The sequence below is a fragment of the Misgurnus anguillicaudatus genome, chromosome 15 (assembly GCF_027580225.2).
Source record: "Misgurnus anguillicaudatus chromosome 15, ASM2758022v2, whole genome shotgun sequence".
NCBI lineage: Eukaryota > Metazoa > Chordata > Actinopteri > Cypriniformes > Cobitidae > Misgurnus > Misgurnus anguillicaudatus.
In genome coordinates this window covers 5,463,854-5,608,032 of record NC_073351.2, presented here as the reverse complement: position 1 = coordinate 5,608,032, position 144,179 = coordinate 5,463,854, and the positions used below count along the sequence as shown (strand labels likewise).

Genomic DNA, 144,179 nt, shown 5'->3' with positions numbered 1-144,179 from the left:
TTCCTCCACAGCGCTGTAACAGACTCATTGCAAGTTATCGCAAACGCTTGATTGCAGTTGTTTCTGCTAAGGGTGACCAAACTAGTTATTAGGTTCAGGGGGCACTCAAACTCGGGTACAGTTCGGTCCAGTTACAGTATAGTATAGCATTTCATCATATTGGGAATTGTACTGTAATTCACTTTTTGATATAAACAGTAACTAGAGAGCACAGACTGTGACAAACAACATATTAAAACTATCAGAATTGGGCTATTCTAAGAAGCTCTCGCAGTATTTAATGCATATTTGATGCTGTTAACCACAAGAAATTCAAGCAGTAGATAAACAAACAAATGACGTAACGTAAGTACAATCCATTGTTGCCTACAGCAGTTTGTAGCCTACAGCTATGTCTTTGCGTTTAGCTGGTGAAGTTCTGCTGTAAAATTAAATCTACAATCCAGAGATCAGCCAGTGCTCGCTGAGGACATTAAACTTTGATGAATTCTTCTGAGGAGAATTTTGTTAGGAAAAGCTGTTGATAAAATTTTAATCTTCCTGTACAAGCGTGAATCGTGCAGCGTGTCGGGCAGCATGCGTTCATTTCAGTAATAAACCAGTAGCCCTTCGGATGCCTCTCCAGATTATAACACAGCAGGCCTAAAATTAATATTTGCCATGTCAGTTTCAGCATCATTAATGATTAAGCGTGCAGTTCCCTGCATCATCTCTTATTCATGAAATTTAATGATAGGCTGTTACATATATGTATATGCAGACAGAGAAGTGTTCCCGGACCACAGGTTTATCGGGTCCTGACACGGGGGCTGCGAGTCAATGTGCAGAGATGAAATGACATCTGCGCCTATGTGTGAGGTGGCTGTTTACCCCTGACCTCACATGAGACTTAAAACTATTCCAATGAATATTGCAGATGGGCTGTTTTTCCATTTTCCACCTGGCTGCCTGACCCTGAGGAACATGTAGCAAAAAGTGCTCAGTACAGAGGTTCTTATAAATCTTCTCTTCCTCGGACCTCGCTGTGCGGTTGGGTTGAATAATTCTTGAGTGGATGCTGCTGCTCCATTTTACATCAGTGACCTCACAGAATTACTATGGAAAATATCAAATATAAACAAACAAGAAAATGTCTTTGCTTTCCACATAAGAGCCAATATACAACAACATGGTAGACCACATGGGGCATTGGACATATTGATCAATTTAGAGATACTTTATAGTACCTTGTTACTATAGGGTATATGATATAGTTTGTCCAAAAATAAAAAAAATCAAAGATATCTTAAGATATCAGAGTATCTTAAAGTATCTTCTTTATTTATAAAAATGTATTTCGTCCTACATGTATCGGCAGATTTTCAGTTTTAAATAATCAGTCTACACAATTGTCTCTCTCACACTGTGTGTCCTCCCTAAATGTTCCCAGCTGTTTTCTATCTACCCTTAAATGTATTTGATTTATCATCCACCACAGATTTAAATGCGTTTTAACGGCTCCGGTGGGCCCTGTGGTTTTATTGGCAGATTTAGAGTGAATTAAAAGTAATGTTGTGGTTATGCATGTGGCTGTGTTTTCGTCTGTTTAATTACATTTGTGTTTAAATCACAAGTTCATGGGAGGTGTAGTGCTAGCTTAGGCCATTGATAATATTATCAGCTTGATATGAAAACAATGGAAGTCTTTAAGATGTCCTTAATAGCACAGACCTTTATATAATGTATGAGTGACAGAGGATACTATAAACATGACATTTTAAAGGCCTACAGTGGAACTGAATGCAACCTTTTGATAACAAATTACTTTTTTTGACAGAAAGAAAATAATAATCCGTCTGTTTTCTTGCCACCAAGAATACTAGAGGGGAAAGTGTTTGTATATAAATCACAGCAATGCATAATACGTCATGTTAAGATCCAGATCGATTAGCAATGCATGAAGCAAATTCACTTGGAATGCCACCAAAGTCTGATTCATTTTTCCACATTTCATATCCCAATAGGTGTGCTGTTAGATCCAACACATTTAATGTTTTACAATAATTTTCGCTAAAACCTCTTTGTCTCTTTGTAACTCGAAGTTAGTTAACTCTGTTGTCTAAAGCTAAAGAAACACCCGCTGAGCTGCAGGATAACTCAAAATAACTCTTATAAACTTTATATATACTATATAAATAGTAAGTACATTTTTAAAAATGAGGAAACTCATATTCTTCAGTCTTTCATTGTAGAGCTAAATCATTTAGATTAGTGAAATGTTAACTTCCCAGTCTCCTCAACTCAACAACAGAATCTAAAGTAGATCACATGATCTTCACTGTCATTAAAATTATTGTTGCTGCATTGCATCACTGCTCATTTGCATAAATTGGCATTGTTATTGGATATATATGCATTACATCTGCGTCATCACCAGAGGGAGACTGGGACAATAATTCATGCCAGGAATTTGACTCCATTCCAAGCCACCTTCGCTGCTGCCGTCACCATGTTCATGTAATCCACTGGACTTGCTAATCTTATAGGTTAATATTATTGGTTGATATAACAGGTAGACTACCAGACAAATTATACATTTAGCCACTGTGTTCCTCTGACTGGGAACTAATTTATACAGATTTAGAATAAAGAAAAGGGGACTGAAAACAAGTGATCAACAACTTTAACAATGAGTTGTTAAGATCCAGTATGTCTATACTGTAGGTGAACCCTCAAAAACTTAGTAATACACAATGTATACTACAGTATCATACCACAGACAAATACACAGTTGTAACCGTGGGTTCAGACCAGCCGCTTTGAGGCATCAAATTTGCGTCTAGTTTGCCGCTTGAACATTTTATGTTTACTTGCTTCATTCGCGCGTGAAATTCAATCAAGAAATCTGCGTCATGGGAGGGGCTTCTGCAACTCCGCTCGCTTCCTGTAATCCCGTCACTACTAGAGCAAGCTCCTGATCGGTTAACGCAGCGCATTTTTTCGCCAAAGTTCAAAATTTTCAACTCGCACGTTTCCCACGGCAACGCTCAATTAGCATAATGCTACGTACACACCAAACGTGGGGCATCGCGTTACTTGCTCTAGATTACTCACAGGGTTTAACTTCGTTTCATGCTAATTTTTTCGCTCGAGTTGAATAATTTCAACTTGGGCGAAGACGGGTTTGAGGTGAATGACGCGTGTTTTCGCTGCAAACGCACCGCCCATATAGCGTCATTCGCCCCATGCGAGGACATGTCTGATTGCGTCTTTGCATTGACTTTGTATTTAATCTACTAGCACAAATCGTTGAACTAGCGTCTGGTGTAAACCCACAGTAATGCTGCGTTCAGACCAGCCGTGGTAGAGACATCAAGCGTGAGTGATTTTTAAATATTAAGTCAATGTAAAGACGCGTTATCACGCGTCTGGAGGTCTTACATTGACTTAATATTGGTCTTACATTGACTTAATATTGAAATCACTCGCGCTTGAGTTCGCCGCAAATTGAGTGTTGCCACGAGAAACGTGCAAGTTGAAAATTTTGAACTTTGGAGAAAAACGCACCGCGTTAACTAATCAGTAGCTTGCTCTAGTAGTGACGTGATTACAGGAAAAGAGCGAAATCGCAGAAGCCCCTCCCATGACGTGAATTTCCGCTAAATGTCTCGATGACTAGAATTTCACGGGTGAATGAAGCGGGTAAACTCAAAATGTTCAAGCGGCAAACTAGACGCTGTAGACGCGAATTTGAAAAATACATTATTTGGACCTCGGTTTTATAAAATCCTGTGTGCAGCCCTGCCTTTAAAGGTAAAGCGGAAGATTTTCCAGAATTATTTAAGAGAACCGCACCTCCACATTTTTTAAAAAATGCACACGCGCAACACTCTCCCTCCTCCCGAGAGGGAACGCCTGTTAAACGCGTGCACGAGACAGAGAGAGAGCATGCAGGAGCCTAGTTCTTCTCTTTGCTCTGTTTACAAGTTGCTGTCGGCATGTTTACTGTGTCTGTCCGGTTCGTGACTTGTGCCAGGGCTAGCATCGCTAATCATAGCTTACATCAACTTTTACTAGCAGTGATTTTAAATGGATTTCTCCAAATAGCATGACAAACTTTACCTTTTCAGTAGAAACTTTGCGTGGGAAGCCCAACCTGTCCTATTAGCTCACACCACACTCTGGTCTTGTTTCTTTCTTCATATTCCTTTCTCTTCTTGTCATACAATTTGTAAACACTTTTTCTCTTGCGACCCACATTTTGAAAAAAACACAGTGAGAACGCGAGCTTCAATGAATGGTTGAAACCGTAGCACAACACACATACACGTGAAAGTGCGCATGTGCAGAAAGCGAACCTAGGGACGAGGTTATACGTCAACATATCATAAGAATGATTGACATCTGGGATGACCAATAATATACGTGATCCACCCGGAAAATGAAAATCTTCCGCTATACCTTTAAGGTACCAGTATGTAGCTCTAAGGTACCAGCGTGTAGGTAAAAAGGTACCCCCCAATGACAACTTTCTAAGAGCGTATACATTTAGTAAATTCCTATTGTTGCCAATTGCTCACTCACTAGCATGCAGTGTAAATAAAAATTATTTTTTGCATTTTTAGAATGAAAGTGAATTGTTTAATTGTTAAAAGCGAAAAGCCACGGTTGTCCCTGAACCCCAGCTAAGTGAAGTCACACACAGAGTAATCTGTCTTTCTTTTGCTAAGCCTTTAGTCTAAATAAAATACAGCCCTGTATTACAGAAACGGGCACAGCACTCTTTTTATTTTTGAGGTCATTTCACTTGTTATTCTCCGGACGGAAGCGAGGATTTATGGTACAATTTTAAAACTTACAACACGTGATTTTTTTAAACAATAATAGTTGGACTTGTCGTCTGTGCGGTTGATTTAATACAACTGCAGCCAATCCTGAGTCCAATTTTTTTGGTTTAAGATTACCTTAAAATGGGTTTTTGTTTGGAAACAGTTATAAAAGTGTAATTATAGAGTATGTTTGGCCCAAGGCTTCAGGTTAATGTAAAGCAGAGAATGACCCTGACTCACCCAACTATAACTATTAACCCCCCTCCACCCATTCACACCCTCCTCGCACCTCTAAACCCCTCTGAAATCCATTTACCCTTCTGCATCTCACCCCACAGCAGTAAATTTTGCCCCCCAAACCACGTTTAAATGCATGAGGGTCTGATTAGAGAGACTTGGTGTGTTTTTGTGTGTATACTTGTGTGTGTGTGTGTGACTACAATGTCAAAGGTGTTAAAATAATGAGCTCCTGCTATAGTATAAGAGGATAAAAGTGCAAATAGCACAAAACAGCCAAGGGCTTATTGAGGCGAGGTGTGCTGTTACTTTCCTAAGCGATAAGATTTACAGTTTTCACACGGTGGGTGATGAAACAATCATAACATTCCCATACAGGAAATCACTAAATCTACTCAATATTATTGAGATCTGGAGTAAAATCTTTTTGAATAAAGTAACAATATGCTGTGTTGTGTTGTTGGGTAAAATGTGGACAAACTTAAAAATTAACAACTGGGTAAACATTAATGAGATTTATGTATTTTCTGTTTGAAGAAAATGGTTTTGCCTATCCTATAAAATAATGACCCAACAAGCCATGATCTAGTAAAGCATACAAATTAAGTGCCCTCTAGCTGGCATAAAATAACAAGGGTGTTGTGTTGTGAGACGTCATTTACCGATGTTTGATCATTGGCATCAATCAAAATGCTGGTTCGTTTTATACACAATGTGTGAACTTTATACAAAGTCACCCACGATTTTTCCAATATTAAATTCACAAAGTTTGCTTTTACATGTCTGCATTTCTGTGGCATCACCTGCTGCCAGTAGGGAAGATAATTTAGCAAACGCTCCTATGGGTCATATTTAAGGGAAATGACAAACAGCCCATATGGTTGTATGAGTTGGAGGATATGTTGGAAGAAGACAAATGACACTTTAAATCTAAAAATGAGTGCTCCCAACAGATCATGTGCGGTTGCTGTCTCTCACTGTTGCATTACACCTGTTTCTGTTGGATAAACATGTTTCACTATTAAAATCTGAAGGATATGAATTGATATTTAGGTCGATTGATTCCTGTGTGTTAATGGAGATTTGCAGAGTTAGATCTGTGTTTGAGAGGATTGTTTGATGTTGGCTCTACAGTGACATCAGAGATGATGCTGTTCTCTCATCCACATCATCACTGATGTGAGCTTTAAGACAGTGTCACACTCCTTCAAAACCTCTATAATTATTATACTTCAGCTTTCCGCACCGATCCCTATGATGGCTTACAGTGTTCAATCACCCTAATACGACGGTGGGTTCATTTTTTGTGTATTTTTACAGTTCGGTTGCCAGTTGTTACAGATACTTAAATGAGACCACAATGGCCCATAAATGTGACCTCTGGAAGATGTGAGCCTTGAGTCTGAGGAGGAGGTGGGGCAGGGATAAAACGTCTCCAATATTTTAAATTTAGACTGAGGTACCAAGTTCAACCTCTAGATTTCAATAATACATACTGGGACTCTATGACTCTATTGTTTAAGGAGCACCTATTGTCTGATTCATGATTTTACATTTCCTTTTGTGTGTAAATGTGTATTAGTTCATGTTAACGATATGCAAAAGGTACAAATCCCAAAGTAAACGATGACAAGTAAACACACAGATTGTAGGCAACAGTTTACTTCCTAGGATTGGTGATGTAGTAGTAAAGACCGAAATGATCATAATCCCTCCCGCTTCTGACTCACAGCCTGTAAGTTAACTCTTGTTAGCATTGCATTTTAAGCGAATCTTTCAAACATGGTAAGGAGCATCACATTTCTGGCTGATGTCAGAGGTATTCAGACCAATCAAGACGTACAGGGGTGCATTTCCCAAACATTGACGTAACTCGTTGCTGAACGACCATAGTACGATGCATCGTTGGAGAAACGAACTACGTTGGAGTTTCCCGAAAGCATAGTAACTTTGTCGCACATTTGTCGTTTGAACGATGTTGGTTTAACAACATAGTTGATGATGTCACATGGGAGGTGAAGTACTAATTAATCTGTGCAAATCCATTTAATGTCAGATTATTGCTGTAAATAACATATGTTGCATCGGAAGACTGATTTTGTTATCGGAATTTAGTTATCTATTGCTTATTTTCAAGATATTTAATTCACGAGCAAGTTCCCTCTTACGTCACTCTCCCAGGGATTCCCCAGGGTCTTAAAGCTCGTAGGCCTGCGCAGTTTTCAAATGCAGTGCTTTCATTCTGTTTACAAATTTAAAGACGTAAAATAAAATTGTTATATATTTAGAATGATGGATATAGACTGTACTACATGTTTTTTTGCTTATTTTGTTCAAAAGCATGATCAACGTAAGTCTACATATGATAATGACAAGGAACAATGCTTCTAACGACAGGTCAAGAGCTGTCTTTCCAACTACACAAGTTAGCGATGCAGTTTGCGAATGTTCGTTTTAACGATGGTGTCGGGAAACACCAAATTGTTGAACGATGTTAGTAACGATGGAACTTACGATGTTTGTTGGCAAACGATGCTTTTGGGAAACGAGACCCCTGATTAGCTGGCCAATCAGGGACACAGAGCTTTTCAAATTCGTGCGTTTCAGGAAGAGAGGGAAATCTGGAGCTATGTACCGTAAAAATATACAGTATGTGGAAAATAATTAGTTTTTAACCATAAACCACGCAAACACATTGTATTATACCAAATGTTGTTTTTTAGCAATGAAATAGGGGCTCTTTAATCCATCACCTTCTGTCTGAATATAATTTTGAGCATTTTAATTAATTTGTCATTAAGAAAAGCTCAAGTAATGATTGTTTCCAAACAGGTTGGATACACTCCTATCACCCCTTTCTGCCACACCCCATTGGTTAAGCTGATGTTTCTATAGCTGCAGTCTCATTTCGAAGCCTGCATCCTCCTGAAGACGCATTTGTTGGCCACAAACACAGCAACTGTTACATTTTAAAGAAGTAAAGAAATTACATCACAAGGACAAAATGTTAATTTTATTTTCCTGAAATGAGACAACCTTGATGGCGTATGCGGCTGGCAGATGCGACCTCTTCAAAATGACATACAGCTAATGCGGTTTATCTTTATGACAAACATTGGAGCTGATGGCCTTGTGGACAGCGTGCCGACCACCTAGGCTTAATTCCCAGTTTAAGGGCTTATTGTCCTGTTTCTCTTTCTGCACCCTAAACTTTGGCGTTCTATACTGTCCTGTCAAAATAAATGCATAAAAGGGTCTTTTTTACACATTCCTAAAGCTCTCTAGTTCACTACTGAGGGACAGACATCATCTTAGGTGAGAAGTGACATATGTCTCCACACAGACCCATTTCAAGAGCATCACCATGTTCTCCTTACTGTACATCAAAATGTTTAAATATTTCTTAGGATGAAGGGTCTGAGCTCCGACCCACAGAAACTAGAATTGGTTCTTCGGCTGTTTAGCCTGTGTTAAATATTTGATTTGAGTCAAAGCTTGAGATCCCCTGGCCCAATCCGGCTCTTAATGAGAGGGAATTATTCAGAACCGAATGAGGAAAGAGCAGGTAGAGAGAGAGAGAGAGAGAGAGAGAGAGAGAGAGATAATGTGGTGGAAAGTATTGCCAGATGGGCACGCTTCCTTGCATCATATTCTGTGTTCGCATTGGCAGAATTGAAAGTGGGTTTGACTCAATCTCAGAATAACATCAGACTTACTTTGGTTTACAAATACAAATGACTAAAGTGACTTCTGTCTTAGCCATAATGCTCAATTGTACCTCGAAGGCTTCCTTAAGTGAGATTCAAGATTGCAGGCAGAGTAAATGTGCAGTCCTAAAGGCACTGCAAACAGCATAGGGAACAAGTGTACATCAATATAACACTTCACAGGACATCGAGAGAGAAATGTAGCCAGCGGTTATTGTGCACCAACACAGCATGCCTACTGCCCAAAATGTTGACCATTTCTTCGACTTTTCCTTTAATTTATGGCACTCCAGTGAAATAATGATTCAAGAAGTCGCAGCTAATGTTACTTCCAGTTTAATCATTACTCTGGAAATGGAGGGTCAAGTTGGGTGCATTGCATTGTGGGATATGATATTCCCTTCAGTGTATTGTGTTGTATTCTGCACACTTTGGTGAATCATGCATACAGAAAACTGCATGAGAAAATTTACATTCACATTTAGGCATTTAGCAGACGCTTTTATCCAAAGTCACTTACAAGGATTAAATAAAGTGATTTGTCATAGGGAGGCAATAATAAAAAAGGTTCTTATACCAAGTCTTTACTTAATGTTATAAGAGAAGGACAGTTCATTATCAAAGACAACACCAACATTTCTGGCAGTTTTGAAAGGAGTAATGGTTGTGTTGCCATGGTTCAATGGATAGGTTGTGCCGGAAATACAAGCAGTTCCGTCTTAGCTAGGTTCAACTGGAGGTGGCGTTTCTTCATTCAAGCTGAAATGTTTTCTAAGCAGGCTGTAATGCGTGCTGCTATTTGGATGTCATCAGCAGAGCAATGGTAAGAGAAGTCATGTGCCTGTATGATAGGTCCTAAAGATGTTGTGTAGATGGAGAAAATGAGTGGACCAAGCACTGATCCCTGAGGGACCCCACTGACCATCTGGTGAGCTGTGGACAGTGCGCCCTTTCACGACACCCTGAAGGATCTATCGGAGAGATAGGATTTAAACTATTGGAGAAAAGAACCCAAATATTTCCATCATGATATTTTTTCTTTGAATGAAATATTTCTTTTATAAAATCCTAATAAAATCCTGATGCAATCTTTTCACAGCCTTAGGCTCAGCTCAACCTGGTTGACATGATATTTTCATGATGTTTCTGATACGTTCTGCCTTTCCTAAAACACAGATGTGTGTTGCATACAGAAGCACAGCAGTGTAAACCAGGAAAAACATCTGACATCATATATATATAAAGATTCAAACGTCAACATATGTACAATATGTATTATTCACATTAGTCTTATCGTTCACGATGAATTCAAAAAGCCACCTTAGAATGGAGATTAAAGGACCTCAGACTGCTTTATTAAGAGCACTTTAGCTCTGCTTGTGAAGAGTGTTATTGCACACAAGAGGAAATGTCAGCAGCATGGTTTGTTACAGTTAATGTGTCCTTCCTGACCTCTGCACTGACTCTCATTAAAGCAGGCACAGAGGAAGAAACCCTGGGTTTTTGTGTATTATTATTATGGAAATAAGGGCAGAGGTGAATATCTGATGTCCTTTTCTGTGTACGGAAGCGTTTATAGACATTAATCTAATCACAACCTCAACAATGAGCAACAATGCAGTGGTCAGACAAAGACAAACAACTACTTACAACACAAAACCCCTCTCTGGACCCATATGTCAATGAGATGAGGGATAAGAGAAGATAGGGTATGGTAAGTGTAATGTAGTGTAGTGTAATTAGGGTGATTTATATGTTTTGTATGTTTGCATGTTTAGTGCATTCAGGATAAATGCTTCTTAATGTCTCCAGTTATCAGATATTTCTTAGATCTCAGCAAAATCCCATATGGCACTCACTTCAAGGACAGAGGTTTCAAAAAGAACTTTTCAATAAAAAGATTTTCCACAACCCATTGGCCTAAAATTGGGTTTAAAGCATAGGATTCCGATTGAACACGATTAAGGTGTAGGATTCCTCATGCTAGGCAAAAAAGCAGTTGGACTTATGCACTTCACCATGGTTCATTCAACTTTCGGAAAGTATTTTTTACACGTGAAAGATTTATATGTAACAATCTGGCTTTATTTCTTTTATAGACAATTTCAGTGCTGGAAGTACAGTAGACGTCCTTATATGGAAAAAGCGCATGCACACACCAACCAAGAGCTGACATGAAATCAACATCACCAGAGATGTTTTATTTGTGAGGAAAATTTAAGCTTGTTCAGCTTCCCAATGAACCCATCATTATGGAAACAATGGATGTAGTTTGTTTATCCGGGGAAGCAGTGGACTTGTGCAAGTGTGTTTGCAAGTGTGCAACTCTGGATTTCGTTTAAAGGGGTGGTCCCAATCGGGTTGTGTCTTGGGTTGTCCCGGAAATACAACCAGCTCTGTCTTAGCTAGGTTCAACTGTAGGTGGTGCACTGCAAAAAATGACTTTCTTACTTAGTATTTTTGTCTTGTTTTCAGTAGAAATATCTAAAAATTCTTAAATCAAGATGTTATTTTTTTGATGAGCAAAATGACCTAAGAAAATAATACTAGTTTTAAGACAAAAAATATACAATTTCAGTGAATTTGTGCTTAAAACGAGCAAAAATAACTGCCAATGGGGTGAGAAATTTTTACTTGAATTAAGTGTTTAAGAAAAAAGAAATCTTATTTCACGATTTTTTCTCACCCCATTGGCAGATAATTTTGCTTGTTTTAAGGACAATTTCACTTAAATTGTATATTATGTGTCTTAAAACTAGACTTATTTAATTAGGTCATTTTGCTCATCAAGAAAAAGCATCTTAATTTAAGAATTTTTAGATATTTCTACTGAAAACAAGACAAAAATACTAAGTGAAAAAGTCATTTTTTGCAGTGTGTTTCTTCATCAAAGCTGAAATGTCTTCTAAGTAGGCTGTAATGTGTGCTGCTATGGTCAGATCATCTGGGTGGAATGAGTAGACGATCTGTGTCATCAGCATAGCAGTAGTAAGAAAAGCCATGTGCCTGTATGATACTTTTGGTCCTGAAGATGTTGTGTAGATGGAGAAAAGGAGTGGACCAAGGACTGATCCCTGAGGGACCCCAGTGACCATCTGGTGAGCTGTGCGCGCCCTTCCATGACACCCTGAAGGATCTACTCTAGAGATTCAGTGCAATTGATGAAATAAGCTTACGCAACTTTTACACGCTCGCAAAGTAAAACTAATAAAAGACATGGAGAGCAGCCGCTTTGGTTTTATCAATGAAAGCCTAAGGATAGCGCTGTACACTGTGTGTTCAGAAAAGATGTAAAACATTGTGCTCAGTACCTCAGATTGGATAAATAGGTCGAGAGTAGGTGGTCTCTTCTAACATATTCAACCACATGCGCGTTTACACCACAAAAGCAATCCGGTCAAATGCGTCTTTAGTGTCGTCAACTTGTGATCCGATTGACCAAAACCCATCTTAATGCCAGGTGTACACAGCCGCATAGAGAGAGAGAGTGTGTGTGTATTGTACAAAACTTCAGCTGTTTTTCCTCATTCTCTTCAGTAGATTAAGGATAAGAGAAAGACAGCCAGGAATGAATAATGACACTGTCAAAAAAAATCATCTACATTCAGCATCAGTGATTTAGTGTCGGTGTTCACTGTTTACAAATATTCACAATTAATAGAAATGAGATTATGAGCAGATTTATTGATTATGTGTCCTGTCATGATCATCTGAGCTTATTTTTACTCAGTATTTCAGAATTATTTGGTGTGGGTGTGGTTCTCAAGTAGCCTAAATATGACAACACCTCTCTTTGGGAACATCCAGACACATCCTCAGTTGGAAAAATGCATTGAATTCTGTTTATTTTTCCTTGTAAAATTGCAACCATTGCATTTTTTGGGTGGTGTTTGTTTGTATTTTAATAAGCTTTAGATAAAACTATATAGAACAATAATATCATAAACAATACACCTATACTATACCCTCATTTAAATAGCTATAAATGTGTGTTTGTGTGTGAATCAGGTTTTGTCTACATTCTGGGGATCAGATGTCTCAACAAGAATATTAAAACCTGAAATCATCTACAAGGAGGACCAACCCACAGTCCTCATGAGGAAAACAGCTTAACAAACCGAGTGAATAATGGCTTAATGAAAATGTAAAGATGCAGAAAGGTTTGTCTGAGGGTTGTGCTTGTGGGTAGGAGATAGAAAACATCATTAGCTCAATATACAGCTCAGTGTGTTTGTGTGCGTGCGTGCGTGTGATTTTGATCTTATAAAGACTCTGTGGTCTTTTATCAAGGTGAAGGTGTCAAATGCTTTGGGCAGATGCTGAATCACTCATAAACCTCAGATTTATTCATTATCAAATCAACACACAGAATGAATAACAAAAAACAGAGATGAACAGAAATAAGGGGATGTAATGAGCATAGGTACATAGGTAATGTGTTTGAATGTGGACTGAATTGAACTACAGTGAGGAGACCGAATGTCCCCAAGAGCATAATACAATTTTAAACAGTAAATGTAAAAACAATAAGCTGATGGAAAGTGTGCATGTGTGGTGAGCACTGGGCCTTACTGTAGGTTACAGATCCTAAAGAATGGTTCCCTTAAAAATGAAATTTCTGAAAAGATGCAATTTCCTTGAATAATGATATGTTGGTCTGTTGCCCACGCAAAGCTATCAAAACACTCGGCTTTATTCATGTGGAAAATAGAGCACAAGTCGTATGGACTGAGTTTTATTGAAGTAAGAAAGACTAACAGACTTGCAACAAAATAAAGGTGAGTAAATATATATATTTTTTGAGAACCATTCCTTTAAATGCCTCTCTGTCTTTTTTGTTGGGTTATGCTGCCCCCTATCTGTCATCCACATGTCTCTACAAAAAAAATATATAAGTTTCACAATCTTCATGGTTGGTCTGGTAATATTCAAACGAAGACCAATAAGGCACCACCAACTGCTGCAATGTAACTTTGGAAACCAACTAAAGGAGGCGAATCTCGCTTTTTTTCCTGAAAATCTCTCCATCTTCACCTCAATTGCTGTGACATGGCCTTTATTTCTTTTCGAGTCAAAACAAATTCCAGTGTCGCCGCAGTGACTGTTATCACTGTAATATATTGCTGTTTAATGTTAATGTATGCGTTCCACCCTGCTGGTTTTCGGGGCCGCTGGGCCCCGTTTATCTTTGCTGTGTCTCTATTGCTATTGTGTGAATTCTGTGGGGCAGAGATAAGCCATCTTGTGGGTCTGTCCGTAAGATTAAGGGGCGCACAATTCAGTCGGAACGGGAGATCTTGCAGCTATTTAAAGCGTGAAATCACATTGCTCTCTAAAATGCCTACACAGTCCTCTCTATAAACAAACAGGAAAAACAAATGAAACAGCAACAACCGCAATAAACAAAACAACACAACCAAAGAAAATTTACAATGTTAATAAAGCAAAACAACTTTAATAAAAAATACCTAAAAAACAGCTCAATCACAATAAACAGAATAACTTTAATGATAACGACCTCAATAAATAAAACAACAGGCTCCAAAATAACAATTTCAATAAGCGAACTAACAACCTAGAACATTACCTGCTACGGGTTTAAAATCAACAACTCTAACACAAACTACTTCATTAAATAAAAATGTAGATGAACAAACAGCAATCTAAAAAATTGCCTTTATGGAAAAACAACGTAAAAATATTAACAGTGTAAATAACCTTCAAAAGAAAAACTTCCAAGCATTTCCAAACAAAACTATGCACATACATTATTTTCACCTTACGTGAAACTTAAATTCAATTATTAGTTACAAATACTTAATTTTATTAGGTGTTACTCATTGAAATATTTTTTATTTGATCCGACTTTTACTTTTTACAGTGTGTAAAAAATGTATATCACATCAACATATTTTTATCTTACTTTAACTTAACAAATAAAGTTAAACAATTTCCACTTGTTGTTGAATTGACTTGCATAATTAAGTTCATGCTGCATTTTTACAGTATACAAAATATTCACAAACATGTTGAACTACTAAACAACAAAAAATGTTGGATTGTTTCAACCCTTGGATGGGTAAATACACTGTAAAATAGTAGGATCAACTCTAAACATTTCTTCAATTGGTAACACCTAAAAATATTTAAGTTTTCTCAACGTAAATCTTTCACCTAAAGGAAACTAAAGTGAAATTTTAAGTTGAAAATACTTAATTTTTTAGGCGTTACCAATTTAAGTAATTTTTAAAGTTGATCCAGCTTTTCACTTATTATGTACAAAGCCAACCGTTGGTTTAAATTAATCTAGAAAATGTCCCTATTGGATCCAACTATGGGGAAACAACCCAACATTTATAAATACTCAGAACATTCATAAATGAATTAAATATTCATTAACAACCAAAAATGTATAATTAAACAAATTCACTGAACATTTATAAATTCACTAAAGATATGTAAGTGAAACAAACGTATTTATAATCACATCAACATCCACAGCTATATTAAACATTGATAAATGACACAAAAATATAAGCTACTAAACAAAACTGAATCAGAATAAATGTCTTAAAAATATCAAATGACTTTAAACATCGCAAAATTCTAAATAACATCCCATTCATTATTGAACTAATATTGTATTGAGTCTCTCTTTGATTATCCTATAAATGGTGTCATTGTGCCCTCTGGTGGAAAAAAGATATAGAGCAATATACTTCATATTAAATGAGCAAGAAAAAATGATACAAGGAAATATTAATTAATCTATTGCCTTAAGTTATAATATCTACAAATTATAAAATTATAATACAATCCCAGTACAGATATCCACTGTATCCACAATACAATGTGATGGCAGTGCCATGGGGATATTTTCGAACAAAGTATTTTACACACCCAGAAGCTTTTACTCTAAGTGTGACCTGCTGTGGCCCATAGAGTTACTGAATAAAATATAAGAAACATTTCACTGAGTTTGAAGAGCTCTTAACACAGCACACAAGCACTGTATTTAAACACAGAAGTGGGTCACACACAAATGGACTCCTGTTTCTTACATGACATGAAAGCTGAAATTATTAAACAGTTAAATGGTTAAAAAATCTTTAGAGAACTTTTAAAAATTACTCTTAAAGTTAAGTCATATTTCAAATGTGCTAAAGTACTGTAGCCTCATGTGAAGAACATTTACATTGTTTTATTTCTTAAAGGAATACTGCACCGGTAGCACTTTACTGTAATAACTTAGTAATGTTATGGTAATATATATGTACTTTCATGATAATGTTATTTTTAAACCACATATTACAAGTAATTACTGTGCAGTATCCAGAATATTACAGTTCCCTTTCAGTCGGTCACTACGACGTCACGTCGTGACCGACGAATTGGGAACTCGCTTAGAGAGACCAATCTGCTTCGTATACTACTAAAACGCCAATGGACTTGGCATTGAGATATTTGCGTGGTGCTGGCGCCGCCCCGCCGGGTGCGTGTGTGGGGAGCGCGTGCAAATGGGGAAATCAGCTTTTTCGCTTCGAAAGCCGGCTTTATCTGACTGAGAAGCTACTATCTGCTCTTCTGGGAACGGTTGCTGAAGTTGATTGACAAGCAGTACTAACACAGCGGACGCTCGCAGTACTCCACTGCTCTGCATATTTTTTGTTTTGAGTTTAGTGTGTGCGTTGCCTTTCCCTGTGCGCATCATCAGCTGAGCACCTAAAGAGTGATTTCCCTAAAGAGTGATACGTGAGAGCTCTGTGTCTTTTTAAAGACAGCCACTCTCTCGTATATTCGGAGATCAGCGTCCTTTTCAGGATTGTTTTTCGTCCGTGCGATCTTGGATGTGAGAGGTATAAGGGTTCCAGTTACGGTCACGAGCGCTGTCTTCATGCTTGGGCATCAAGCACTCTGAGGCTGCGTTCGTGGAGATTTTTTGTTCTCTCTGTGAGAGCATAACCCTCTTGGATTGCGGAGACGACTGACGTTTCTACGGGAATGCTGTCCGCGCCTTTGCAGTGCTGACACCGCCATGGTGCGGCTGTCAAGCGCTCGCATGACGCTCTTCGCATCACTACGCTGAGTAGGACGGAGGATGCGTCCTCCACCTACCGGCCTTTCATCCTCAGCCGGTTGAGGCTCCGGTGGAGACGGCAGAGTCGTGTTCTACGATTTCTGCCGAATCCATTGGACCTCCTTCTGGTCCCGTTCACTTCTGCAGCATCAGAGGGGTGTCCAATTTTCCTCCGAAGTGGAGTCGTTCCGGAGATGGCGGCCGTGCCCGCTCGAGCGGCGGAAACGGTAGAGTTGGAGAGTTTAACCCCTCTCCGCCCGAACCGTACCGCCCACGTGATTGGTATTCGGAGCTGCTCGGACAGTGGAGCGGGGGGGTTGCGATGCAGCTGCGTTCCTGGAGGGACCACCCAACCCTTCCCTCCCGTGTTTGTAGACAGTCGTCCGGTTACGGGCGCTGTCCGTCAGGCATGCGGAGAGGCGGCTTCCGCCCTGCACGCAATAACGTTGCTACAGGTTCACAAAGGATTTACGAGGGAAGTCGCGACCTTCAGTCGTGCGATGTCTACCACAGTGGTTCAAGATCGCCACCTTTGGCTGTGTCTGGCTGACAGACGCAGGCGAGAACAACTTCTTGAATGCTCCTGTCTCACAGACCGGCCTCTTCGGCGAGACCGTGGAGTCGTACAGCTCCGCTGCGCAGACTGAGGCGATCTCTTAGGTCATGCCCCGGCGAAGGAGAGCTGCCCTTGGTAAAAACCACCACGCCGGCTCCTCAGTCTGCCTCTCGCCGTCGGCGTCCTGCGGCGACCACCTCCGTTCCCCTCCTCGGACCCCATCTCGGCAGCGCGGGGGAACCGGTCGTCAGCAGCTCGCCCCGCCCTAGCCGCTTCCCGTGAAATCGGGAGTTTAAGTGGCCAGTAAGCGGGCGACCCGGATTGGCAGAGGATCACTCTTCAGGAGACGGTGATTCGCTCCTTCCCCCGATAGAGGGTCGGGTGGAAAATTCTTGGTTAGCATTTGTTCCACCGGCTGTTTAGCCGGTACCCACTTAACCACACATAGAGTGCATTCCTCTTCCCTCTCCAGGTCTCCAGAGGATCAAGAGAGCCGTGAGCAGGCACACACCAGCTCACCCTACCTCTCCTCTATCGCCAGCGGGTGTTCTGAGGAGTCCGAGCCCTCCACTGAGGAGACCGGACCACCAGCACCCTCATCGGAGTCTGTGCTCTCCGCAGAGGAGACCAGACGACCGTCACCTTCAGCGGGCTCAGGTCAGTGTCACACACACACACACACATACTGTAGATGCTTATGCTGTCACAGCAGACGCACCGGCAGTCTCACCTGTCTCGCTTCGCTTCCCCACCGCGGGTACTTCGGTAGTGTCGTTAATTCTCCTCGTACGGTGCCTGGGTGCTTGGCTTCAGTTCCCAGCCCGTTCGTTGGGTTTTACGCACGATCCGCCTCGGTTACGAAATACAATTACCGGCACAATCCCAAAATTCTCGGGCTTTCGTTTCACTATAGTGAAAGTGTCCGATGCACATGTACTGCGTGCATAAGTCGATGTCCTGCTGGCGAAGGATTATCGAGCCGGTCCCTCTTACCGAGATGATGATATGATGATAGGGTTTGTCCAGCCTTTATCTCATAGTACCCAAAATACGCGGTGGGTTACGATCGATTTGATTTACGCACCGGCTCTACAAAGGTGGTCTTTTTTTGGATGATAACGCCGAGGCTCGTATTTCAATATTCAGATCGGTTTGCAGCCTTAGACCTGTAAGACGTGTACTTTTTGTGTCCATCTCCCCTCGCCTTAGACCGTTTTTCGCTCTGCGTCGTGGGGTGGGCATATTAATATTAAGTACACCATTCGAGCTGTCTCTCTCTCTCCGTGTCTCCATGAAAGTGCTAGTCACGGCATTAAAATATCAGAGAGAGAGCGTTGTTCGCATTCTGCTTTTATTTACTTTGACTTATAATAGCCCGTTCTTGGCAGACGTGCGCGAACACAGAGAGTTAATGCTTCGGCATCTCGCTCGTTTTAGTCATCAGGTCGACTGGGAAAGAGCAACTTTGCCCCGTGCAGAGGATCCTTTTTCTCAGTATGGAATTAGACTCGATCAACTAATTGGCGTGTTTTACAAGAGCGCGCAACTAGTCAGTTCTGACTTGCCTCGGTTTAATTCGAGGGAAGTACGCGGTCCCTCTGAAACAATTTCAGAAGCTCCTGGACATATGACAGCATGCTGCAGCTGTGACACTGCTCGAGCTGCGTCATATGAGACCGCTTCAGCGTTGGCTTTACGATCGAGTCTCGAGGAGAGCGTGGCGCACCGGCATACATTGTGTAAACACTACACCTGCGTGTCATTTAAATTTCCCCGTAGTAGACCCAGCATTTCTGATAGCAAGATATGCCTCTGAGGGGTCTCCTGGCATTCTGTAGCATGCGATGCCCTAAGCACGGGATGATCAGCCACGTATGACGGGCTTGCAGTCTCTGGGGTGTGCATACCACCCCAACTGCCGCGAGCGGTGCGCTGTATATCTGGGACTTGTACGCTCCGCTATGGAGATGCGAGGGAAGGATGTATTAGTAGACACCGATAACATTGCGACTGTTGCGTTATTTATCGTTAAGGCGGTTTTGCGCTCTCGTCACCTGTCGCATCTTGCTCGTCATCTCCTCCTTTGGAGTCAGAAGCATCTGAGGTCCCTTCGTGCCATTTACATTCCGGGATCGCTCAATACAGCGGTGACGCGCTCCCGAGCTGCGCCCCGGCGAATGGCGACTCCACCCCCAGACGGTCCAGCTAATTTGAAAGAAGTTCGGTTGTGCGTAGATAGATCTGTTTGCGTCGCCGGACGATACCCACTGTCACTTATTTAATTCACTAACCGAGGGCAGCCTCGGCGTGGATGCGTTGGCACACAGCTGGCCGCGGGGGGTGCGTAAATACGCATTTCTTCCAATGAGCTTTATTGCGCAGACACTGTGCAAAGTCAGGCAGGACGAGGAGAACCTTTTATTAATCGTCCGTACTGGACGACCAAGAATTGGTTTTCACAGTTAATGCTCCTCGCGACAGCCCTCCCTGGCGGATTCCCCTGAGGTAGGACTTTCTTTCTCAAGGAAGGGGCACATTTGGCACTCGCGCGCCGACCTGTGGATATCCATGTATGGTCGTTGAGCGCGCGCAAGGTTTAGGTGATTTATCGCAAGCGGTATCTAACACCATCGACGCGGTTCGAGCACCGTCCACAAGACGGGCTTACGCGCTTAATGAAACCTTTTCGTCACCTGGTGCTCTTCGCAACGCGAGGACGCCAGAGAATGCCTTTAACATTATGCTTTTATATCTTTAACATAGGTTAGATGGTAGGCTGTCCCTCCGCCATTAAAGTTGATATCGCCGCTATTTCTGCTCATCACTCATTTATCTACGGCAGATCAGTTGGCCAGCATAATTTAATTATTACATTTTAAGAGGCGCTCGCAGGCTAAACCCCTCGCGCCCTCCCTCTTTCCTCCTGAGACCTGTCCATGGTGCTGAAGCCTTCAGGTCTCCTATTTAGCCGTTGCAGTCTGCGAGTCTGAAGTTTTTTATCAATGGAAACTCTGACCCTGCTAGCATTGGCCTCCATTAAGAGAGTAGGGGATTTACATGCATTCTCTGTTGACGATTCGTGCTTTTAGTTTGGTCCTGCTGTCTCACTGAAGACCCAGACCAGGCTACGTGCCCAAAGTTCCCACCACTCCCTTCAGAGATAAGGTGGTGAGCTTGCAAGCGTTGCCTTTGGAGCAGGCAAACCCAACCGAGGCTTTGTTGTGCCCCGTACGCGCACTGCGATTCTACGTGGACCGCACGCAAAGCCTCAGGACCTCAGACCAGCTCTTGTTTGTTATGGTGGCCAGCAGAAAGGGAAAGCTGTCACTAAGCAGAGGATGTCTCATTGGATAGTTCATACTATCGCCCTGGCTTATAATCTTCAGGGTATTTCTTGCCCCTTTAATTTGAGAGCGCACTCCACACGGAGTGTTGCCTCATCTTGGGCTCTCGCTCGTGGTTCCTCGCTAAGAGACATCTGTAGAGCTGCTGGTTGGGCGACACCTAATACGTTCATTAGATTTTCCAATGTTCGTATCGAGCCTGTATCCTCTCGTGTTCTTTCCTCACCAGGGAGGGCACGGAGAGCAGACTCGCAAGTCGGCTTGCAGCCTCCGACTGAGGCTCCAAATTGAGTTTCAGTATGGAAGGCTAACAGAGTAAAATGCATAATGGTTTGATTTGCTCTCTCCACTGCCTTGACAGCCTTTGTTGCGGAGCATTGGCTGTCAGCCTTTCACTAGCTGTATTCTTACGAACCTACGTGTTTGGCTTGGGCTCCACATTGTGTCCCAACGGGTTCCTTTGTGAGTATTTTCCGTGGGGTTAATCCTACCAGCCCACGTTTCCCTTAGCAGAGCACTGCTTTGCTTACACAGCCACGGCTGTCATTTTACCTCAACTACGGTTGACTTTTGCCCACCATTAGCCCTTAAGAGGGGCGGTGGCTTCCGCAGCGTTCCTATCCCGCTCTGGTAGGGCGCTTCCCAGTCGCTGGCACTACTGTGGGGTTAAAGGAACATCTAGTGCCCGGCCTTCTGCCTTATCTTTCTCCATTTCCCGAGGGAATTTGGAGGGTTTTTGCAGACACTGGAAGAGGTCAGCCCCTAGTGGCGTTTTGGTAGGGATTCCCAATTCGTCGGTCACGACGTGACGTCGTAGTGACCGACTGAAAGGGAACGTCTCGGTTACGGATGTAACCCTCGTTCCCTGAAGGAGGGAACGGAGACGTCACGTCCCATCGCCACAGGTGCTGCCACCTGCTGTTACGACCGGTCACCTTTCTGGCTTTCTCAGCGAACAGAAGCTGATTTCCCTATTTGCACGTGCTCCTTATACGCACCTGGCGGGGCGGCGCCAGCATTATGCAAATATCTCAATGCCAAGTTCATTGGCGTTTTAGTAGTATACGAAGCAGATTGGTCTCTCTAAGCGAGTTCCCAATTCGTCGGTCACGACGTGACGTCTCCGTTCCCTCCTTCAGGGAACGAGGGTTACATCCGTAACCGAGACGTTTCCAGACAATAATAATGTAAATTGCATTGATTTAAACGTACTGTATAATAAAATGGTAGTGAATTGTAGTAATTGTAGTGAATATGTAGGCTACTTACTGAAATGATAAATGTTCAAGATTTACTTATTTTGAAGTACTATGTAATTACAAGGCCTGATGGTCTTATGAAGGAGTAAGTAAAATGTTGGTAAGTACATGTATAATAACACGGTGATCTAAGAGACTAACTAAGTCATGGTAGTAGTTAGATAGTAAAATGTAAAATTGTATTTAAAGAAATGAGGTAATTTCACAGAAACTACATGGGCTGTAAAATACAATATTGCCTGTTCCTACTTAATTTCTCAGCTGTGTTGATAAACCCAAAAGTCTCCTTCTAGTGATGCTCAGTGTTGTTTCTTTGTAATTGACCCTTCACTAAGCCCCGCCCCCTTAGTTACTGTTGCTACGCCTGTCAAGCTTTTGAGCCTGGCCATAGATATGTACACTAGATGTCGCCTTGGCTACGTCAGTTCATTGGACTGAATGCATCAAATAGAGCCGCCATCTTGAAACAGGGGAGCCCCGCATCAGCGTCAATAAAATCCCCCATAAATCGTCATGAATGCGATTTTCTAGTTTTTCTTTTGGTTCGTTTAAACAGTCAGACATGTATTTAGCATTAAGTCCAAAAAAATAATTAAAGTTTTGATATTATGAAAATCTACTTTTTCTAACTATAATGCATAGTGCTAGTAGGCCTATCATCCATATGCAGCACAAAACTCCTGCATCGTCCATGAATTCGAAGTACAGTCGAAGATAGCAGCTTTACCTAGCTTTCTATGACAAGACCCCTGTTCCAAGATGGCGGCAGTTTTGACGCATGCTTAGGACCACAAGGCGACATCTAGTGTATATATATCTATGGTGCCTGGCAAGTCTATTACAGTATGTATGCACCAGTGTCAGATAATTACTGTAGTCATTTTTGGCGAACAGGTAAAATATCTCAGAGAGCAAGACAAAAGGGACTGCAGTATGCATTTGAGGGATATATCCACGACATAATATGCAACCGATTAGAGAATAATTTTATTAAAATTGAAGCTCCTGTAAAGCCTATAACTTTGGTTCCAGCGCAAGCAGCAGCCGCTTCATACGCTGACCATTCAAATAGGAAACACACAAGTTGAGGAACAGCTGTGTTCATGTACAGCAGGGTAAGTGAAATTTGTAAAAAATAATCTAATAATTATAAATCAAACAGTGGAATAAACACAAGACATCAGCCTGACTACTTTACAATGGTAACATTCGCCCGCTTATATAACTGACCCCGGGAGAGCCACGATCAGATTGGGGTACTCGGCGGTAGTCCACGAACAGCTTGGTTACAAACATTTCTCAAAATATCTTCCTTTGTGTTCATCAGAACAAAGATGTTTGTAACAACATGAGCGTGAGTAAATTATGACAGAATTTTCATTTTTGTGTGAACTATCCCTTTAATACAGTAATTGAGTTATGTTTATTGCCCTTTAAGCCTGGCAGGGAGCGAGTTAATAAATAATTACAGATATATGTTGCTGGGTAAACATTTACTTTTGTTGTTTGCAGAAATGTATACAATGTTTTACATGTCCTCTAATTTGACCTTTGACCTAAGGTGCTCTGAAGCCAGAGGTCAGAATGCTCAACAGTGATTTGTTCTAGCAGACTTCAACATCACAGCTTAAGTTTCACACTATAGGCTTTGGCTTTTGGGCTTAAGTTATACCAGAATGCCAGTCTTTCTACTCAAACATGTATTTTCTCTGATGGGCACATGATCAAATCATATTGCATCTTTGTCAAATCTGCTCACACAAACATGAAAATATGATGTGTATGAATGCAGATGACAATGGCAATAGGACACTGACATCACTATTGACATGACCTAACCTACTCACTGTTAATATTGTGGGTGAATAAACATACACACACGCGCACGCACGCACGCACACACACACACACACACACACACACACACACACACACACACACACACACACACACACACACACACACACACACACACAGTATATGCAACACATGATCATTTTTGGATTATCATTATAATAGTTATTTTTATAATGTATAAATCTTAAAATGCAGACTTATCATGTGCTGAGAGTTAGTTAATAAATGCTTTTTTAAATGTGCTTCATTGAGAATTCTTGGTAAAGAACTACACTACCCATAATTCTGAAGACAGATTCACCAATCAGAGACATTTCCTGTTACCATGGAAATAAATCTTGTATCATAGAAGCTCTATGTTGCCCGCTCACTCCCAAAAAACCTTGCAATTGATAGGGTCAGTCTCCCTACACCTAATATTTTTGAATATTGTACAATTCACTTAAAATGTAAATATGTATTTTTATTCTTACAATAAAAACAATACCTGCATTTTTTATTTGATTATATATCATTACAGTAAAAATGGTAAAAGATGTTAATTCAGTCATTATAAAATGCTGAGTAATTTTAATCTACTTGTTTGCTTTAAAGTCTCATCTCTTTCTCATCTCGATTCGTAATCTTGGGTCTTTTCAGTGAGCTCATTGCAATGCATTGTGGGATTGTCGTATCTGTGAAGAGTACATATGGATTTTCCTAAACTCTGGAATCTGTGGGATCAATACATTTGTTAATGCACTGTCTGGCTCAGCCGTCACAATGGGGGCGTGGCTATGATGCTGTAAATAAGGGAAATAGCCTTCAGGACAAAGCTGAGGCTTTGTTATATCTGACTGCATGTCTGTGAAGAGACATATGGCTGTAATACATTGGCACTAGCGGGTTTATAACCCGTAAAACTGACAGCAGTTACAAAACCCATGAGTTTAAAGGTAAAGCAGTTATCGGCTATATATAACATGGACTTCATTTATTACGTTCATGTAGAGCGCACGAGGGATAAGAAGCCCTGCTGTGAGCACGTATTAAATCATTAAAGTATTTATTAGACGTAAGAGCGCAGACATCTCTGGCAGCCCATCTGTTTTTCCCCAAGCACATTTCACGGGAATAAAAGAGAGAGAGAGCGCACACATTATTGCTCTTTCATATGAAGCTGATGTAACCTGTGATTTGGGGAGAGTTATGAGAACGGGGTTATCCTCATTTCTGTCTCTCTGTGTGACGACACTGATCAAATTTCACAGCAGGAAGGAGTGATGATTCGCTTTTATTCTGTTTATGACAGATGTGAGGGTGAGAGACAGGAAATAAATCCTCTAAATTAGAAAACAACTCGATAGGCAGGTACCTCACACAGAGGACTATACAGTACATGGAAGGCAAAAAACCGATGTGAACGTCTGCACTGAGATCAGGGCATCAGATGTGAGAAAGACATAATAAAAGAAAACAATAAACCATAAACACAGCCAAACAAAAACATCCCACAACATGTGATCTTTTTTATACCACATCTTTTCCTTCCCTTCGCCTTTCTATTAATGTTCTTGGAAACAGAGCTCGGTGAACAGCCAGCCTCTTTTGCAATGACCTTTTGTATCTTGCCCTCCTTGTGCAAGGTGTCAATGGTCGTCTTTTGGACAACTGTCAAGTCAGCAGTCTTCTTCATGATTGTGTAGCCTACAGAATTAGACTGTGAGACCATTTAAAGGCCTTTGCAGGTGTTTTGAGTTAATTAGCTGATTAGAGTGTGGCACCAGGTGTCTTCAATATTGAACCTTTTCACAATATTCAAATTTTCTGAGATAATGGGGGCGGTTTCCCGGACAGGGATTAGACTAGTCCTAGACTAAAACATTTTTAAGAGCTGTCCAAACTGAAAACAACTTGCACTGACATATCTTAAAATACATCAGTTTCGCCTCAACATGCACACAGGTAATGTTTTTAGTAAGGCATGTTTGTTAAAACTAGTTATATTTCCTAACTAATCTAAGGCCTAGTCCTGGATTAAGATAATCCCTGTCCAGGAAACCACCCCAATGACTTTAGGAATTTCCTTAGTTGTCAGTTATAATGATCAAAATTAAAAGAAATAAACATTTGCAATATATGAGTCTGTGTTAATAAATGAATATAATATACAAGTTTTACTTTTTGAATGGAATTTGTGAAATAAATCAACTATTTGATGATATTCTAATTATATGACCAGCACCTGTATATATTTAAAGTGCAGCTTGAGATGTTTCTTGTTTGAAATGCTGTACAAGACTGAAATTAACGGGGTCACTAAAAAAGTTTTTATTGCCTCTCATTTTTGTCTTGTTAAAGTCAAGGACAAATGATTATAAATAATATTATAAGAGAATGTTAAAGAGAAATAAAAAATTCAACACAAAAACCTGCAAATCAAAAAAATAAATAAAATAAATAAATTAAGAACCTCAAACACACTCAACATTAAAACATAATTATTTTTAAAAAATAAATAATGGTGTTATTACCATTGAAACAACAAAAATGGTCTCTGTTCTTTCTCCTCTTACATTCGTAAACACTTCAAAATCAATCAATTCCTGATAAAAATCTAATCATAACGAGCCTTATATTATTTTTAAGTTGAATGTTGCATTTCATTCATGAAATATCCCATATTACGTATGTTATGACTTTTACATAGAGCAGTGGTTCTCAACTGGGGTCAACAGGATCTGATGCTTTGATCTTAAATAAAGATGCATAAAATGTCCCACTAATAAGGTTATATAAATTATTGCATTATTTGCAACATTGACTGCAGTACTAGTCAGCTGCTACTCATGATAGTACTCACACTGATGATGCACATGTATTGCATATGGTTTAATACCAATTAAAAGAATGTAAAATGAAAACTGCAGGGGAAAGGGGAGAAGTCAGCTTGTGAACCAAGTGTGAAAACAGGAAAACAGTAGTGTGATAGTCTGTTAGATAACACTGGCTTTACAATAGGCCTTTCATCAACTTTCAAAGAGGAACACAGAAACTTCTACAAACCACTACTCTGATCTGTGTGGAGTAGGTCAGTAGACCAGATGAGTTTAACCCTCCTAAGTCGCTTGACGCTCTAGAGCGTCAAAGTGCGCACCCCTGATATATCTATTAATAACTTCGGAATGGATTATGGTATTAACTTACTTTTTTTTTAATGAAAAAGCTGACATTCGTCTGCATAGACAGTGTTGACTTCCGCGAATGATAAGCCTTCAGTATTTTAGTGCAAATCTATAGTATTTTACCGCAAAACAAGGAAATTATACTTTATTCTATCTAATGATATGCAAGGCTGTTGGGGTGTGTGAACCAATCACAGACCAAAAACAAAAAATGACGTTGTCAGAATGGCCTAGGAACGTAAAAAAGGGGAGGGGGTTGGAATCATTTCCACCTGGGATTCCCGGATTGTTTGCTGACGCAACTTTTTCATACACGGTCTTTGGATGCGCACATTTAGAGATATATCAGATACGCTTGTTTGTACTTGGAAAGATTATTTTCAAAGAAAACATGACACAACGAAGATTCTCCGGATTTTGCCAACAGCGATGAGAGTGAGAATGGATCCGATCCAGATAGGTTTGATTCGGAGGAAGAGGATCAAATCTTGGACGAAATCGATCCATTTGAGGAGTTAGTATTATGAATGCTATATTGCTGATAATATATTTTCTAATATATATTGTATCGTTTTTTTAGTAGAATTATTTTATTTTAGCTTTTCAGAAATAACGGAGCAGTAATCAAATAATGTGTGCCATCAAATGTGCGCGTTTTGGCCGCATGTAACGAGTCCATCTTCATTATAAGCTATTTAGTTTACTTTGCTTGTCTATTTTATTGTAATGTTTTTAGGGAAATTGCAATAGCTTGTCTTTCAAATGCAGTGCACAGTGCCATCTAGGGGTGGTTTTTGGATGAATTGAGACAGAATATTCCATTCAAATGAACATTTTTGTTCCCTTTATATTTTCTTATTTCTTATTGCTGTGTTTTTCATATAAAAACGTATGGTGACTACAGTCACATAAATGTAAATAGTTCTTTTGTTTCTTTATATTTTTTCACCCAATTTTTTTTGCAGGTGTTCTGAAGCCTTTGAGGAATAAATATTTGTTGTAAAATCCTTTATTCATTTATGTTTCATATTTTTATATAATAAAAACAAAAAAAATTAACTTCTGTTTTTGTATTTCTTGGTGATATATCATATTAGAACACACACAAGTGTCTCAAGAAGTGTATTGTCAATGCATCCACATTGTAGCTGAGAGTCTATAGAATCCAGAAATATGTCTCTCTTCACTCTGCTATGAATATTGACCATTCCAGAAGCCAATATGTCAACATAGTGCCAGGCGGACTTAAAACCCCTTAGACTTTGGAGGGTTAACATACACTGGCTTCTTCACAGATTAAATCAGAATAGACTTAAACACACAGTTATTCTCACAATTACAGATGAACTTATTCATCAGTGCCTATCCCTTTAATGCATACCGTAGGTATTTAGAGGCCCAGGATGTCATTATTGCATCCTTTTAATATTATAAATATATATTTTTGGAAGGTGTTTGGTCAGAATATAACAACATATGCTTTATTTGATCATTTTGTGATTGTTAAATGTGCCAAAGAATGCACTGATACAATACACTCTAAAAAAACAAACGGTGCTATATAGCACCAAAACAATTGCTTTGGATCGTAACGATAGAAGAACCATTTTAGTGCCATATAGCACCGGTGAAGAACCAGTGAAGCACCAGTGAAGCACCAGTGAAGCACCAGTGTAGAACCATATAGGGGCCATATAGCACCACATATGGTTCTACATAGCACTATATGGTGCTTCACTGGTGCTTCACTGGTGCTTCACTGGTTCTTCACCGGTGCTATATGGCACTAAAATGGTTCTTCTATCGTTACGATCCAAAGCAATTGTTTTGGTGCTATATAGCACCGTTTGTTTTTTAGAGTGTATGTTAAATTGTTCTCTGATATCTACATAGTAGGTATGTGACTTTATTAAGTGCAAAAATGATCTAGAAACGGTTTTACATGTCCATTTAAAATTCTAGAATTTGTCCCCAGACTGAAATGGTCTATTATTACCTTATTTGAAAGGGTCATAAATAATATTGTTGAGCTCTGCTCTGATTGGCTGTTTCCCAGAGCAGCTTCTTCAGTAGCTCTGTGTGTGTGTAAACAGACTTTATGTTTGAGTCTGTATCAGACAAAGATACAGATTTTGAGGAATAATCAATTATTTTGAGATTGTTAATGGACGTTTCTGAGGTTTAGTTTGTTTTACTGTAAAACGTAACTGTAACGTCAATAGTACATACAACTTGGCAGCCTAAACACTAGCATATAGCATGAACTAGCATATAGCACTAACTCAACTTCATTTGAATTGTACCAACATTGTACTTAATTTAATGTTGCGGCGTACATCTCAACTGTAACGTAACAGCCTGTTTTTTAGAGGTCTTTTGCATGCACGAGATTTACATAAGGAGGAAACAATCGTGTTTGAGGCTCACAATATGTTCTTACTATGTACATAACTCGTTTAATTCATCTATGCCGAGATAAATACAGTTTTACATTCTACGGCACCTTTAATGCAGTATTAGGACAGTTTTATAATAATGAGATAGATGTTGGATATACATTCCAGGTCGCTATTAAGACCCAAATATGTATTTATGACATTCACACATATAAAGGTTAAAATGTTATAGAGATGATATATAGATAATTATAGATAATTCTGTCACTTATTTTAGCTCAACTGTCTGGAGAGAAAAACATGTCAAATGAATTGTGTGTCCAAGTCTACTGTGTAAACTCATTCAGTTTTTAGTCAAAAGCAGCCCAAGCCATGAAGCTTTCTCCACGTTGCCTTGTAGTTGACTGGTCTTTGCTGGATCTTCACTTTTATAGAGAGTAGCAGACGTCCTGAATTTTCTTCATTTGGAGGCAATTTGTTTCAGGGTGTTTTGATGAACACTCGGGTCATTAGCATTGCTTTTATAATCTTATCCAGTGTTTGCATTTATAATGCTTCTTCTGTGATCTCTGGAGTCCACACATTCAATTTCATCTCCTTAAACCAATCATTAAGAAAACACACAGGTTTACTCTTCGGCCTATGGATGATCCCTCAAAATCTATAGTTGTCAGATTGTGATAATATTTGTGAATCAAAATCAAGTACACCTTTTAAGACTGACCTGATGCCAACAAATGCCAAAAAACAGATCTCTAAATGATCCTCTATTTATCCTTCACACCATTCCAGCATCTTCATGGTGAGAACTGGTTAATCAGACAGATTGAGGGAGGTGCAATTTGGTATCTCCAATTCACCTAACAATTTTTGACCTGTAGGAGGAAACCGGAGTACCCGGAGCTGACACATGCAGAACATGCAAACTCCTCACCGAAAGGCCACCTGATGTAGCCGAGGCTCAATAGCCTCATTCATTTTTTTTTATGTGGAACTACAGGTAATTCCAAGATTTACAAGCATTTTTTGCAACTGTTATTCTGGTGATTTTATATTTGAATAATTGTTTCCTTTATGAGAAAAAATTCTCACTGGTAAAACCGAATTAATTTCTCATCTTTCTCTATGGCAGAACGAGTAAAATTAAATGCACCAGTGACTCTTTTGTAATGTGCTAAAAAGTTTCCTGCATTGAAAATGGAAAAGAAATATGACTTAAAAGCACCTTTAGTGGGGAGCTAGTGCTCAGTAAAAGTTTTATTATACAATGATTTTCTGCATCTCACCACCCTGCTGGGAAGACCACAGCATAGCCATACAAATCAGCAAGATCTTATTGTTGACCAAGGGAGAAATGCTGGTTAAACTAGAAGCCTGGTATCAGTGCTGGAGACCAGTATCTCATACACAATATTTATGCTGGTGGCGAGTGTGTGTGTGCGCGTGCACGCAAAAGAGAAAGAGCTTGAACAGTTGAACTGATCACTCTTTTCCATGCAATTATGGAATAGGAACTGAGACTTTCAAGCTCCTAAATAGACACAAATGAATCATAATAGTATTCCAAATGACTCATTTCCAATGTCCAGAGCCTTCTGAATCATTTCAATAAATAACTTCTATTTTAACCGTCGCTTCAAAAACATAGATCACATGATGCACAACGTAGAAAGCAATTCAGCCGAGCAAACCACATTCCTGAAATTACACACAAAGATCCACTGAAAACTTTCAGCACATTTCACAAGTCAATGTACAACCGAGATAAGACAGTATAGTTGTTGTATGATAACTGTGTGTTTGTGGAGCAGAACCCAGACTAGTTTGTGAGGATGTTTTGTCAGTGAGTGACCTCTGCACAAGCAATCTGGGACATAGAGATCACATGGTCATCAGCCTAGGGGTGTAGGTTTTGTTTTTACATTATAGTGGGACATTTACTCAGACTGGACAGATAAACATGTAAACATGCTAAACAAAACAAGAACGTGTAATTTGCTAAAAAAATCTGTATGTATATTTTTATTAAATGATAATACATTCAGTTAGTGTTGGCGGTATGGTAATGTGCAAACTCCATGCCTGGGCCGAGCTGGAAGAGCAGCAGGTCAAACCACCCTTGAAGTAATAGAATAGATTTAATAATCATGCATATAATACATAAATAAACAGTTCACAATATTTAACAAGGTACAATGTAAAACTTTCCTGGCATCAATGAAGTCACAAGATTTTAGATTAGATCACAGATCTCCAGGTTAAATGTGGAGCTAGGAATGGAGGTGGGGAGTTGCAGCCATGCAATAGAAAGGTGTCAGGATTTAAAAAAAACCCTGTAAAATGAGACAAGACAGTATGACATAACTTTTATGTAACTATTATGTAAGCTTAACTGACACCATGCTTGATTTTAAGGGAATATCTTTATAATAATAAAAGTTTTGGTTTAACTTGTGATGTCATTAGACAATGACATTTAAAACAAAGTCAATTAAAAAATTAAGAAACATTTAAAAAAGTGAAGACAATGAAGTGAGTTGAAGTTATACATATAGATGATTGCCATTAAAACATGCTTAGTCATTGTGTTGCAGTTATAACAAATTTGCTCTTCAGAATAACACATTTGGGCATGAACATTATTTTAGTTTACAAAACTCATTGAAAAGAATAAGTGGAATCCATATAGAGACCCTAAATCAAAAATATGTATGTCATGACATTCAATAAATTAAACAAAAAATCAAGTGACATTCATTTTAAAGACAAACACATTTCAAGCAAAATATTGAAGCTTTAATTGGTATTAAATGTCCAAATAGAGGATTTTCTTTAAAAAATAAAGAAACAAAGTAGATGAATACCTTTCTTCAACATATTGACAATTTGATGATCTGTGCTGAATGTAATGATTTTTAATGACTTTTATTAATATTAGTGTTGTGTATTATGTATTGTTAAGATTGTATTTTTATCAATGTTATTTACTATTATGTAATGTAATGTGTCATTATAAAACGTCATTTTCAGGACACACCATAACAGCGCGTGTGTGTGGGAGGGGGCTTCGGGATTCCCTTGCGCGTGACCAGATTCAGCTGACTGCGTGACGTCAGATACATAACCGACTTTCTTCACGACTTACCTGAGATCGGTGTGATCGGGACTGAACGAGATTGATTGCACCGACACTCGCGCGTTTCTCTGCACTCACTCTTATCGTTTTAACCGATCATGATCGCGTGCGGCGTGCCGTGCAGCAGACGCGTGCGCGTGCCACAGAAACGGAAGCGCGTTTAAAGGCCCTAGTAGGCACACTTTAGGCCGTTTCACAATCCAACGGCTGCAGCCTGCGGAGGTCGCATATGCAGGCTGTATACGTCATCAGGCCTGGTTTATTTAAGTTAAATGAGCAGTACACTCGCAAGTCATAAGCATATTACAACAATTTACGACTAACTAAGCATAATAGTCAACTCTATAATTGTTAATATTCAGAAATAAGACATTCTTGATGACGTAAGCAGTGACCTCCGGAGGCTGCAGCCTTCGTATTGAGAAACGGCCAATGATTGACAGTATCGAGCAATGAGTATCAAAAATACAAAATTATTAAATAAAAATATAAAAACACATATTAGGTACATTTATAAATGATGCACAAAACTACAGCATTGTGCTATTTATTGATATAATTAACTTTTGGCAAATAAAAATAACGTAGCGTACCCTATAGGCTTTTTGAGTAAACACACTCAACAAAGGATTTCCAATGACATTTTTTTAAATAGCATGAAAATAGGAACAAATACATTTGTCTGCGTGCTCTACAACCCCGCTGTCGTGAGGTCGCGCGCACTGAAAGGACGCACGAGCGCCGCTGCAGTGCTCGTGCCGCGCGCTCCCGCCTCAGCAGCAGCAGTAGCGGGAGGAGGAACATATAATCCGCTCGTTAATGTCGATAGCGACTCGACACGACAGAATTTAACCGATCTATGCACGAAATCGGACACTGTGACGCATATATCTCCGGAGCCTGTATGTGTTTGAGCGCGCGGTGTGTTTAGAGACGGATAAACTGCGGCCGGGCCGGACGCGCGCGGATGGGATTCCCGGTGTAGATGGAGAGACACGGAGCGTCGCTGCTGTAAATAATTCAACATTCAACGAAAATGCATCTGCACCAGGTGCTGACGGGAGCTGTAAACCCGGGAGACTGCTGCTACTCCGTGGGAAGCGTCAACGACGTCCCGTTCACGGTGGGTGACTCGCGGCGCGTTTCTCTACGTTTGTGCGTGATCGGATGCGCGAGACAAATGCGATCCATGATCTAGCGTGATGCTTTATGCACGCAGCCCGCGGGCATCATCATCGTCATCCTTCTCGTGATCCGTTCATGGGTTCAGTGTGCCATCTGTCATCTGCTCAAGGTTATCCGCCGCGCGTGTGTTTGTGTGTCCGCAGATCATGAGCGCGCGCGCACACACGCACTCCCGCGGTGTCTGTGTCCATACAAACTGTAAATATGCACGGTTGCATGACATGCAGTGATGCTGTTGATGCGTTTTAATGATCAGTCATGATTATGAATGCATGCATGCGTGGTGATGGTTGAGATCAGGGGCGTAACAGGAATTTTAAATAAGGCGGGGGGCATCTCTCAGGTAATGTGACCATCAAAGGCCAAACAAATAATGTAGCCTATGTTATGTACAAAATAAATACATTAATACTATTATAGTAAATTCTAGTTCACTCAAATAACCAGAAACCAGAGAACACAGACGGAAATTCGGACACTGGATCAAAAAGTGATGGGGACAGAATCAATTTTTTTTATAAAAGTGCGATGGACATGTCCCCCTGTCCCCTGTGGCTGCAGCGCCCCTAGGTGAGCTGTTGCTTGTGTCTCAAAACCTAGACAGATGTCGCGTAATACATGCATTTTTGGTGCAGAATAATGGCCAGATACTCTTATGTATTGTAGGTGGGTTACTGGGTTGGTTTTCTAAGTGGCTTACTAAATTTTGAGACGCAGCCATTGTGTTTGGATGTCAGACCCATCAGCTGTGCACACAACAGAGTACAGTTGACAGGCCAGAGTCTTTCTAGTGTAAAGAGGTGATGAGTTTATTTCAGTCACTTACAGACTAATCGTGAACTAAACACTTTCATCAAACGCTATGTCATTGAACAACAAATGCATGACTGTTTAGCGCTGCAAACTAAAAGAACCAAATCTGCATGTTGCGTAACATGTATGACTGAAAAAGTAAATGACATGCAATTCATGTTTATAGCTATGATTTAATGTTCATTCATGATGACTATGATGCATGCATGAAGCTATTTGAAAACCTACTAGGATGTTTGCTTACACAACATCAGTGGTTCTTACTTTTGACTGGCTAGGTTGGCATCTAACTAGGTTTTGATAGTTGCTGAGTCCATCAGCTGTACACACAATAAGTAGCCATAGGCTGTACAGTTACAGTATACTGTTGAGAAGCACTGGTCTAATGTACAGAGCTTATCACCATAAATTAGGGTGGTTTTATTGAATTCTGTGCTTTTATTGCCACTGCCATACCACAAATTGCTGGCAGACTTCAAGATAATGTGAACTAAAATAACAAACTATATGCACGATAACAAGTACTAAGAGGTAAACACAGAAAATATGCTTGAAGTAATGATATGATTTATAATCTAACATTACTACCATTTCATGCTGCATGTTTATTGATGGATTTGCTGTATTAAACACACAGATTGTCCAACAGGAGTAATGCAGCCAACACATTTTTAGGGCCTGAGCACATATTGTTTTCATTATATTGACCCTACGAATGTTGTTGAGTAAGTGATAGACATTAATGCTGGAATTATATTGTATCCTCTGAAGTACATTTAAGGTACATCTGAAGTACAATTGAAGAATCAAATACACCTACAGTATTTTGTAGTATTAACTATTTTTTGGATTGAGCGGTCTATAAGGAATTGTGCTCTTACACATCAGTTGGCCATAGCAGCGATTTGATGGAGCAGAAACGAGAACTGAAACCTGCAATTCATTCTGATTGTTTCTCTGCGGTTTGACAAGATTTATCCACCGAAAAGTCCACAGACGTGCTTTCACATCAGTGTTAGATTAGGTAATGTGGGACAGTTTAAGGATCTTTCATTTTCACAATAGCTGCGTTTATGTGGTGACAATTGGTCGCATGACAATGAAAAGATGGTGGGTGTACAACACATAAAAATTGTGTGAAAAATTATGAAAGACAATAGTGTGCAAGATATATTATCACGATTGAAATATATTCTATGGCTGGGACGATAAATCGCGATTCATACTAATAATTAGGGGTGGACGATATGACCAAAATCTTCTATCATGATGGGATTCATTTTATATCATGATAACGATATGTATCACGGTAGAGTTTTTTATGTTTTATTAAGGTTTTTCTGTTATTAAAATCTTTAATACCATAGAAATTTTCATAATTCTCACAAAAACCTTATATAAGCATAAAAAGAAGATAAGAACAAACTAAACTCAAGCTCTCTGAAGATAAACAGTCAATGATAAATGAATGATAATAAATAATTATTTATGTATGTATCTATATTCTTTTATTTAAGGTAGATAAGTGATTTAGTCAAGAGCAGTGAGAGATTTTTCATATTTTTCACATTTTTCAGCTGATTTTTCAGATGTTTCATAAACATGAGTGACAGACAAAATTAGGTAACTTCCCCTTTAAGACCGGATCTAATATACTGTTACACATGCATTTTCTCTTTTAGCTGTTCACTTTCTCTTAAGCCCTACCTAAATGGTCGTGTTTATGAGGATACTTGCAAAAGATGGGACTTTTGACGCATGTATTTAAGGCCAATAAAGCATGAAAAATGCTCACAAGCTTAATGAGCAGCGGTTGCGCGACCTGCGTGCTCCTCACAGACAGAAAGAGCAGCGGTTGTGCTTGTCGGTTGTCTGTGTTTCAACGGGTTAAAATAACTTGTTTTAAAACTGTGGTGCTTAAATATGTGTACAAACGTTATGTTTTCGTTACCACATGCACAGGTGCGTGACATGGGCGCGTAACCTCGATGGAGACGATAGTCCAAAATCTCTACCGGTTGACAAATTTCTACCGGTTAATCATGTCTAATGCGGCTTTCACATAGCAAGCGGTGTGCGCTGCGCTCGTCGCTTGTGCTCTGCTGGCCAGACCCGAGTATAAGCAGCTCTTCGTCCATTTTGTTTGGACGCCCCGTTTCTATTGGCCGCGCGGGTACTCGTCACAGAGCGCAGCGCAAAAGTTAAACTATTTTGAACATTGACCACGGCGTGAGCGCAAGCTGCCCTCCGCTGTGCTCGCGCTTTGCTCGACGCAACATCAAACAGCCCTCACGCGGGGCAAGCCATTGAAATTAATGGGTTTCATAGTGCAGCGCAGCACACACCGCGTCCTATGTGAAAGCCGCATAACGGTTTTTCGCCCACCCCTATTAATAATACCTGTTTGATATTGATTCTGAATCACAAAGCTGATATTATGCAAAGCTCTTTCATGTATTATGGCTCTTTGATCAGTAGGAATTTCTTATCAATCTCAAATCACCGTATGTTTATAACTTGCATATGAAAAAGCAACACTCGTCAACATGATCATCATAAATATTCTTTATTATCATGAAAATACCTGAAAGTTTTAATGAACAGCAATATAAATATATGCTTATAGGCATAGATATGTATAAAGGCTAGATGTGTTACGGCGGAGTCTCTAACGTCATCACCTGACGGCCATCTTACCACATGCAGCTCGCTCACTCATAGCATTGAGTTTTAATGGTGCAGGTACTTTTAAATGACCATAACTTGCTCAATTTTCTACCAATTTTCAAACGGTTTGGTTTCTTACAAACATTATTAACGTGGCTATAATTATGGATGCTTTAACATGTTTCATGAATTGTGTTTTTAGTATAAGTATGCAGTGTCATAGGTACATCTTTGATGTTTATAACAAACCAAACCGTTTGAAAATCGGTAAAAAATTATGCTCATTTAAAAGTACCTGCACACTTTTAAAATCAATGCTACGAGTAAGTAAGATGGCCGCCAAATGCGGAAGTTCCACTCAATTGGCCAGCAGCGTGGGCGAGACATCTAGCCTTAACACATATCTATGCTTATAGGCTTTTTCTGGGGCTGCGCGTGTAAATGGTTCTTCTTCTGTGGCCCATATTGAGTTTTTGAACGAGAGCGCCCTCTGGCTTTTGGATGTAGCAGCATTTTGCTGTAATTTATTGAGATGCATAGCAAGCAGAATCAGACAACTATTATCCCAGCCCTAATATATAAAAAATGCCATTCAAAAAGGCAGTGTCATACATCAGCTACCTAGAAGAACATTGTGCTGTTGCAGACTCAGAAACCTTGAGTATAATGGCGACTTGAGTTGATGAATGATTTTTATGTCTTGATGATCTCCTGATCTTAATGTAGATCTGTCGAGCGTGTAGACGACTAAGTTAACAACCACTCAGCAGTGGGTTTGTTAAACCTGTCAGTTTGACCCCGATGTCAACACTTGCTCTTTTTACTTCCTGCTTTTCTCAGCAGCATGTTGACAGCAATATGCAAACCCACAAAATGCATTTCATTCCTCTTTTTATTTGCATCTCGCTTACGTGCGCAGTTTGAGATGTCTACTATGAAATTTACTAGGCAGCTACACCTGGTTGATGTGAACTCACATGTCTATACACACGCGTCTATACCTGCTTTTAGAGTATAATTTTGATGTGTGTAAATGATTTTGTCTCATGTAGAGTAATATGCATGGAAAGGAGGCTTAGCAGGCAACACACTATTTCAATTCACATGATTCAGGTAGTGTTTACATAGAGCAAACTCCGCCTACAGGAGTTATGTTGGTAACCAAAATTTACCCAACTATGTACCCTGACACAGAGCAAAAGATAACCTGGAGTATTCTCTAAATAGCTGGAGAGATAAGAAAGTTATGCATATTCTTAATCAAAGGTCTTTAACTTTGTAAACAGGCCTGTTGATGATGTTAGTAGATAGCTGCTTCACACTGTGAAACTGGCCTTTTATGAGCCTAAACCTTTCAGTGGGACTGGTGTTGATCTCTGAAGGGTATTACAATCACAGCACACTGACAGGCAGGATGAGTCGAGCTGTCTTCTCCAGCAGGATCATGTTCGGGGAGATTGATGAATGATGTCTGCTTTACTTGTGTTCTGTACAGAGGGACATGAGTGATGATTTAGTGTGCTAAACACGCACACGGTTAACAGTAAAGTTGATGTCAGGTTTAATTGTTGATTTGAAACATGTTGTTTTATTGTGATTTTAGCACATGATTTTAGAAATGTCTATTTTTTCCCTTTCAAATAGTTCGGACTTTAAGCACACACAGTGCCAAATTTATCCACGTTTTTTTTTTACCATCACTGCTGCAATAGACTTAAACTTTTTTGGGATTGTTGCGGGCAAAAATCCTTGATCTTGCGGCACGTTTTCTTAAAAAATGCGTTTGGAATATGCAAGATATTTATAAAATTTTATGCAATGAAATTGCCGGAACTTGCAAAAATGACGGGAACTTGCAAAAACCGCAGTTGGGGTTTGCAGCTTTTCAATGATGTTCACGTCGCGTAATTACGTCACTTCATTACGTTCCCATAGCAGCAGGGGACAGTGTGAAGTAAATGCAAAATTTTTCAACTTTCTGCTAAGATATATATGACATTTTGCTACGAAAATTATGAATCATGCAAGCCCGCATATTCTGCATGCCGAAATCTGGAATTTATGCTGTGAAAGTGCGGCGTATTTGAAAAAATACGGCCCCCGGATAAATATGCTGATTATGCATTGAATCATGCGATCGTATAATCACGTTTTTCTGGATGGACTGCTTAAATGAAGCTGGTAGTGACACTATTAGCGGCTTTTCTCCTTCGATTGCCATGCTGAATGTTCCGCAACACACACACACACACACACACACACACACACACACACACACACACACACACACACACACACACACACACACACACACACACACACACACACACACACACACAGCAAAATGTGAGGAGGATCTGTGAGGTTAGCAACAAATTTGCATACTAGGAGTTGATTGGACATCTGATGTAAACACACGTAGAGCGTATTCAGAATCAGAACCATACATTAGCGGTTTTATGCTTTGTTTTTATCACCAAACTATATTAGAGATGCGTGGTCAGATCAAATGCGGTGTGTAGTTCAATTCTTTATTGAGAACACCCCTAATAGATACTAAAAGAAAGTCCTGCCTTCTAGTAAAAAGAGACAATTATCAGCTGTTAAAGTTTGCTGAGGTTAAAGAGTGTTGTTAAAGGTGTCAAAGAATGCATTGATACGATGTTAAATGGGTCTCTGATATCAACATAGTAGATATGTGGATTTATTAAGTGCAAAAATGATCCATAGACACTTTAACATGTCCATTTACAACCCATTTATTGGAAGGGTCATGAATAATAATGTTGATGCTCTGATTGGCTGTTGCTCAAAGGCTCATTTCAGTAGCTCTGTGTGTGTGTAAACAGACCTTATGTTTGAGTTTGTATTAGATGAAGATACAGATTTTGAGGAATAATCAATTGTTTGGAGATTGCTAATGGATGATTTCTGAGTGTAAGTTTGTGGGTTTTTTAGTATGGACCTGCAAAACATAACTGTAACATCAATAGTATAGCCTATATGCTGCTAGTATAAAACATTAACTAGCATATAGCTCTAACTCAGCACTCAAAACTTAGCATTGTAACAACATTGTACCTAATGTGTAATTTAATGTTGGGGTGTACATAGGGTTGTGCCGATAGACGATAGTATCGTGTATCGACGATCTTCAGACATATCGCCAATGGCAGGCTTTCATGGCGATAGTCAAGACGATAGTTGGCGAATGGTTATTATTATTATTATTATCATCATAGTCATATTAACACCGACAATGCATGCTTTTCCTCACATGAGGGTTTGTGGGCTTCACTTTACGCGGAGAGCTTGTAAAGAGAGTATTCCTTCTTGCACGTACCTGGACTTAATGCACGCGTCTTGGTCTCCTTCTACCACTAAATCCAGCGCGCCGCGTCATGAGCAGCTGCGCTTCTCTCTGTGCACGCGCTCTCGTGTCTGTCCGCAGTCTAAACATAAACTAAAGTAGTAATCCTTATTTGTTCAGTTTAATGCGTTTCATGCGAGCTGATGAAAACTTTACTTTTTGTTTAAAATATGACCCGGTGCATATTAGCGCCTCTCTCTCGTACGTGCAGAGAGCTGCGCTCTGTCCGAAGTCAGATCACTAGGTATTAATCCTGTTTATGATATGCATTTCAATGAGTTGTAGCAACACGTCCCTCGTGTTTAATATATGATTGTGTTTAAAATATGATCGCGTTCCGCTGGACGATGCGTTTAAAAAGGCACCTCATGAGAGCACCACTGCTTGACACGTGTAGTCTTCTGCAACAGCACTAAATAAATGCATTGAATAGTTTGTATGTGCGCGCACGTGTGTGTGCGTGCGCAGATGCATGTTTTTACAGTTATTAAGTAATCATGATAGGGTTTTAATGACGCGCTCGCTTTAATGGCATCAGTTTTAAGAAGGTTGCGGTCATGACGGTGTTGCGGTCCTGTTTTTTTTGTCCACCCATCAAGTGACTTGTTATAATGAGTAAAAATTAACAAATAAAAAAAAGAGTAAACTACTGCCACGCCCCCCGATAACATCGTGTATCGCCGATCTCACAGGCTGACGATAGGACGATCTGAAAATAGGGCATATCGCCCAACACTAGGCGTACATCTCGACTGTAACGTCACAGTTGGTTTTATGTTAAGATTGGTGAGTTTTTTAGCAGTCTTTTGCATGCACAAAGTTTACATAAGAAGGAGGAAACAATTGTTTGAGGCAGATATATCATTACCATGCACAGAACTCTTATTATTCATCTATTCCTTAAGTAAATACAGTTTTACATTCCACGGCACCTTTAATCCACATGTTGCACAAAATGTAAGCTTTTGAAAAAATATGATATGGTTTATGTCAGGTTTGATTGTTGCTCAGAAATAATAACAAAAAAGGAAAATGATATTTAATTGATATTGGCATTGATTGGCATGTCATTTCTTTCTTTCAGCCCGTCATAGTGCTGTATGTGTGTGTTTCCCTATCGTGTCTATAATGGGAATGAGAGTCATTTTCAGCTTGTTTGCTTTCAGTGGCTCTTTGCTCTCTTCTCATTAATAAATCATAGAGAGGATGAGAACACACAGAACAACAGGTGCAGCATTCAGCTCAGTCTGCTTGTGTGTTTGTGTTTGCATTGTGCCACAGCATCAGTGTGCTATAGTACAGATATAAACAAAGGCTGTGTTCAATTACTGCTATAGTATACAGCATACTGCACAGTATATACTGGATTAAAAATAAGAATGCAGTGATATTGTAAATCAGATAGTAGTATGCTAAGCTGACACATGACATCAGTATTGTTGCATGTTTAGTTCAGAGACTGGCATCCAGTTATTGGATATTATTTTGTTTATTTTGCAAATTTTAATCCAGTTTTTTTTTAAAACATATAATGGCCAATCAAATAATGAGACAAAAATGGGCTACATTTACACGGAACCAGAATACGGTTGTCAAACCATAGACTGTAAAAAATATGGACATAGTGTTCGTGACATCACCCATAGGTCTGTGAAGAGCTTTTTTGAAGCCAATAGGAGACAAGGCCTATCATGGCTATCTTGACATCTCGTCGCCGTGCATCACTCGTGGATAACCAAAAATGGGTAAAGAGGCGGGTGGGTGAAGCTGAAGCGGCTGGTTGCTGAAACGCCTAGCTCGATTCTAGTGACAGCAGTGGCAGTTCACCCATCACTCAAGTGGCCACGCCCTTAATTATGGAGAACTTTAAGGCTTAATATCATTTAAACAGATGAGTTATAAAAAAATTCACCCCCCTCAAAGTTGTCGTGAAGGGCAAAATTAGCTATACAGACCAAAAACTCTTTTTGTACCAGGCTGTAAACAAATTAAATTCTGCTGTGAAGTTGGGCATTTTAACATGGAAGTCTATGGGAATTGACTCCCTTTTGGAGCCTGCTGTCTCTAGCGGCCAGTCGATGAATTGCAGTTTAAATCATTTTCGTATTTGCTTCATCCTTAGAGAGATCTTGGGTGCGTTCCACTCTAGTTTTAGACACACACTCGCGAACTTCCCTAAACACTTCCCCTCGGGAAGCGTTCCACTTCGTCAAGTGGACGAGGGAAGTTAGGACGATCCATTTGAACCCACTTCAAGTGTTCTAGCAGTAGTGGGCACTTGTACAATGTAAGCAATGATGTACATCCGAGTGAACGAGACTGAGGGAAGTTAGCGAGGGAAGTTCATAAAAAACGAACTGGAACGCAGGGCAGAAGGTTGCCTCTTGCTGTGAGCACAGGTATAGTGTAGTTAACTCCTGGGTCCTAAAGTGCACCCGATTTCCCACAACATATGCAAGACAGATGACCCACAGATGATTTGTTCTGTGTTTATATGAAAATCTGATTTACTCACTTGTGTTTTATCTGAACTAGATGAACATTTATCTCACGACCCCAAATGTGCCATAGTTACTTTTACTGTTTATTTGATGCTTATGTGAAGAAAGTGCACTTGCATGTAAAATAAATTTTATATTTGGTTTGCATCAGTACTTTTTTTTACATTTTACATTGGAAATTGTTCACAAAACCATGATAATATTGATAGTCGTAGTGATTTTGGTCACTTTAACGTTAAACCGTCATACCATTTCATTTGTGGCAAATGCAGGCTGTCAACCAGTTAATTTATGCTTACAGAAAATTAGGCTGTGCAGAGTTCCTCCCATATTGTAAAGATAATGTGAGTAGTATGGGGTATATCATCATTACAAACACAGCCAAATATACAGAACTGAGCATGTGCAGTAGATCTGCACCAGTAGCAAATATAACCCACAAGATGTCTCAGTAAATATATTACTGAAATGGGCACAGCTGTTTAGAGATCGAGAGCAGACAGAATGTGTACTTCCCTATTATGTAGAGAGCATAACACTATGTTTATTACTGATTGATATTTTGATGATTTCTATTGTTGGGTTGTAATTCTTACAGTATTTTGCCAAATCATTGTGGTTAGACAGTTTAAATATGTATATAAATATTAATGTTTAAATAAGTGAGTGAATGCGTATGACTTTTGTGACTCATTCCTCTGTTTGTCTCAGTTGTGTTACTGTTGTGACTCATTTTGCTACATTTGTGTTGCCAAAACAAAGCTCAATGGCTTCTGCAGCCATGTGCCAAATTATAAGATTAAGGGATAAGATTATTTACTAACAGCTTGCGCCAGTGCAAACCATAATTTTGTTGTTAAATAACAACTGGCGAGATTTAATAATGACGCGCAGTGGATAATTAGTGCTTAAAAGGTGTGATCTAATTATTTTTGGCACTGATCTTATTGCATTTGCATTTCTAGGAGTTGCACTCTTATGCTAATTTGCCCTGTTTAGGGCAAAGCTACGTGACGTGATGTAACCTCGATAGAGATGATTGTCCAAAATCTCTACTGGTTGACACATTTCTACTGGTTGAATCTACCTACCGGTTTATCGCCACCTTTATACCACGGTTACCACATTGCTAAGACATTGCTCTGGTGGATATTTTAAGACATTTGACAAATTAGGTGTGCCCAATACTCTCAACCAATCAGAATAAAGCACTAATCACAGAACTGGCTTTACTGATGAAATATGCATTAGCCACGTTTCCATTTACCTATTTTTAGCTCATTTTGGAGTATCGCTTAAAAAAACGTTGGATGGAAATGCCAAGATGTGCATAAATTCTAGAGAAAAGTCTGTCATCTCAATGGTTGAGACAAGTAATATTACTTAACAGGACTGTCTTATTTGACTGTCAACTTAAACAGCAGGAATCCAAAGCAGATAACAGCTGTAGCTATAGTGTTTCGTTTGCGCACTAATTATACACGAAAATGGTTAAATACAGTGGTTTTACGCTTTTCTTACGGATATTTAGCACCTGTTTATCAGAAAGTGGCGATTTTGCTCTCTTCAGCTCACTGGTGGAAACGCTGCTTTATTAGCAAACATTTAATCCCACGAGTCCTTGAAATCCTTGAAAGTTTGTGAATCTGGGGGAAATAATTCAAGACCTTGGGAGATTTTTGAAAATATACATACAGGTCAAACAAAGTGCTTGAACCTGTTTTGTGCAAGACGTTTTCTGGAAAAAAATCCATATTATTCCCTGTGTAGTGTAGGATAATATCATAAAAATTCTAGCCTTTTAAGCACATGCGCTAAACTGTTTATGTGAATGTTGATTCATACCAAAATGCTTTTTTTCATAGTTGTGTTTGACATGAAAACGTTTCGGGTTATGTATGTACAGTCAAGCTCAAAATTATTCATACCCTTTGTAACTATGACCAAAGAAGGCTGTGAAAATAAATCTGCATCATTAATAATTTTGATCTTTACTTTAAAAAAAATTACAAAAATCCAACCTTTCATTGGAGAAGAATAATTTTAAAATGGGTGAAAATCTCATTATGAGAGAAATAATTTTCTCTAATACACACTGCTCACAATTAATCATACCCTTTTATTCAATTCTTTTTGCAACCTCCTTTTCCAAGAGAACAGCTTTGAGTCTTCATCTATAATGCCTGATGAGTTTGGAGAACACCTGACAAGAGTTTAGAGATCATTCCTTCATGCAGAATCTCTCCAGATCCTTCAGATTCCAGCTCCATGTTGGTGCTTTTTCTCTTCAGTTCATCCCACTCATTTTCTTTAGGGTTCAGGTTAGGGGACTGGGATTGTCATGGCAGAAGCTTCATTTTGTGCTCAGTGACTCATTTTTGTGGTAGTTTTGATGTTTGTTTTGGATCATTGCCCTGAAGGAAGATCAAACCATGGTCCATTATATGATTTCTAACAGGGACAGTCAGGTTTAGATTTTTTATCTGTTGGTATTTCATAGAATCCATGATGCCATGGATCTGATCAAGATGTCCAGGACCTTCAGCAGAAAAATAGGCCCACAACATTTAAGATACAGCAGTATATTTCATTTTACACATGGTGTACATTTTACCCCTGTGTGCACCAAACTAATGTTGAGATTTTGCTGCTAAAAAAGCTATTATTTTTGCTTCATCTGACCATAGAACATTTGAAAAGTAACTTACACTACTTGAACTTCAAATGGGATGGGTTATATGGTCAGATGAAACAAAAAATAGCTTTTTTTAGCAGCAAAAACTCAAAATTAGTGGGGTAAAATTTACCCCATGTGTAAAATGAAATATACTGCTGTATCTTTAATGTTGTGGGCCTATTTTTATGCTGGACATCTTGATCAGATACATGGCATCATGGAATCTTCTTCTTCTATTTCTTAACGCCATTCCAGCATCTACGGCTATATTCATGGCGAGAACCAGGTAATCCATACACAAGTTTTATTCAGACAAGTTGATTCATATACAAGTTGGGGGAGGAACAATTTGGTATCTCCAATTTGCCTAACTTGCATGATTTTGGCCTGTGGGAGGAAACCGGAGTTAACCCACGCTGACACAGGGAGAACATGCAGAAAATCCACACAGAAATGCCACCTGCCCTAGCCAGGGCTCGAACCGGAAACCTTCTTGCTGTGAGGCAACGGTGCTACCCACTGAGGTTTGATCTTCCTTTAGGGCAATGATCCAAAACAAACATCAAAACTAACACAAAAATGAGTCACTGAGCACAAAATGAAGCTTTAGCCATAACAATCCCAGTCCCTTGACCTGAACCCTAAAGAAAATGAGTGGGATGAACTGAAGAGAAGAAGCACCAACATGCAGCTGGAATCTGAAGGATCCGGAGAGACCCTGCACGAAGGAACGATCTCCAAACTCCCGTCAGATGCTCTCCAAACTCACCAGGCACTACAGGCGAAGACCCAGAGCTGCTCTCCTGGGAAAAGGAGGCTGCAAAAAGAATTGAATGGAAGGGTATGATTAATTGTGAGCAGTGTGGTTTGGAGAGGGGTATTTCTCTCATGATGAGATTTTCCCCCATTTCGGAATTGTTCTTCTCCAATGAGGGGTTGGATTTTTGTAGATTTTTTAAAGTAAAGATCAAAATTATTAACGATGCAGATTTATTTTCACAGCCGCCTTTGGTCATTGTTACAAAGGATATGAATAATTTTGAGCTTCCTGTGTCCCTGTAACCCTGTCTTTGGCAATATTTCAGATAGCGATATACTTCATGGCTCCCGCATCACCCTGTGTTTGTCGTTAAGCCTCATTATTGGTTGAATTTGATATACGCATTCAAACACACTTACCCTTGGAGGCGTCCCCAAAGTGTCACCGCAGTGACGCAGCGCAAGTTCCCTCAAAAGGGAACTGTAACAATGTATCTTAAAAGGTAACACAATGTAACCTTGCTCTCACTTGAAATTTGTCCCCACATTTACTCCTTGACTTTGAGGGTATTGGACCTGGAATGTCCTTGAAAGGTCCTTGAAATTGAAGTTAACTAAAGTGTGGGAACCCTGTTAATGGGATATTCTAATTATGCGCATAAGTTTAATATGCAACTTTCGATAGACACATAGCTATTAATGTTTTGGTTGAATTATTGGCCACACTTTTCTTGTTTATTATACCCTTAGCACGGGATTTTAAAGATATTGATTTTCTCCATTCATGTAAAAAAAGGACTTAGTCTTGATATGACCAAAATAACTGCCTGGAGGCACTGCAAATATGGCCGCCAGGTCAGTGTGGGGTCCAAGTTGCGGGGTCATTCTGTACTCAATTTTTGATTGCCTGCTTTGTAAAGTGTTAATAATGGTACGAGTTTTTAATTAAACAGTCTCTCTCTCTTTCTTCAGGCCTATGGTTCAGGCTGTGATATTGTGATCCTCGCGAGTGATTTTGAGTGTGTTCAGATTATTCCTGGAGCTCAGAATGGAAACATTCAGGTGGGATGTGTGGAGTGCTCTCAACAGCTGGGCCGGGTAAGACCATACAACTACATTTTTTGTTACATGTATTCATATAGCAGACAGATTCAAAGATACTTCAAAATGAACTACTACTATACTATAAATGATTGATAGTATAGAGACGGTAATATTGGTCCAGCAATGCCAAGCTAGAGAATTATGACTGTACTGTAAACTACTGTAAGTTTCTGAAATATTTACTGAAAAATAACCCTAAACAATATTATTTATAAGCACAGGACAGCTGTTATGGTAGTCAACTTTTATTGTGTTTGCACATCGAAAGCGAATATAATTAATTTAACAAAGACACATTGTCTCGCAAGCCAATCACCAAAGAGCTTATCAACATTTTGTTTTGTATTGACATGCAAAACTTGTAATCCTTTGAATAATCTTGAGCGAACATTATGCACATATTCGCTTGCCTTTTGGTGTGCACACATCATTAAACTTTGCTGAGTCGACATTGCTGATGACAAAGAGATTTCATTGGTTTTGTTTAGATAACAGTGGTGACCTATTATTAAGTTTATGTATTTTTTTTCAGATTGCTGCATCTTATGGAAATACGGTGTGTATTTTTGAACCAGTTGCTTCCAACCCAAACAAACGTCATAAGGTGAGTTCAGCCCTGGAGGACGGTTTATATTTACATGTATTTATGGTTGGTGATTTAACCAAATGCATTATGCTTTCTGGGTACTTTGGTATCAAGATACATTAATACATGGGGAAGTGCAGGGAAGCAACGTTTTAGTTCTTGAATGGATTGGGTCTGATTGACAGGCCTTCTTTCAAGTGCTTGCTCAAAATACACTTTTTGGTAAAAATTCTAATTTTTTGGTGAGATATGAATGTAAAGGCTGATGCTTTCTAAATGCATTTGCATTACGCCTTGCAACATACAGTAAATGTGACCTAAACTTAAGTGTATCTTCCAGATGTTTAAAAGAGTTTAATATGCTTGTCTGTTTTAAAAGCAACTAAACTACCAATGGCAGAAAACAGGGCAATTCTTCCTCAATGCTATAACCTACAACCTGGCCTGGGACCCCCAAGGTTTGTTTGAAATATTCAAAATATTTATAAATATATATAAATGCAGTAGCGGCTCGTGACTGCTCATCCGAGAGGCGCAAATTCAAAATATGTGTTCGGAGTTTCATGTGTGTTGCTTGTGTTTCCAAAATATGTGTTTGTTGCGTCGTGTGTTTTTTTTTAATCATAAACCCTTTAGACGCGTCTGCAGCAGGCACTTATTTTGGCAGGACACGTGATGCACATAGGTTTTCTCGACGCGCCGAACACATATTTTGAAATTACGAACCACACACACGACGGGCTACATACATGTTGTGACGAACTTCGCATCGAGCGCCCTCGAAAAAGAAGTCACCGGCCGCCACTGTATAAATGTAATTCTCTCTCTGACCTTTTATTGATTTTTTTTGTGACCATGATTAGGATCAGATTAACAACTTTAATATTTTAATAAGGTCTTATTAGTATTTATAAATATAAATAAAATCCTCTCTTTGTCTCAGGTAATCGTATCCTGGCGGCCACAGAGCGTCTGCAGTTATGGGCTCCACCCACCAATGATGTGTTAATAGAGGAAGAGGACAGTCAGCTGACCGATGACAGAGCTCATGAACTCATCCTCAGTGACTGGAAATGTGTCTGGCAGTGCAAGTCAGTTCACATGCACACACACTTATATTTAAACACATACTAATTCCTTTTAATATGCTGCTTGTCTGGTTTGGAATGGGTAAAGGTCATTTTCTTAATGTTATATTTTATTTTAGAATATTATATAGGGCCCTCTGAAATCAGTTTTATTTTTCCCAAATTCCGTTTTATTTTTTTCCCTCAAATTCCATGTTTTCCGTTTACATTTTTTTTATTTTGGTTTTAATGGTTAAATTAAATTTCAGTAAACACAAAGCATACAAGAGTTTCAATTTGTTGCCTATATCTGATTTTTTTTTGACAACCCGCTTACATCATCATTTAAAAGCTTCTCGTATCCGATATTAGCATTTACGCTAATCAGTTCAGTGTAGACATACTGACCCAGAACAGCTTAAACCACAGCGAAAGTAAAATGTTGCGATGTGCAATGGACACAGAAAATTGATTATACAAGATTATAGAGCTTTATTTCTATAACAACAAATAAAACTTTAACATTACTCGACTAAGTGGAGCCATCGTCCTCTATTGCACTGTTAAGAAGAGTCATGTAATCGCGGGTCGTGTCCACCCGAGTTGCCAACGTCACATTTTCAGTGACGCATGACACGTCTTGACATGGGAATATCCGATCTGTCAGCTTACATTGCGGATGCATGTTTCCGAATCATATAAAAAAAAATTCCCACATAGGAATAATGCCTTAATCCAGGGGTGTCCAGACTTTTTTGTGTGTTGATCTGCTTTTAAAATGATAAAGCCGACAAGATCTATCTGCTAAAAAACAGTTAATTATTTTTATAGCACTTTAAATGCTTTTTAGGACTATACTGCATATATCTCTACATTGAATTTAGGGCTGTCACCATTACTCTATACTTTTGGAGGAGTTTAAAAAAAATCCTCGAGTACATGTCGAGTATTCCTTAAAATAGCATAGATGCGTTTAATGAAACAAACTAGAAAATGACAACAGTAGCAGAAGCATACAAATCAGCACTACCCTGCTTTCTCTCTTTCGTTTGCTCGCTCGCGTGCTTGCGCTAACACCGTGCGCGTGGATCAGCTTCTGCGCAAAGACAAAAATGCGCATCCTGGTGAATTTCGGAAGTTAGACGACTGAGCTGCAGCGGCCTGGCATAAGATTTATAAACACATTTGAGAAGAAAGGGGCAGCAACTTAAAAATAAGTTTTTTGTGTTTCACAATTACTCTAATGCTGCGTTTACATCAGCCGTGGTAGAGGCATCAATCGCGAGTAATTTCAATGTTAAGTCAATGCGAGGACGCGTTGATGCGCGTCTGGAGGTCTCGCTGTGTGAATTAGGTGTTTAGCGCGGCGTGTTAGACGCGATCTAGTTTGCGCGAATGGTGCGAATTGAGCGTCTGGCGTGGTACCCGTGAATGGTGCTTTTTGTGAATTTTGCGTTTTATGTGAATTTGCGTATGACCCCCGAGTTGAAAAATTTGAACTTTGGCGGATTTTCACACCGCGTTAACCAATCAGGAGCCTTCTTGCTGCTGTGGCGGCAGCCCCGCCCGGAGTCACTCATTTAACATGAAGGAACGCTTGATATTGTCCGTGAGCAGTCACCTGGAGCTATACGACACAAGTTCTTATTTCTATAAAGACAGAAATAAAAAGGACCTCGCTTGGAAGAGTGTCAGTGAGGACATTGAGCAATCTGGTAAGTTGTAAATACACATTTCACTTTTGAGTCACGTGACGTTTATCGACCCGCGGCATTCCCGACATTTTTTAAACTATTTTCCCCCTATAGTAAGGTTACCAAATACAAACCGGTAACTCACTCGATGAATGCACGATCAACATCTGCCATCTTGCAAACAGACAACCGAATAGCACTTGCCCCTCCCACAAGAAGCACATCAAATGCTTGCTTTTTCGCGCGTCTACTTCGCTCTAGACACACGAATGCATTCAAAATGTTAAAGCAGCAAACTAGACGCGGTAGATGCGATTTTGACGCCTCAAACACGCGGCTGGTGTAAATGCAGCATAAGACCATAATGCCAATTTCGCGCGTGGAGCAGCAGTTAACTTATGTGCGATCTATCGCCTTTGCCTTTACGATCGACGTATTGGACACCCCTGCCTTAAACTTATTGCAGAATATCGGAATCTAGGCGTTTTTTCCTGCTTACACGTCTGTAGGTCATATCCGATCTGTGCCACATGCGGGAAAAATTAGGGATTGAGTCCCTTCAAACATGCAATGTAAATGCGGCCTAAGTGACAGCATGTCATTTTTACCTCGTTTAACGGGAGTTTGCACCCTAATAGTGGACTTATTGCCACCCATTAGCACAGACTATAATTGGTATACCTTGTTTTTTTACACATATCCTGATATTACACTAATATATAGTGTAATAAGTGCTTAGCTTTCTCTCATGCTTTTCTCGCTTTCGTCATGTGCAATAAAAACTTAAGCCTGGGGAGTTACGACATTCAAAACAAACAGCTGGAAGGGTTTCTTGGTCTTCAAATCCATGGTGGAAGGAAGTAGTTCTGCACAAAAGAGGCTTTTAAAGACACTCTGTTTTTGTTTTATTTATTTTTTACACACTTGTGCCGCTGACTGTTGTATAAATAATTGATATGTAAAAAAAATACTGTATATAAATGACCGTGGCCTCATGCATCTGACCTATTCATGTCAATGTATGTTTCATCTCAGGACCGCTGCAGCTGTCCAAATCACTAAATGGTCTCCCGATGGAGAATACTTTGCCACAGCTGGGAAGGTACAACACAAACACAGACAAAATGTTGTATATCAATGCAATGTCCCTTCCATGACTTCCCAAATTAAGCAGAATGTAATGTGTACACCCTAACATCAAATGTGTCCCTTGCACACATACTCAGTCACACATTTTCTGTCTATTTTCATACCCTGAAAAAGAAAAGCGTGTGATTCACAGATTTAAGCAAGTGTGAAAATACCATGCGCTCTCTCTCTCTTTCTCTCTCTCTCTCTCTCTCTCTCTCTCAGGATGACTGTCTGCTTAAGGTGTGGTATCCAACCACAGGCTGGAAGTCTGCTGTGGTGATGCCTGATGTGTCTGATAAAAAAGCTCCAGCAGTTCATTTCTCGTTCGTGTATCTGGCTCATCCACGTACAGTCAATGGCTTCTCCTGGAGGAAGACAAGCAAATACATGCCCAAGTATGTCAAGCACAGTCACTGCTGTTTTATATCACAATTTCAGCGTCATCTCTGATCAGCATTCATGTGATGCAGGGGCTCGGTGTGTAACGTGTTACTGACGTCCTGTGCGGATGGCATCTGTCGAGTGTGGAGTGAGACCCTGCTGCCCGAGGACAGTCTGCTGGGTGGTCAGATCTCAGACAACAGCACCAGCTTCAGCTCATCGCTGCCAAACATCGCTCAGAAAGACAAGATACAACATGCTTTGGAGGTCAGGACACAGAAACACATCTGACAGCATGCCAGCACATGTTTGCTAAATTCATTTCCTTTAAAAGACTGCAGACTTAAATAGTTTAATTTATATACACTGAACAAAATTATAAATGCAACACTTTTGTTTTTCCCCCCATTTTTCATGTGCTCAAAGATCTAAAACTATTTCTATGTACACAAAAGTCCTATTTCTTTTAAATATTGTTCACAAATCTCTCTAAATTTGCTGAAAACATCCCAGTTCTTGCATAGCCAACATATTTACCGGACATGTCACTCATTATGCATGTTTGGGATGCTCTGGACCGTTGTATACGACAGCATGTTCCATATCCAGCAACTTTGCTCAGCCATTAAAGAGGATTGGACCAACATTCCACAGGACACAATCAACAACCTGATCAACTGTGTGAGACAAATGGTGGTCACACATTTGGTTTTCGGACCCCCCAATACAGTATAATTGCACATTTTATAGTGGCCTTTTTTGTGGCCAGCCTAAAGGGGGTCGCACACCAGTCGCGCAGCTCAGAGCCGCTCAGCGTCGCACCTTTCTAAAAAAAATCATACACATTGCTTTCTATGAGTATATGCACACCGGCGCCGCCAAGTGGCGCCTGTCCGCGCCGCCCAGCTTTGACTCAGGAAGTTGTTCAAATCCCTGTTGTGCCACACAGCGCCACTCACATAGTTTAACATTAAATAACATAATATTTGTCCCAAATCATTAACAGTTAACATTGGCTGCTAACGTATATTTTGCATTTTTAAGTAGACGCTATCTGACGAAGCTCGCGCTATTTAATGTGCACTTCCGGTTTATGATACCTCCGAGTTGTCCTAGACGCGACTCGACGCTACGCTGAGCTGCGCGTTTGGTGTGCGATCCCCTTAAGGCACACCTGTGCAATAATCATGCTGTTTAATCAGCATCTTGATATGCCACACCTGTGAGGTGGATGGATTATCTCGGGGAAGGAGAAATGCTCACTAGCACAGATTTAGACAGATTTGTGAACAAGATTTAAGAGAAATAATGCTAACCAATGCTAAACGAAATTTGTGTCTTACAAAATGGCAGAAGTATTGTATTGTTTTTATTATTCTTGTTTTTGCACCATAACTGTGCCAGATTTCTTCTCTTGAGTAGGCTGTGTGAAAATTATACACTAGCAAGCAATAGCCCATCTTGTCCACTAGAAAGCATCACACAAGTATCATGTAGCTTGCAGTATAAATCTGCTTCACATTTGAGCTCATCAGCTTTTGTGAGCAGAACATAAAAGCGAGATAATTCAGATATTATGAACATCTAGCTTACATGCCATTAAAGTAGACATTTCACAAGACTTTTTTAAGATGTAAAATAAAACTTTGGTGTCCCCAGCGTACATATGTGAAGTTCTAGCTCATAATATCATATAGATAATTAATTATAACATGTTAAAATTGCCACTTTGTAGGTGTGAGCAAAAATTTGCCGTTTAGGGCGTGTCCTTTAAAATGCAAATTGGCTGATCTTTGCACTAAATGGCAGTGGTATTATCCCCTTCTGACATCACAAGGGGAGCCAGATTTCAATGACCTATTTTTTGGCCCATGCTTGCTTACCAAAACTAAGTTACTGGGTTGTTCATTTTCACATTTTCTATGTTGATATAAGCACTGGGGACCCAATTATAGCACTTAAACATGGAAAAAGTCACATTTCATGATGTATCCCCTTTAAGTGTTTTAAACAAAACAAAGTATGTTTTTAAAACCCTCCCCCAACTAAAAAAAACACTTTTAAATGTGTTTCTATCAGAAAATGAGTCGCCAGTGTGTGTGCAGAAAAATCCTGTTATTATACAAATCCATCTCTTCTTCTTTGTGTAATCTCCTTTAAAGTTTAACCGCAACAGTCACACAAAACAGGCTGTTGGGGATCCCCTATCAATGTGATGTCACGCCCCAACCCATTGATTACGCCCCAACCATAACCGCTCAAAGACTCGGCTTTATGAGTGTGTAGTTCGACCTTCTGCCAGAGACACATGTTTTGATGTAGTCCAAAGCACATGTGTAAGCGCTCGAACAGAAGCTTTTTTTGCATTTAAAGAAACACACACAAAAACAGCTTGTTTTTCATTGCAGCCACAAATGGCCATGTTCAACATCGTATAATGAAAGATCTGTGGTGTATTTTGAGCTGAAACTTTACAGACACATTCTGGGAACGCCAGAGACTATTTTTATATTGCTGAAAACACCCAGGTTGGTGGCTCTTTAAAGATTTAATGCCACCTGACAAACTTTCACACAAGGCTTGAAGAATATGTAAAGCTTAAACCAGTTCTGCAAAGTCCTGCACAAAGTGAAGCATGTGTGAGAGTGTTGAGGATGGTAATAACGGTCCGTTTCTGAATTTAGTCTATCCACCACCTCAAGCATCTGCGCAGGGGCCGCCGGAGATCATCCGCCCTGGTGGCTCACACCGAGCTCCTGCCCAGCCAGCTGGGGTCCCACGAAGCCCACCGACACATCTTGCACCACGCCAACGCCCTCTGCCACTTTCACATCTCAGCCAGCATCAACCCAAACACAGGTGCGTACACACACGCATACAGTATGTGTGCATAAACATGCACACACAATCAAATCTTTTTTTAATTCGCAGAAACATTAAAACAAACAAATGCAAGTTGGGTGCATGTCCATAAAGTTGTTCGAACGTATAAAGGTGGTATTTGTAACTGGTAACCAACAGTAAATAAGGCACGCATAGAAAATGGAGACAGGACTGCATTTAGTTACAATTGGGCAAGTTATAAATTTACTAGCAGTGCAGCTTGTAATTCCCAAACTGAATGCTGTGCACAGAGGAAGAAATGCAGAATTTTTGATGAAGGCACTAGCAGCAAGGGTATTAAGATGACATTGAGCCACATATATGGTAAAGACAACGAAGGCGGAAACAGCTAGACGATCAGTCCTGTGGGTTTAATGTTCGCTACGTCAGAATTTATTGAGAAAATGTGTTTCTATCTCCCACTATTCACATTTACTCTTTATCGCTTACGTAAAAATCCACCTTATATTTATGCTCGCGCATAAAAACTTTTTTGCGAATTAATGGACTTTTATTCTAAATTTGGCTTTTTATTCACTAGTTTTTTATGCGATAATTAAAAATGCCCATAAAATCAGTGTGATGAAACCCAGCTACAGGCAGCATTGTGACGGTTCTCTCTGTCATCAGATATCCCAGCAGCCCTGGCCGGATCAGGCATCTTCTCTGACGACGCCAGCGGAGGGTTTGTGGTTCACTGGCTGAATAATAAAGATCTCAGCTTTACCACTTCCATGGATCTGTTCATGCAACAGCTGCGTAAGCTTTCCGAACAGCACATGGAGCAGGCCGCCGAGGAATTCGAGCAGGAGATGACAACAAAGTTTGACTTTGGTACTGACACGTTGCATGTTATGGGTGTATTGCATGTTTAACATCTGCCTCACTTGGTTAAAAATAAAAGTTGAAATAGGGCTGTCACGATTATGAAATTTTGGCTGATAAATTTTTTTTTTATGATAATTGTATAATAAATTGTGACGATTATGACAATTATTGTCTGTTTTATTGCTTTGACATTTAATTATCATATTTTTTTATGAAATATTTTTCACACATTGTTGTGATTATTTAAAATAAATCTTTTGCAAGTTTTACCTGGCAGAAAATACACATAACACATACTTGAAAGTAATTATTTAAACGTATTGCAGAGGATTTTCTTTTTCCGGGTGGATCATCAAGACTATTGGTACTCCTAGTTGTCAATCAGGAGTGTTGCACAATTGCATTTTTTTTAAAAGTGGAGAAGGCGGTTCTTCTGTAAAATTCGAGAAAATCCTCCGCTACACCTTTAATGAATATATATTTAAAAAACTACAGCTCCCCCTTGTGTTTTTTAGAGAGATGTGCAATCATTGCGGTGATCTAAAAACATCGAGATGAGGTCAAACAATCGCAAAGAAAAGATGATTTAATCATTGTGACAGCCCTAAGTGCAAACACACTGCTCTTGTATTGATACGTGATGTGGTTTGTGTGTGGTGTAGATCTGGATGAGATGTCTGATAGAGGCTCATCTGAACACGAGGAGGCCGACCAGGAGGGAAGTACCAAAGCCTCGTCTCCGGGTTCGAACAGCAGCGTTCCTCTGCCTTCCGTTCTGCTGGATCGTAAACTAGAAACTCTTATCCTGGAGTGGAACAAGAGTCCTGACATGCTCTTCACCATCCATCCCAACGACGGCTCCTTCCTCGTCTGGCACGTCAAGTACCTGGATGAGTTCATACCTGGGATCTTCAGGCAGGTTCAGGTAGGATGAAGGAAAAATATTCAGACATTGGTTGAATGTTGATTGATCACTAGGAGTTGCATAACTATAAATCTGTCTAATACATTATCTATTCTCTTTCCCAGGTATCATTCTCTTCTCGAATCCCGGTGGCGTTCCCCACAGGCGATGCAAACTCCCTGAGTAAGAACATCATGATGTACGCGTGCACGTTCACCGAGCGAGAGAGCTACGCTGCTCTGGAGGAAAAGAGAAGTGAAGGTCGCGTACCTCAGAGCGCCTCCGCATCCGCCGGGCTCGGGTCGCTCGGACATTCCCTCGCCGCCGTCATCGGCCCTGCCGTCATGATGGTGTCCAAACACGTGGACGGATCGCTCAACCAATGGGCCGTCACATTTGCAGAGAAGTCCGCCTTCTCAAACGTCCTCACGGTTTCGCACAAGTTCCGTTACTGCGGACATCGTTTCCACCTCAACGATTTGGCTTGTCACACGGTCCTTCCCTTGCTGCTGACTTCATCGCATCACAACGCACTGCTGACTCCGCCCTCTGGGCCGGATAGCGTTGACGAGGGCGTGCCCATACAGCCCGCCCGGCCAATGAGAGGCGTCTCGCGTAAACAGCTGCGTAACGCGGCCACGCGTACTTTCCACGACCCGAACGCTATCTACAGCGAGCTGATCCTGTGGAGAGTCGATCACATCGGCCCGCTCTCCTGCACGGGAGGCGTGTCCGAGCTAGCGCGAATTAACTCGCTTCACACTTCTGCCTTCTCCAACGTGGCCTGGCTGCCAACTCTTATACCCAGCTCAGTGCTCGGTGAGTTTAACAATGCAGATGTTCCTTATAATAGCCTCACAAACTATGTAAACAGGATTAATTATAATGAAAGGTTGTGTGTTTCTCCATCAGGAACGTATTGTAACTCGGCAAGTGCGTGCTTTGTGGCGTCTGATGGTAAGAACCTCCGTCTGTATCAGGCCGTGGTGGATGCCCGCAAACTGCTGGATGAGCTCTCTGACCCAGAAACTTCTGTGAGTTGACTTCTGACCCTAGTAATATCCTTTATTTTTTATAGCATGATGTATCTCATTTGTGTTGGTCTCTGGTTTGTGATAGAAACTTGTGGGTGAAGTGTTCAACATCGTAAGTCAGCAGTCCACCGCACGACCCGGCTGCATTATAGAGCTGGATATCATCACTAACCAGGTGAAGCTTACAGGTGTTCATATGTGTGTGCACTTTGCTTATCCTCTGGAGATCTGATTGCTTTTTGCATGCCCTTTATTTAATATAATTGTGTTTGTTGTAAATATTTTGTGTGTGTGTTTTTGTTTCCTTAGTGTGGTTCAAACACGCAGCTGCTCCACGTGTTTCAGGAGGATTTTATTCTGGGATATAAACCTCATGAAGACATTCCAGATTTCACCAGAACCAGTTTTCCATCAGCAGAAGGTACAAGCAGCCTCCTCTTTATTTTGATTATTTCCTCTGATGAAGATTGTGTGGTCTGTTTGTATGTTCCATTGATTGATGTTATGTTGTAGAGTATCAGCCTCCTCCGTTCTCTGAGAAGTTTTTCCTGGTGGTGATCGAGAAGGATGTGAATCGTAACTCGGTGTTGCAGATGTGGCATCTTCATCTGCGTTCAGTGCAGGCGTGTGTGGGTGCGTATGATGATGACGGGGCTGTCAGCTGTCTGCTTATAAAGGGAACTAAAAAAGAATCTCATGAATGGAAAGCTGATATTAAATACTGACTTCCTCTCAGAGATGGAAATTATTTACAGAGACCTCGTTTAATGAGAAATTATGTCCTGCTTTTTTAAGGAGCTTCACAAATTGCAGCTGTTCGCATGGCTGTCTATCTACATGTGTGTCTGTCTGCCTGCCTGCATCATCTGCAAACCTGTCTGTCTGTCCGTCTGTCTATTCTCATCTGTGCGCCTGCTTGTGTGTTTTTATTGTCTGTCTGTCTGTCTGTAGTAATCTTCGGTCTGTCTGTTGCCATCTGTCTACCTGCCTGTGTGTCTGTCTGTCATAATTTGTCTGTTTGTCTGTCTGTTGTCATCCGGCTACCTGCCTGTGTGTCTTCATGGTCTGTCTGTCTGTCTTCATCGTTGGTCTGTCAATCTGCCTGTCAGTCTGTTGTCATCTGTCTCCCTAACTGTCTGTCTTCATCTGTCTGTCTGTTGTCATCTTTCTACCTGCATGTGTGTCTTCTTGTTCTGTCTGTCTTCATCGTTGGTCTGTCTGTCTGTCTTCATGGTGTGTGTGTCTTCATCGTTGGCCTGTCTGTCTGTCTGTCTACCTGCCTGTGTTTCTTCCTCGTCTGTGTGTCTGTCTGCCTGTGTGTCTTCATGATCGGCCTGTATGTCTTTGTCTATCTGTCTGTCTGTCTACCTGCCTGTGTGTCTTCCTCATCTGTGTGTCTGTGTGCCTGTGTGTCTTCATGGTCTGTCTGTCCGTCTGTCTGTTGTCATCTGTCTACCTGCCTGTGTGTCTTCATGTTCTGTCTGTCTTCATCGTTGGTCTGTCTGTCTGTCTTCATGAAGTGTGTGTCTTCATCGTTGGTCTGTCTGTCTGTCTACCTGCCTGTGTGTCTTCATCGTCTGTGTGTCTGTCTGCCTGTGTGTCTTTATGGTCCGTCTGTCTGTCTGTCTGTCTGTTGTCATCTGTCTACCTGCCTATGTGTCTTCATGTTCTGTCTGTCTTCATCGTTGGTCTGTCTGTCTGTCTTCATGGTGTGTGTGTCTTCATCGTTGGCCTGTCTGTCTGTCTGTCTACCTGCCTGCCTGCCTTTCTGTCTGCTTGTGTGTCTTCATGGTCTGTCTGTCTGTCTGTTTTAAAATGTCTAGCTTCCTGTGTGACTTCATGGTTTGTCTGTCTGTCTGTCATCTTCTGTCTGTCTGTCTGTCTTCATCGTTGGTCTATCTGTCTTACTGTCTGTCTGTCTTCATGGTCTGTGTGTCTTCATCGTTGGCCTGTCTGTCTGTCTTTGTCTGTCCGTCTGTCTGTCTGTTTGTCTGTCTGTCTGTCTGTCTGTCTACCTGCCTGTGTGTCTTCCTCGTCTGTGTGTCTGTCTGCCTGTGTGTCTTCATGGTCTGTCTGTCTGTTTTAAAATGTCTAGCTGCCTGTGTGACTTCATGGTTTATCTGTCTGTCTGTCTGTCTGTCTGCATCGTTGGTCTGTCTGTTGTCATCTTTCTACCTGCATGTGTGTCATGTTCTGTCTTGTCTTTATTGTTGGTCTGTCTGTCTATCTTCCTCTGTCTATCTGTCTACCTGCCTGTTTGTCTTCCTCGTCTGTGTGTCTGTCTGTCTGTCTGTGTGTCTTTATGGTCTGTCTGTCTGTCTGTTTTAAAATGTCTAGCTTCCTGTGTGACTTGATGGTTTGTTTGTTTGTCTGTCTGTCTGTCTGTCTGTATGTCTTCATCATTGGTCTATCTGTCTGTCTGTTGTCATCTTTCTACCTGCATGTGTGTCTTCATGTTCTGTCTGTCTTTATTGTTGGTGTGTGTGTCTGTCGGTCGTCATCATCTGTCTGTCTGTCTTCATGGTCTGTGTGTCTTCATCGTTGGCCTGTTTGTCTATCTTCGTCTGTCTGTCTGTCTGTCTACCTGCCTGTTTGTCTTCCTTGTCTGTGTGTCTGTCTACCTTTGTGTCTTTATGATCTCTCTGTCTGTTTTAAAATGTCTAGTTGCCTGTGTGACTTCATGGTTTGTCTGTCTGTCTGTCATCTGTCTGTTTGTCTGTCTGTCTTCATTGTTGGTCTATCTGTCTGTCTGTTGTCATCTTTCTACCTGCATGTGTGTCTTCATGTTCTATCTGTCTGTTTGTCTTCATCATTGGTCTGTCTGTCTGTCTGTCTGTCTGTCTGTGTCAAATGTCTAGCTGCCTCTGTGTGTCCTTATGGTCTGTCTGTCTGTCTGTCTGTTGTCAGATGTCTGTCTGCCTGTGTGTCTTTATGGTCTGTCTGTCTGTCTGTTGTCAAATGTCTAGCTGCCTGTGTGTCTTTATGGTCTGTCTGTCTGTTGTCAAATGTCTAGCTGCCTGTGTGTCTTAATCGTTAGTCTTTCTGTCTGTCTGTCTGTCTGTCTGTTGTCAAATGTCTGTCTGTCTGTCTGTTGTCAAATGTCTAGCTGCCTGTGTGTCTTTATGGTCTGTCTGTCTGTTGTCAAATGTCTAGCTGCCTTTGTGTCTTTATGGTCTGTCTGTCTGCCTGTGTGTCTTCATCATTAGTCTTTCTGTCTGTCTGTGTGTCTTTGTTGGTCTGTCTGTCTGTCTGTCTGTCATTGTCTGTCTGTCTGTCTGTCTACCTGCCTGTGTGTCTTCATCGTTAGTCTGTCTGTCTGTCTGTCTGTCTGTCTGTCTGTCATCATCTGTCTGTCTGTCTGTCTACCTGCCTGTGTGTCTTCATCGTTAGTCTTTCTGTCTGTCTGTCTGTCTGTCTGTGTCAAACGTCTAGCTGCCTCTGTGTTTCCTTATGGTCTGTCTGTCTGTCTGCCTGTGTGTCTTCATGGTCTGTCTGTCTGTCTGTCTGTCTGTCATCATCTGTCTGTTTGTCTACCTGCCTGTGTGTCTTCCTCATTTGTCTTTCTGTCTGTCTGTCTTTCTGTTATGTTTGATTGTTGTCTGTGACATCTAAAGGCAATAAGGAGAATCTGTTTGATCCGAAACACATTTTTTTCATAAAATGTAAAATCTTATATTATTGATCTGTTTTTTTTCTGATTTTTTATCTTTCTAACCCGTTTAGAAGAGCCGGTGAATGACTTCGTATTTCAGAACAAGCTGACGGTTCCTTCCAGTCAGATGAACGCTGACTCATCTCCTGAGATAACTCCAGGTCAAAGTCCACTGCCCCGCTCATCCTCTTCTGCCAACCTGCAGTCTGCCAGCAAACTCATCCTGAGCTCAAAACTGGTCTACAGTCAGCGGTTAGACCTGCCCCTGGGGGTGGAGCTTATTAGAGCCACACCCTCTGCCGGTATGTTCTCTCTTACATGTGCTGTTAGCTTGGAGTTTTACACGTAATTAATGAACGATATCGTTAGTAATAGTTTGTTTTGCCGTTGTTCGCTTGGTCATATGACCATAACATGGCAAACACCATGGGTCTTTGTCATATATTGTTTATTTTTTAACATTGCATGTATCATAAATTCTTTACATACAATAAAAAGAATGCACTATAAATAAATGTTTGTATATATTTAATAATGCTGTTTTGTAAAACTTTTGATGGTTTGTGTTTTCAAAGGTCATTTGAGCTCCTCGTCCATCTACCCTGTATGTTTGGCACCATACCTGGTTGTGACCACCTGTTCTGATGGGCGTGTCAGATTCTGGCGCTGTGGGGTGGATATGGACCCGTCAGCACCGAACCCCGAGGAATCACGCTCGTATCGCTGGGAGCCCTGGAGTCTGTTGAAAGATGAAGAAGACAACAACAGCTCCGTGTCTGTTCCAGGCCGACCCGTCGCGGTCAGCTGTTCTTACACGGGCCGACTCGCAGTGTCATTCAAACAGATATCATCTGGGGACGAATATGGGGCGCCTCAGGACTTCTCCATGCTTGTGTCGACCTACGAGTGCGAATCGACAGGTGGCTCAGAGTGGGTGCTCGAACAGACCATTCACCTTGATGATTTTTGCAAACCTGCGAAAATGCTAGATCAACGTGTTAGCGTCGATAGCAACTTGGTTGTGTACAGCAAGTCGGATCTGTTTGTAACCAAAGACAGCCCGAATATCAAACACTTTGTCCACCTGGACTGGCTTTCTAAGGAAGATGGGTCGCACATCCTGACGGTTGGGGTCGGATCACACATTCTCATGTATGGGCGCATCTCAGGGGTCGTCACCGAGCAGACGGGGGTAAAGGACGGCATGGCGGTCACTCTGCCTCTTGGTGGCAGTATAAAGCAGGGGATTCGCTCTCGCTGGGTGCTGTTAAGGTCAGTAAACCTTGTCTCTTCTGTGGACGGCACTCCGTCTCTGCCGGTGTCTCTTTCCTGGGTGCGTGATGGCATCCTGGTGGTGGGCATGGACTGCGAGATGCAGGTTTATGCACAGTGGAGGCAGGATGAAAAAATAGAGGACTCTGAAGACAACGGCATCTTTTCACCAGACGAGGGTCGAGGGCGATCTAAGAGTGTGTTCGAGGGTGGGGTTGGAATCGATGATGCGCTGCGCCCCCCGGCTGTGATTCAAGATGGAGGTTTGTTTGAGGCAGCACACTCTATTTCGCCCACCCTCCCACAGTACCATCCGACACAGCTGCTGGAGCTTATGGACCTAGGAAGGGTGAAACGGGCCAAGGCCATCTTGGCCCACCTGGTCAAGTGCATTGCCGGGGAAGTTGCCGTAGTGAGGGATGTGGAGGCGGGTGAAGGTGGCGCTAGGCGACACCTTTCCCGAACCATCAGTGTGTCAGGCAGCACGGCAAAAGACACCATCGTTGCTGGACGAGAAGGTGGGCGTGATTACACCGAAATCAACTCTATCCCGCCGCTTCCTCTATACGCCCTTCTGTCCGCTGACCAAGACACCTCCTTTAAACCTGGAGAAGAGGCAGGAAAAGCCGGAAAGGGGGCGGAGCTCGAGACGCAGAAACTGTCAGAGGATCAGTACGCCGACCTGTTTCAGGTTCAGGCCGTCACCACAGACGACTTTGTGAGCTTTGCCGCGGAAAAGCCGGAAAAGAAGTCTCGTGTGATTAACCTGTCGCAGTACGGCCCCACATACTTTGGCCCCGAGCATGCGCAGGTGCTGTCTTCTCATCTCATGCACTCCAGTTTGCCTGGACTCACACGTCTCGAGCAGATGTTCCTTGTGGCTCTCGCCGATACCGTGGCAACCACCAGTGCTGAAGTAGCAGGACCCATGGAAAAGCAGTACTCGGGTGAGTTTAACTTCCAACATCAACTTCAAAGGAATAGCGCACTCAAAATGTACTTCCTTCATGTCATTCCAGATATATATTTCAAATCTGCCCTTTTGCCGCAATTACTGCCACTAAATGAAATTGCAGAAATAAATGTTTTTCTTTTAGCATTTTGACTTTGAGTTTTGCAGTGTTTTATAAGAGACAAATGTTTACACTTTAGTTTTTGTTTAAATTGACCTACAAATGACCTACTTACTAGTTGGTAGTATACCTACTTACTTAGACTAGGTGTCTATGCACATTACTATAAAACAGGTGAAAGTATTTTAACATGGAAAATATTGCACACTTTTGTTGTAAATGCTGCAGGGTAGAGATCTGCGGATAACTAGTAAAAAAAACATCTAGTAGGGCTGGACGATATGACCTATATAATTCTAAATTTGACCCGATACGGTATAAATCTGATAACGGTGTTAATGTTAAAAAATTCTTGGGATAAACTGCAAAGAATGCACGTAACAAATGTCTTTACCTACAAACTTCTGAACAAATAAATTTGCTCATGAAGCCACCTTCTAAAAAAAAAACAATATTATATTTACAGTAAGAAATAAAAATGATATAAATAAATTAATGTTAATCTATATTTTGTATTTAGCCTTCATATAAAATTAAATGTAAACTCACTGTTTAATAAACATAAGACTTTAAGGTTCATATTTAATATAATAAAAATAAGGTGCACCTAAACATCAGTCAGTGATAAATGTTTGTGATAAATGCTGTAATGCAGCTATTTCTTTAGTCACAGTATTGACTTTTTTTAGTTACGTAGTTTTGATCAATTTACATTTATAGTGATATATGGAAAAAAATAAATAAATAGTCTAAGTGAAAGTAACTCTAAAACTTTTGAATGGTAGTACCATAGACTGTAAAAAAGATAAACGACGCGACGTCGCCTCCGACCATTGTAATGAATTGAAGCCAAAAATGTCCGACCACGGTCGCCGCCATGTTACGTAAAAACGTCAGTTTGGAGCCAAGGCATGCGCAGAAGGAATCGTCCGTGGAGCCAGAGGCGGAGCCACGGTATCAAACTTCCGCCTAAACGCTCGCTCGACCAATTCAACCACGCCACTCATAACGACACGCCCCATTTCTATAGCATTAAATTATAAGCTAAAATGAAACTTACCACAATAATGAACACTTGAACATATATCAGCGTGAAAACAACTACCTAAAAGGACCAAAACCATCTTTTGGAAACTTTTATTGGAAGTGTAAATATTTTTTTAATTTAGAGCAGAGTCCCATTCGTTTGAATGGAGAGGGCGGGGTTATGACTTGTACTGCAGCCAGCCAACAGGGGTGATCAAAGAGCCAGAGGCTTCACTTTTCAAGGCTTATGAGGCACACTTGGGTAGTACGCTATGTAACAGGGTTTTCCGCAGCACTTTTCAGTTTAGGCGGCCCGCCTAAGCTGGGAAACCCTACCGCCTTAACTAGGTTGTTCAAAAAAGGCAGTCAAGTGCATCTCAAAGAATAGCGCAGACGCTTTTTACATCGCGAGCGGGCACGTGCGCCACATGGCCGAAATGAGAAAGACGTGGTCCGGACAGTCACTTTCTGGAGGATAACTAGCCAGTTGATAAAACATCTCGGAGAATAGCGTGGACGCACTTCACACCGTGAGCGTGCACGTGCGCCACACGGCCGAAATGAGATAAAGACATGGTCGTCATGTCTGGAGGATAGCCAGTTGATAAAACGCGTGTCCGTGACAACTGTAAGTGGACTTATGTTTTGGGGTTTATTTAAGCCTGCTATTGTATTCGTCTATAGTTCTTGCAAATTTAAAGTAAGTTAGCTGGTGATTTTGTTGTTTGAGCAACCTGCTAGCTAGGTTGCACGTGCCTGTTTATTTGATATAATTGTTGAGTGCTCTTGCACGCTATTTATGTGCATTATTTACATGCAACAGTAGTTACACTCAACGTAATTAATATTGGGAAATAATCAGTTTTTACAATTTTTGCGCTATCTATCATCGTTCGCCAGAAGTTTTACTTCATCACGCAGCTATTCGCATTAGAAGTAAAACATTTAAGTCATTTATAATCTAGTATGTGTTCATTTTCTGTCATAGTTTCTTCAAAACTAAGTTTTATTTGAGTGTTGTAAATAAAAAAATAATTTTCATCATAACACAAATGCCCCGCCCCTTTGATTACCCCGGCCCGCCCCTAACTAACACATTTCTGCGAAAAGCCCTGTGTAATGTTACATAAGATAGTTGGACAGAAAAAATCATATTATATACATATTATTGAAAGAAAAAATATACCGCAAAATATATTTATATTGAATTATTGTCCAACCCTCGTATCTAGTTAATTTGAGGAGTCTCTGAGGTTATCAAGATGTGGTATGCATATGCAAATTTACTGTACAGGCCACATTCACATGTTTTTTTTCTCTAGACCAAATATGTCCATCATTACATTTAATGACTTCTGAAATTGCATTTGAATTAATTTATTACATTGCTGTCTTGAATTATTTATTAGAAAAACACGTCCTTTTCACTCATTATGATATTAGTTTTGCCTCCAGAAGACAAATTATGCACTTTGTGTGTTGACTACACATCTGTTGCTGTACACTGCAAAAAACCTCTGTAGAAATTACAGTATTAATGGGTATTACTGGCAACTAGCTGCCAGTAACTTACTCTAGATTTTACATTTATGTTATTTACTGGCAACATTTTGTTCAAAGTTAAATGAACATGAAACATTTTTTGACTTTATCTTCTACAGTAAGTTACTGGCAACCAGCTGCAAAATTACAGCAAATTTTTTAGAGTGTATGTTAAAGGGGTTAACCAAGTTCATGAACAGAGAACCATAATAATCTATTTATATTTATAGCAAAGGTTAAGTCTCCAGAAAAGCCTTGGTATTATTATTCATTTTTAACAGTAAATATATCAGGACTTATCCATGTTACCTATAGCTGAGATCTTTTTTATTTAGTCTTTTTAGCACTAAACCATAACACAGTGTTCTTGTCAATGGTGGAGCTGAGATGAAGGAGAAATGTTCAGGGCCAGACAGGATGTTACATTTGTGTGTGTGTTTATTTTGTAGGAATAATCAATATAACATCAGACTTCTCATAAGTGTTCAATATATTTGTGCTGTGTAATGCGATCGAATTGAAAATATTCAGTAGACTATTTAAATAAATCACGCAACGTGAATTACTAAGGTTTGTGCATTTCAATATACTGCTATTTGTGCCATTATTTAAAGCCCAAAAAAGCATGTCTTAGGTGCATTTCCATATTGGCCAATGGAATTTGTGTTCATTAACGTGTACTTTGTAATAGGTGGGCTTGAATGGACAGTATACCGTAGTTACTATCAATAGCTTATCGAAAAATCTTGATGTGTTTGTGTCCAGGTGGAGAGGCTCTAGATGAGTGTGGTCTACGTTACCTGCTGGCCATGAGGTTACACACCTGTCTGCTGACCTCACTGCCGCCCCTCTACAGGTTACAGCTTCTGCATCAAGGTAACATACGCTCACCTATACACACTTCTACCAAAGCCTAGCAGCTGCCTGCAGACACACTTGTGACACAGTTTTATTCGTCGTAGGCGTGTCGACATGTCACTTCGCCTGGGCGTTTCACTCCGAAGCCGAAGAGGAGATGCTGAACATGATTCCTGCCATGCAGAGGGGAGATCCGCAGTGGTCCGAGCTCCGAGCGGTGGGAGTCGGCTGGTGGATCAGAAACATTAACACGCTGAGGCGCATGGTGGAGAAGGTGAGACGTGCATGACGATAACACTATACTAGCAATATCAAACTAAACAATTAAAAGGGATCTGATTACTGTTTAGTCTAAATCTAAACAGTACTAAATCTAAATCGCTCCTATTTTAAAGGGCATCTATTTTGCCCATTTTACAAGATGTAATATGAGTTTCAAGGGTGCCTTGAATATGCCTGTGAAGTTTCAGCTCAAAATACCCCACATATAATTTTGTTATAGCATGCCCAAGATGCCCCAATTACAAAAAAGTGCCGTTTTCATGTGTGTACCTTTTAAATGCAAATGAGCTACAGCTCCTCACTCCCTTACGCAAAGAGACTGTGCGCGCTTTAGGTTAAAAATATATCTGATTCCTGTGAATACAGTCTGGAACAATAGTATCTTTAGCCGTATTAGCGCTACAACATGCTATAAAACACATTTAGAAAAGCTTTTTGTTGTAAAATAAACCAGTCAGTCAGTGGCTGTGGGTGGGACTTTATCAGTGTGACATCACATTAACAAGATAATTAACACGGCATGTCTAATGAGACATTGGGGATTAAAAAATAAGGAAATGGTGATTTGTTTTTCATTGTAGGGTTGTGTTCACACACTGCCAACACACATTTATGTCCAAACACCTTGTAAAGTGGATTTTGACTAATATGTGCCCTTTAACAAATCCATCTACTGTGCCAACACTGAAACAAATAAAAAGTTTTCAAGTCTTTGACTAAAACCTAGTCCTTTAGACTATGTACGGTTACTGCATCTGCCTTTGCATGGCACTGTACTGCATGCAATAAGACATCTGTTAGAGTTCAAGTGTTTGCATGCAAACTATGTCAGGAAGACAAACATTGTTCTTTAAAAAACATATAATAAAGAATTGCAGACTTGTTTTCAGTATGTGCTGTGAGTGTGATCTCTACCTCTCAGTGCTGTTAAAGTTGTTGTTTTTATCAAACTGTGCATTAAATGAAAGCATTATAAATGAAAAATATTTGAAGTTTTGTTGCATCCGTTACCTATTTTTTCATATTTCAGTCTAAATAAACAAGAAAAAGCATTATTAAAAGTAAAAGCAGTGTTTTAGATGTACAGGTGTAATGTCTTTGGCTGATGCATTGTGCATGCAGTGTTGTTGTGGAGTCACTTGAGATTGAGTCCCTTAGCGATGACCTCATTCTGAATGTATACTGCCCGAGAGACAAAGCTCCTCATGTAAATAAACTGTCATGCATTCATATATTCATCTCAAATACTGAAACAGAAAAAGTCACATGTGATTAGCTCACTCATTTCAGCTCATTTTCTGTTTTAAAATTCAAAACTGAATTTCATTTAGTTTAGTTTACATCTAAACTGTAGTGTACAATCATTTTTAGATCATATCTGTTGCATTTACAGTAGTTTAACAAATCAAATATATTGAATTATAAAGGATCACACATGTGCAAATCGCAATATGCATATCACAATGGTTTGCAAAAAAGTCTAGCTCTATAGTTGGTTGATTAAGGGGTGGTTTCCTGGACAGAGATTAGCTTAAATCAGGATTAGGCCTTAGTTTAATTAGGAAATAAATCTAGTTTTAACAAATATGCCTTACTAAAAACATTACTTGTATCTTTAGGCACAACAAAGGGCCCTGATGTATTTTAAAATATGTCAGTGCAAGTTATTTTGAGTTTGGACAGCTCTTACATTTATTTCAGTCTAGGAGTAGTCTAATCCCTGTCCGGGAAACCGCCTATACATGTTTTTTAAATAAAATATTATTTAAATTGATTTTGCAAACTTATAGGGCACCTATATGCATATTTGGACATAATGTGTGTTGGCAGTGTGTGAACACATCCACCCTATGATGAAATGTTTTAAATCCCATTAAACCACAGCAGTATCATTAGGCATGCCGTTTTGATTCTCTTATCAATGTGAGGTCACATTGCTAAAGCCCGCCCACTTACAGTCCTGCATTATCACAGCTTCCACCCTCAGCGAGTTGTACTCTGTCCACTAGATACTATTGTCTCAGACTGTTTTAATCAGATTTATTTGAACTGAAAGCGATCACCATCTGTTTTTAAGGGAGTAAGGAGCTTAAGCTCATTTGCATTTAAAGGTACAGACATTAAAGCAGCACATTTTCTTCTCCCACCCAAATAGGGGCGTTTTGGACATGCTATAATAAATTATATGTGGGGTATTTTAAGCTGAAACTTAAGCTTTAATCATTATTATATTGCATATTGTACATTATACCATGGGGCTGTTAAGTGCTTTATTCAAAAAATGCACATCTGACCTTTCAAATGTCTTAAAATAATCACCAGAGCAATGTCAGTGGTATAAGTTGAATAATTGACTCCGGTTTTTAATAATTTACAGCGCAGTACCACCTTGGGTGTGCATATTTTTGAATAATTCAATGGCCTGTCGTCAATTATTCCTTTCATAAATCACATTTTACGTCTATAGCAATTTTTTATTTAATTTAAAGGGGACATATCATGAAAATCTGACTTTTTCCTTGTTTAACTGCTATAATTGGAGCTCCAGTGCTTCTATCAACTTGGAAAATGTAAAAAAAGCTCAGCCCAGTAACATTTTCTGCAAGCACTTGAAAAATTAGGTAATTGAAATTTGGCTCCCTTGTGACGTCATTAGGGGATCTTTTTATAACAATACCGCCCCTTAATCTGCACTATCCAACCATGGCACTGCCATTTAGTGCAGAAAGAGAGAAAAAGAGAGAGAAAAATAATTGACAGCATAATTGAGTTTCATTTTAAAGGACACACCCAAAAACTGCACATTTTTGCTTGCACCTACAAAATGGCAATTATAAAACGGGCAGTTCTTGTTCTTCATTCTGATTGGTTGAAACACGTTCTAAGCCGTGATAAAATACCCTGGTAACCCCACGGTTCAGACCGCATTACAGAAGTATCACTGCGCCACTGTTGCTACATACTGATGTATAAAAATAAACACCACACTCTTTAATCATATTTTTAATATGTCTACAACTGTACAATTAATTGCGATATTCCGATAAATGTCGATAAATATTGTTGAGTCATCTCGTCAATAAAGAGGAAACATTCCCTGAGGAGTTTCTACCTCAAATTTATATTTCCGCTATCCACTGGGTGGCGATCTTACCCAATTTAAACACTGAGAGGTAATAAGAGAACAAATGAAGGTAGGATGAAACAGGGTTTTTTTTAAAGCTGACGGGCTGTTCTTTCATTTGATATTTTATGTTTATTTGAAGAAGATCATTTTTCTGTACAGCATTAAACTAAAACTGGGTGGCAACTTTAAAAACAAAAAACGCTGACGGGGAAAGAGTTAATCATGCTTCTAAGCATATTTGATCATCACTTCAACAGTTGCATGATATAAATGTTAATGTATAAATTAGATGAATGTTGATTTAGAAAAAATAAACACCACAGTCTTAAATCATATTTTCATTGTGTTTTTGCTGCATCTCTGTTGGTTGGGAACTGCGCTCTGTTTCAGTCACACTTGATTCTGAGGAACTACTTTGTTTGGCGGAAGAGTACAATTTGTACTAATATAATTACAACTTATTTGTGTTTTATTTTATGAAATCCTGCTATGCATATGAAGTAACCGTTTTATAAAAGCAATAAGCCCCGTGAAGCAGAGGTATTACAGTGCATTTTATAACAGCTAAGGGGCGTTGTTAGGCACGACGCAAACCCACTGCTTCTTGGGGCTTATTGCTTTATTTTAACATGCTATAATAAATTATCTTTTTGCCCCTCTGGGGACATTTTTAAAAATTCTTATGAAATGTCCTCTTTAAGCTTAGTGATGCTTTATTATCATAATCCGAGCATTGTGTATGTTATATATGTAATGTCTCTCTTTCTGTGCTAGGTGGCAAAAGCAGCATTTCAGAGAAATAATGATCCACTGGACGCAGCTCTGTTTTATCTGGCTATGAAGAAGAAAGCTGTGCTCTGGGGTCTTTTCAGGTAAACTTTGATCAGGTTATTCAATCTGTAGATAAGGCTGTATCTCATATACTGTCTGCTATTTCAGTATGATGATGTTATTCTAGGCATTGCTGTGGGCTTTTCTGAAGGAGCTGTGAGACTTCAGTCTGTTTGTTCATGTATTGATTTGTATGTAGGTCTCAGCACGATGAAAAGATGACCCAGTTTTTCAGTCATAACTTCAGCGAGGATCGCTGGAGGAAGGCGGCTTTGAAGAATGCCTTTTCTCTTCTGGGAAAACAGCGCTTTGAGCAGTCGGCAGCGTTCTTCCTGCTCGCGGGCTCCCTGAAGGATGCCATTGAGGTCTCGGTTTCCCATCACTCCTTTGTGCTGTAGAGAAAATTGTTGATTTTTGGATGTGTGGAGTCTACTGCTTTCGTATTGGACGTTAAGTGTGACGTCACATGTGTATGGTCGACTATAAAGAGTTAAATGAGATATATCAGCCATCAGTCTAAACATTAGAGATAAACTCCACTGATGCACAGATGACAGCTTTAGTTTACCTTGGGCCGGACGTTTGATAGCGTTTGAAAAGTCAAAACACACTGATAGCACCTGTTACGGCTAATCTTTTATAACTTTCTTTTAACCCCTTGAGATGAGTGGAGTATTTTCATATACGCATGTCCTGTCCACAAAGCACGCACAGAGATGCAATTGTAACAAAAACAAAACGCTATTTATTAATTCACAATCTCAATTTTTAAACAAAATACAAATCAAATTTCGGAAATACAAACTACAGGTGTAAGCATGCGATTAAAGAAACCGTTTGCTCTTAACCCTCTAACCTGTTGCTGCCAAACAACACCAGCTGGCTATTAACCTGCGCACTTTCACGCCGTAGTGATGTGTCAAGGAGAAGGACAAGTTAATTCATATAAACAGGTTAGTCAAAGTATTAAACAAATCAAAATATCTTTATATATTTAAATCATAATCTTTGAATAAATTAAATACATTTTAGGTTAATAATACCCAGGTATCTTAAGCACCTGTTCTGAGAGATTGAAATACACACATCTTTAAAATGAAACTATATTAACAATGAGCAATGAGGATTTATTCATCTTTGTTATTGTTAGGTACTGTCAAAATAATTGTTCATTAATTGAACTAATGTCAACAGTTACAACTTTTGTAAATATTTAAATGCTTTATTGGTATTGTTAGCTCATGTTAGCTAATGCATTTTAACATCATTGTTAAATGTTAACGATAAGCCTCACAAATGCAAGACATTTTTATTTCATTTAACTCTTTCGCCGCCATTGACGAGATAACTCGTCAAATAAGAGAAAACGCTTCCCTGCCAGTGACGAGAATTTCTGGCTTTCCGCAATACGGCTATTATCCACCAAGTGGCGCACTTCTGCAACTTATACAACCCGGAAGTAGCGCCTCACGTGAAAGAGAAAGAACTCCGTGCATGTTTTAAAGATCGCTCTGAATCTGATCTCTATCAGAAGTCCTTCACAAAATGGAATTATCTCAGCTTTTTGAAAATGTCTTTAAAGCTCACATAGCACACACTGTTTTTCTAATGTTAATCTTGGTTACCTATAGAGTAGTACTTCATGTTCAAAGAGTCTTTCATATTGTCCGGTTTATAAAAGACAGAACAGCCTTTCTGTTTTTCTGGCGTACGGTGGGCGGAGCTATAGAGTTACGAGTACGTGCAGCCCTTGGATACTATTCCAACAGTTGTGACATCGATGTAAATAAAACTTATATGAAAACCTTTTTTGTTAAATAACTATGGCTTACAGTCAGATACATCCATACACAAGTGATCCAGAATTGGATGTTGAGTCAGTAATTGATTAACAGGAACAACAGCAGCAACGGTTACAGCAGGACGTCTCTATTTGGTAATTAATAATTGTTTGCTTATCTGCTATTTTAATAAAAAAATACAACGTAATTCTTGATGTGTTACAATGCCAACTGAGGAGAAAAATGTTTGCTGTTGTTGGTGTTGTTTACATTACATGCACATATGCGCCGATTGCAAACAAAACACGCAAGAGTTGGCTTTTCTTACTGTCTGTGGTTGTGACTCCTTAAAGGGGTAGTTCGGCCAAAAATGATATTAAACCCATGATTTACTCACCCCGAAGCCGTCTGAGATGCATATGTCCATCATTTTTCAGACAAACACATTTTCAGTTATTTTAGAAAATGATCTTAATCAAATGTGAAGTTATGGGGTCCACTCCTTCAAGTTAAAAAAAATGTGCATCTATCCTTCACAAAATAAATCCAAACAGCTCCACGATGATAAACAAAGGCCTTCTGAGGGTGGTCTGTGCCGTTTTGTTGTGGAAATATCCACATTTGGACTTTATAAACGAAAATAACTTGCATCCAGTAATGCCGCCATCTTACTCGCGTCCGCATTCAAGATGAGAGCTTACTCAACTTACGGAGGTTACTCTGCTGCTGCTCTGTGCCCCCGCCCTCCGAATTTGTCATACGTCACTAAGAAAAGTGTGGATACTACACTAATACTCTCTCCTGAATACAGAGGAGTCTAAGATGGCGGCGCTACCGGAAGGTAGTTATTTTCGTCTATAAAGTTTTAAATATGGATATTTCTACAACAACACCGCTCGGATTACCCTCAGAAGATCTTTTTTATCATCCTGGAGCCGTTTGGATTTCTTTGGGGAAGGATATATGCAAATTTTTTGGACTTGAAGGACGTGGACCCCGTAACTTTACTGTTTAGCAGCTGAAAGATATAAGACATTTTATAAAATAACTGAAAATGTCTTTGTCTGAAAAATGATGGACATATGCATCTCGGATGACTTTGGGGTGAGTAAATTATGGGTTTAATATAATTTTTGGCCGAACTATCCCTTTAACGGGGTATTTAAAGGTTGGGACAGCTCCATCAGTTGTTAACAAGTTGCAAATCCGACGTCAAACTGAGCCTTGTTTGTTAAGCAATCCTCTCCGAAATGCAGGTAACAAACATAAACCCATTCGCAATTACGTTGCTGTTCAGGAAAACCTAAATGTATTAATGTTGTCTTAAGACCGGGTTACTTGGAAAGCTAAACAAGGTTTTCTTTTCCTTACATCCGAAAAATTTGTCACGTGCCATAATACCGGTGACTTCTACTCGACATAGCAATGCTTATGCGCGTTCTCACTCTGATTGACGTGAAGGCGTGCTTTTCCAAGGGAAGGGCCCATAAAAGAAATATGGGATCAATCAGTCGCAACGGGTACCCATGTTTGAAAAAACCCTTGCGAAACTTGAAGAAAGAGGAGTTTGGTCCAGAAATATTTGGTCATAAGCTTAACTGCTTTTTTTGACGCAATTTGTTTAACACAAGGACTACAATAAGTTAATAAGTCAGAATGCATGAAATACTATTATCCCCCCAAACATGGCTAGAAAGTCGCTTTTTGATCAATTTCATGAAAATGTGTAATTTTTAACCTCTCAAAAAACAAAAATCAATTACATTTTGCATACACCACTGCATACACTTTGTATAAAATTTGATTTTTATAGCAATTACAGGAAATAGTTTAGTTACAGTATACTTCCCATAGTTAGATGTACTGACCTGTACTGCAAATAAAACGTAATGCAATGTAAAAATTTGTTTGTGTGAAAGCAGGGGGTCTGTTCTTTTGTTTAAGAAATTTTATTTTAGAGGAATATATATATATATATATATATATATATATATATATATATATATTCCTCTAAAATAAAAATAAAAAATATATATACAGTATGTATAGAAAAACATTTTCTGGAAGGCATTAAACGTTTGTGAAAATTAGAATAAATGCTGGAGCTGGCTGGCAAATTTTTTAAGCGCTGGAGGGGAAAGGGTTAAATGGATAGTTCACCCAAAAATGAAGATTTTGTCCTTATTTACTCACTTTCATTTTGTTACAAACCTGTATAAATTTCTTTGTTCTGATGAACGCAAAGCTATTTTGAGAAATGTTTGTAACAAAACTGCTCAAAAGCTTCATTGACCTCCATAGTAGGATAAAAGAATACTATGGAGGTCAATGAGGCTTCTGATCGGTTACAATTTTCTTTATTGGGTGAACTATACCATTTTTTTACGCATAATTGTATTTAATGTAAAGAAAAAATAAATATTAAACACGTATTCTCTTTAACCCTAGCATTACTATAATGTCTGGAGTGTTTATTAGATTAATAAGAATTTGCTCAATATAATTTCTTGATCTCTGTTTTGGTGTAAAACATTACCACATTCTTGGCTTTTTTTATAAGAATTATCCATTTGACACTGTAGTATTTCTCCTGTAGGTGTGTCTGGAGAAGATGGAGGACATCCAACTTGCGATGATAGTTGCTCGTCTTTATGAAGCAGATTACGAGAGCTCCTCCACCTGTAAGGGGATCCTGTATGAGAAAGTGCTAGGCTGCAACAGAGACGGCAGTGGGTTCTCCTGCACCAGACTGCACCCTGACCCGTTCCTGAGGAGCATCGCATACTGGATAATGAAGGACTATACCAGAGCCCTGGACACACTGCTGGAGCAGATCTACAAAGAAGATGATGAGAAACCAGGTGAGAGATTTTTTACCATAGTTAAGGACAACGTGAATGGCACTGTGGAAAAATCAGTGTGTCATTAGCAAACGTTATTGTTATCTTTTTAGTTATCGCCCATACCTGCTTCAGGTGTGTGTTAACTACTCACTGGGATGGGTTAAATGCAGAGGTCACATTGGGACCATACTTGACAAAACATGTCAATCTTTCTATAGTGTGAACAGCCCTATACGGTCTTATTCTACCTTTCTAGCCTATCAAATAAGATGACGTTTTTGTTTTTCTGTCTCTCAGATGTCTTGATAAAATCCTGTAACCCCGTCGTCTTCAGTTTCTACAACTACTTACGCACGCACCCTCTTATCATTCGCCGACATTTCGCTAAACCCGAGGGGTCCTTAGAAGCCGTCAGTCTAACATCTGAGCGCAACAACGCCTACGAGATCAACCTGATCGAGCGCAAACTATTTTTCACCACTGCCAATGCTCACTTTAAGGTGGGCTGCCCACTCCTGGCGCTCGAAGTCTTATCCAAAATCCCCAATGTCACCAAAAAAGCGTCATCTTTGAGTAAAGGCTCGTCCGTGGCCAACGTCAGTGCCGCCCAACCGCAGGAGAACGGAGGCAAGGGTCTTGGCACTTGGGGTGCGGACTCATCCGCCGGGCTGGATTGGAGTCAACCGCTGGTTAATTTGGAGGATGAGGGTCTGCAACTGGACTGGGGTGACGATAAAGATGAAGATGAGGACGAGGATGAGGAGGAGGGTGGGCTAACGATGAAGAAGGCAGTAGTCGAGGAGGCAAAAAAGACGTCCGGGGTGCAGCGTGAAGACTCGGCGGGAGAGTCGGAGGTGGACGTGATCGCTGAACAGCTGAAGTTTAGAGCCTGCTTAAAGATCCTCATGACAGAACTTCGGACTCTGGCAACAGGATATGAGGTGGATGGCGGGAAACTGCGGTTTCAGCTCTACAACTGGCTGGAGAAAGAGATTGAAGCCATGCACCACATCTGCAATTATAAGTTTGTGCTTGCATTAGATCTTAGTCCAACTAAGTAAACCACAGTTATATGGAACTAACTATTTGGTTAAAATATTACAGTAGTGATGAGTTGTCAAACAATATTATTATTATTATTAAATATTCAATAAATCCGTTCTGAACTGTCAGTTTGAAGGAAAGACAGCCGTAGGTCAGCTGGAGAAGTGGGGTGGAGAAGGATCTCTTGACCTGGAGGATGCACAGTTTCGGGGTGAAACGGGTGCGTACGAGCGACACCAGATGGAGCGACGGCGTCTGCAAGCCAAGCAGCTCCATGCAGAGCGGAGAAAGGCGTGGTTGAGGAAGAATCAAGCTCTTCTCAGAGTCTTCCTGAGTTACTGCAGTCTACACGGAGCCAAGGGTGGAGGAGTGACGTCTGTCAGGATGGAGCTGCTTTTCCTGCTGCAGGAATCACAGCAGGTATGTGATTGGTCGGTTGAGTGTGCTCTCTCATAACTTGGTTATGTGAACGCAGCAGACCTCACGTAATTGCGTAATGCGGTGGAAAGGTCACATACATGATTGATTAGTTGTGTGTTCTGATGTGATTGTTCATTTGAGTGTTTTCAATATGACAAATAGACATTAATTAGTATCATGTCCACATACAACAACGTCGGCACGCTCACACTATCTCAAACACTTGTAAACCACGGCTGGCGTGAGCTTGCATCCCCAAAACCATGGCCTCTTGACGTTTGACAATTACGTAATCTTTCTGTCACACGTGCACGGGAAGACAAGAAGTTTGATTTCGCTAGATCACGCTCATGCTGCGTTCACACCAGCCGCAGTAGAGGACTCGGGCGCGAGTGATTTCACTTGGGTTCAGGCACGGTTGCTTGTACGCGCATCTGGACGGTCTGCAGTCTAGTAATCACGGTCGAATGGCACGACTTGAGCAGTGGTGGGCTCGGGCGACGTGATTCACTTGGGTTCGAGCGTGTTGTGGGTTCGTAAGGCCCGTCCCATGACGCGCGTGAATGTCTCGATGACTAGTGTGATTGCAAATTTGGGCCAGAGCTAAACAGTTCAAATTGAGAGCATGTCAATTGACGCGACCACTCACCTTCATCTGCCTTCGGAAAAACGGCTTCTGAACATACGGTTATGCACAGCAGGGTTTGGCGAATCGTCTTAGAGCTGCCCATGCGATAGACTGCAACTAAACTGCATTAAAACTGTTAAGTATTGGCATGTGAAAGGGAAAAATCCTAGAATGTGTCCATCACGCACCATAATGCTCAACTGAACAAAGAAAACGACATTAACATTATGATGGGTCCAGTGTTAAGTGAGCGCTTAACTTCCTGTTTTCCTCAAAACAATCGCATCCTAATGACGAAAGATCGGATCAGTTAAAGTACAGTGTGAGTGCATGCTTCTGGGGGAGTAGGGAGGGGGGAAAATTGCGCTGGGGCATGGTTTGTTTGGGTTAGGTATGATATGAGTGCGCCCTAACATGATTGGTTGTTTGTGTTTCTTCAGGAAATGACAGTGAAGCAGCTTCAATCACCCCTCCCACTACCCACCACTCTGCCCCTGCTGTCGGCCAGCATCGCACCCACCAAGACTGTCATCGCCAACCCCGTTCTGCACCTCGGCAACCACATACATGACATCCTATACACCACTGTACAGATGGAGGCTCCGCCACACCCAGATATACTGGACGACCGGGTGAGAAACACATATACACTCTTTACTAGCTCTCTTTCTGTGTTTTTGTGTTGCTAACATGTGGATGTCTTCTTCAGGTGACAGCTCTACACACACTTGCTGCATCCTTGTCTGCTTGTATCTATCAGTCGCTTTGTGACAGCCACAGCTACAGGTACAAACACACACACGGATACTTGCCGCTGTCAGTTAAAGATGCATCTTTCTATAGCTGTCACCTAAAATGTCATTGACACTTTATCTGGGTGTGTGTTTAGCAGTCAGTCAGACACCAATCAGTTTACAGGGATGGTGTATCAGGGGCTGTTACTAAGTGACAGGCGGAGACTTCGCACAGAGAGCATTGAGGAACATGCCACACCCACTTCTCTCCCTTCACAGTGGCCAGGTAATAAACAACTGTCTGAATAAACGCTCACATGCATCCTCAGTGATGACACATTTTAAATAAACAGAGCATGATTTGTTAATGCATGCTTTTAAGGTGCTTTCACATTACCACTCGTGGTCCACACATGGTTTTGATCGACATCTGAGTTAACTTCATTCTAAAGCATTCATGCTAAAATGTTGTATTTTATGACAAATATTGTTGAATTAATTGTCGTTTTCTCTCTTGATGGCTTCAATAACTCACCATTTAAGTTTAAAAATGATGTAAGAGAGCTGAAATGTGATTGGTTCAGACAGAGGAAATGTTCAGATGGGGTTACATAGTTTTATTCTGAGACAGATGAAAGTCACGTCCTGAGTTTAGCCTTCACTGGTACAATGTTTGTGTTTTCGGTTTCTCCAGGTGTGTCATCTCTGATCAGTCTGCTAGGCTGCGCACAGGGAGACGATCATTTACGTCTGAACGTCATGCTGTGTGAAGCCGTGGTGGCGGTTTATCTCAGTCTGTTGATTCATGGTCTCGGCACACACTCCAGTAACGAGCTCTTCCGGCTGGCCGCCCACCCTCTTAACAACCGAATGTGGGCCGCAGTGTTTGGGGGCGGAGCCAAACTCATCGTCAAACCCAAGCGGCCACCTGAGATTTCTCCAAGTAAGTGTACTACACATAAATGTTAAGATGAATGATGTTAAACGTCTGTTGTGAAAAACTGGAAGCTGTGAAGAGAATTTAGAGCTACTTTTAAAATTATGTTTTATCAAAAGTGACTACACAACAATATATATATTTGCCATGAATATATTTTTTAAAAAGAGTTGCCAGCCAGCGCCAGCATTTTTTTTGAGAACATTTCTAGAAAATGTTCTTCTTTAAATATATAAACATATATTATATCAAATGCTTTCAAAAAATCAAACAAACAAAAGTTTCATCCTACCTTTATTTGTTCTCTTTTTATTACCCCTCAAATATGGGTAGGTTTCTTCAAAAATACAAAATTTTGAGTAAAAAGCTGATTCAGAGCAATGATCAAAACATACACAGAGTTTAATTCCCTTGGGGAATACTTCCGGGTTTTATAAGTTGGGTAAGAGCGGCACCTGGTGGATAATAGCGGAAAACGGATTGCAGATAAAACTAACATTTGGCAGGGTAGCATTTTCTCTTAATTGACGAGTTAACTCGTCAATGGCGTGGAAAGAGTTAATTAACCTCTCGACGCACACTAGCTCGGGGGCGGGATGACGTCAGTTTTTTTAACACTGCCAACAATATCTATATAGCCTACTGTCTACAAACATTAATAATATTAACATTACTATACATCGTTTAAAAGGTCTACGGGTTTAGCATCAGTGTATGGTCTCTGTTTTAAGATACAGATGCTCTAGCATCATAAATGTAGTATTTTGTGACAGAAGTCCAGATGACAACATGCAAAATATGAACAGGACTTCTTACCTTTGTGTTGATATAACGAATCGAATATATTCTGTTTCAGATGTGTGAATAACTCATGAAAACCGTCTAGAATACATCCAATGACCATTTTTGTCCACAAATGCGTATAATCCGTGAAATCTAGATATATTGTCCATTTGTTTACATCAGATTTCGCATTAATGTCTTTTAATAGAATATAATAACAATCTGAGGACTATTTACGTCGTAACACTTGTATATGATATTACATCCGCGTTCAAACCCGCGTTGAAACTTTGTTTTAAAAAGTAAGCGGGAGTATAATACATAATGTCCAACCAGCGCTGTCAAAAACCGTAACGTCATTTGACTCGCTCGTTCCTCCAATGACTTCATTGAAAATATTGATAGATAGAACGTGTAGTCAATTAGATAACGCATCCAACGATCTTTGTGTGACGTTTTATTTTCTGGTGTGGAAACGGCATTTTATACGCTTACATAAGGATAAATAATAATAAGAACGAATGCATATGCATGTAAATAAAAGACTTTTATTTTGGGGCTAACTGGCACTTAGAAAAGGCACTAGTCTTAGAAAAACTCTTGCAAGAACCTCATTTTTGGGCCTATTGACCTCAAACGTGAAACATAACAACTTTAGACTTGTGGCTTTGGGATCATTGCATTTCTAGGTTTCACACACACATTTATCATTAAGATTTTTAGAATTAAATTTTTTTTTTATTACAATGTACTTCAGCCTCTCTAACTTTTTTAATTTTTAACTTAAAATACTTTTGAAACCTGGAAAATTAAGTGTCAAAGTGTCTTCTTTCTAATGATACCACAGTCATGCTATGCAAAACATCTATATTTAAAGAATCTTGGGATCAGTCTCAAGATCAGTTAGCTGATAATCAGATTTCTTCTTTTGTTAGCTGCATTTAAGCCATCAGAGTCTGAGGGGTCAGATGAGGTTAAAGTAAAATCTTCTGACCCTCCGGCTGTGACAGTCAACCAGGCTCCGCCTCAGATTGAGACTGATAATCATAATAATGTCCCTGTGGATATAACACAGCAGGACAGCTGTGAGTATAAGAGCTCAGATGCACAACCTTCACACAGAAACAGGGAATAAGACGGGAGGATGCACTTCCTGTCCTTTATAAATGATTAAAAATAAACAGTTTATTAATATTGTTATAGATGGGTGGAAGTGCGTGTCGGTCCCTGTTAGTGTGTGGAGATCTGCTGTGTGGTTTGCAGTGCTCTTATAATCTCATTCTTTCATATAGACTTTTACTCTATCGTGCTTTTTTCTTTCATGGTTTGTGTATACTTGTGTAATTTTTCAGTCTGCTCTTGTGTGCATAGTTGAGTTTGTGTCTCAATTTCATCTCGTGATTTTTTTGATGTGTGTGCGACTGCCAATGACAGCCAATGTGGAGTCAAACTGAGCTCTGAAAATAGCCGTCTCTCTCCACCAGTCGCTCTGTTTAAAAAGTGTTTAAACTTCATTGAAGTGTAAATGTTGTTGTGTGTGTGTATAACTTCTCTGCTCTGTGTAGAGATACAGTGAGAGCCTTGAGTTCATTTTCACAATACAAATTAAGATATTTTTCATGACATCCGAGAGCTTTCTGACCCCTGTAGACAGCGATTCCACAATCACTTTCAAGACCCAGATTGGTAGTAAAGACATCATTAAAATAGGCCAAGTGACTACAGTGTTCATTTCATGAAGCAATAAGAATACTTTATATGCGCAACCCTCCCCAAAAAAGAGTGACTTTATATAAACTATCTAAAATAAAAATGTCTTGACGCAGTGCATTCTGGGATTGCCATGTCTGTGAAGGATACATCTAAAAGGATGCTTTTATCCATAGTGATCTTTCAGGTTACAAGCCCAACTTTTTTAACCATTAGGCCATGACTGCCCGATACAATTTACAAAATGTATTTTAATTAAATTACAGTAATGGGCCAGAATCATTTTGAATATAGTGTAACATGAACTGTATGGCCATACACTCACCTAAAGGATTATTAGGAACACCTGTCAATTTTTCATTAATGCAATTATCTAATCAACCAATCACATGGCAGTTGCTTCAATGCATTTAGGGGTGTGGTCCTGGTCAAGACAATCTCCTGAATGCCAAACTGAATGTAAGAATGGAAAAGAAATGTGATTTAAGCATTTTTGAGCGTGGCATGGTTGTTTGTGCCAGACGGGCCGGTCTGAGTGTTTCACAATCTGCTCAGTTAATTAGATTTTCACGCGCAACCATTTCTAGGGTTTTCAAGAATGGTGTGAAAAGGGAAAAACATCCAGTATGCGGCAGTCTTGTGGGCGAAAATGCCTTGTTGATGCTAGAGGTCAGAGGAGAATGGACCGACTGATTCAAGCTGATAGAAGAGCAACTTTGACTGAAATAATCACTCGTTACAACCGAGGTATGCAGCAAAGCATTTGTGAAGCCGTAACACGCACAACCTTGAGGCGGATGGGCTAAATCAGCAGAAGACCCCACCGGGTACCACTCATCTGCACTACAAATAGGAAACAGAGGCTACAATTTGCACGAGCTCATCAAAATTGGACAGTTGATGACTGGAAAAATGTTGCCTGGTCTGATGAGTCTCGATTTCTGTTGAGACATTCAGATGGTAGAATCAGAATTTGGCGTAAACAGAATGAGAACATGGATCATCATGCCTTGTTACGACTGTGCAGGCTGGTGGTGGTGGTGTAATGGTGTGGGGGATGTTTTCTTGGCACACTTTAGGCCACTTGGTGCCAATTGGGCATCATTTAAATGCCACAGCCTACCTGAGCATTGTTTCTGACCATGTCCATCCCTTTATTACCACCATGTACCCATCCTCTGATGACTACTTCCAGCAGGATAATGCACCATGTCACAAAGCTCGAATCATTTAAATTGGCTTCTTGAACATGACAATGAATTCACTGTACTAAAATGGTCCCCACAATCAGTGTTACTAATAATCCTTTAGTTGAGTGTATATCCATTGTTAACATGTGCAGTAAGGTCATAACAGTAATAGTCATAACAAACAAACAATAGTCATAACAAAGATCATTTACATATTGCGAACTCAGAGGTCCTGTTATTAAACAGCCAGTTTAAGGGTCAGAGAGATTTAAGAAACAATGCAAGAAATATTATAAGCTGACTGATATTGATATATTTCTAAAGTATGAATCCATCTGCTTAATGAAAGAATTTAAAGGAAGAGTATGTAAGAAATGTATATCAATGAATCATAAAATGGCCCTGATATGTCACTAGACATTAAGATATCATTAAAAAGTGGAATTGCAGCCCTCAACTGATGTTTATGTTGTCATTTTGTCTATTGCACACCAGTTGTGTGATTGCAGTACCAGTTTTAGCCACAAGTTTTGTGATTGCAATACTAGTTTTGGCCACAATCCTACATACTGTTCCTTTAAATGTAAATGATAGGATTAGGCAATATCTGATTATACATACATGTTATAAGCGCATCTGAAAAAAATAGTAGACATAGAGTGAGCGGCTACAGGGAAAATGCATAATCATAATTTTCCAAAATATGCTTTATTCTGTATTAAAAATAACTTAAATAGTGTAAGATAATAGTTCATGCATTAACACTGCTTAAGGGGCCAGTCACACCAAAAGCGCTTTAAATGCTTGCAAACGCAAGGCGCGACGCACTTCCTTTTTTAAAAAAAGAGCAGTGCGACGCGGCTTTTCATATTGCTAAGCAACCACCGAGTCAGCTGTCTTGTCAATCAAATATTGCGTGAGCGCTCTTTTGCTGTTAACTGTCATATTAGCAGAAACTTTAAAAAGAGAGCGTTTACTCTGACCTTGTTTGAGGATAAGAGGAGCACAAACACGCAGGAGAGAGTGAGCGAGTGGAGTCCGGTTCTTCAAAGCAACTGTAAACTTCCCTCACCACAACGTAAGGCCCGCCTCTCCCCTCATTCGATTGGACAATGGAAAGACGCGAATGACGTCGGGCGCTTCTCCGCTCTCAGCGCTCCTTCAAAAACGCGTGCGCAGCAGGCGGCAAAAAACTGCATGCCGCTCGGCGCGCATAAACAGCGCGCAAACGCTCCCTGCCCATAGAAGATCATTCAAAAAAGGCGCCTGCAACTGCCATAAACGCTTTTGGTGTGACTGGCCCCTTAATGTATTTAGGATGTGATCTAATGTACAGTTCACGGGTTTATTCTTCATCTGTAAATGTTATGCAGATATTTCCATTTAGCTGCCAGGAGTGAATGAGCCTTACGCAAGCGAATCTGCATTAAACTTCACAGACTTCATACAGATAGAGAGCAGTATAATAGGAAGCAATCATTCAAAAATTTTAGTAATTTTATGTTTGCTTTAAAGGGGACAGAGAATAAAAAAAAAACATTTTTACCTTGTCTTTGTTGAATAATGGTAGTCTACCCGCATTCACGAACATACAAAAAGTGCTAGACATGTAAACATCTCAGTCTCGTAGAAATTCCTCTTTTAGAAATGTCAGAAAACAGCCCAATCTGAAAAACTGATGCTTATGACATCACAGGCATCTCACTGCCCCTCCACTTTAAAATAATTGGCTACATTTTTTGAGTGGCAGCAAAGTCAGCCAATCAGTAATGAGATTGCAGGTTAAGCCAGTTGGGGGAGCCAAATAGGTGCAAAACCACTTGTTTAAAATCACCCACCCTAATAGAGCTATTTGAGAGAGGTTTTTAGGAAGCTTCTAAGACATTACAGACCCAAACAAAAAAAAATTTGTCTACATGTCACATCACAGAACAAGGATAAATACCCGCTTCAATCATTCTATGTCACCTTTAATTTTATTACAATGTTAAAATGTAATGTGATTTTGAGCTTTTTTGTGTATAGCATAGCCTACATAGTGACAATCTTGAATTATTTTCATCGCCCTCAGGATGAACATTATTTATAGGACACACATTTTTTAAATGTATACAGAAAAATTAGGCTTTTTATCAAAATAAAAGAAACATATCTATATGTAGAAAACGCCTATACAGTATATACATTATAGATACTGTAGTCTCAGCCTTGGATGTCAAACCCACAGACTGTTGGCTGAACATCTGATGCATTTGGCACACTTATCTGGAAACACAAAGCTGTCTACTGATTGGTTGAATTACACAGGTTTTCCCTATCTCAGCCCTATACTTTTTTTAACTACTTTAGATCCATTTAAACATCTGCAAAACCAAACCTGCATGTTTCTCAACTTGTTTAAACTGGAAAGTGCCTCAGATGCCTTTCATTTAAAGAACCACATTTAATTAAAACAACACAAAGATGAAGGTTGTTTTCATACTTGTCAGCTTTGGCATTTTGTGAAGTGTGTGGTCTGGCACCGCTCACAGAGTAGATCCTTTGATCACATGCAGAATTGAATCTGACATCAACTCTTTGTTCCTAATAATCCCGCTCAAAACACACATACACACATTCACTCTGTGCTGGAGTTTGACTTTGAACATAACTTTTTAAGATTGTTTAAGGTGAATCTTTTCTTTCTGATGCGTTCTCCTCAGATGGTTTCAGCAATCAGAAGAGATAAACAGACATTCCACACTGTCAGAAAGAAAATGTTTTAGAAAACATTCAAAGGGAGAGAAAATCTCCAAGACAAGCCACCTGAAGAGATGAAATACACTTTATCTTGTTCATTTAAGCTGCATTTCAAAACTGTTTGAATATGAAAGCCTGTGGTCTGAGGAGTGCGTTGTTTTTTTATATCCAGCTGTGCCTACAGGACAACCCACGATATTGCTATGTTCACAGTACAGTAAGAAATAGAATAAGACATTTCTTTCCATATTTACTTACATTTTGTTTGTTTCTGTCTGTAGTTGATCACAAACAAATAATGTTATATTTTAAATATCTTCATGTTACATGCAGACATGGTTCACTGATATTTGAAAATATCTAGATGACTATATTTGTATTTTGCTGTCTTTTGTGTTTGTTTTGCGAAATAAGTTCAAAATAATAATTGGCCTCACACACCCCGATCATTTAACTTCAGAAGACATTTTTTGGGCCCTGTTTTAACAGTTTAAGCGGATGGTCTAAATAGGCTTTTGCTAGTTTAACGACAGGAATAATGGTCTAAAAGGGTTGTCCCTATTATCTTAATGGGTGTGTTTTGGATGTAGCGTGCAATAAACCAGTTAGAGTCACATTTCCCATCCACTTTAAAAGCCAGTTGCATTCATGCCATAGCGGATTCCCTATTTACGTGAAGGCATTTGTAAGTGGAAGAAGAAGACCACTAGTTTAAATTGATGTTAAAACATTTTGAAAGATTTTTTATTGAGAAAAAACTTTGGTTCTCCTTAAAAGTATTATTTTTAGTCATAGAGTAATAATTAAAATCAGCAGGGTTTAATTGCCGATAAAGTATTTTTACAAGAATACATATTTACAAATATGTGAAAAATGGTTTACGGTCCAAAAAGTTGTGATGCACTGATATATCAGCCAATAATCAGTATCGGATGATTAAAGCACTTTTTCACACTATCGGCTATCAGAGGATAGTTTAAAAACAGCAGATATTCATGGCCGATATATCCTGCCAATGAAAAGAGAACAGGAAAATGCAATGAATTCGAGCTCTGTGTATAGAAAATGTAAAGAAATATCAGTAGTTTAATGTTTAACATTAATGGTCATCATATGAATTAGTAACATTTAGAAACTTTTAACTTCCGAATTTAGTTAATGCAAGTTAATATAACCATCAAACTATCTGCATTAGCATCGGCAGATATCAGTCTGAATTGTAATTGGTGGAAAATTTTAATATTGGTGTATCTCTACTAAAAATACTTTAGTATTTCTCAACTGGAGATAAAGAATTTATGAAGGTTTCGAGAGCCATTTCAGCACTTGGTAGAGCGCTGAATGAAACAGGAAGTGTCCCTTGAAAACCGATCAGCTAAAAACATACTAAATGGTAGTTTTTCACAGATTAAAGGGGCCATGGCACAAGACTTTTTTAAAATGTCAAATAAATCTTTGTTGTCCCCCGAGCACATATGTGACGTTTTAGCTCAAAATACCATATAGATAATTTATTATAGCATGTTTAAATTGCCACTTTGTAGGTGTGTGCAAAAATGTGTCGTTTCGGGTGTGTCCTTTAAAATGCAAATGAGCTGATGAAATTCAAACACTGATCACAATGATGGTGGTTTGTTGCAATTAAAACTCAATTGTGCTTTTATCTGCATTAAATGGCAGTGCTGTGGTCGGATAGTGCAGATTAAGGGGCGGTATTATTATAATAAGAGCTCATTATGACATCATAAGGAGAGCCAAATTTCAACAACCTATTTTTTCACATGCTTGCAGAGAATGGTTTACCAAAACTAAGTTACTGGGTTGATATTTTTTTACATTTTCTAGGTTGATAGAAGCACTGGGTACCCAATCATAGCACTTAAACATGGAAAAAGTCAGATTTTCATGCCATGGCCCCTTTAAAGACTGCCAACAGGTTTTTGTGACGGTTGGGGTTAGGGACTGGAGTAGGTTGGGGAGTAGAATATACAGTTTGTACAGTAGAAAATGCATTGCGTCTATGGAATAGTCCCTTTAAACCACATATGCCATTGCCAACATGTGTGTGATTTTGTGTGTGTGTGTGTGTGTGTGTGTGTTTGAGCTGCATCATCATCATCATGTTGTGTTGTTTTGTTTGTTGCATTTAGTTGCAACTGATGAAGTCAAACAGGATGCTGGGGAAGGTTTGTGTTGTGTGTGAGATTGTGTTGAGTACCACCTTATACAGAGATCTCTCGCTCGCTCTCCTTCTCTCTCTCTCGCTGTCTCTGTTTCAATTTCTCAGTTTCTCTACTTTATTAGCATGCCTGTGTTTCGTTTCTCCAGCATACTGCATACTGTGCATTACAAACTTTATAATGTCTATTTATTATACTGTAGTAAGCCTATCAAGTATGTGAGTCAGTATGCATTATGTAATACTTGAAAAAAAATGTATGGATACAGTGTTTCATGCAGTGTGCTTTTCTTGATACTGTTGTATACTTTAGGGCAGAATCTGTGGACTTCTGGGTTTTTGCACACTGTGAGCATAGTACTTTTTATAATGGGTACTCTGTTGTTTCTAACGTAGACTGTCTTTCTTCCCTGTCTCTTTCTTTGTCATCCAGCGGTTCCTCCTCCGACACCTCCCGCTGAGGATGTAGACCGGCAGCGGCGCAGGTTTAACATGCGTATGCTGGTTCCGGGACGTCCCGTTAAAGAGACTCCGGTCGCCCCGCCTCCTGTACCCGTTGAACGTCCCACTTACAAGGAGAAGTTCATCCCACCTGAACTCAGCATGTGGGATTACTTTGTGGCCAAAGTGAGACCTCACCAATGTTTGGAAATTGTCATTTGAAACACATTAACCTTAAATGTTTTAATCACTGCCGCTCAAACCTTAATAACCCAGCAATGTGTGTGTTTATCCTCCAGCCCTTCCTCCCTCTCTCCGACAGCGGCGCTCTGTATGATTCAGATGAGAGCGGTGCTAGTGATAATGATGAGGATGATGATGATGCCTTCCTCTCTGACACACAGATGACTGAACATTCTGATCCAAACTCCTACAGGTCTGACCAGAAATCAGTTTTGTATTGAGCAAACAAAAATCTGTTTTGTAATCATAATAGTTTCAAGTTTTCTTATAAAAGCGGCCAAACTACCAAAAAGGTACTACACCCATAATCCTCCTAATAGATCAACCAATCAGCAAAGTTGTCACCACTGAGTTGATAATGGTGCTCTGTTGAGAATACTGAGAATAGACTAAACTAAGAAGGAAATGATAAAATATTTGTTCTTGATTGAATGAAATGGCTTTTGGCTATTGTGTATGCACCAGCGTGTCTGAGTTAAAGGGTGGTGTTGTGTTTTTGTCTCTGCAGTTGGTCTCTAATTCGCCTGGTTATGGTCAAACTTGCTCTGCATAATGTCAAGACCTTCCTGCCCCTCACAGGATTGGATTTCATAGGTGCATTAGCGGTTAAACATCACACAGACCCATACAAACTAGTTGAAGATCAATTAACAGTTTGCTTTGTGTCATCTTAGAGTTGCCCGTCAGGTCTCCTCTGACAAACGCTGTCCTGAAGACACTGGAGAACTGGGAGCAGATTCTCGTGGAGAAGATGAATAAATTTGACGGACCTCCACCGAATTACATCAACACTTTTCCCACGGACCTAAGCTCTGGCGGAGGACCGGCTATACTCCGACACAAAGCCATGCTGGAGCCCGAGAACACACCCTTCAAGTGAGAAGTTTAAAACTTTGTTGTATTTCGTCCCAGGATTTACACACCACGTGCATTTTGTATCCGCAATGCGCAATCGCTGGATTGAACGTGTGTGTTTGTGGTTTTTGTTCAGGTCAAAGCATCATCTCTCCTTTCCTGCCCGACGTCTGTGGCATGTTCTGGTCAAACAGGAAATGCTTCAAGAGACTCTGATTCGCTACATCTTCACCAAGAAAAGAAAGCAGAGTGAGGTAATTACAGATGAGGTGGAGTTATGCAAATGAAGGGGCAGGGCCAGGAACACACTGAGGTCATTGATGGGATAGGTCAGTGCCAGAGAAAGAGTTTTTTAAAGGTGCAATGTGTAATTTTTAGAAGGATCTCTTGACAGAAATGCAAAATAATATACATAACTAAATTATCAGTGGTCTATGAAGACCTTTCATAATGAACCGTTATGTGTTTATTGCCTTAGAATGAGACGTTTTTATCTACATACACTGAGGGTCCCCTTACATGGAAGCAGCCATGTTTCTACAGAAGCCCTTAACGGACAAACTTTTTTACTAAGTTGTCTCCAACAATGAAATGTTTGTCCGGTGGCAGCTACCGTAGCTTCTCTATGTTTTTTAAAAGCAAGAGGTGAGCAGTGGACTGAGCCGTTGGTTGCAATTTGCAAACTAACCACTAGATGCCGCTACAATTTACACACTGCACCTTTAAGTAAGAAAATTACACAGTGCAGTGCAGCAAGACCCCTATGTACAATAATTAAAGGGTGTGGTCAAGCTCAGTGAGGTAATGAATGGGGTGTGGTCTGAGTTTATGTTATGTATTAAGAGTGAGGTAAAAAAAAAGCAACAGGGCCAAAACTCACCTTAATGTGGGTTAGTAAAAGCACTGAGACCATCATTTGGGTTAATCCAGTATCTGATACGCCGGGGTAAGTACTGACATCATGTTTTTTTTTTTTATGTACATTAGTGGGCAACCGATATGTTTTTTATGGCTGGACAAAAAGATTGGATCAGTTGATGTCATAATTGTAAAAAATCCAATTATTGTCCGATATAACAGCCATGAGGATATATATTGTCCAATCATTAATGTGCATGTTTACTTATAGTAGGATCATCTCTCATTCTCTCTCTCTGTCTCTCTCTGTCTCTCTCTCTCTCTCTCTCTCTCTCTCTTTCAATCCCTTTCTGAGCTCCAGTTGAGATTCATTTTGCGGTTTATTATTTACATTTTTTCCCCCCATTTGTTCTGTGCATGTGTTTCGTGCTGTGGCCCGTGTTGGTTTGTTAATGTTTGTGTGTGTTGTGGTGTGTATTGTGTAGTCTTTAGATAATCATGTGGACCACCTCATACAAAACTGCGTTACTGGATCTCGCAAAACCAAAAAGGTACTGAGACACAGAACGAGACTCGTCTCTCTGTGAAACCCCCTCTCAAAGCTTTGGGCTTCTGTCCTCTCTTATCCTCTGCTGTGATCACACAAACACAACACGTTCGTCTGTTTCCTCACGACCCCTAACTCAGCACTGCTCTCCATCACTAACCGTCGACGGCACTAAAGTGATTAACCAATCGAATGGATTCAGCTTCAGACTCCTCATTTGCAATATCAAGCATTAACTGAGCAGTTACTTCATGTTTCTCCTCGGGGAAAGTTTGTATGTAGTCGGGACTGCATGTCGATTGACTTCCTGCTGCTGCCGCTGTGTGTATGGGGATGTGATTGTGAAATGACAGCAGTGAGTAATATAAGTGTGTGTGCGTGTGTTGTATTACAGGTGGAGGCTGATATGGGCTACCCAGGAGGCAAAGCTAAAATTGTCCACAAAGAATCTGATATTATCATGGCTTTTGCCATTAACAGGGTCGGTACACGTTTATTTCTTTTTGAAGAAGCGGCAGTACTTTTTTGCCAGTTTAATACTTGGGAAAAAAATCAAACCTGTTTGTAATGTGTAGATGTCTATTCTCTCAGGCTAACACGAATGAAATAGTGCTGGCGTCCACTCACGACGTCCAGGAGGTGGATGTGTCCACCCTGCTCGCAGCTCAGCCTTACACGTGGATCGGAGAGGAATTTGACAAGGAGTCTCGTAGGTTAGTGTGTGTTCGTGTGTCGATTATTGAGCTCACATGTTTATAGTTATATGAATATCTTGCTTTCTCCGTGTAGCTCTGATGATGTGGATTACCGATCATCTCACACAAACATTGCTCAGGCAAGCACCGGTCCTTTCGCTCCCCAACAGATGGCAGCGTCCTCCTCTATGCCTTGGCTGGGCAGTGGGCAGACCAGTTTGGGTGCCAGTGTGGTATGTTTATCTGCGGACGATATTTGGTTATAAAGTGTGGACAAGCTACATGTGTTCCTGTAGCTCAGTTGGGAGAACATTGTGTTTTGTGTGCAAAATGTAGGGGTGTCCTCGACTTAGGATTTACATATTCGAATCAGAATTGTCGAATCTTTCTATAGTCGACCGATAGTCAAATCATCCATGTGTATGTGCATGGGGTGGGAGGGGGCCAGACAAGGTACAAATGGGTAACTTTTATTTTCTTTCACAAGCAACACACACAAACAACTTTCTGATGAAGTGACCAAAACTGTCTTTCAAGTGATAAACGAAAACAAAACTGACGATGCATTTTATATCTTTTTTTTAAAGGTCAAATGTAAGCAACATAAACCTTTGTTTAAACATTCCTCATAACATTTTAAAGCCACGATCTACAGAACATCACACAAAGATATAACAAAAAAAACATTTTGATAATAACTAAACCTAAAAAAATAAGAAATGTGATCCTGCCTTGGAAACCCCGGCTACAATTCAGCCATTTTATTTAATTTGGAGATTTAGCGCGTCAAAGCATGACAAAAAACAACAACAAATGACATATAATTTGTGATTGTTACTGTAAATGATAAAAACTAAGCTTTATATACAATTCATTAAACATTAGTTTATAACAAGAAAAACACTGAAATTAATGATTTTATAGACACTAGACGTTATTAAAGTATTCACTTTACAGAAACACCTGATGATTCTTATATTATTTATTTCAGGAATCTCTTTTCTATCATTTGAAAGTGAACACCGACCATAATATTAAATCACTACAAAGTCGTGTCAGGCATAAATATATTTTCGGTGCAGATATTTTCTGTGTCATCACCGAAATTTAAAGAAACTGCTTACCTGTTTTGTAGCTTAACTTTTGACAAGATAACCACCCTCTTAAATACATTTTAAAAACTTATACCCGTCGAAAAACATGAACTCCTAAATATGAGACGCAGAGCACCTAGCGCATTCGGCTAAATTGCATGCGCTAGCATGGCCAGCAGCAACAGTGCAACATCGATACAACAAAAAGAAATCCAAAATTTACAGACTTAAATTAGATCAGAATTTATGTTTATAATAAATACATTTTTTTAATAAAATAAGGTCAGAATTAACAAGGTGCAGAACAAATAGTATCTGCAAAATGCCTGAAGTGCACGGAAACAAAACACAAGCCAAATAGTTAAATCAGATAACCCCGAGTGATTTATAAATAAAATAAAATAAAATAAAATAAAATAGACATTTTTAAAAGAACGAAAGTATAACCAGAATTGCCAGCTTTGTCTTTTAAATGTAGAAACAAAGAGGCAATGGTTTATTAACATAGAAACCTCTTATGGACGTGCAGGGGTTGTTGGATTTATTAATGCATTTTATTTATTTTATTTTTTATTTATTGAAAGCTGCTACTTCACAAATTATTTGCATAGCATTATCATAATATGCTGTATATTAATATATTTGGAGAAAGCTCAGATAATGTGCACCTATATATATATTAGGGGTGTCACAATTAATCGATTGTGCGATGCATCGCGATGCGGGGGTGGACGATTCTGCATCGATGCAGTAATAACCCATAATCGATTATAGCCTGCTGACATCATTCGTCGCGTACAGGTATGTGGCGGTAGAAAAAATGGCAGAGGGTTGTGAGAAACGACTGATAAAAAATGCACCGGGTATTTTAAAAGCCGATGTCTGGGCTCATTTCGGCTTCTATGAACATGCTGGTAAGCACGAACTGGACAAGACACACGCTGTGTGTAAAGCCTGCCATGCACAAATAAAATATGTAGGCAATACCACTAATCTAAAGTACTATTCGGACGGGATTAGTTTTACATAGGGAGGTGGGGTAAAGCAAGTTTTTATCAGAGCTTCTCTGTAATCATTACGGACAATGTCAGTAAAGCTTACGGCGTCTTTTACCTTCTGTAAAAAGGTCCGGAGAAATTACCTCAGGTAATACTAATCCAGTGCGAATAGACCAGCTGTAAATATACACGTAAATCGCGTCATTTCCTTTCAATTTGCGGGTTTCTTTTAAATATAGAAGCGCTTAAAGAAGCATTTACTTGCGTTCTAGACGGGAAACAAGTCAGTGGCAGGTCAGTTTCTGAATAAAACACGACACAAACTTAAAAAAAAAAAAGTCAAATTCACTTCTCAGATTCGCGGAACTGTTTACGAAACTGACGTTCTCCCCAAACTGAAATTAATCACAGTGTTTCGCGTTTTCCTTGTCTGTTTCATGTTGTTTGCACATCTGATATCAAGAGGCAAGTTTTTTTTTTATTTTTTTTATTTTTTTTATATATATTTATTAATCACTTGACAGTAATAAAAATATTACATCAATGTATTCAAATATAAATTGTATGAAAATGAACAAAAATAACACAAAATTAAATAATTTAAAATTAAAATAAAGACATTGTTGCTAGGGGGGGAAACAAAATATTATATAAAAATATGAAAATAATTACATGCCTTAAGAATCTGACAGGCTTTCTGGTTTTTTGAGGGTAATATTAGATCAACATAGTGTACAATTTCTTCTTTAAATACTTTAAAGCATGGTTTTCGCCCAGAAAATTTACATTTATGTATATGGAATTTTGCCATTAAGATGATAAAATTAATCATGTATGTGTGAATTTGTTTGTCCTTCTGATTTACAAATAGACCTAATAATACATTTTTCCAAAGTAAAGCAAAATTTTTGTCAATATTTTTAACCATGAAGTCAAGTATATGTTGCCAGAAAACTGCAACTACATTACAATACCAAAACAAATCAAGAGGCAAGGTAACGTGCACGTGAAGACGAGAGGTGACGCGCTGCGCAAACGAGTTACCCCTCCCACTTCTGAATGTTTTACTGAGATTTCTAATCCCGTCCGAATTGACCATTAATATTACCGACGTCCTGTGGTAGAATTACATTATGCCATCTACCCCTGTAAAACTAATCTCGTCCGAATAGGGCTTAAGAAACCATGTTAACCGTTTTCACCCCGAGCTGCTAAAGAATGCAAGTGTTGATAATGCTTTAATTGACAGTATTATGCACTTTTAGTTTTTCCTAATGTTTTAGTTTTAAATGCTGCTGTTGTTTGCTGTTTACAGAACAAGTTTGTCTTGTTTCCTATTAAGTAGTATACTTTAGTATACTTCTTGAAGAAAACAAAATACAAAGGAGTTCAAATACTGTATCTGACTTCTTACATTCATCAAAATAAATGTAGCAATGTGCAGTAATAAAAAAAAAGGATGCAATGCATCGTGATGCAATGCATCGTGATGCATCATGATGCATCGTGATGCATCATGATGCATCGCAACATCGAATTGAATCGAATCGTTAACTTAATAATCGGAATCGAATTGAATCGAGGAACCAGTGAAGATTCACACCTCTAATATATATATATGAAGAGTTTCGTTGCAAAACGAGATAACCACCGTTTTGTTAATTGTTCAGATATCGCGTTTTTTGGTTGTGCATTCCAATTAATTTCAATGCAACTGCAGTTGGTTTGTTTTGATTTAAACCTTCATAACTTAAAAAATACAGCTAAGGAGCACAATAAAACAAAATAATAACATGATAACATAATAATAAACATGTTTTGACAAAAATGTTAAAAAATGGATTTATCTCGTTTTGCAACGAAACTTCATATATATATATATATATATATATATAATATACGGCCAAAATTAAATGATCCTCATTTAATAACACATCTGCGACGATTCGACTGTGAGATGCATCGAATCTTCGACTATTCGGGGTCACCCCTAGCAAAATGTAGTGGGTTTGATTCCCATGAAACCTGCATACTGACATATTAATAAAAATATATAGCTTAGGATAAAAGAATAAAAGTAAATGTAAGTAAATCATACAGAATTAAGAGCAGATATGTAAAACATGTGACATACAGTACTATGCAAAAGTCTTTGACACATGAGATATTTCACAAAAATTCTTAATTAGTAGTAACTAGTTTTTTTTAGGATATTATGCTGATAATATTTGTAAATATAACTTGAAGCAGAATAAAAGCATTTGTGGTCTGAAACATTTGCCCCCCATCTTACACCTTCATCCAGAGTGTAGTGAATTAATTTCTCACAGATATGAGCTGATGATGAGGCGTTCGTCTGACTGTTCAGCTCTTATCAGTGAACACAAACAGAGAGTTGTGGTCTCAACAGAGCTCTTGATGAGTCTGTATTGAGCTGATAAGAGTGTTTGAAGGTAGTCGAGTGAACCGCAGACAGTCCGCAGTTGCCCAAGGTACAGACTTGCGTCATCAGACGTTTCATTGTGTCCTCATTCGTAATTGATAAACACCACAGGGAAACACCGTAGTAGTGCTCACCCCAAACTACTCTTAGTTATGACTAACTTGTAGCGTGGCAAGCTACAGTGAGAATGGTTACATGTATGCATTTGGCAGACGCTTTTATCTAAAGTTTGTAATTATTCACTTTGCCCGGGAATGAAACCAGGATAAATGATGCATGAACTTTACATGTTTGTGCAAAAGCTGATGATTTATGTTACGAATAAAAATTATTCACAAACAGTTAAAATATTTGAAAGGAGTGACATTATTTATTATTAGTGATAGACATTGCATTAGATATTGCAGTTATTTAAAAAAAAAAATCATCATCAGCAAATAAGTCTTTTCAATCGGCCAATAAATCTCAGTTCTTTAAATGTTTGTTGTTAGTAATGTAAAGACACTCAGATGTAAAGCAAAAGTCTGACAGACAGTAAAATGACCAATCATTGTTCACTTTGTAATGTGGCGTTACATTGTGTTACACAGAACAAGCGTGCATAAATACTGTGCTTAACAAATATTTAGTTTTAGCAAATTCTTTTTAAAATCGGACATTAAAAACAACGTACATCGTTTGACCATAGTAATCAAGGTAAACCTGAGTCACAAATTGACTTACATTTAATTTTTGACTTTGTGAAGAAACTAAAGAATCTATCCCTACCGTATCTATATATATAAATATATTAATTTCTCCCAAGGGTTTTTGTCCTTCTAGGAGTTTTTCCCAATGGGTTTTCTCCTAGGGGGGTTTTTTGTCCCAGGGAGAGTCAGCCAACTTTGGCTTAACTTAGCACTTTACTGTATACGTTACATCAGGGGTCTTCAACGTTTTTTGGGTTGGGGACCCCTTAGATGAGAGAGGCATGGAGCAGGGACCCCCTGATACTAAATGTGTAAAACTTATATATTTAAGTAATCAGTAAGGTACAAGAGGCTGCCTTTTCGTATTAGGCACAACGCAAAGTGGAGTAAAGTAAAACTATTGACCAATCAGAATCAAGGCGGAACTGTTTTATAAATAGAAACAAACCATATTGTCACACAGCCATACTATATTAAGACAGTAGCCTACATTGGACCTATTATGCTGTTGTTGTACATGCATAATTTTTTTGTTAAAGTAGATTTATTTTTTTATATGAATATAATAATAATAATAATATGAATATGAATATAATAAAAATAATATAATATTATTTTAAGGTATTTGCAGTGTAATAGATTTTCATTTTACTGTGAAAATTTACCTGAACCTGGGCTTTCAGTTTATAAAAGATGACTGATCATGGTGAATGGCACAAAGAGACTCTCTATTCTGGTGGGGATAGAGGTTGTGCTACTTTATATTCAGAGGTTTGTTGCCTTTCTCGTGTATCGTCATTGTCACGAGTTTGACTAACGCAGCTTCATATCAGACTCAGGAGACAACATGCATTGAGTCCGCGCGCATCTCTTTGGGGCAACTTTTTGAGAGACGGATTTCAACCTGACTATGAATCTTGCACAAAGCACCATCATGGGGCGCGTTTCATACATTTTTAAATGCGAGCGATAGTTTTGTCAAAGTTTATAATGCAGACGCGGTCTGGTGTCATTTGCCTTTTGAGTTAGCGCTTTAAATCTGAACAGCGTGAAACAGCTGTCCAAGTTCAGAAACTTAGATGAGACAATGTCGCACCCGCACTGATCCTAAAATAACTTTCTGAAAGAAAGACACACATGCCTATAAGATTTACCTGTTTTATGATGCCTTTTCTGTCGCTACTGCTGCTTCCTGAGTGTACATTTATAATCTTCAGATATTTTATTTTGGTCCGCTTGTTAAACTGAACGCGCGCCTTCGCGGCCACGCACGTGCACAACTTAAAGGGGACATGTAACGTTTTTTTGTACATATATTTTACGTTTTTAGCAAAAATAGCTTGTGGTCAAACATCATTTGGCGGACCCCCTGCAGTTCCGTCGCGGACCCCCTGGGGGCCGCGGACCCCCGGTTGAAGACCCATGCGTTACATTATTAATACGCTTGCATGTACCATTTAACCTTAGCTGCTATATTCTACTTCTTATATTACCAAAATTGGGCCCGTATTCATAAAGTATCTTAATGCAAAAAGCAGAGCCGGCGCCAGACCATAACTAACAGGGGGGCATGTGGCTTTCAACAGGGGGGCACGCAATAGCAACAATAACTTGCAAAAACAAGGCAATAAAACAACAAATACAGTGCAAGGGTACAGACTGTCAGCTCATTTCCCATATAAAGTGCAAAAGATCACAAACTATGCGCAAAAGTAAAACTATTTTGAACTTTGACACTGCGTGAGCTCAAGCTGCGCTCGCGCTTTGCTCGACACAACAACAAACCGCTCTCGCGTGGCGCAAGCCAATGAAATTAATGGGTTTCATAGCGCAGCGCACACCGCGTCCTAAAAGCCGCTTTACCATAATCACGTCGTAATGCTGTTAACAGTCTATAGCCGCACTTCACATTTAGGCTTACATAAATTAAAACAACGCTAACTTACCTTTAAAATAGCTGAAGGCAGCGTGTACAAACATTAAACTTCCTTAAAACGGTGTCCTGTAGATTTGAAAATTCCACCTCGACCTCTAATCTCTGAGTTTGATCCAATCGGTGTTTGCATGAAGTCATCTGTAGCAGGCGGTGCTGGTTCGTTGTAAATGTTCTAATATCCATATTTTACACAATCCATAAAATGCCACGAAAAAACACGTTGCTAGTATCAAGTCACAAATATGCTAAAGACGTAAAGACGCATGAGACGCCGCAATACAACCAATCAGAGAATCTGGTCTATATTAATAAAAGAAAACATATCAACTTTATTTTCCTCATTTAATTACATTAAAAGTCATGAAACATTCAATGTTTAATTTATTTGAATTATTCTTGATATATATTAAATTAATAAAAAACTGTGTAGGGGGGCACAATAACCTGTTTGGGGGGGCACGGCCCGCGAATGCCCCCCCTTGACCCCGGCACTGGAAAAAAGTAGCTCCTTGTGACGCTATTCTAAGAAAATTCTTAGAAATGTGGGCGTTTACTCTTAAAATTAAAGAAACAATCCTAGTAAAGAAAAAAGCAATTCAAAAAAACATCTTAAACCTTAAAAGAGGTCTTAAGGTCAAAATTGTTACGAGCACGGACGAGGACTTTTAAGAGGCTTAAGAGTTTTATTAGCAGCCGGGAAAGTGGACAAAATGTGAAGGGGAAGACGAAAAATATTACACACAATGAATGACAGTAAGTTAACATGCAACACATTAGATCGTGCAGGAATCATGTTTGTGACCGATCTTATTAGAGACATAATAATATAATATAGCGCCAAAAGTAATCACTACATTAACTACAAAAACAGATTCGGTAACTAGAAAAACTATGCATGATTTAGGTCTGTTACAGACGTCTATAAGCAAAGTAATCATATTAAAGATATGAACAGAAATACATTTTGACACACAATTTTTGATAAGACAGGCACATTTATTTTGTTGGCAGCCAGCAATCATTAGTGTGTAGCCTATTTAAAGAATTATGCTAACGTTAGCGGTTTTCATATCGTAAGTGCTGAGGGGTTAGTTAACACAGCGTTACAATTAACCCCTCTGGGTCAAAATATTTTCAAGCCCACCAAAAAGTTGCTAAGACCTGCAGACATATTTCAAAACGATGCTATGTTTTAGTCAACAAGACACTGATTAAGATGACATAGCATTGGTTTTGGTATCTTACACACCCAACTCTTTCATCAATAACTCTCTGGAAAAAAAATAATACCTTTCCATAAATTTGCGTGAGATTGTCTTATGGCAGTGTGAAAACAATACGGAAAAAACAAATTTGCAAGAATGTAAACGGTCCGTGTTACAACTAATCCCGCTTTAGTTTTTGCGCGCACCCCTACTGTAAACTGTGTTAGTAATAATCTCTGTGTTGTTCTCTGTGTGTCATCTGTCACAGATCATGAAAAGGAATCTGAATAATGTAAAGCGAATGACTTCTCACCCCATCTATCAATATTGTGAGTGTCTTTTACTCATCTCTACCTGATACACACATATATATATATATATATATAGCCTACTGTATACAGTGATTTATCACATTGGTTTATGTTTGTAGATATGACGGGTGCTCAGGACGGCAGCGTGAGGATGTTCGAGTGGAATCGTCCGCAGCAGCTCATATGTTTTAGACAGGCAGGAAATGCTCGAGTAACACGACTTTATTTCAACTCGCAGGGCAACAAGGTATTTTACTCATTACCGGAATAATGACATATCATCACTATTTTCACATTTGGCCTACTAAATATAATTAAATAGCACTTTAATTATATGCATTCATAGTCAAATTAATATTATTTCATGCCAGCCTGTGATCATTTTGACCATAAAGTTTTAGTTCATTTTGGTACCGTACTACTGTGCTAGGTACCCTTACGGAAGGGTCACAGAAAGTGATATAGTAGAGTTACCACTGAAAATAGAAACGGACATAGACATATTTTTAACCTTGTGTATTACAGTCTGAAATAAAGTTGATACTTCATAATTCTCCTATTGCAATGAAAGTCATCTAAAGTTTGTTGCACCATGTAATACAGTTGACAAAGTACTTCATTTATCTCAGTGTTCGTGAGAATAGCACTGTTATATACACTATTATATATTGTAGGTTCTTTGTCTTTCTCTCACAGACACATATTTGCATGTCAGTTATAAAGTGTATTATAATTTCCAGTGCTGTTCAATATCTGTTGATTTAATATGATTATCATTGTTGTTAATTGAAGTATGTGGTGTTATGTGCTCACATGATAGCACTCAAAAGTCATTACATGAGACATACATTTAAACATACTGTCTGGACTTTCAAATATCTTTATTCTTCCTCTGGATTCATTATAAATGTCTGTCTGTCAGTGCGGTGTTGCAGATGGTGAGGGATTTTTGAGCCTCTGGCAAGTCAATCAAACTTCTTCGAACCCCAAACCATATTTGGTAAGATCCCGTTTGTATCATATCAAAATCTGCTGTATTATGTTTAGCGTGTGACATATGTTATTGCTTCAGTCAGCTATGTAATCGTTTTAAAGGCATTATAGTGTTAATAATCTCATTGAAAATGTCTGTACATTATATGGTGGCTTCAAAATGTTAAGTCACACAAATGCCTGAATGTCATTCCATTGCATAACACAATATTAAAACAGCATTTACGATCAGACAATGCTTTATATAATTTTTCTAAAATAGATTTTAATGCTATTTAAATTAGTGCTGGGCAAAGATTAATCGCGATTAATCGCATACAAAATAAAAGTGATTTTTTTGCATAATATATGTGCGTGTACTGTGTCTAATTATTACATATATTTAACCACACACACATTCATATATTCATTTCAGAATTGTTTTATTTATATATCATTTTTTTAAATTTATATTTAGTATAGATTATATAAAAATATAAATAAATATATATAAACATGTAAATGTTTCTTAAATACATGCATGAATGTGTGTGTATATATTTATACATACTAATTAGACACAGCACACACTCATATATTATACCAATAATCACTTTTATTTTGTATGCGATTAATCGCGATTAATCTTTGCCCAGCACTAATTTAAATGTATTTAGACTACGAAATATTGTATTGCATATCGAATATTATTCTGCGTGCTATTGCATATCGCAGTTCTTCAATATTGCACATCTATATATATTTGCAAATATGTTTTAAGAAATTGTTTTTGTTAAATGTTTGGCTTAAAAAATGTGGTTGTATGGTCTTAAAATTTCAAAGCAAGAGGCATTTAATGTAATGCAAAGACATTCAGACTTTTTTAGCTATATTCTGTATAAAAAAGTGACATGATGAATGATCTGTGTGTGTTTCTCAGAGTTGGCAGTGTCACGGTAAAAGCTGTGGTGATTTTGCCTTCATCACATCCTCTAGTCTGATCGCAACAGCAGGACAGTCTAATGATGGCAGGTCAGATATATGATTAATACTACTGTAAATATCTCGCTATCCTGTACTACACAAACACACTTGTACTGTATATAGTGTCAGGTTTCTAATATGATTATTTCTTTCACAGGAATGTCTGTCTGTGGGACACTCTGGTCTCACCCAATAACTCAATGATACACGGTAAGATCACAAAATCTTGAATATGCTTTCAAACAAATAAGTCAATTGATTTGATATTTCATAAAGAATATACCATCCACAAGGCCACGTATGGCGCTTTTTCATACCCCATGGTTTGGGTCGGGTCAGCTTACTTTTGGGGTCTTTTCCACTGGGTAGAGTACGTAGTACCCGATACTTTTTTTAGTACCACCTCGGTTGGGGTTCCTGATTTAACTGATACTTAAACGTGAGGTGAAAACACTGTAGATCACTGATTGGTCTGAGAGAATCATCACAAGCGTCGTGCTAAATGAAGATTAGCTTTACCTTTGTGCGTGCACTGTCTCGAGCAAACATGTTGTCATCCGTGCTCTGCTATAAGTTCCCAAACTCCCTTTTAGCGATGAAAAACATCCACAGGTTGAGAATCAGGAATACCATAACAGTGTTTTCCAGACTTGCGGGTTGTGGCGGCACATCCGCGATGCGCATGTCACATGCACAACATTTTTGCAACATATGAGGCTCAGCGGAGCGCGTCAACGTACAAAAACGTGCAAACATCTATTTGTGCTGGTCAATTTTGATTTTGTGGCGGACTGAGAAATAAATGAATGTATGGGAATGTATAGCATTAAAACAACGCTTTCACATGTATGATGTCACAGCAGTAGTCACCACAAATATAACGACACACCTATAATACCTCCCACTCTAAAGTGTTACTAAACTCGATGGAAAGCTAACCACGCCAAAGTGAAGTGAACTAACATGACCTGAACTGTGGGGTACTATGCAATGGAAAAGCGCCATTGTATTGTATGTCAAGGTTTTTTTAACTTATTCGTAATTTAGTTTTCCATGGTCATTTTACACATTTTCAGACCTTTAAGATTTAATATGGAAATCACTTCTGTTATGATTGGTTAACATCTACAGGGCGGGGCAGCTTGCTGAATAATAAACTTTAATCTGGGTTTCAGGGATAATGTATTTTTTACACTAGAAATAAGTGTTTAACAAAAGTTTATGACACTTACACGTTTTTTCCAACAAGTTAGTCTCCACACTGGTAAACACATTAACACTTTAAAATTCATAAAATGTGTAACTTATTTTTTTTTTCGCTAATCCAAAAGTCTATGGGAAAAATGAATGAGCTGTTTTGCAAAGGAACCTACAAAAATCATCTGTCATGCCTACGGTACTCTATTTAGCCATTTACATTGTTTAATGCAATGGGGAGAGGGTTATGTGTACATAAAATATTTAAACTGTATTTCAAATGAGCAAAAAAATTTATAATTCACCCATTATTCACTCACCTTAATACCATCTAAGGTGTACAGTATGACTTCCTTTCTTCAGCTGATCACAATTTGGGTTATGATAAATAATATCCTGGCTCTCTAGCTTTGTAATGACATTGAATATAGTGGCCGCTTGTTTAAAGTCCATCCATCATCAGGTGTCACGCCCATGATGTAATGCAGGTTACAACTAATGTCTTTATTCTTCTGTACAGTAAACTTTTATTAAAGTTTAATTCTGGCATGTTTGTGTTTTCCAGCATTCCCGTGCCATGAGAACGGAGCGACGGTTCTTCAGTACGCTCCTAAACAGCAGCTGATCATCACGGGCGGCAGGAAAGGGTTCGTGTGTATTTTTGACATCCGTCAGAGACAGCTGCTTCACACGTTTCAGGCACATGATTCAACCATCAAAGCTCTGGCCCTGGACTCCACTGAGGACTTCTTTGTCACCGGCTCGGCTGAAGGCAACATGAAGGTAACAGTCCCGGAACACTGGTTCATACACCCCCAAGAAGGGGTGCGCAATTTGTGTCAAATTTTGTGTTTTTATTAAGTTACGTTATGTTGCTTGCATTTCGTTGCGTTACGTTTATTACGTTACGTCATAGGTTTTCAAACTGGGGCCTCCAGTTTTATGACCTTTTATAAAATACATTAATTTATCATAAATTCTGTGTTATTAAACTTCAGACAAATAAGGCTACTAACCCTCAGCACTATATTGTATAATTTAATATGTTTTGTTTCATTCAAATTTTAAGTTTTAGAAATTTTTATGCCATGTTACGTTGTGTTGCTTAGCTCTACGTTATGTTATGTTAATTATATTATGTAATATTGTGTAAAATATTTCATGAATATAGTGAAAATATTTTAAAATGTAACATTTTTAAGTGATGTAATATAAAGTAACGTAACATATATTATAGTACTAAAAAATGTCAAAAATATTTTTACTATATTCATGAAATATTTTACACAATATTAACTTTTATTTAGGGATGCACCGATAGGATTTTTTTTTTGGTCGATACCGATTTAAACAGACAACTTCTGGCCGATGCCGATACCGATATTAAACACTTGTATACAATACTATACAGTTGGTCTATTAGCTAGTTTATTTCTGCATCAAATAATTTTTACTGAACATGGATTGGATCTAATTAGCATTCAACTTTATGCAGTTAATTAATAAATGTATGCCGATTGTTTCAAATTCATCAAAAATCATCCGATAAATATCAGCGGCCGATACATCACTAGTTTTATTTTAAGTTTATTATCCATTTTGGAACTGAACTACCACTGCTAACCTATATCGACTTATAACTAATAAGCATTACATTGTTATTATTGATAATAGTGTTAAACTAAATTGTATTTTGGCTCTGGTCCAGGTCTGGAAGTTGGCAGGTCACGGGCTCATGCACACCTTCAGTGCCGAACACGCTAAACAGTCCATATTCCGAAACATCGGCGCTGGCGTGATGAAAATCGAAACCTGCCCGGGTAACCGGATCTTCACCTGCGGTGCCGACGGGACCCTGAAGATGCGAGTGCTTCCTGACCGGTACAACATTCCGGCCAGTATATTCCAGATCCTCTAACAGCGTGGCAGACGCTGAAACAAACGCTTTTATGGGCACCTCCACGTTTCCTTAAAATCTCACGCTGCAGAAAATCTTTACCCCCTCCCTAAGAAAGACGCTGGAAAACGGGCAATCGACTCTAACAATCGACCGCCGTCGTTTCCGGAGTCTGACGCTCCGTAACGTGTTGGTAGGAAAGCTGTATGCATGAGCCGTGTGAATCGTCGCAGTACATTTGCAGGTTATTGGTCGTGCTCTATAAATGTGCTGAAAGCTTCATTTTTTAAGTGTGTACGTGTGTCCTCATTTTGTGCCCGTTTTAGCATTAAATTACCAGCACTGTGCTTCTGCCGTCAGTGTGAGTCCAGTTGTTGGATTTAGTTTTTTACTGTACGTTTTCTCCTTGGCTGCTAATGTATTTGCGGAGCGTAAAATGGCACAGTACCCTGGTGGCCGGGCGCGACGCTGCGGCTCCAGAGACACAAACCCCCCTCCCCTCCACACGCGCACACATACGCCGCTTGTTTTTGTAGCAGCCAAACAGCGAAACATTCCACGCGAGGCGATGACTTGCGCTGAAAGTCTTATATTTTACAAGCAAACGTTGATTTTTGCACATGATATTTGTTTGTTTGTTCGATTGCTTTTTGTTCCTTTACCAATTCTGGTATTTATATTTAACATAGAAATATAAGATATGTTTTAGATGTCTGGGACAAAGTGCAACACTGAATAGGTTTGTGTTTTATTTATTTTACATATTTATTTTTTCATGTTTTATCTACTCTAAATATTTGCACTCAGATCTGGGGAAACAATAAAATCTAACGTTAAAAGTGGACAAAGCTCTATTAGAGGAAACTGTTATATACAAATGAATGTCTGGCTGTGTGTGGCCGAGTAGTAAAAAGTGGAAATAGTTTTAAATGAATATATATATATACAGTATATATATAAATATGAAAATGAACTACGACATGCTTGTACAAACACAATGATGCTTTTAGTTAATTTTTTTGAATTTGGTCTCACCTGCTGACGTATTCGTATATATTTGATTTGATGTATGTGGTATTTATTAAAATCATATTTGTGTTTCTGTCTGGTTTACTGGGCACCATATATGTTTAAATGTGCAGCCGATGGTCTAATGTGTATTTATTGAACAGCCTGATCTGTCTGCGTGTGTAAAATGCAAACACTGATCCCAAAACACTGGTTGATATTTCTGAAAGAACAGGTAGTTCTGTCATGGTCAAAGTTTTACCTTTGTAAGTTAAATAAAACCATGTTTTTTTGGAAGAGGATCATTTTAAAGCCTGTTTCACTTGCTGATTTTAACATCATTCTTTTTTAGACTTAGATATTTCAGGATTTATTGGTTTCTGCACATTTGTATACCAATGATATCAGTCATATCTATTTTGTCTAATACATACTAGAAGTGTAACACAACAACTATAATTTGAAATCAGCATTAAAGTCAAACACAATATTGACTCATTTAGGCCACACAGGCTATTGGTTAATGGGTTTCAGCAGGCTACTTTCTTCCCTCTATAATCAATTCCCAAATAATTTTCCGAGGGCATCCATCTTTATTCTTATGGAATTTACTAATGTTTTTTTTTATTATCCAGTCAATTTTCAATAGGTCAAATACTGACCAGTTTTTTTCATGAATATTCATATTTATGCATAATATAGTTTGTTTTGAAAGTGTCGTCTCATGTTGACTTTAAGAAAAAAATGTATTTACTGACTCATTTATCAGCGGCATCAGTAGTCTGTAAAAAAGTATAAAACATGAGGCCTAATGTGTGCAAATACAATTTATGTGTAGTGTTAATTAAACTACTTGTGTAAATTGTTATATTTATTTAATACCTTATCTTCAAATATAATTAAAAAAATCCCAAAAATAGATGTACTGAAATATATTTTGAAATATGTTTACAAAAATATATTTTTAACCAATATATTTTAAAGCATTTATAAACTGCTCAGCTGCAAAAATATACTTATAATTGTATATTTTATACATACATTTGATACAAACTTTATATTTTGGCTGTATATATATATATATATATATATATATATATATATATATATATATATGCAGCCATATATTTATATTTATATATATATATATATATGCAGCCAAATATATATATATATACAGTTGAAAGAAAAAGTATGTGAACCCTTTGGGCTTACTTGGATTTATTCATAAATTGGTCATAAAATGTGTTCTGATCTTCATCTAAGTCACAACAATAGAGAAACACAGTCTGCTTAAACTAATACCGCATAAACATTATACGTTTTCATGTTTTTATTGAACACAACATGTAAACATTCATAGTGCAGGGTGGAAAAAGTATGTGAACCTTTGGGTTTAATAACTGGTTGACCCTCCTTTGGCAGCAATTACCTCAACCAAATGTTTCCTATAGTTGCAGATCAGACCTGCACAGTCAGGAGAAATTTTGGACCATCCCTCTTTACAAAAGTGTTTCAGTTCAGCAATATTCTTGGGATGTCTGGTGTGAATCGCTCTCTTGAGGTCATGCCACAGCATCTCAATCGGGTTGAGGTCAGGACTCTGACTGGGCCACTCCAGAAGGCGTATTTTCTTCTGTTGAAGCCATTCTGTTGTTGATTTACTTCTATGCTTTGTGTCGTTGTCCTGTTGCATCGTCCATCCTCCGTTAAGCTTCAGTTGGTGGACAGATGCTCTTAAGTTTTCCTGCAAAATGTCTTGATAAGCTTTGGAATTCATTTTTATATCGATGACAGTAATCTGTCCAGGGCCTGAGGCAGCAAAGCAGCCCCAAACCATGATGCCCCCTCCACCATATTTCAATTCAATTCAATTTTATTTATATAGCGCTTTTCACAATACTCAATTGTTTCAAAGCAGCTTTACATTAATAGAAGCAGTAAAAGCACAGAAAAACGACAGATAGCATAACATAATACACAATAGCATAAGCAGTCAAATTTGCTGCGGCTATGACGCGACATTATGAGCGAGCATATTACTAATGTAACGTCTAGAAGAGGAAGCTAAGTTAAGCCCAAGCAGGCTACCTCCCCGGGGTAAAAAACCCCCTAGGAGAAAAAAAAAAAAAGTTGGGATGAGGTTTTGATGTTGGTGTGCTGTGCCTTTTGTTCTCCACACATAGCGTTGTGTGTTCTTTCCAAACAACTCAATTTGTGGTGTCCTCCCATGAAGTCCATTCTTGTTTAATGTTTTCCTTATTGTAGATTTGTCAACAAATATGTAAGCATGTGCCAGAGATTTTTGTAAGTCTTTAGCTGACACTCTAGGATTCTTCTTCACCTCATTGAGCATTCTGCGCTGTGCTCTTGCAGTCATCTTTACAGGACGACCACACCTAGGGAGTGTAGCAACAGTGCTGAACTTTCTCCATTCGTAGACAATCTGTCTTACCGTGGACACATGGACATCAAGGCTTTTGGATATACTTTTGTAGTCCTTTCCAGCTTTATGTAAGTCAACTCTTGACCGTAGGTCTTCTGAGAGCTCTTTTGTGTGAGGCATGGTTCACATCAGACAATGCTTCTTCAGAACAGCAAACTCAAAACTGGTGTGTGTTTTTTATTGGACAGAGCAGCTTTAATCAACACATCCAATCTCATCACATTGATTGGACCCCAGGTTGGCTGATCCTGGCTCCAATTAGCTCTTGGAGAAGTCATTAGCCTAGAGTTACAAAGTAACGCGTTATTGTAATTCCACTACTTTTATCAGTTTTTTTTTTTTTATTCAACAAAACTGCACATTACAGCAGTACTAATACAGTTATTAAACGACAAACAAAACAACAAAAAGAAAGTAAAAAAAAGAAAAAAAAGAGAATGCCAGGAATATATAGAGGACAAAAATTCAAGTACACAAATTAAAAGGACACAAAGAAGGAATAGAGAGATATAGTTTTCATTGCTTTAGGATTAATAGAGCTCTGAATAGTTTCCATATACCTGTCCAGATCATCTTTAAATAAAGAAAACAGGGGTTTGGATCCAATACTTCTTTGCTTATGTATGTGAAATTTGGCTAGCAGGAAACATAAATTAATTATATAAAATTTGCCTGTCTTTTCTTTCAAGCAATCAAATAATCCAAAAAAGACATCTTTAAAACAAAAGGAGAAATCACTAATAAAAGAAAATTGAATAAACAATAAGACTTCTGTCCAGAATTTCTCAGTATATGTACATTGCCAAAATAAATGTATAACATCTTCTTCGGACGAGTGACAAAAACAGCAGGAAACTTCAATGTCTGGCTTATATCTTCTAAGAAAGGATTTAGACGGGTAACATTTGTGAACTAATTTAAATGTTACTTCTTTTACTTTATTGGTAAGCAGATACTTGTGAGGCAAAGTCCATACTTTCTCCCGTGGTATACCTTCCACAACATTATTCCAAAAGGGTATTACATAAGGAATTGTAGTTAATTCTTTCTGAAATAGAGCTCTTATTTTATAATTATTTTTTTGCTGCTCTACTGAGAAGCATATACCTCCAATTGTTGTGTCAGTTAAATTAAAACAATAAGTACATGGCCATGGAAATGAAGATCCTTGCATTAACAAAAATACACCAGAGGGAATAGCATTAGAAACAATAGCATATTCATTAGCTGTTATATTAATTTTGTATTTCTGTAAAAAATCAAAGTAGTTATAGGGCTCTATCTTACACCCGGCGCAATGCAGCGCAATGCGCGACGCAAGTGTCTTTCGCTAGTTTCCACCCTAATTTTCACGTTTAGCGCCGCGTTGTTTAAATAGCAAATGCATTTGCGCCCCCTTTGCGCCCATGGGCGTTCTGGTCTGAAAAACGAGGTGTGTTCAGGCGCATTGTTGGCGCGTTGCTATTTTGAGGCAACTAAAATAGACTACGCCATTGACCAACAAAAACCTGGTCTAAAGTCTAAAGTCAATGGCGCAATATGTTTTATGTTATTTAAAGGGCGCATTAGTAATATGCGCCTATAAACGGGAGGACAACGCGGGTTTGCTTATCACAAAGTACATAAATGCGCAGCAGCACAAAAATGCTTTTAAATATGAAAATATGAAAAAGGATTGAATTTAAGAGATTATTATTGAGTCTCTTGGACATATTTATAAATGAGGACTGATTATGAGACGTTAGAAGGCGCAAAGAGCTGCTTTACCTGCAGCCTGATAAGTAAATAAATGCTTTGCTTTAAACAAATGCGTCTGTTTTTAAATGTTTTTTTTAATGCTACCTCACGGATTTATTGTATATGATGTACCTGTGGATATGGCGAGATGAGAAACATTTGTAAGTAATGCTTAAAAAAACTCTTTGCTAAAAAAAACCGCTGTCCAAAGTGCTGAAACGTGAGGAGAGCCGTTTGTAATTTCTTTATCTCCTGTTTGTTACAAATAAAGTATTTTTAGAGTACAAACCTTATCTTACATACTTGTAAATTATGTTTTGAGGATATTGGATAGCCATACATTTAAAGCAATTACAAGCCTGCTTTTTACTTCCATGACTAAAAGAAAACGGGTTTTAAAGGTTTTAATAAAAAAATAACAATTTCAATATAAGTGAAAAACAACACAATTATTTAACATTAATCTTAAACTGGGGATCTTCTACCTCCGCTTAGTTTTTCAGTTTACAAAGTCCGTCATCTAAATAGGGATTAGACATAGCGCCAGCGCAACTTGCTTTTAAAGGGAATGAGAGCTGTGACTCTCATTGGTTTACTGCACGTTACGCCCAAAATACTCCCATTACAATAGGACCTACCCTTTTCGACCATGCGCTCGGCGCAAAAACGATTTTTCCCGTCGTTAAATTAGCAAAAGTGGATTCGGACACACCCATTTAGACGTTGCGCTGTGCGCTTTAGACAATGCGCTTAGATCGTTAAAATAGGGCCCATAGAGTTTGCCATGCGAGTTGAAAAGTTGTCCAACTAATACAAGATTGTTTTTGAACCAGTTATCAAAGAAAAGTGATTTGTTCTTGTAGAGAATATTCTTATTGTTCCATAAGTAATATTTGTGTGGAGAAAAGTTATGTTTGTATATTAGAGCCCAGGACAAGAGCATCTGCTTATGAAAATTAGAGAGCTTAATGGGAATTTTTGTGACATCATAATTACAAAGTAGAAGAAAATTCAGGCCACCAAGTTTAGAGAAAATAAAGTTAGGGATTGTGTTCCAGAGAGAAGACGGGTTTTTAAGGAAATGTTTAATCCAATTAATCTTAAATGTGTTGTTTAGAGTAGTAAAATCTAAAAAATCTAAACCACCCTGTTTAATTGAATTCATCAGTACTGATTTTCTAATAAAGTGGGTTTTATTTTTCCAAACAAAGTTGTTTATTATGCTATCAATTTTCTTTAACGTTACTTTATCAACCTCTAAGGAGAGAGCTGCATAAATAAGTCTAGATAGACCTTCAGCTTTAGAGAGCAAAATTCTTCCTCTTATTGACAAATCTCTCTGTAGCCAAGAGTTGAGTTTTCTTTGGGTTTTTGTTATCAGGGGATCAAAGTTTAGTTTACATCTTTCTTTTTGGTCTTTACTGATTACAATTCCTAAATAGTTAACTTTGTTCTTTACAGGAATGTTGCATATAGAAGGAACATTACAACCTTTAATTGACATTAATTCACATTTGTTAATATTTAGGTAGAGACCCGAAGCTCTAGAGAAAGAATCAATCAATTTTAAAGCTAAAGGAACTTGAGAGGCATCATACAAAAATAAGGTAGTGTCATCAGCGAGTTGGCTGATAATAATGTGTGTATTGTCAATCGTAATCCCTTCTAAATTACTGCTGGTAATATGTAAAGCTAAAAATTGAGAAGCAATTAAAAATAAATATGGAGATATGGGACAGCCCTGTCTGACTCCACGAGACAAATTAAATCTAGGCGATGTTCCAAATTTTAATTTAATCACACTATTGTTATTTTTGTATAAAGTCCTAATAGCTCTGCAGAATGAATCTCCAAAACCAAGGTTGGTAAGAGCTTGAAACATGAAATTGTGCTCAAGCGAATCGAAGGCTTTGTAGAAGTCCAAGAAGAGCATGTAACTGTTATTTGGGCTGAGATCCTCATAATCTAAAAGATCTAGGACTAGCCTTACGTTATTTGTGATGTGACGGTTTTCCATAATGCCCGATTGCGATTCATCAACAATAGAGTTAAGAACATCTTTAATTCCTTTGGCTGAAGTTAAAGCTAAAATTTTATAGTCGTTATTTAGGAGGGTAATTGGTCTCCAATTGTCTAGACATTCTTTATCTTTGTTGGGTTTGGGTATGCTACTTTTATCAGTAACAAGTATGTAACGAAGTATTTTTTTAAATCAAGTAACGCAATTACAATTACTGAAATTTAAATATGTTTGTTACTCGCGTTACTCTATTTTGTAAAAAAAATAACACTTACAGACAAGACATTTCTGATTTAACGTCACATGACCGTGGTGGGCAGCGCAATGAATTAAACTTCATCATGGCTGACAGTGCATATAGAATGAACGTGAAAAATCTAAACGGGACAACATACCTTTGTTTAAAAATTGTGCGCAAGTCATAATCCATCCGGTCTCATGTTTGTAAATTATCTTTGCCATGCAATTCCAGTATGACATTAACTTGCATGTGTAGTCCCAAAAGCAATAAATCTGAGAAATGTTAATATATATCTTAGATGTTTACATAGGCCTTCATGGAAGAGAACGATCCGCGATTGTTGTTTCCAGAAAAATATGCGCTGTACAACTGTTAAAACGTGTTAAAAGTCCATATGTGTGAGTGCGCAGTTTCAGTTTCACTCACTCCGTATCCGACAAAACAATCCACTCGCTCTGTGTCCGTCGGACAAAACAATTCACATACTCCGTTTCCTGATTAAATATCTTCCTTTAATCCTGTGTATCATTTAAATCCAACAGAAAACATATACAAACAATATAAGACCAAAGAGCGCACTACCGCCGCAAGGTTCACAAGCTGTGTTCCAATTCCATGGCCGTGCCCTGCTAAGCATGCGACCTAAAAAATGTAGCACTCGGTCTTTCAAGGTGGAAGCCTCAGAAGTTCGCGAAGAGAACTGAAATGAGACGGTCTAATCTTCGGAGGACCCATAATTTGCGTCAGCTGATGCTCGTGCACACCGCGCCTGTCAGCAGGACACATCAGAGACGTTTCTGGCTTATTAAAATAAATATGGAATAAGAAAAAAGATAATTTATTTTAGAAAATATGACATGTTGACACAATTGTCTCCAAATTCTTAAAGAGACACTACACACTATATATTTTCAATGTAAACATACAGAATATTTGTCTAAATGATATACATAATAAAACTAAGCTTACATATTAAAATAATTTCTAACAAAAATATTCAACGGCTGAATCTAAAGCAAAATAGCCTCCTACAGTATGTGATAATTAGAGTCTTACGTGTAAAATAGCCCATCCATATAATTTTATTGTTTGACTGTTCAGTACTGTTCATATTCACATTTAAAAAGCAGACATAAAAGTAACTTAAAAGTTACTTTCCCTAGTAACTAATTACTTTTGATATACAGTAACTGGTCAAGTAACTCAATTACTTTTAAAAGAAGTAACTAGTAACTGTAACTAATTGTTAATTTTTAGTAACTTGCCCAACGCTGATTGTGACTTACATAAAGATCAGAACACATTTTATGACCAATTTATGAAGAAATCCACATACTTTTTCTTTCAAGTGTGTGTGTGTGTATACATATATATAAATTAAGCTTTACTTTTCATATACTTTTCAATGTTGCATAAAGGGGATATATCATGAAAATCTGACTTTTTCCATGTTCAAGTGCTATAACTGAGTCAGCCTATCAACCTAGAAAATGTAAAATCCAGTAACTTAGTTTTGGTAAACCATTCTCTGTAAGCATGTCAAAAAATGGGTGAAATTTGACCCCCCCCCCCGTGTGATGTCGGAAGAGGTTAATACCACCTTAATCTGCACTATCCAACCACGGCACTGCCATTTATTACAGAGATCAACTAATTTGCATTTAAAGGGCACATCCACACCCAAAATGGCACATTTTTTGCTCACATCTACAAAGTGGCAATTTTAACATGTTATAATGAATTATCGATATGATTTTATCAGCTAAAACTTCACATACGTACTCTGGGGACACCAAAGATTTGTTTTACATCTTAAAAAGTATTGTGAAATGTTAAAACAGTTAATCTGCTAAAACTGATTTTTTTTGACAAGAGAATTTTTTTTTCTTTTTGCCCTAGTAGACACTGAAGGGGCACATAAAAAATGCATGTTTAGTTTTGCAAGACAGCACAAGAACAAGTTATAAGCATTTGAAACCAAATTTAAATTGTTGGGATTTAAATGATAAAATAATATATCTTAGAACGAATGTGTTAAAAACAAAACATCAGTGTTGATTCTGGGACAACACACATCTCTGTGTTATTATTGAAACAACACATTTTGTGTTACTTATAACAAAACTTGTGTTATATTTTAACACAAAATGACACATAATGCGTTAAAATGACACATAATGTGTTAAAAACTCCACACAAAGATGTGTAAATCCTTTCTAAGAGTGTTTAAAAACGTTTGTTTTGACACACAATTTATTGTCCCCAACGGGAAATTTGTCTTGGATAAAAAACGCATTTACAATGACAATAGCTTGGATCTATTCACAATAAACAATCCATACATCAATAAACACAAATGTAATACATTAGACCTGCATTTTAAAATAAAATGTTTGGTTTGAAAGATTACCTACACACTGATAAAGTGTACGGTTCTACAGGGCAGCAGTTCATACTGTCTGTAATGGATCAGACAAACATTTTACTGTTCATATAATACATCTAGGGAATGCTTTTATTATTACCAGGCAAGCAAGCTTGGACTTTGGTTGAATCATAAGGTTTCCAAACCAAACCATAATGCATTGTAACAACCTTTACCAAGCATTCTGGTATATTTTTAGTTATTGTAATGAAGAACTGACTTCATACATCCATTAACAATCCCATCGGCACCACCCAATTGAAGGTAATTGTATAAATGCCACAGAAGAGTTTTTCTCTAACATCATATGTTTGCAATTTGCATTTTGTCAAATTTGTAGCCCAGAGATATTTTCTTATGTAATGCAACGGTACAGAGACATTTAATGTATTGTTGAAGTATGCTTTAGAAACACTGTATACTGAATGGACATCTTATAGCCTGAAGTCATTTTTAAAGGTTTATTTTTGATTCACTTAAGAAATTTGGTTTTGCATATGGGCAACAAATATAGCAATTAATTGTTATTTTTTGCTTATAAGTAGTCACAACACAACAAAACTCTGCAAAACACATACTGCAATAATGCATGGTTATTCGTCAGAGAGAAACTGAACCTGGTAAGTTTTGACGTAGCTACTATCCCATATGTACAGATGTTTGTCTCGGGGGTTGTATGAGATCATAGACAGAACCCCTTCAGATGCCCTCAGATCCAGACTTACACTAACAGGCTTCCCCTTAAGAAGGTCAAAGGCGTGGGTCACCTTCGTGTCTTTAGTGTCCGTGATGTAAAGGATCCCGCAGGCGATAAATGCGTTCCCAGCTTTGGTCCTCGGGTACGTAGTGTTGATGTAGGTGCTGATGGAGAACCTCTTGCCATCCAGTCGTGCCACCATGATATTGTCATCGGTGACTGATGCAAATATGATCCACAGACCGTTCTCATCCGCTGCCAGTTTGAAATACGTCTTGGAGTTCTGAAGCAAGTAGGACAGATTGTGATAGAGAGCGTTCTCGATGCTCAGGGTGTGTAAGATCTTTGTTCGAAGATCAAACCTGGAAATGTTTCAAATAAGATTTGAGGAGATATTTATGTTATGAATGTTCATGTAGGTCAATTGGTAGAGTATTGCATTAGCAGCACAAAAGTCATGGGTTCAAATCCCAGACAACACACATACACTGCAAAAAAAAATTATATTTAAACAACATTAGCTACTTTAACTTAACAAATTGAGGTAAACTTGTTTTTATAAGTTATGTCAACTTATGTCACAACTTAAAATATATGTTGAATTGACTTGCATAACATACTGTTGTATAGCTCAGTGGTAGAGCATTGCGTTAGCAGCACAAAAGGTCATGGGTTTGAACTCAGGGAAGACACGTTGATAAAATGTATACCTTGTAATGCATTGTAAGTCACTTTGGATAAAGGCGTGTGCCAAATGCAAGACAATAGGCACGTTCTTAAAAATAAAGGTACTTAAAGGAACAGTATGTAGGATTGTGGCCAAATCTGGTATTGCAATCACAAAACTTGTGGCTAAAACTGGTACTGCAACCACACAACTGGTGGCCGATACACAACATGACAACATAAACATCAGTTGAGGGCTGCAACTCCACTTTTTAAATGACAATATCCTGGCCAAACCACTGTTGTCAGTGATATAAGTATTTGAAATGAAAATGATTTCTTAATGTCTAGTGACATATCAGGGCCATTTTATGATTAATTGATATACATTTCTTACATACTGTTCCTTTAAGTTACCTGGTTATCCTAAAATATTACTCAACGTGAAAAAGTTATATAGAAGTTATATTTTGAAAGTTGAATTAATTTTATCCCGAAGATCTGACTGTATTCAATCATACTTTGCAATATTTGGTGTTCCAGCGATGTGGTAGAATATGGAGCCGTTGTGTACAGCATGGCCGCAACCTTGAAAAAACTTCTTGACGTCAATGGATTCACTGCTGCCGTTCTGAAACGCAGCGATACTGTTGTACTCCTTTATGATACGACCTGAGAAATGATGGAAAACTGTTTTATCTCTTTTCAAACTGTGGTGTCAGTGTTCATCAATGAAATTTCTCTTCAGTACCTGAGAAATGTTCTGCTACCCAAATCTTCTCATCATCCTGAGCGGCAGTGTCCATCATCCATGCACCAAAAGTGTCGCTCATTTTCATCAGATGTCTGGGGTTCAGCACTGACTTTATAACACAGTCTGTGAGAAACATACAGTGAGATCTGATATACTGTTAATGTAGAGCATTATTTTGCTATGAATTTTGCTGTATACCATTTGTCTTTCGTAATGCCATTTTCTGGTTGATGGTGTCATCATTTGGGACTGAATTGAGGTGACCTAAAGAAATACAAGTTACAGAGAGCTCGTATTACATTATACTTCATTCATTAAACATTTGGATTAAAACATTTTGACCAGGTTGTATTGTGAATTCCTTAAGAGGAAATGTGTCTACACTGCAAAAAAACTTTCTTTCTTATTGTCTTAGTTTTGTTTTAGTACAAATATCTAGAAATTGCAAAATGGCCTTAAAATTTAAGTGTATTTGAAGAGTTTGGTTCCAAAACGCAATAAATCCATTTTGACAAATTTCGGTAAAAACGTGTTGTCTATACCAAGAAAATGACAAGATGAAAACCACTATTTTCTGTCACAAACTTTCACATAGCATATATTCATTTAGTTGAACAGTTGTACACACTGACTAAAAAATAAACATTAATGTCATTAATCAAAACACTTACTTTGTCATATTAAGATCACTGTCATTGCTGCGGTTATACTGGACGCTGTCGCTTAACGTTTTTCAAAGCGATCCGCTGTAAAATGTTTTGATCCTGCTCGATTTTCGTTGACTTTGAGTAAAATAATGTAAAGTAAGTTTTTCATAAGATCCCCTGGGGTCAATGTGTTAGAATCACATAAACTTCACAGATGCTGTCGCGACACTCTCGCGTAAGTTATTGGATGTTGATGACTTACAATCTTTCCAGTCACAGAAAACAACCACAGGTTGATCAATGCCATTAAAATATTATTTTGCTTTTGTTTGTTTGTTGATCACAAAAACCAGGATTCCGTGTACTCGGCGCGCCGCCATTGTTTGCTTACAGTGCGTGGAATGGTGGGCTGTAATTTCTGGAGTGGATTTATTGCGTTCTGTAGAAAAGAAGGACTGGCGTTTATTGCGTTTTGGGAAAAAAGGGAGAAAAGATGACAGAATAACACGGCGGATATTGGATTTTGCGTAAAATTAAGAATTTACATACTGATTTTTTTCAAAAATGGCGTTTATCGCGTTTTGGAACCAAACTCTTCATTTGTTCTTAAAACTCAAAAATATCTGCCAATGATTTTAAAACTTTTTTCTTAAATTAAGTGTTTAAGAAAAAAGTAAACTTACTTCAAGATTTCTTTCTTAACCCATTGTCAGATATATTTTTACTTTTGTTTAAATCAATTGTTTAAATTTTGTTTAAACTTATGTTTGTGATTTTGTTTAAAATACATCATGATTGAAGGATTTTTTAGATATTTGTACTGAAAACAAGACAAAAATACTAAATAAAAAGTCATTTTTTGCAGTGTATATTTTAAGTTTTTGCATTATGACAGCGTTTTGATAAACCACATTGCATCACAATTTTCATTACTGTACTGTTTTTTGTTTTTTTTTGCAATAATTGTTCTTGACTTTAATTTTACAGTCCAGTGTCCAATATGCATTTTCTTAATGTGTAAAATTTACAACAATTTATGTGTTCTTTCTAAACATATTTTACATTACATTAAAATTACCAACAAAAATATATTTGTAAATTAATTTATATATTTTATAATTATTGATTTTCAGTATGATTTGTGGGCAAAATTTTACCGAATTTTGGAATACAACCCTATTTGTAATGCAACCTGGTCAGAACTGAGGTAAATTGTATCCTTACTCACCCACAGACTCTTTCCCTATATCAATATGTGATCTGTGATTCCTGTGTCTTGGTGGCCCCTGGGGCCCGGGGGGACCTGGAGGTCCTGGTTGGCCTGGAGGTCCTGGTGGACCAGGTGGACCTACAGATTAAAGCATCAGAATAAATAAGACTGACGTTCATGCCTCACACTTAACATTGTTATAATCACTACAGAAGCATATATTTGCTTTATTCATTTCACTTAAAATGTAAACAGATATTTCTGCTCCTAGATGCTGATTTGTTAATACAGCATTTCAGTGATGCTAAAATACACAAACAAGTCGTACACACCAAACGCGAATTCAACGCTTTGCGTTGATAACATACAAATTAAATGCGCGGGGCGATGCGAATCACGCAAATTAGTTGCCGTGATTACCTTTTCGTGTTTTTCGTCTTCGAGCAAATTAAAAACATTTAACATTTTTTGCATGACACTAAAATAAATCCCGTGTGTAATCTAGAGTAAGAAACGCAATGGCGATGTTTTGCATTTTGTGTGGATGCATCTAAAACCGCAAAGCACCAAACGCAAAGCATTGTTTTCCTCGCTCTAGATTACTCACGGGATTTAACTTGGTGTCATGAAAATTTTTAGCTTGAGTTAAAAATGTTCAACTTAGGGGGAGACACGTTTATAATAACTATTTTCTTTTGCTGCAATCGTGCCACCCAATTGTTATCGGCTCGCACAATAGAGTCTGGGTCTATTTGCGTCTTCTTTGCATTGATTTTGTATGTAACCTATTCGTGCAAATCATTGAATTCGTGCTTCGTGTGTATGGCCCATAACACTGCCACTTAAATGTAACTATATCATCTAAAGAGCTCTTTACCTTCTATAAAGACATCATTTGAAGGTTCGCCCTTCTCTCCAGGAGGTCCCGGAGGTCCAGGCTCTCCTTTTTCTCCCTGTTTACCGGGTTCACCATTCTCACCCGGAGGACCTGCACAAAACAAACAAAATCATTCACTGGGGGTGGTAGCCAGGACACTTTTATTCAAAGTGACTTATAAATGAACGATATTTAACTTATTGCTAGGAGCCAACAATGCAGTATACAAAGCTGCAGTAAGTTTACAAGTAGAACAGATCATTTACTTATGGTTTGTTGCTTTAACTGAGTTACCCAGGTGAAAAAAGTGCACACTTTATTTAAATGCACTTAGTAAATGTACTATTTTCATGCCCCAAATATATAAAAATTCTTTAGTACTTCTTAAGATAAATTGAAGAACATCTAAGTGCACTGAACTGTGCATCATTTATTTCAAAAGACTTCAAATCTATTTAAGTTTTACCGGTGTTTAGTATACTTTATTTAACTGCACTAGCTGAAATAAAACTATACTTTTACTGTAATTAATATATTTTGTAGTGTATAACTTTTATTTAGCACAAAAATAACAACATACTAAAATGTAACATATGAAATGTACTTGCTGTTATAGTTTTAGTACATTCAAGTCTAGTTTATTTTTACCTGGGACAACCAGTACTCTCATCTGTGGGAAATTACACTTTTTTAGTGAGACAATGAATCATAATCATATCAAATATTACAATCATGGCTGGAATGAAGAAATATTTTCCTATAATTTTGTCATCACATTACAAAGAATTCCATTGAGTGTTTTTCCATAAAGGACACTTGCAGAATGTTCTGTAGGCACTTGTTGTCTATTGTCTGTATTCTGTATAAATTCTCAGATAATGTCCCTGAATCCTGCTGTGTGACTGAAGTATAATATCCTTCCTTTCTTGAAGATAAAAGACACACAAGCTGTGTTTGAAAGAGGACATTTTCTTACAGTGAGTCCTTTATTGACTACATTCATTCATTCATGTGCACTATGGGCCATTTTTATGTTCTTCCTTGTATACAGTACAGTAGCTGACCTTTTTTTCCTCGTTTTCCATGAGCTCCAGGCTCTCCTGGCAATCCTGGAATTCCGTCTGTTCCATTAAATCCCGCCATTCCGTCCACACCAGGCAAACCTGCAATTCCATAAAGTAACATTAAAACAAAACAATTACACAGGTAAGCATTATGATGTATGGGTGAATATAACAATAATCAAGAACATGTCTGTATCACATCAAAAACCAATGGAAGAAATAAGAAAATATACTTCACTTAAAATAATAATGCCTAATTTTAGACCCACTGCACTTTTATTTTGATATTGTAATTTTGATAAAACTTACAGCATTAATAAGGTTATATTTGTTAACATTAGTCAACACAATAGCTAACATAAATTAACAATACTTCTACAGAATTTATTAATCTTTTTATGTTCATTTTAACATTTGTTAATACATTTTTAAAATCAAAAATTGTACCAACTAAATAATCAAAGATTAATAAATGCTGATATACTATATAATTCATTTTAGCTAATGCATTTACTAATGTTAACAATTACAGCCTTATTGTAAAGTGTTACCATGACATTTTGGCACATTCCTTTCTAAAATGTGGAAAAAATCTCATATATAAAATAATTATCTTAATGTAAATATTCATAATGAAAATATTTTAGTAAAATTATTTGTAATATTGCTTTTAATTTACGCTAATGACGAAAATCATTGTATTATGGTATAAATGAAACTATAAAAACTTATATAAGATATAATTTTGATTCTTTCTGCATAACCAGGTAAACATGATCTTGTGAGATTTACGCATCCATACATTATTAAAATATTAAATGTTCAACCTGGCAGTCCTGGTGGTCCCGGTGGGCCTGTAAAAGTAAAATTACATTAATTTTAAACTCAAAAGAGAAAATAAAGTAGACACTAAATATTAATATCTTCATTACAATTACAGTTAATCCTTATACTGACCGGTCAAACAGACTCCTTTACTACTGTTGCAGATATCCAGCAGGATTTTAACCTGAAACATTCATTGTAGAAGATTCAAGATTCATTGGATAGCAGGAGGGTTTACAGGATAAAAATAAACAAATATGTAACATCCAATTATGTAACCATATCTAAAGGTTATCCATTTATTCAAAGCATAATCTACATTTGTACATTTACTGATGCCAGGCTGTTATAGATCATTGCTATGGATTTGCATTTAATCATACTGTGCATTGCTATAGGTGATGTTTTATATAGAGTGTATAGATAAATAATTATGTAGATTATCAATAGCTGTTTACCACATAACCAACATGAAAGGTGTCATCAATCATGAAAAACAAGTCAAGTTTTTCTTACTGGCACCATGGAGTAAGTCATCATCATCATCATGCCATCCTGCTCCTCTGTTTTGTGCTGAAAACCCTGCCTGTGTTCCCTCTGGTGCTGATACTGAAAATCCCTCATGAGTTCCTCATCCACATCTGACTCGTCCCCTACAATCGGCCTCGTCCCTCGATGATGCCGCCTGCGTTTGTTTCTGGAATGCTGATACTCGGCCTCATCTCCGTTCACCTGCGTCATGAATTCAACCACGGAGCTCTGAGAAATCTCCACCATCTGCTGCTCCACCTCGGTCAGATGAGTCCATAAGTCTCTCTGCTGAACGAGGAGCAGCACCAGACCGGCAGAGTTCATTAGCGTCAACACACACACGATGTACAGAGCCCATCGCACCTGCCAAGACAACCGGCCACCGCATTGCCTAAAGCCACCGGTTCTCCTCAGCTCGCCCAATGGATCCAACATCCCAATGAGATATCAACAAGTTTTGTTTAGACTTAAATATATTTCAGTATCTGCAAACTTCTTACAGATTAAAAAAAATTATAAGGTAAAAAGTTAACACGAATCCCTTCTGAAAGTTAATAGGACAGTCAAAGTCCTTGTTCTGAGTTGAGTTTGGGTTGAACTGAGCTTTGTGCCGTTGTGATGCGCTGGAAAAAAGCCCCCGCTTGTGCAGTCACCTGATTTATATGCAGTGAAGTCCATTCTTCAGCATGGCCGTAGGCTGACCAGCATAATCTACATCAACCAATGATGTAAAAGAAAACTGGAGACGCTGAGAGACACAGCAAGACTTCTACAGTAACCAATGTTTCCACATTGAAGGACAATTTTTTGAATTATACAGAGAGCTATGACAAGGTTTAAGGTCAGTTAAAGCTCCTATTCTGACAAAGGAGGCTACATTTTGGGTAGCAGTTGAGGATGTGTTAATGTATCATTATAATAGTGGGCACAAAGGTTACCAGTAGGTGAGAAAAAAAGAATTAGTATGATGATAAACGTGTTTATAGCAAAGTAAAACAGTCATTAATGCATAATTGACAGCTCGTTTTATTAGAAATGTTAAAGGTTTCTTACGACAAAGTTGGCATAAAACCAAACTACCACAAATAAATGTGACTAGGAAACTGGAAAAAATCTGAAAGTATTACCATGAGAAACTGCGACAATGCAGACAAAACAATACTGACAAAAAAATGATTCCACTCCAAGGTGATATCATGTCACAGTGAGTAAATGTCAGTCACTAAAGTAGCAAAGACCCTTGAGGGATCTTTGTGTGCACAGACTTGACACGCAATGCAGATATCATACACTTCTGCAGTTGTAATTTGTTAGCACCAGAAATCCAAGGGATGGAAACTCCAAAATCTTTACTTATTCGCATAATACATGTGAAAAGGCATCCCTACAAGGCAGATAATGGCCATTTAAAAAAAAAAAAATTGGTGTTGTTCTGCATAACCAGATGTTAATGAACGTCTAAAAGAAATTAGAATTTCCTCTGCTCTCTGATAAATGTTGGTAGTCTGTTGTGTATTGCCCTGCGGCTGTAGGTCATTGCATGGTCATTGTGTGGTAGGATGGGTTTGTGTGTGAGCACGCAAGTGAGGAACTAAGCATGAGAGATTAGTGGGATCTGTACTGTACGATGTGGTTATGCTTAGGGGAGGATGGGGGGTCATATCAGTTCAGGTACAGTTTTTTCCAGCGTACAGTAATGGATCCTTTAAGTAAAGAACCAGAAATAAATATGTTGCTTTTGTGCTCGGTTGTTTTTAGCTGGAATAAGCCACAGTACAGATCATCCATCAGTGGTCAGAAGTTTGGCTTCTGAGACTAAACAGATATTGCAGAAGATGAGAAATATGGATTTGGGATGCCAGAAAGTAGTTTTTGGATAAAATTCCCCTTTATCAGGAGCATATAAGAGAAAAATGAAAAGGGCCCAAGACTGAGCTTTGTGGAACACCAACCCTTTCCTGTATTATGTCTATCTGCTAAATCAAAAATAATCTTATATGTTTTGATTCTGTTAGAAGGATTTTATGTTGAGAATGACATAAATTATTATAAAATGTTGTAGAATGCAATTTGTACAATTGAGTTTCTGTAAAATGTCTAATAGTCATGAACTAAACAACATAAGGTTACACAGAAATGATTTAACTAAAAAGCAACTTGATATATTTGCAAAGGTTTTATGTAACAGGCACTTAGACCTCAGAGGGTCAGTTGAGTGGACATTACTGTGTTCAACAAGAGGAAGTGGTTTGGCTTCTGTCCCTGTTCACCACGTCTCAGACATTGTCATCATTCTTCGTCATTTGGCACCACTCGTGAGAAACCGAACAGTCGCCCACCCACAATAGACGTACAGCAGCGTTTCTCAACTGGGCTGAACACACGACCATCCCAGAGCCCAGCATGCTCTCTTCTCAGGTTTCTGGCTGTATGCCGACAGACTGCCAACATGATCAAGTAAGCAAACAATAAGAAAAGCATATAAAGATGTGTGCCATAATCCTAAAACCATTGCTTTGCTGTTTGTAGTTACGCTCTTACAAACACAATGCAGTGACACTTTCTTGGGTGTCATGGTAAAAATTTGACTTTAAATTTATGGTTGGAAAATACCCAATTCTCCCCCTTCTCGTGCCCCCTGCCCACAGTTTTGCAACAAGGGACAAACATCTTATTTGTATAATTTCAAAACCAGAGGATCACAAAGGCTGTATTCAAGTAACAAAATATTTAAGTGGCTTTCAATGTGCAGAGGAACGTTTTGTTCTCTAATGAATTAAAGATTTCTCTGTTAGACATTCCATCCTCATAAAATGATCCCCTTTCTATCATAAGAGACCCTTGATTTCTAAGAAACACTAATCTGATACAGTCACTGCATGTTCAAAGAGGGTTGACATCTTTATCAGGACCAACAAGTGATTCTGACATAAAGGAAAGTCTCTACTAGATACCTTTGTATATACCCTTGCCTTCAATACACAAAAAACACACTTAGTGGTTTGTCTTCTCATGCTCAAAATGTGTTGAAGGACATTTATACCAAATTAAGCCCAACCAAGTTTTTTGAAAAATAAAAACAGCCTGATCTCACAAGAAAATATGTATTTTACAAAAAGACCCAATCCCCGGCCCTAACCCCAACCTCACGGGGGCAAAAGCAAATCGTACAAAAAAGTGCAAATGTGGTCATGCGAATTTATATAAATTAGCCATCTTGTAAAATATGTATGCATTGCCATGAGATGCATTAGAAAAACATCTAGTTAACCAAGCTACTATGAAATACTGACCTATATGTCAATATTCTACATATAAAAACCTAAATATAAAATATAATAAATATTCCTAACATGAATATAAATATATATAAAAATATGCATGTGAATTATTTCCTTATTATTATTGCAAATTATTATTGATGATGCATGTATTTATTAATACGAGAGAATGAATGTGTTTATTAAGGTCTCCCTCCCTTTACATGGAAAATAGCAGAAAGCTCTACCAGTTTGCTCTGATGGTGATCAGTCTGCTTATTTCCATAAATTCTTTAGCAATGAAAGTGGGCGTTCAGTGAATTCATAACGTCTCTGTACAGATAAAGACACACAAAGGCAAACTGAAGATACACAAACTAGCTTTTGTGTTCACCATAACAATTTGTTTTTGTTTTACATCTAATGATGCAAAAACAAAAAAATGCCTACAGTAAGTAGTCATGCTTACAGACTCTTCCATAAACATTTGGAGACTGTGACGCCACTGTTTATTTATATGAAAATTGGCTTGACCTACAAAAAATAATGCCAAATATATACCAATACCCATACTGCAATTTTTTTTATTTTCAAATATAATTTTAAATATATTTTAAAAAATATACAAAAATGACCCAAAAATATATGTGCTGAAATATTAAAAATAAATAAAAATATAAAATATACACATTTTTCACCAATATATATTTTTTGCCATTTGTTTGTATATTTTGAAATATATTTTAAAAATAAATATATTTTAAAGCATTTATATTCACATCGCATTGGAAGAAAAACTTTGTATGTTACAAACCTGTAAACATACCAATGTATTTAGCATTTAAAACATATTTTTGTCCAAAATGTATTTGTTTTGCCATATGGGTAAAAAGCAAGCAAATGTACTTCACTTTATCTATTCTCACAGCCTCTCACTGAAAAAAAAATTCATTCAATTTATTCAATTTTTTAAGGTAAGTGGTCGCAATCAATTTAATTAAGCTACATTTAAACTAATTTTTTTGTTTAAATGTAGCTTAAATAAATTGATTGCAACCACTTACCTTAAAAAATTGAGTAAATTGAATGAATAATTTTTTTTAGTGCAGAGTTTATAGCTTATTTTTTATTTTAACATTTTATTTTTATTTATTTCCACACTAAATTTTTATTATACATGACTGGCCTTAAGTTTTTTTATGTACTTATAAGAAACAATGGTATGTAAACATTTAAATGGGATTATTTGTGTAAATGCAGCAAAATAAAATGTTCTCATAGCTTATTCAAAGACAAAATGCAATTTTTATGATCCCTCATAAAAAAATTATATGTTGTAATGCAATAAAAATATTATGAATATTATATGAATATTATATGAATATTATTTATAAATTTAATAACTAATATTTATTTGTATAATTTATAATAAACTTAAATTTTTAATGACATTTTTGTAGTATGTTTTAAGCAAAGATTGTAGGCCTAAATGTTTTGTTTTGAGCAGATGGGGTTGTAGAATGAATCAAGGGCATTGAGGAGATGTGTTTAATATACTTTCTACTCTTTGAAGTTTTACTGAGCTTGGGTTCAGCGCAGCTGAGGGTTCGAGTGTCATGATAAGGTTTTTGGAACCGTGACGGCGTGGCTGATGCCGAAGGACGCATGCAGTGGGCAAGGTTAAGCAGGGTTTTATTTTGACTTTTGACTTGTCCTGATCCAACCCCATACAAGTGCTCAGATATAAAAGTGTATGTGTGCTGTACCGATACTTTAGTCTGTTCTGTACTCATCTATATCTATGGCAGCTGAACTGCTCAAGCTCTTTGAAATGAAGCGTTTGCGTCTCGGGGAGACTACGGTGGATTTTCAGATTCATGGGACCTGTAACAGCACAAATGGTGCTGATGAAAGCCTGCAGGGAGTCACAGCTACATTACTACTGCTGTTTCTCTGTCTGCTGCTGGCCATTGGACAACGTCGGTCAGAGAAATCCAATGTGCCAGGTCAGTAGCTTCTCTTTCATCTACATTTCATTTGAGATATCAGATTATTTAATCTAACCTAACAAATAGATGTTGTTTTACTGATAGTTTTCAAGGAGTTTAACTTATATGTGGTGTTTTATTTTTTCAGTCGCAGCATTGTTGTTGACATCTGTGATGTATATGTAAGAAATAATTGATGACGGGCCATTGGATTATAAGAAAATAATGCACACCCAAGGTGGTAACGTGGCACGATATGAACTGGGTGTGCATTATTTTCTTATAATTCAAAGGACCGAAGTCAATTATTCCGCGTATACCACGTTTACTTTGCTTTGGTGGTTATTTTAAGACATTTGACAAGTTAGGTGTGCGGTTTACAGATAAATAATCAACACCCATGGAACATTTCTCAACCAATCGGAATAAAGCATTCAACAGACCCGTGGTATAAATATATGTAATGTTAAATAACAGTAATACTGGGAAAAGATTTGTTGGTTCAACTTAAAAAATTAAGTGTTCTTGCTGCCTAATTAATTAAGTTAATTCAACTTAAAAATTTTACTTAAAATATTAGTTGACTCAACATTTTTTTTAAGTTAAATTAACTCAAAATTTTATGGCAGCATGAACATTTACTTTTTTAAGTTGAACCAACAAATGTTTTTACAGTGTGTATATATATATATATATATATATATATATATATATATATATATATATATATATATATATATATATATATATATATATATATATATATATATATATATATATATATATATATATATATATATATATATATATATATATAGTCTTTATATATATATATATATATATATATATATATATATATATATATTTATATACATACATACATATATATATATATATTGTCTTTATATATATATATATATATATATATATATATTGGCTAATGTCTTTCATCATGCTATTTTTTGTTGCTTTATAAACGCAATAAGCTGTACACTGAAAAAATGATTCATTGAATTTAATCAATTTTTTTAAGGTAAGTGGTTGCAATCAATTTATTTAAGCTACATTTAAACAAAAAAGATTAGTAAAGTAAAATATAATATAAAACTATTGTTTAAATTTAGCTTAAATTTTCTTTCCTGGTAAAATAAAGGTTTAATAATAATAATAAAAAATAAATTGATTGCAACCACTTACCTTAAAAAAATTGATTAAATTCAATGAATCATTTTTTTCAGTGTACATTGATTATATGATTTTAATATACTTTGTGTATGGCCTATGCTTTAAGTAAAAGTGTAAACTATTATTTAACAAGAGGTTCTTGCATGCAGCTATGTATCCTTTCAATTATGATCATAAAATATATTTGCTTACAGTATGTGTTTTGTTCAGGTCCTTGTTTTCTTCTGGGTCTGGGACCTCTGTTGTCTTATTGTCGGTTCATCTGGTGCGGGATCGGGACAGCCAGCAACTACTACAACTCCAGATACGGAGACATGGTGAGAGTCTGGATCAACGGTGAAGAGACTCTCATCCTGAGCAGGTACGGATCCTCGTATTATCTGTGATCAATCTGTGATAAATGTGAAGCGATGATATGAGATTATTCTTCTGCTGTTTGAACCTCAGGTCTTCTGCTGTGTATCATGTGTTGAAGAGATCTCAGTACATCTCAAGGTTTGGGAGTAAATTGGGTCTGCAGTGTATCGGGATGCATGAACAGGGCATTATATTCAACTCAAACGTCGCTCTCTGGAAAAAAATACGCACCTTCTACGCTAAAGGTTTTTATATTTTATATGCTGTCCAAATACTGTAATGTTTTAATGCACAATGAACTTTGATCATTACAATTTAATTGCTTCCTTACAACAAAAAGTTGACGAAGCACAACAACATTGTGTTTTTTATATTTAAAAGTGTTTTATGTGTTAACGTTTTTTCGAAAGGGGTTAGGTTACATATATATAAATCAATGTAAAACATATATGCCATCTTAAAGGGGACTTATCATGAAAATCTGACGTCTTTCATGTTTAAGTGGTCTCCCCTTGTGATGTCAGAAGGGGATTTTTTATAATAATACTGCCCCTTAATCTGAAACACACCCACACACAGAGAGAGAGAGAGTGAGAGAAAATAATTGACAGCACAATTGAGTTTCAATTTCAACAAACCACTATTATGGTGATCAGTGTTTGCATTACATCAGCATCATTTTTGCATTTAAAAGACACACCCAAAAACTGCACATTTTGCTCACACCTACAAAGTGTCAATTTTAACATGTTATATTAAATAATCTATATGTTATTTTGGGCTAAAACTTCACATATGTACTTTGGGGACACCAAAGATTTATTTGACATCTTTATTAAGTCGTGTGAAATGTCCCCTTTAAGTGTTTGTGTGTTTGTCAGCTTTAACAGGTCCAGGTCTTCAGAGAACTTTGGAGATATGCACATCTTCCACAAGCACACATCTAGATGATTTATCTCAGTTCACCGATAACCAGGGACAGGTGGACATCCTCAATTTACTGCGCTGTATCGTAGTGGACATCTCCAACAGACTGTTTCTAAGAGTTCCTCTGAATGGTTAGTCCTGATTTAACCAAATTTATGCGTGGTCTCAGACTTTAAAATGACTTTTATGTTTATTGTTCTTTAGTTTTGAATATGGTAAATAATAAACATCTATTACGGGGTAAAATTGACATTATCTTGCTGTTGTGATGCAGAGCGAGATTTGCTTCTGAAAATTCACAAGTATTTCGACACATGGCAGACGGTTCTTATCAAACCTGACGTGTACTTCAGACTGGACTGGCTGCACAGGAAACACATACAAGAAGCGTAAGTCTTTTAATGCACATGTTTTTCAACCATGGTAAAAGTTTAAAATACCATGGCATATGTAAGGAATAATTGACGACGGGCCATTGAATTATAAGAAAATAATGCACACCCAAAGTGGTGTGCATTATATCGAATAATTCAAAGGACCAGAGTCAGCTATTCTTCTTATACCACGGTTACCACAAAAATTGCTCTTGTGCCTATTTTTAAGACATTTGACAAGTTCGGTGTGTGGTTTACAGAAAAATAAATGAAACATTTCTCAACCAATCAGAATGCAGCATTCAACAGACCTGTGGTATAAGAATATGGTAATCATACAGTATGATGATATGTGGCACTCTCACAGTTGCTTTTTGTAAGAAACAGCTAATGCATGGAAGTTTTATAAGACTAAATTGTAAAGTGATTTTCTTTTGTCAGTGTCTGTAAAATCTTGATTGTTTATCCATTCATTGTGTTTGTGTGTCAGTCAGGAGTTGCAGGACGCCATTGCAGCTCTGATAGAGAAGAAAAGATCTCAGCTATTACAGGCAGAGAAACTCGATCACCTTGACTTCGCTGCAGAACTGATATTCGCTCAGGTCAGTATAACACACACACACACACATATATATATATATATATATATATATATATATATATAGATATCATCATTATAACAGTAAGTGATGTGTATGTGTGTATTTGTGTGGGTTTAGAGTCACGGTGAGCTGAGCGCTGAGAATGTCAGACAGTGTGTGTTGGAGATGGTGATCGCCGGTCCAGATACTCTCTCTGTCAGTTTGTTCTTCATGTTGTTGATCCTCAAAGAAAATCCAGACGTGGAGCTGAAGATCGTGCGGGAAATACAAACAGTTTTAGGTCGGAAAACACCTATTTAGCTAAGAAAATATGTCATTGTTTATTTACAAACCTTTATACTCATATGTCAATCATTTTTTTCATTTTTAATTTATCATTTCCTAAAAACTTCAAAAAGGAGAAGAAACACCATAAAAGCTCACCTCCATGTGACCTGTGCATAATATTTGATGTCATTATGATAGCTTTGTGTGAGAAATAGACTGAAATTTAAGTGATTTACTGATCATCTTACTCTTTTGCTCTCAAATCGTATTGGCTCTGTGTGTCTTCTTTTATGGTTTGACCTTCTTGACACCCAGATGCTTTTAATCCATGATTGTTTCATGCTGGGTTTTAATGTGGAAGATGAGAATATCAAATCAACATATGGCTTGTATGTAATCTAGGAGTGGTTTTCGGACAGGGCTTATCCTAGTCCCAGAATTAATTGCATGTTTGAGCTGCCTTAATTTATAAACAAATATCTTAACATATAAGTGCCATTGTTTTGTCTCAAGATGCACACCAGTATTGTTTTTTTGTAATGTTTGTTTGAAAATGTCCTAATATAACTAAGGGCTAATCCTGGATTAATCTAAACCGTGTCTGGGAAACCGCCCCTTAAAGTTTTGGGTGAAGATTTAGCATGCTTTAAGTGTGTAGTTTATGTTGAGTTAATTTAAAGAGGAACTATCTTTACTGAATTGTTTATTTTGTGTGTTTTGTAGCTGACAGGAGTCTTCAGCATGCAGATCTGTCAAGGCTTCACGTTCTGGAGAGTTTTATCAATGAGTGTCTGAGGTTTCACCCAGTAGTGGACTTCACTATGCGTCGAGCGGTGGATGATGATGTCATCGAGGGCTACAGAGTAAAGAAAGGAACAAATATCATACTAAATGTGGGACGGATGCACAAAACTGAATTTTTCCCTAAACCAAACCAGTTCAGTCTGGACAACTTTCAGAAAAATGTGAGTGATAATGTTTGATTCTTGTCTTATATTTTGTACATAATGGATGTATTATTAAATGATGTAAATGCACAAGTAGTATATTTTTTATTTAAAGCATGGATTTTGTAAATGTGATGTCTACATCAACTGAAACAAAAATGATTAAAGGCGGGATGCATGATCTCTGAAAGCCAATGTTGATATTTGAAATCACCTAAACAAACACGCCCCAACCCCAACTGAATCTGGACCTTCTGTTGATAGACCCGCCTATAGAAATGTATAAGAGCTAGATGTCTCACCCGCGCTGCTGGCCAATTGAGTGGAACGTCCGCATTTGGCGGCCATCTTGCCACGGGGCGCTCGCTCGCTCGTGGCATTGAGTTTTAATGGTGCAGGTGCTTTTAAATGACCATAACTTGCTTAATTTTTTACCAATTTTCAAACGGTTTGGTTTGTTATTAACGTCAATGATGTACATATGCATACTTATACTAAAAATAAATAAAAAATTAATGAAACATGTTAAAGCATCTATAACCACGTTAATAACCAGAATTATAGCCACGTTAATAACGTTTGTAAAAAACCAAACCGTTTGAAAATTGGTAGAAAATTGAGCAAGTTATGGTCATTTAAAAGTACATGCATCATTAAAACACAATGCTAGGAGTGAGCGAGCTGCCTGAAGTAAGATGGCCGTCAGGTGATGACGTTAGAGACTCCGCCGTAACACATCTAGCCTTTATACATATCAATGGACCCGCCCCACACATACGCAACCCAGGCAACGATGTCAGTTAGTAGACACGCCCCTTACTGCTGATTGGCTACAAGTGTGTTTTGATAGTCGTCCCGACTCTCTTTTCCAAAGTGTTTTTTTTTAAATCATGCACCCAGCCTTTAAATTTTTAACCATTTTTATGTCATTAGCATACTGATATTTTACAACATTCACCAATTATTTGTTTGTTTTACTTCAAATTCAGTGGATTTCAAAAACCTTGTAAAAGTTTACAATATAGTAATACTGCAGTAAAAATAGTTAACTCTTTCCCTACCAGCGTTTTTTTTTTTTTGTTGCCAGCCAGCACCATCATTTTTTATGTTTTTTTACAAAAGTTTAATGACTTCCAGAAAATGTTCTCTATAAATATATAAACATAAAATATATCAAATGCTTTCAAACAAACAAACAAAAACATTTTATCCTACCTTCATTAGTTCCCTTTTTTATATCCTTTCAAATATGGGTAGGTTTCTTCAAAAACACCACATTTTGAGCAAAAGGCTGAGATTATTGCATTTTTGATAAGGACTTTTGTTAGATTCAAAGTGATGATCAAAACATACACAGAGTTTTTACTGTATTGAATCAGTGGATGCTTCAGTGTTTATAAGTTGTGTAAGAGCGCCACTTGGTGGACAATAGTGAAAATATGTATTGCCGAAAAATCTAGTCATTGGCAGGGAAGCATTTTCTCTTAATTGACAAGATAACTCCTTAATTGGCGGGGAAAGAGTTAATGTTATAAGAGTTAATGTGTGTAAATCATAAGGAAGGTTACTCAAAATGTAAAACCTTCAGAATTTAGTTTTTGTGTTAAATGGCAGCTGTGGTTAAAAAGTAACCATTTAATTACTGTAACCATTACAGTAGTAACTATACATCAATCGTTCAATGTTGTGGGGTAACAGCATCTGTCATAGTTTAATAGTAATATCTCTTTTTGAAAAGGTGCCGAATCGTTTCTTTCAACCATTCGGATCAGGCCCGCGTTCGTGTGTGGGAAAGCACATTGCCATGGTCATGATGAAGTCCATCCTGGTCACGTTGTTGTCTCAGTTTTCTGTGTGTCCTATGAAGGGCTGCACTGTCGATAGCATCCCTCAAACCAACAATCTCTCTCAACAGCCGGTGGAGGAGCAGACTTCATCTCTCAATGTTCATTTCATCCGGAGAAACATCTCGAATCATACACACAACTCATGAATACTACACGTGCAGGGGTCTGGATCATACTGTATATTTATTCACTACTTATTAGTTTTTCTTATATTCGTATGCTTACATTTGTTTGTATTAAAGTGTTTCTCTGTCAGAGATTTTCTGCATTACTATTTCAAACGGTTAGTACAAACAAACTATTCCAATTTGTACCATTTAATAACACTTTATGTCAGTCTGGTCCAGCCCAATCCAGCCTTACAGTTATCGCTCACTACAGTAATAGTGTTTAACCCCTTCAGACCTGATTTTCAGTGTGCCTTATTTTGATTGGTTGATGAGCATTTTTATTGGTTTGAACTATAAAACATGTGATGTCCATTCCAGTGGATGCAGAGTCTGAAGGGGTTAAATTGCTTGTTTTTGTCTGTTTTGTGTGCTTTATTGAAATAAAAATTAAAATGTCAGGGCAATCAGGGACACATTTCTCATCATTTATTGCTTTTTTTACGTAAATTTCAATGTATTTGTGTAATTTTGTAATAAAAACTACTACAATCTAAGAAAGGATTCGTTCACTTTTTACATATTGTTTTGGGTTATGCTATTTAACACATTATGTGTTATTTTCTGTAAGGGACAACACAAAATGTGTTGTTCCAATAATAACACAAAAAAGTGTCTAGTTAAGGACAACACATTTAATATGTTATCCTTAACTAGACACAAAATGTGTTGTTTTAAGAGTGTAGAAGCTCTGTGTATTTTGTATTGTCAGTAATAATATTGCCCAGCAGAGGGCGCTGTCACACTGGTGTATATGATGAGTGGTACTGATATCTACTGATATCCACTGCTCATCTTTCTGATGAAGATTATTTAGAGCTGTCGAAAGAGCTCAATGTGCGAACCCAAAACTAGTTGAAGTAAACAGATGTTGAACAGACGATAATTTATGAAGCCCCTGTGTGTAGCTGGCAGGCAGCTCTTATAGGGTCCATTTGATTTCAGGGGCCATTTCTTCCATATGTGGCCCATAAAGCCTTCAGCCAACACGTAGGGGCCATGAGAAGACACACATGCCACATTGCTTAATTCGTTTCAAACACGTAACCATGAAAACTTTTAGAGAACCTAACTGTAAAGGACTTCAAAATCATGAAATGTGAGTATTTACATTGGTTGTTGTTATCAATCCATATGTATGTGGCCACTTTCTGTAAACAGCCTGAATTGGATGAAAACAGATGAACTATAGCATCAGAGACACCTGATCTGGGCTTGCTTTTTGTTTTCTGTGAGAATCACCTGTCAACACTTAGATAAACACATGGAAATGAATATGACGGATGTTATTGCCTTGGTAACCTGTTGTCAGCAACCTGCGGACAAATGCACATTGTAATACCGAAACAAAACCACACGCACCTGCCAGATCCAGAGACCTCGCTAAACAGGAATCATTAATGAGCAAATACATTCAGATAGACATAGACAGCCTCCAGCCATCATGCAAAAGACGAGTCAATAAATAAGCAACAGTCATTACAAAGTTGTTATTCACACACAAAAAAATGCATTTTTAACGTCCTCATATATCATTTAGGTTCACATACACTCATATTGTATTTGGGCCAATGTTCATATGCCACTGCCAATTATTGTACTGAAAGCAATGAAAGTCAGACAGAAATACAGTAATATACTGTAGATGTCCTGCAGATCTGCCCTTTAGAAAGCAGATGTCATTCACTATCATGTACAACATATTTATGACAATGTAAGTAGTGTTTTCTCCCAGCAAAACCTGTTGTCATGATGCTGATGTATTGTCAGATCAGATCTTCCTACCCAGTCTCACGTAGATGCGTATAAATAGCACGAAGTGTAAAAATCGTGCAATACATACGCCAAATTCCACTTTGGCGTGCATATGATACGCCAGTCCAGGCCCGGCGCCACGAGGGGGCAAAAGGGGGCATTGCCCCCTCAGATCTGATTTGTGCCCCCTCTGTTTGCATTTTTGTATTCAGTGAGTTTCTGGTTACCTGTGCTGTGCAGTTGCGTATGGAGTGTTTTATGGACCGCTGCATTTAAAAGTATGTCTTTCTAAAGCGAGATCTCAGTGTATTATTGATGGTATAAGGTTAAGCCCCCTCAAAAATTTCACATGCCTCCTCAGTCATTTCATTCTGCAGCCGGGCCTGCGCCAGTCCATCTTTTTTGTCGTTTTATTTATTGGTTTCTCAATTTTTTCTGTTTTTTAAACCATTTTCGCTTGGGTTTAGGGTTAGATTTTAGATTTGCTTAATGAGGTTATTTAATATACAGGTTTATATGTTTTTGTCCATATTTAAGCCATGGTCGCTTGGAGTTGGGGTTAGAGTTGGGGTTTGGGTTAGGATGTCATTTTTATATAACAAAAAGTTGTTCTAACCCTAAACCCAAGTGAAAATGGTAAAAAAAAAATAGCAAAACAATTGAGAAACCAATAAATAAAATGACAAAAAAAGATGCACCGTTTAAGTGAATGGGAAGGACTGGCGTATCATATGCACGCCAAAGTGGAATTTGGCGTATGTATTGCATGATTTTTACACTTCATACTATTTATATTCTTTGAGAGTTTTGGTGTGCTGCCATCATGTCCAAAAATCATGTCCAAACATTTAATAGTGTCACAATAGCACAGCTCTTCTCATCAAACCACTTTATTTGAAGTGTCATTCATGTGGGTAGCACAAAATGTACAGGACAATAAATGTGCCAAAGTATAATATTAAGGGTTAGCAAAAAGGTTAGTACCATTAGTACAAAACACATTTATTTTTGGTATTTAATGTACATTATTTCTGCGAAGTGTCATGACCTTTTTAAACAAACACATTTTCTGAAATGTCGTTGATGAAGTGTAATTGTGTGAATTTGTAATAAGTGTACAGAGATGATCTCTCTGAGCATAAACAAACACAACACACACGTACCAGTATGCAATCTCACACTGCTCTTACTGCGGATGCTTGGCAACCAAGTAATATTATACAGCAGTTATCTATGCATGTATATACACACACAGTGAGTCTGCCTTTTACCTTGACTCTCTCTTTGTATTAATGCAATAGTTTCGGATCTGAGCACTACAGCTGGAATATTACAGCGGCCGGTTACCATGGAGATCATCGGCATCAGTGAATATCCACTCATCTGAAATATCCGTCTGTGAGTCATGATTTCTGTCTCTGAAATTTTGTCTTTAGATTATTCAAGTTTCATTATGATAAACAAGGTTGCGAGGGTTACATTTAGAAGAATAATATAATAAACACTGTAAAAATTTTATTGTAAATTGCATTAGATTACTCAATGTATGTACAGTAATCTAAAGGCTACACATATATTTTATTTCGTTTGAAGTGCAGAATGACATTCAGAGTCTTGTTTACACTTTTAAAAATAAACGTGAAAAAGGTTTTTCACAGCAACATAGTTCTTCACTTTATTTCAGGAGTGTATATGGACAAGTGTAGCTCAGTCGTTTTGCTAAACATCTCCTTTTGTGTTCAATGGAAGATTGTAATTAAAGTTAAATGTGTTTAGGTGAACTATTCCTTTAAGTAAACTTAACCTAAAACACCTTTCGTGGCAAAGACAAGCAAGGGCATTTTGTTTGATAAAAACAAAAGGATTCAATTCACCACTATTAAAATCACACTGGCAGAGAGACAACTAGAAAAGCAAAAAGTTTTTCATTCAGTTTGGGCAATTATCCAGCACTGAAATCACATCAAAGTTAAATTTCACTTCAGATCTGGCTTTGGCGTCAGAGAGATTTAATCCACAAACTTTACTGTGGTTTGCGAAAGGGCTTAAGAAAATACCAAGTCTTCTGTTTTCTGTGCATTAAATTAACCACACCAACGTCATAAATGTCATTTTTATTTATATTTTTATTTATTACAGAAGACACTTGGAACAAATTTGCCTTCTAATTTAATCCATAAACAAATTGTTTTAAGTTCTACCACAGCAAAATGTTTCTGTAATTTTGAGGATGTTAAAGGGAATCTGCAATGCAAAATCCACTTTTACAAGGTGTTTGGACATAAATGTGTGTTGGTAGTGTGTAAACACAACAACCCTACAAAAAAAATCATTTTTTAAATACCCATTAAACCAAAGCAGTCTCATAAGACATGCTGTTTTGATTCTCTTGTTAATGTGATGTCACACTGATAAAGCCCCTCCCACGACCACTGACTGACTGGATTATTTTACCCAAAAGTTTTTCTTAATGTGTTTGTTAACACGTACAAAAGATACTTTTGTCTCAGACTGTACACAGCTAAATATGAAACCTCAGAATAACTTAATAAGAGTTCATTTCAACCCTTTAACCCTTTAACCCATTATGAAAAACAAGAACATGAAATTTTTATTCAACATGTTTTTTTTGACATATGTTTAAAACATCCTAAATAAACCATTTAATATTTCTGTGAAAATAAATTAAGTTTTTCTTTTCTTAAACAAGCTAAAAAATGATGTGTTGGATTTACTTAAAATATATATGCACCATTTTTGCATCACACTCTTTAAGTATTCCCAACTTTGATAGTTTTACTTAAAATTAACAAGAAAACCTGTGTTTTATGTACTTAATTTTTTAAATAAAGAATGTTGATGAACTCAAATATTTAAGTTCATATAACACATATTTTCTTGTTTATTTTAAGTAAAATTATTCCAAGTTGGGATTACTTAAAAAGCGTGATGGAAAAATGGTGCATATTTATTTTAAGTAAATCCAACACATCATTTTTTAGAGTGAAGTTAGAGCAATTTAGTATACCCAATTCAGCTAACCTGCATGTTTTGGACTGTGGGAGTGTACACAGAAAGGTCTCCTGAACAAAGTCTTTGTCTGACTTAGCCCTTGCTTAAACCAGAGACCTTTTTGCTGTGAGGAAACAATGATGCGCGCTAACCCACTGTGTTGCCCTCTACACTGAGCACACACTTCTCAATCATGGTAACAATGAACAAACATATATATTTTTTTAAATAACTCTAAATACAACATATAATTAACATTAACAACATGTCAACATAAATAAAGCCAGCAAACATTAAAACAGTCATCTTTTTTAGTAAATATTAACCAAAGAAGTGAACATGTCGCAATGCATGCTGGGAACTATTCAGACCATTGTTTTTTTTAATTGCTTGTTCAGATAACTCAGTTTGGCATGTTGGGTAAACAAATTGGATAAAATCTTAAAACTCCAGTCAACAAATGATATTTGTTAGCAGGATGATTATGCTTATTTCATTCAGTGAACACAAATTAATGAACTGATGCCCTTCAACAAGAAAAACATTGTTTTTTGTTAAAAGAACATTTTGAAGTTGGATTTTTTTACAGGGCATGTGCTTCACAAAATGGCTACAACATATGTCATAATTTTTGGCTGAAAAGGCATCATGGGAAATCACGTGGCTCTATAGTTACTTAAAATGTTATGCTAGATTTACTTAATTTTGATGCAATTGTTATAGTAGTTAGCATTACTTATGTTTTTTCATTTTATTTTTGGATACATTTAAGTTCACCTGGTAACTTAAATTTTTGTGTTACACATACTAAATATGTTAAGTAGAGGTTGAAAAGTTAAACAGTAAATACTACGTTTTTCGTGTTTAATCTAATTACTTTCATAAGTTATGGTTGTTCAGCCAACGAATCGTTTTTTAGAGTACAAATTCAAGAAATCCCTGTTAACATGATGTGCACACATTCTGACTTCTTGCATTTTACACAAATGGTGTTTGTTTTGGTATCATGTTTTGTGGGGCACATCATCTGTCATCACCTGTATTTACCTCTGGATTTTTTTGTGGGTCTAAATTCATCTGCTTTAGTATTTTATATACATTGAAAATAGAAATGATAGCTCACTTTTACTTTTCTGTGTCTGAGGAAGTCTTTATCAGTACTGAAAATAGTGAGCAAAAGCTCACTTTTCCCTTTCCAGTAAAACACCAACATACGCAATAAATATATTTAATTTGTGTCTACAGTTGCCTTGGAACAAAGAAATATGGGTCAAAATGACCTGCGAACATCAAAATCGTAAAAAATCATTATTTGTGTGAAATCCACGTCAAAAAAACAGTAGTGTATCCTAACTTTCCATGCACGTTCATGGCCCTAAATGAGAAAAAGTGACAAAATGTCTGAAAGAAAACAATAACTTAAGTAGTATTTCATATACATCGTAAATAGAAATGATAGCTCACTTTCATCATCTGTGTCTGTAAAAGGCTTTTTCAGTACTCAAAAGAGTTAGGAGAAGCATTTTTACCCCCATTTCAAGAGAGTAAAACACCAATATAGCAACAAACACTGAAAACATATATTTAATGTGGGTCTATACAGTTGCTTTGGAACAAAAACAATGCGAGTCCAATGGACCCGCGGACCTTAAAATGTTACAAAATTATTTGCGTACACTTCAAAACATATCAGCGTATCCTAACTTTGCATGCATGTTCATGGCCATAAATGAGAAAAGTCACAAAATTTTAAAGGACAAGTTCGGTATTTTACACTTAAAGCCCTGTTTTCAGATTGTTTATGATGAAATAGAACGGTTTTGACTGAAATCTGGGCATATGCAGCTGCCCCGAAAATTTTCGGGTGTTTGTTGTATCACCTCCCACCTCTACAATGGCTGCATGGTGCACTGGAACAATCCTTCCTAAAATGCATTAAACTTTCGTTTACAAAGACGTGAAACTCACTGAGTGGTCAGAGGTGTTCACTGATATGCTCAAACAAGAATCGCTGCAAAAGATGCTTTCCAACAGGTGTTTTAGCATTCTTTGTTAACTTGTGGACCTATTTTTCAAACGCCTCACACCTGTACATTCTTCCATTGAGAGCTTGAATAATAGACACTCCAGCCCAGTTGGTGGCGATAATCCGCCATTGCCAATTGCAAGAATACAAACAATGTTCCCGGCGCTGAGTAATACCTCACAGCACATCTAATACAAGTCAATGCAGTTGGCAAAAACTACGATAAAACCTGTTGAAATGCGTCTTTTGCAGCGATTTTTGTGTGAGCATATCAGTGAACACCCCTGACCACTCGGTGAGTTTCACGTCTTTGTAAACGAAAGTTTAATGCATTTTAGGAAGGATTATTCCAGTGCACCTATAAACCCATTGTAGAGGTGGGAGGTGAAACACAAACACCAGAAAATTCTCGGGCCAGCATCATATGTCCAAATTTCAGTCAAAACCGTTCTATTTCACCACAAACAATCTGAAAACAGGGCTTTAAGTGTAAAATACCGAACTTGTCCTTTAAGAATAAAACCAGGAGGTTTTTCCGATAGCTTAAATTTGTGCTTAAAACACTGTCTGTTGGTTACGGAATTGAGAAGCTGTAGCTCATTTGCATTTAAAGGGACACTCCACTTTTTTGAAAATATTCTTATTTTCCAGCTCCTCTAGAGTTAAACATTTGAGTTTTACCGCTTTGGAATCCATTCAGCTGACTCCGGGTCTCGCGGTATCACTTTTAGCATAGCTTACCACAATCCATTGAATCTGATTAGACCATTAGCATCGCGCTAAAATTAAAAGAAAATTAAAAGTTGCGATTTTCTAGGCAGATATGGCTGTAACTATACTCTCAAACTGGCGTAATAATCAAGGACTTATGTAACATGGCTGCAGGAGGCGTAGTGATATTACGCACTGCCCGAAAATAGTTCCCTTGTTTACTTTCAATGGCAGGGGACTATTTTCAGCACTGCGTAATATCACTACGCCTGCTGTACCCATGTTACATCAGCAAAGTCCTTGATCATTATGCCAAAATGAGAGTATAGTCCTAACCATATCTGCCTAGAAAACTGCAACTTTTAAGTTCCGTCTGTCTTAGTACACAATGTAACTACTGAAAAGTCAAGTTTTAAATAGAAAAAAATATCAAAACTTTATATATAATTTACCAAAATTTCGGTAAAAACGTGTTTTCTATACCAAGAAAGTGACAAGATGAAAACCACTTTTTTGTTACAATCTTTCACATAGCATCTTTAGTTATAAAAACATAAAAAATTCAAATCCATAACGATATAATAAAAATGAATTATTTTTTCCACAAAATGCAATAAATCCATGACAAGTTTTTTTCAAAATGCTACAAATCTATTGAATCAATATATAAATGTGGATTCATCTTTGCCATGTTATATTCATTTAGTTGACTAGTTGTACACACTGATAAAAAAATAAACATTAATGTCATTAATCAAAACACTTACTTTGTCATTAAGATCACTGTCATTGCTGCGGTTATAATTGACATCGTCGCTTAACGTTTTTCACAGCAATCAGCTGTAAAATGTTTTGGTCCTGCTCGATTTTCGTTGACTTTGAGTAAATAACGTAAAGTTTTTCATAAGATCCTCTGGGGTCAATGTGTTAGCATGAGAAACTTGATGCTGTCGGCCCGGGGCGAACAAGCACCCGTCTCCGGAGTGCCTCTTGCGTAAATTATTAGATGTTGATGGCGTTTCTTTCCTGTCACAGAAAACCATCACAGGTTGATTAATGTCATTAAAGTAATATTTTGTATTTTGTTTGTTTGTTGATCACGAAGTACGAAGTAGATGAGGAAAACGCCATGTTTGTTTACAATGCGTGGAATGGTGCGCTGTGATTTGTGGAGCGGATTTATTGCATTCTGTAGAAAACGAGGAGTGGCGTTTATCGCGTTTTGGGAAAAAAGGGAGAAAAGATGACAGAATAACACTGTGGATATTGGATTTGGCATAAAATTAAGAATTTACTTTTAAATACTGACCTGATATAATACTGATTCGTTTATCGCGTTTTTGGAACCAAACTCTTCATATATTCAAAATTAGATATTTTCAAAAAAGTGGAGTGTCCCTTTAAAGGTACACACATGAAAACAGCACTTTTTTGCTTCCACCCAAATAGAGGCATTTTGCTATAA

The 144,179-nt window shown here is 38.2% G+C and overlaps 3 protein-coding genes across 3 annotated transcripts; 2 read left to right on the top strand and 1 right to left on the bottom strand.

Annotated features, from left to right (window-relative positions):
• Nucleotides 1–33,237: 33,237 nt before the first annotated feature.
• Nucleotides 33,238–107,931, top strand: dmxl2 (Dmx-like 2). Its single transcript, XM_073853304.1, has 45 exons — nt 33,238–33,664; nt 47,486–47,611; nt 48,150–48,221; nt 48,583–48,661; nt 49,147–49,294; nt 52,000–52,066; nt 52,318–52,490; nt 52,566–52,743; nt 55,161–55,335; nt 55,990–56,193; nt 56,850–57,112; nt 57,217–57,910; nt 58,004–58,125; nt 58,211–58,300; nt 58,435–58,546; nt 58,639–58,758; nt 61,849–62,079; nt 62,353–63,996; nt 67,456–67,566; nt 67,653–67,822; nt 71,732–71,829; nt 71,988–72,153; nt 76,166–76,430; nt 76,710–77,440; nt 77,586–77,876; nt 78,945–79,136; nt 79,214–79,290; nt 79,394–79,524; nt 79,933–80,181; nt 89,210–89,403; nt 89,517–89,653; nt 89,969–90,054; nt 90,135–90,336; nt 90,452–90,569; nt 91,659–91,724; nt 92,115–92,201; nt 92,312–92,433; nt 92,510–92,648; nt 101,049–101,109; nt 101,211–101,338; nt 102,014–102,091; nt 103,004–103,095; nt 103,205–103,257; nt 104,810–105,027; nt 105,953–107,931. The coding sequence occupies exons 1-45, from the start codon at nt 33,578–33,580 to the stop codon at nt 106,160–106,162; spliced, it is 9,057 nt and encodes a 3,018-aa protein (XP_073709405.1). The 5' UTR covers nt 33,238–33,577; the 3' UTR covers nt 106,163–107,931.
• Nucleotides 107,932–115,812: 7,881 nt separating this feature from the next.
• On the bottom strand, nt 115,813–123,943 carry gldn (gliomedin). Its single transcript, XM_055174879.2, has 10 exons — nt 123,275–123,943; nt 122,891–122,942; nt 122,761–122,787; nt 121,934–122,032; nt 120,870–120,980; nt 120,011–120,130; nt 118,334–118,399; nt 118,133–118,258; nt 117,903–118,053; nt 115,813–117,077 (listed from the first exon to the last, which is right to left on the bottom strand). Exons 1-10 carry the CDS (start codon nt 123,722–123,724, stop codon nt 116,612–116,614), a joined length of 1,668 nt encoding a protein of 555 aa, XP_055030854.2. The 5' UTR covers nt 123,725–123,943; the 3' UTR covers nt 115,813–116,611.
• Nucleotides 123,944–128,076: 4,133 nt separating this feature from the next.
• cyp19a1a (cytochrome P450, family 19, subfamily A, polypeptide 1a) lies at nt 128,077–135,699 on the top strand. Its single transcript, XM_055174802.2, has 9 exons — nt 128,077–128,555; nt 129,933–130,083; nt 130,170–130,324; nt 130,961–131,137; nt 131,281–131,395; nt 131,871–131,982; nt 132,100–132,262; nt 132,973–133,214; nt 134,935–135,699. The coding sequence occupies exons 1-9, from the start codon at nt 128,351–128,353 to the stop codon at nt 135,187–135,189; spliced, it is 1,575 nt and encodes a 524-aa protein (XP_055030777.2). The 5' UTR covers nt 128,077–128,350; the 3' UTR covers nt 135,190–135,699.
• The last annotated feature ends 8,480 nt before the right edge of the window (nt 135,700–144,179 follow it).

Coding starts and splice junctions, on each gene's coding strand:
- dmxl2 (XM_073853304.1), top strand. CDS start 33,578: ATGCATCTGCACCAGGTGCTGACGGGAGCTGTAAACCCGGGAGACTGC. Junction 49,295..51,999: donor AAATGTGTCTGGCAGTGCAA/GTCAGTTCACAT, acceptor GTTTCATCTCAG/GACCGCTGCAGCTGTCCAAA. Junction 92,434..92,509: donor TTTGACAAGGAGTCTCGTAG/GTTAGTGTGTGT, acceptor TTCTCCGTGTAG/CTCTGATGATGTGGATTACC.
- cyp19a1a (XM_055174802.2), top strand. CDS start 128,351: ATGGCAGCTGAACTGCTCAAGCTCTTTGAAATGAAGCGTTTGCGTCTC. Junction 130,325..130,960: donor ACGCACCTTCTACGCTAAAG/GTTTTTATATTT, acceptor TGTGTTTGTCAG/CTTTAACAGGTCCAGGTCTT. Junction 132,263..132,972: donor GGAAATACAAACAGTTTTAG/GTCGGAAAACAC, acceptor TGTGTTTTGTAG/CTGACAGGAGTCTTCAGCAT.
- gldn (XM_055174879.2), bottom strand. CDS start 123,724: ATGTTGGATCCATTGGGCGAGCTGAGGAGAACCGGTGGCTTTAGGCAA. Junction 122,943..123,274: donor TGACTTACTCCATGGTGCCA/GTAAGAAAAACT, acceptor TGAATGTTTCAG/GTTAAAATCCTGCTGGATAT. Junction 122,033..122,760: donor GGGACCACCAGGACTGCCAG/GTTGAACATTTA, acceptor ATGGAATTGCAG/GTTTGCCTGGTGTGGACGGA.